This window comes from Hakea prostrata, chromosome 11, assembly GCF_041222555.1.
Source record: "Hakea prostrata isolate BN-2017 chromosome 11, UWA_Hpros_2, whole genome shotgun sequence".
NCBI classification, from domain to species: domain Eukaryota; kingdom Viridiplantae; phylum Streptophyta; class Magnoliopsida; order Proteales; family Proteaceae; genus Hakea; species Hakea prostrata.
The window spans coordinates 22,842,060-22,986,238 of NC_142610.1; the positions used below are offsets into that span (position 1 = coordinate 22,842,060).

Below are 144,179 nucleotides of genomic sequence, written 5' to 3' on the forward strand. Positions count from 1 at the left end.
ATCCCCATCCCCCTTAAACTGAAATTTTATAAACGATGCTTCTTAACTGCTTATCATTCCTCACAATGCATATCATTGCTGTATGACTCCCACAAAGTTAAAGTTTCCATTGGCTTGCAAGATATTAACGTGAATAGAATCATGGAAGTTGTAAAATGATTAAATTTTATTCATTTCAGAAACGTATCCTAATTGATCTTTAAAATTCACAGGTGGAGATATTGGCGTGGTGAAACAAAAGAGAGGTACAGGGAGTGGAGACAGCTACAGAGTTTTGCTGATTGATGATTTACATCATACTGAAAAGTTAGGTAATCTCTCTCTCTTTCTTACACTTGCAGCACCTTTAAATCCTGGTTAATTGTAGCCCAGTTGCCCAATGCATTCTGTGGCACAATGAAAATGGAATTTTTCATCAATATTTTGACAGACGGAGAAATGGTTATATGGTGAAGCATGCGAGTGTGTTCGGCTCTGCTTTGACCGATGGCCAGTCCACATAGTAATCTGTCTATCTAATGACTAAAATTGCTTCATCTATATTATTTTGGCAATTTAAATACACAATTAGAGAAATTTATTCTTGATGGCAGGCCATGTGTTTGAGATAAGTATATGCTATTTCTATTGAACGGGTGGACTGGCCATATGGCCTGGGCATTAACTTATCACATGGCTGAAAAAAAAAAGTTTGATTAATTCTATGTAGGAGTTCAAGGTTACCAGACAATTAACAATTATGTTTAGTTTAAGTGTGACTGGTTAGATAAATTGATTCTTTCCTTGATTACTGGCTGAATTGTCTCTTATTATTCAGAAGGATGAAGTACCAGAACTGAGGACTTTAGGAAGTAGAGTTCTTGTAATAAATGGTCTGGCTTTTTCCCCCCTTTAACAATAAAGCCTTATCTCTTGATTCACAATAAAAAATTTCAAGTTTTGAACTGACAACCACAGATTGCAATGACACAACTTAACCACTGCACCAAGGCTCACCTAATAATAAAATTTGCATACTATTTGTAACATAAAAAGGTGGCATGTCATCTGTTTAGCATGATAGGCTTATCAGTATCCTAGGTTCCTTGAGTGGCTATACTCTTGAACAAATACTGAGAACCAATCAAATTTTAAATTCTTTCTGTACCATGGCCTAATGCATAAACTATAACCAAAAGGAACTCAGGCAATAAGCTTCTGCATGTATATTCTGCCTCTTGTATGATTATGCATGCATGAACATGGATGCTAAGTTTGTTTTTCATTTGTAGTGGCACAAGTTATACCTCGGGCTGTACCCTCCATTACATCTGGTGATGCAATAGCACTCTTTCACAAATCACGCCAGGATGGTGTGGCTGTTGTTATTGTCACGGTTAAGGTACTCATTTCCACTCCTTTTTTGTGGGAGTCGTTGATTTGGTCTGATTACAATGTTGAAATTTTGATCAAAATAGCTATGATTATTAGAAAATGAGTTTAAAAAGTGATCCGTGGAGGTCATTCATGCACCATTCTGTCCATAATGAGCTAAAATTCTTATTGGTTATGCAGGAGCATGCTGAATTCTACTCACAAATGATGATCCGTGGGGGACTGCGGTCAGAAATTGAACCTGAGTCAGATACCGTGTAAGACATTCAAGAAGTTGAGAGTGGCCAAACTAAAGTTGCATTTATCTTTTGGGGGGTAAAGCATCATTAAAGATTTGGCCATAGTACAGTTTTGATACATAGAGATGCTTTTCTTATTGAACTGATGTCCTCTGAATTACGTTGAGGTTAACTACATAGATGTTCTTTCCAGAAATTACAGGATAAATAGGAATGTTTTTTTCTTGTGTGGTAGCAACCATCGATAGTAGTCTCATCTACAGCTTTTATTATTGAGATTATGTCTTGAGAAAGGGTCAAAGTACAATCTATTTATGCACCATCATGGAGACAATCTTGGCCCAATTCCGAACTCTCACTGCAAAAGGGAGAAATGCTCACAACCTCTCCTAAGTTGGCTCAACAAGTGAAGAAGTGCCAAGTTTAGCTTAGTTTAGTTTTTAGTCAACTTGTATGATTGTAAAAATGTAGAAGTCATTATGGGTGATGCGATATTGAGTTTAGCTATGGATTTAGCAGATTTGCTGAACATCATTTTTAGGGCTTCAATATCGTTGTGTTGGGCTGGATTCTTCAGAACCCCCCTGACCCTGACCCTAAATACCCTTGTCTGGTTTGATCCTGACCCTGACTCTACAAGGTCGGACTGGCCCTGCCAGGCTAGACACTTACCCTAAACCCTAATCTTGGCCCTAAGCATAACCTCAATGGCAAGATCCTTCCTACCTCTTGATACATTTATTTTCTTGTCTTCCCCTTCTCAATCTGCAACCACAGCCCCCACCCCTTTTTTTTTCGGGTGGCCGCCTGCTGCCCTTTCCAAACTCGGCCCCATATTCCCCTTTCGAGTTACATTTTCTGATCCTGTTGATTTATGTGATCTTAGATTTAAGTCGTGTTGTATGTCTACTTGGAAACAAGGACGTATCTCCAGTCGAGAAGAAGCTTGAATGGATGTTGCTTTTTAAGTGAAAACAGAGGAATCGACTGTGAACATGAACATGGAAGGCATTGGAAAATTCTTCGAATCAGTTAAGGCAGGCTTGTTTGAAACTATTCAAATACAAAACCCAAGTCTTCCCTTGTTTGGTGAAGCCAGATGGAAGAATCATAAACTTTTAAGAGACTTGTTAGGAACGTACTAATGTTAGCAATGGCAAGAAGACATCGAATCCCAACTTTTTGTCTGCTAAAAGGATTCGGCAACGAGTCGAGTTTTGAACTCTTGATGGTTTAAATAAAAATGGGGGAGATTCAATTGTAGAACATTAATATGAAAATGATTAAAATGTTACACCCTTTTCCATCTCCAGGAGGGTTTAGAATGCTTTCCTCTTAACAAAATTGGTTTTCTTTCAGAGAGGTAAAAGAGAGTTTTCTGTTGATGCAATGACTCAGTGAGATCTAAAGATGACCCTTTAGGTAACTCCACTGATTTAGGGATCATATCTGCAACTTCCTTTTTGCGATTGAAGAACAGAGGTTTGAGTTTTGGTTTCTATTTCTTTCTTCTGGAGAACATCAATGCCACCTACAATTGGCATGGATTCCTCTGACAGTCAACCCTTAATTCCCCTTTGTTGCAATTTCTCCCCAGAAGGAATTCCACCAAATTCATCACCTCAGCAGTTGTCATTGCAGTGGTATTTTCCAATCCCCGTTAAAAGCTATTACAACAACTAAATATGATCCCCAGAGTTGATTAGACTGATGGCTTATAGAAGAATAACAACCTTAACAGCAATTACAACAGCAGCAGAATATAGCTTCACCTTTAAATTTGCAAATCGAAAGGGCACCCAGTTCATTCGTCTTGTAAACAACAGAACCCACAATTGCAAGCAAATAAAACTAGCTTGAACGGACGCAACAGGTTCCCTCTCCATTTGAAATAACTGGCCCAGGGAAAACTTCAACAGAGTACTCAAAACTTTCCTGGGGCAATGGAGAAAAAATAATGGGTTCCTCTTTATCTCCTAATAATTTTCCGTTTCAGAAGACTAGAGGGGTCTTTCTATAACTGAAAGGAAAATAAGAGGAAATACCTCCTACCCCCACCCACAGGAATTCACAAGAAAATATAAGTATAATAATCTGAAATGGGTTCTTCCATTACTTGAACAAGACAAAATGGAAAACAAAAATGCTGCATGGTGTAAAATTAGATCTGCTCTTAGTAAACCTCAAAATTCCAGAAAACTAAATGTGACTCGAATCCAAACAGAGCACCTAGAGTGCTTCCACCATTCAAAAGAAAACAAGAAGCATAAATCCTCCTCATTTCTTTTTGCCTGCCTTAGCTGCATCTCCAGCCTTGGTCTGCACAATATTAAATGAAAAGTAAATCACCATCAAACATCGAGTTGAGCAATACATGTTATGGACGAATGAGAACAAGCAAAAACACCATTCCCACCTTCTTAACACCACGGATCTTCTTGGACCTGTTTTTTCTTTCCTTCATTTGCTTCCTACTCTTTTCGATCTTGGTATCAAGGCCATTCTGCAAAATATAACCACAGATCTTAGCACACAATTAGAACCCAAGTACAATTGTTTCCTAAAGACACTTATGATGGAAGAAATGCAAACAACTTGATAATCTCATTAGTGTCCAACTGACACCAGCACACTGAACTCACAAGCAAAGAACAACGGCAGGTCCTACCATAAGTGCTGGCACTGGCTAGATCACATAGTCCTAAGATTCTCTTTTAAAAATCAAAAGGGTGGATTGAGCTAAGATATGCACTTAAACCACAACACATATGCACTTAAACCCCCCCCCCCCCCCCCCCCAAAAAAAAAAAAAAATTTCTCCCTCCTGACTTTACCCAAAAACAGAGGTCATGGTTTTGACCAAATTGAGTTTCAAATAAAAATCTCCAATCCCCACATTACATATGCACTTAAACCACAACACCCAACCCCCAAGCTGCTAGGAAAGTAGTCACTATCAATGGAGCAATGAGAAGCTTATTTTGGAAATAGAAACAATGTTGGCAGACTAAATGTACAGTAATCATCAGCTGAATTCCTATTTACTTCAGATACAAGATTTTCTTACATTCCCAGATACACCAGGATCCTGTGAAGTCAATTCTTCATCCAGTACAATTAAGTACTCAATTGATGTCTATGAAACCACCCCAACCCAAAAAGCATATACCGAAAATTAAAAGGATGAAGATTAAACTCAAACCCTAATTAAAATGTTAAAAAATAAAAATAAATATAAAAAAAGAAAGAAGTAGGCAGAGATGATACAAACAAAATTGCAGTATGATTCTCGTATCGTTTGAACTATGCGCTGCAAATAAATTTCACTGGAGAAGTACAACCAGTGATCCTAGACAACAGTCCCAGGAATTTCCGAGAGTGGTAAATCAAAACAATGGAGCATATATTCCATTGCTTTTGATAGTCGGATTTAAACTTCAACAACATAAGATACCCATCCGACAAGCCCACCATCAAATTATCAAATTATGTCGTACACCATTAATTACGGAACTCCAAAAAGGAACAATCTTTCTCAATGGCATTGGTTTACACATAAAGCTTAAACACTACCGATTTCAAAGTTCAACCGGCTCCAAGAGAAACGAATAGAAAACCCTAAATATTTCAAAGCTTAACTGCCAAGATGCAAGATAGTAGAGAGAGAGAGTCCTTACCCTGACAAGCCTATACTTGGGCTCGTACTTCTTGGCATTATCTACAGAGTCGTAGATCAAACCGAAACCAGTAGACTTGCCCCCACCAAAATGGGTTCTGAACTTGAAAACGAAGATGGAGTTAGGATCCTTCACCTCGTACATGCGTCCAAGCTTCTCCTTCAGCTCCGCCTAACAAGATATTAACACAACATAATCAAAAACAAAATCCCGCATAACTCAATGCTAGATAAGTGTGAGAACAGAGTAAGAATGAAAAATTGAAACATGAAGATACCTTCGAAACATTTGGTCTTCCAGGATGAAGAACATCAATAACCTAAAACACAAAAACAATTAATCTTTTTCCAGATCCAACGAACCGTCGCAGAAAAGATTACAAGGAATTTTCTTAGAATTATAGAAGAGGGAAGGAAATAGGATTAATAGGAAGAACTCACAAATTGCTTCCTCGCTAGAAGCCTGTTGGTCATGAATTTTCTAGTGCGAATTGTTACTGCCTTGGAATCCGCCATCTTTGGATGCAAAACCCTTGCGCGCTCTCCTGTTGCTGGAGTTGAAGCGTTTGCCGCTGCTGCTCTGAGAAGGGATGAAGGCGATGAAGCTCAAGAGCGGAAGAAGAAATAATATGTGTTCCGAAACCCTAATAAAGTAAAACCCTAAGACCACGTTTGGTTGCAAGTAAAGGAAGAAAAAGAAAAGTAAATTGTCATTTGGGGAAAAGAAAGCGTGGTTCCTGCACCATACACACGATCACTTGAATTTACCATTCAATCCTTATACTACCATATCAAAGGGTGTAAATTCATACAAAATATTGTTTAATTGGAAGCGAAATCATATATAATATATTGTTTAACAAATGGTAAGGTAATACTATCAACAAAATTAAATAAATAAATTATATCACACTGATATTATATTGAACATCGAAAATACTTTGTATATGTAAATAGAATTATTAAAAATGAAGAATTTTAGAACATTTACCTTAGTGATGTTCGACAAACCACAGTGATAGAGGTTTAAGCAAACCACATTGATAGAGGTTCGGAATTAGCTTGAGAATTCGCAGAGCATAAGAGAGTATTCAATGTCAGTACCAATGGTACTCTGTCTGGTATTCCATCCTCTATTAATAATATTTTCCCTCAATCTTAATTTTTTAATTAGGATTTCTTTAGACTCAACTAAATAGAGGAGTAGTTATTTTAAACTACATAACTGTATTGTGGCCACCTATGGTGCGAATTGTAATGGGACCCACCCACTACGATTTATAGTACCAAATAAAAGCAATACGATAATAATATAATATATTTGTGCTAATATATTTGTACCAATCGATATTCAATATGATAAGTGTAATGACATAAATTTATTTGCATCGTATAAGACCTGTCAAACACCATTTTCATATCAAATTGAAGACCTTAACCAGGTCACCAGTGCAAAATTGCTACCACCACCAGCATCCCTCTCGAGATTTAAAAAAAATATAATGAATCCGTTTTAAAACAATCAAATTATCAAATGCTTACACCAAAAAAAAAAATTTATCAAGTGGATTTTTCTTTCAGATATTTAATATATATATTACTAAAAATTTCCAATGTATAACAAAAATTGATTTATTCAATTTTTTTTTCATGAAATTAGTTAATTATTAAAAGCTATTGACCTCACTACCAAAAAAAAAAAAAAAAAGCTATTGACCCTTTTTTTTCTTTTTTGGGAAGGGGGGGTTTGGGGCAGAATTTTAGTCCACCCCATGAAGTACTCAATTTATTAGCCAGACCTCTATTTGAAAGCATATATCAATTATACTCTTTGCAGTAGGGAAATTAAGTCAAAATGATAAGAATGCCTTCAACAAAAAAAACCTTACACTTGATTCATCATTTTCCCTTTACCATTTGTAACCATTCACCTTCTTTTATTCTTGTGTCTTCTAAATAATTCTACAGGTGTAAATGAATAACCGAAATTTGCTATCAAATTCGCATCCGCATCAGTTTAGCCGTATCCGTATGATTACTAATAGTATACGGATATGGTATACCGATTTTCTACCGATTCAGTTACTTATTTTCTTTTATTTTTCTTGTTTATATACTTTTTTACTTGAGATATGAGATTGTTTTTTCTATAATTTTTACTAAAATAATTTTATCACAAAAATTGTAAAATTCTTAAATTTCAAACATAGCTTCACAAATAAAATAGTAAAGATGTCAATAGGTAGTTGAAAATTTGTATTCAATCTATATTCATGCCAATTTAAAAGATTCTACTTAAGAAAATAATTATTCAATTATCATCCAAATTTGTGAAACAATTGAGTAACTCAGATGTGATTTGCGGTAACTCAAGGGGTGGTACTGAAAAATTAATTTTATTCCTAAAGAGGGCAGCGGGTTAGGGTCATTTTGATGGTCCCACCAGACAACAAACGACTCGTTTGAAACTTAGAAGTGACTAAGAAGTCAGAACTTAGAAGCAACATTTAAAGTATTGGTATTGAATATCGTATCGATCAGGTGATTTTAAGAGACGTATCATCTTGTATTGAGTATTGTATCGCCCTGGTTAATGTATTTTAGTGTAATTAATAGAGAGACGTATTGAAATGTATTGTATCGATTTGGTCAAATATAGATATGTATCGACTAGTATTATGGGATACTTAAACTTAGAAGCATACACTTCTAAACAGATTTCTTCCTGGAATTTTTTACATGTTTTATCACCCAAACTCCCAAAAGATTTATGTTGTCACATTGAATTATCACAGGGAAGAGGGTACCCCTAATTATGGAACAGAAACATCTCAAACTTCTTGTGTAGTGTAGTATTTATAACATGCGATCTACTCTGCAACTGACATTTCTCTTTGACTGTCTTCCATCAAAATCTAGACAAGTTTCCACACCTCGAACTCAGCCTCAGAGCTCATTGTCTTCTCTTTTAGATATCTGTGGCAAAATAGAGTTCCTTCAGCAAATTCATGCCAGGTTTATCCTTTATGGGCTACATCAAAACTCCCATCTCAATTCCAAACTGGTTGATAACTATGCCACTATTGGTCATCTCGATCTCTCTCAACAAGTCTTCAGTTCCATAGAAGAACCCAATTCTCTTCTCTATAACACGTTCCTTAGAAATCTTTGGAAGTTTGGAGAATATGAAAAAACTCTTTTTCTTTACCAGGAAATGATTATGAACTCCATATACCCAGATGCATTTACTTACCCTTTTGTTGTGTTCTCCTCTTTCCATCTGCGAGATTTTGAGTGTGGGAGAAAAGTCCATGGGCATGTGATTAAATTGGGTTTTGATTCAGATATTAATGTTAGTACTGCTCTGCTAAATTTATACAGGAATTGTGGAGAAACTAGGGATGCTCAAGAATTTGATAGAACCGTTGTTAAGGATTTGAGTTACTGGAATTCTTTGATCTATGAGTCTTTTCAAAATGGAAATCCGGAGAACTGTTTTATCCTTTTTGAGAGGATGAGACTTGAAGGTCTTGAACTTGATTCAGTTACTGTAGTCAATCTTTTGAGATCAAGTGTTGATTTGAATTCTTTGGAAGCTGGAAGATTTGTTCATGCTTTAATTGTCTTGAGCAATTTAGAAGGAGATCTAACAGTTAATACTGCACTTCTAACAATGTATTCTAAATTGGCCAGTTTGGAAACTGCAAGATTACTGTTTGAGAAAATGCCAGAAAAGGATTCTGTTGTATGGAACTTAATGATCTCTGCTTATTCAAGAAATGGATGTCCAGTGGAAGCCCTGAAACTGCTTGTTCAGATGGGAAGACTAGGCATCAGAGCTGATTTGTTCACAGCACTAGCTGCTATTTCATCTATTGCGGATATGAATTCTCTTCAATGGGGTAAGCAGATCCATGCCCATGTGATTAGGAATGGTTTGGATTACCAGGTATCTGTGCATAATTCATTGATTGAGATGTACGGTAAATGTGGGAATGTGGAATCTGCACGGAAGATCTTTGATTTGTTATTGAACAAGTCTATTATTTCCTGGAGTTCAATGATCAAAGGGTATGTGAAACATGGTCAATATGATGATGCTTTGTCTTTCTTCATCAAAATGAGAATGGAAGGAATCAAGGTGGATTCAGTTACAGTAATTAACATCTTACCTGCATGTGTAAATGCAGGAGCATTAGAAACTCTACAATACCTTCATGGGTACTCCATAAAACATGGTTTAAACTTTGAAGTCTCTGTGGTTACAGCATTTCTAATCAGCTATGCTAAATGTGGATGCATAGAGATGGCACAAAAGCTTTTCAGTGAAGAGAAAGTTGACTCAAAAGATGTACTGTCATGGAACTCTATTATCAGTGCATACTCTAAGCATGGGAACTGGTCTCAATGTCTGGAATTGTACAGGCAGATGAAAGATATGAAACTAAGGCCAGATCGAGTAACCTTTCTTGGGCTGTTAACTGCTTGTGTTAATTCAGGCTCTGTGAAAGAAGGCTGGGAGTGTTTCAAAGAGATGACAGAGACTTATGGTTGTCAGCCCAATCAAGAACATTATGGTTGTATGGTGGATCTTCTTGGGCGTGCTGGGCATATCAAAGAAGCTTTAGAGCTTATAAGAACAATGCCGATTCGACCAGATGCACGGGTCTGGGGTCCATTGCTGAGTGCTTGTAAAATGCACTCTGAAACTAAAGTAGCAGAGTTTGCTGCCGAAAATATTATAGCTATGGAGCCTAAAAATGCTGCGAACTATATTTTACTCTCTAACATATATGCTGCGGCAGGAAAATGGGAGGGGGTTGCTAAGATGAGGGCTGTGCTTAGAGATAGAGGTTTGAAGAAGACTCCTGGCTGTAGCTGGCTGGAGATAAATGGAAGTGTACATGAATTTCGTGTTGCAGATCAGTCTCATCCAAAGACAATGGATATATACGGCTTATTAAGAAATATTGAACTGGAGATCAAATTTGATGGAGATATGAATTTAGACTTCGAAGCATGCACCTTACAATCAGTGTGAAAAACTTTTTTCCTTCCTTCTATTTGCTTGAGAGTAAGTTCATTTCTGATGTCATATCCAGTACTTCTACAAGCTCCTACAGCTCTTTTTTAGTTCGATCATAGAGAAACAGATATCCGAAACTCTTCAAATATTCAATCATGGAGTACATTCATTTCTGCAACTGCTACTCTCGATCACCGGTGCAACCTTTGGGGGGCCAGAGAACTGTTCAGTGTTCAAGTGTATCCAATGGTTTGTTAGGGTTGCTTTCTCGTGCAGGATCCCATCCCATTAAAAAAGAAAAACACGTGTAACATAATCAATGAAGCTCATCTTATGTAGAATATTTTATTAGTATTCTAACAATGCACACACCCAGAGAACCCCCCTAGTTCAACTCCATTCAACTACAATCTGGTCCATCCAATTAAGAAATGATAACCAACTATGCCTCAAGATATTTCATTAAATAACAACCAGTATACAATTTATCTACATAGCCACTGCTAAGTGCTGATCAGACATGAACGAGTTACAAAATGACTAGCACGGTCAGCTCCAAAATACAAAAGAAAAGGAAAAACTGGAAGTCAGCAGCAACGCTTTAGACTGCATGGATTACTGTACAAGAGCTTCACATTTGATATCTCACGTTTGAGTAGGGAATTTTGATTTCAGCCTTCAAAAGATCAGTTGAGACGTCAGTGCCTTTTGCCTTGAATGTGTTTTCTGTGGATTCAAGCGCTCGAGAAGCTTGCAGAGCCATTTCACTGTGCAGTCGCAGACAAGTCATTGCCATCTACACAAATAGTAATATCAAAAGTTCTCAGTCACCATAACAAACATCAATTGGTAGTGGTAAGTAATCACAATAAGATTTTCACCAAAAAAAAAAAATTAATCAAAATAAGATGGATCCAAATGATTGGTTGGGGATACAAAAAGATTATAAAAATCAAGTTTTAAAAGCAAGCAATTGGGAAGATATCATTGATTTTACCACTCAGCCCTACTGAAATAAAAATCCCCTTCAGGAAGATCTCTCTATGTACTCCCCCACTGGCCCTTGAGCTGGTGCATGAACTACAAGACCAGACAGATCTCTTGTACATATAAGAATAAGTGTAGGCATGCTGCCAGAATGCCATCTATTCCCCCCTTCCCCCCCCCCAACCCCCCCCCCCCCAAAAAAAAAAAAAAATAAATAAATAAATAAATAAAACCTACAAATTGGAAGGGGAAAACCAAAAAAAAGGCTGCCAGCAATTCATCCAAAAACCAAAAAAAAGGCTGCCTTCATAACTATAATCATTTACATACAGGGAACTCTTGTGATCAGATTGGTGAATTAAGAAGTGTAACCTTCTTTTAGTGTCCTGTTGTCTGAATCAATAAATGCAGTTCCTGTGAAACAATTTGATTTGTGATAACTGAAGAAAAAGCTAACTGACGTAGACCAAACTTTCCCTTTCCTAGTTTGTAATTTCAATTGTACCTCCAACAATAGAGCTTTGGTTATACTTACCATTGAGCATTCATTATCTGTATCTGATTCAACAATATGCAGAGCCCACGTGCGTATCCATTCAAGTCCTTTAGATAATTCAGCATTGCCTTCAATCAAAGCAGATGCTACAAAAGAGGGATGAAGCGCCACCAAGACGCATGAAGCTGCAAACAGCACTGATCTTCTGACATAGGCTTCCACATGATGCGAAACCTCCCTGGATGGAACAGAAAAAACATCAAATAATCCGAAATATATGACACAAGGTTCCAGATTTAGTTATTAGGCATGGGACTCTTCTACCAATGGCAACTTAGTAATGTGGTGTAGGTTCATAAAGCAGTGATTTCCAGCAACTCAATGGATCCAACCCAGAAAATCTGCAAGCCAAAAACAGCTTCCTCAAAAGATTATAGTTGTCCTCCTTGTGGCTATGTATTAACCAATCAAGTTAGTGTTCTTCCTTTTTAGGTGTCATGATTGAGTGTTGGGTACAATATCCCAAAGATGGTACACAGGAGTGAAGGATCCCCTTACATCATGCCCACACCACATATACCAGAATGCCATTTGTTGCCATTGCTACTGAAACTCCCCCCTAATATTAAATTGGTTGATATTAAACCGTACCTAGAGCTTAACATATCAAGAAGGGCAGGAGCTAAAGCCATCGCCTCAGGATGCATGGCTACACATCTCATACAAACACCGAGCATATGGATAAGTTTCCCAAGAACAACGAAGTCCCCACCAAGCAAGTCAACACCATGCCTCTTCTTATCATACCCCTGCATAGCTGGAAGCATAAATGCAGCTGCATATAGAGGGAACTCATTTTTTGAATATTCCAATGGGTTTTGCTGCATCCTTTCAGATTGGAGGCTCCATCTACGTGACTTGCCAATTTTTTTCTGACTAGGTTTCAGTGGAAGATTCCTCTCATAGCGATATGACCAGTTCAAAGAAGTTTCTGTTTCGGAGGCCTCTTTCCAAGGGCCTGCTCCTACCGGCCCCTTGCTTGGAGGTAAGAACCATGGCTTCTCTGAAGTAGATATTAAGTTCCCTTGCTGATGCCTTGGTCTATTGGTTATAGCATGAGCAAGCTCTTCTGCTGCATCACTCATGACATCAAGTATCAGAATGCGTTGACTGATATCCACATTAGGTGAATACAATAATTTATTTACAGCAGCAACAGATTCAAATGGACGTGTAACAAGCAACGCAACCAGTGCTCGTTGCCTCTTTTCTTCTGCTGAATCTTCCTCTCCTTCAACGGTGAGATCAGAACAACGGACCTGCACTAGTGTTCTCACAAGATCATCAGAGACATGCTGAAGTTCATCAGGTGATGCTCTTACAAGCTTCTCAGCAACATCAAGCGCCCTTTCCACCTAAAATAACAGAATTAGTTAATAACAAATTTTTATTTTTTCAGCACAATTCCAAACAAAACGAGTCTAACATTTTCCATTAGAATAGTCCATTAGTTAGTGATGATAAAGTGATACTACTGTGCATTTAGTTCACTAGATGGACATGCTTACCCTGTTGTGGTTCTTTTAAGACCACCCACAGAATAGTCGCCTAGAAGAAGCCAACGTCAACCAAATAGGATCAAAAAACTACATGTCCTTATCCCAACTAAATGGGATAAGCTAAATGGGTCCTTGCTCTCTAATCAGCTCTTCAAGGTCATACTTGATGAATCAACTAAATGGGAAGAAATTTGTCTGGAAAGGGTAGGGTAAGTGTTTAACATATTGCTTTTATCATAAAGGGCTTCAATTTTCCCCTTTTTTTGCACTTAACCATCATATGACAATCCCATTAGATTAGTTTCCCACATTTCTAGGGATGCTGCAAGTGTAGGTTTTAAATTATCTATCTTCCCAAGACAATGATATTTATCATCATTCAACCTTCTTTACCATCTATTCACCAGAGAGTATATTAGATTTACACTTACACTGTCTGGATCATCAGGTTTGCGTAATGCTCCAACTAGATCAACCAGCTGGGATAATTTCATTTTCAAGTCTCCATCATCATCAGACAGGTCATATGGTTGCAATGATGAGTCACTTAAGCATTCAGAATTCTCACTGTCATTATCATCATCATCATCTTTGTCTTCATCAGAGTATTCATCATATAGTGTCGCTGGGTCAACAATCTCATCTGGATCAACCAACTTTAATTCAGATTTCTTGTGCCTATCCTTCACACTGTTATTTTTCCGACCATCAGCAGCACTGCTGACTCCCCTTTTCAGCTCAGAGACACGACTTGTCACTTCGTTATTAGCCTTTCCTATGCAATCTGAACTAGCTGGAACTCGTTTTGGTGGTTTATTGAACCCAAATTCCCAGTCGATAGTCCCCTCACTACAACTGTCATCAAGGTAAAGAGGATTTTTCGGGTCTACTACTTTAGAGAACACTAAAGCTACACAACTAGCCATTCTCCGTACTAAAGTGATGGGGCTCTCCAGTCTACCTACAAGAAGTTAAAGTGATGGTCAGATATAAGAATGCAACATAATCTCTCAACGGCAAAGGTACTAAAACAAACAGGGAAGTCAAGAAATCTACAGCTAACTCCCTGAAGGATTAAGGGCATCACATCCTTGGCTGTTTCTAGTTCTTCTTTTGACATCTGCTCCAAGGAGAGGCCGACAGCCGCAGTAACATCTGAAACTTCAGTTAAGAAGCTGCAAAATGTGGATAATAAAATTTCCAAAGAACAAATAATGCACCTAACTAAGTCTAGTTATTTTCACCTATTTATGGGTGAGGGGTGGGGGAAGGGAAGAGATTCCGAAATTCCAAGTCCCATTTTCCTTTGATGGATCAATTTACAGAAATATATTAAAGAGAAAGAATTCAACTCAACATGCTTATCTCCTACTGCTTATAGGTGGCATACTTCAGAAAAGAAACTACAAGTGGTACTCCTGGAAACAAAGAGTACATTATTCTAAGTAAATTACATATCAAATTGATGCTAGATATCAGACTTTTCATGAAATTGAAATATTGTGCAATTTATATATTACTGAACGAAAAAAAGTTGGCAATACAAAGAAGGATACATGTTTGTTGCTCCATTGCAGCAGATTGTACAAATTGACGTTTAGACCAAACCCCAATCAGACGCTGCACTATGTCTATGAGGCTTTGAGTATTTTGACCTTTCGTCAATGAATCAGAACTTGGTGGGCAATCAAGTACAGCAAATTGAAGAATCCACCTCAGGCAACAGAGAGGAAATACTTTCCAAAATAAAAATTTGTCAACAAAAATAGCTCTGAAAAAGAGAAATCGTCACAAATCAACATGATGACGCTGTAAATAAAACCAAGAAAATGTAGGTAAATATTGCTTTCACATAAAAATGGGATTATTCATAGACAACAGCATTAAATAGGATGCATCAGCAACTTTATATTCTACAAAGCAACCACAAAACAAAGATGTCGAACATGTAAATGCCGATCACAAGACTCCAACAAGAGAATATCTTTCAAGGTACCAAGACAACATGATAGTTACAGCTAGGAAGGACATGCATCATTGATCACGTGATAGAAGTTTGTGCCATTCCGCTAACAAATGTTTTACAATGAAAAGGAACAGCTGGTGCATGAATTGGAATTACAGTTATAATGCAACACCTGCTACAATCATAAAATAGATCTTAATCTCCAAGATGTAGAAATAGAAGACTGTAGGCTCCCTTCTTCATAGAAAGCATGAGATTGTCACGGATACAACATATTAAAAAACGAATTAGCCAAATTTGCCTGATGTAATGGCAATCAAGAAAGCTGCATAAGTAAATATATTCCCTACAGAAAAGTGGGCTAAGCCAACAAATCTTGCTTGCACAATGGAAAGAGCCACTGGTTATCTCTCCATCAAATCAAATTAGCCAAAGGTGTGCGTTCATGAGCCCGTGCTAAAGTTTCAATCAATTCCTTGCCAATATCCACGCCAGGATATTAAGAACATAAATCCAGTAGCCAAATAAGATGTCCAAATAGGGAATCCATGCCCAGACCAACAAACTATATATACCAAAAGGGTTATATCCATTGATAAGTTGCAAGAGGAAAGATGGTGATTAGGAAATGCAAGACTTTTAATGGAATGTAAGTTGCATCCTCAGTTGGGTTAATAGATGTACCCGAATCTTCGTTTTCCATAAATTGTATTTGTTATCTTATCCTGAAGGGGAAACGCTAAAGTTTTTTGGAGTCTAGATTATAGTGAAACTCTCCATGGTATTTGAACTTTTATTTAAAAATAATGTATTGAGCACCACTCCATATAGCCTGCTACAGAGAAAAATGAGAAAAGGGAAGAATGGAGAACCGTGTCAATACATCTCTAACAAAGCTCCACGACCAATTAAGAGCTGTTTAGGACATTAGATTCAAACACAGCTTTACATAGGCAAACAACCAGACTTGGATTAGAATTTTTAGATTCTGTCACAACTTTGAAAAATAGAAAACTAGAGTGGTAGGCATGTAAAGCAGAATATACTCAACAATCCCAATTACACTAGGAAATTGAAATCAGAATTACACAAGAAAAGAAGAGACATAACTCCAGAACCCACATATTTGGCCTTTGGGACTTCTTCACTTAGGCTTCTCATAAGGTCTGACTTATCTTACTTTCCCTATTTGGACCGACTATTAGAGTGTAGGAAATTAAGAGGTTCTAAACATTGTTCATATTGCAAATGCCAAGGATAGTCGACTTCATTGAATTTCTAGTTAAATGCTTTTCTTTTTTCTTTTGGGCTAAAAGTGTCTAAGTTGCATGCTAGCTGGAATTTCTGGGAATGTAAGTTTACGAAGATTGTGACCTATGCACTGAGACAATTGAACCCATCAATCTAAGTGGCGTAATTAGCTCTACTGCATCAGACTTAATCAGTAAGAAAATAGCTGGTAAAATAAGTTATAGCTTCTATGCCACACATTTAATAGTATGATATAGATATTCCAGAAGTAAAATGTTCATAACTCACTAGAAAAGTTAAATGATCAATGAAACTAGATCATGCAACAAGAAACACTTGGAAAGAACTGCCTGTGTGGTTCACCCAGACACCCACTCACTTCAGAGAAAAGAGTAAACAACTGAGGAAGCAATATGAAAATTCCATCTCTCTAAACTACACATTTGATACCTACTCCCCTTAAACTTTCTTCTAACCTTGTTTGTGTTTCATAAACATTATCAATTGATGTTTGTGATTAGCTACGCAACAATTTAAATGAAAATTTGATAAAGCAAGAGGAAAGATAGTGATTAGGAAATGCAACACTTTTAATGAAAAACGGATGCAGCAATGCAGAAGAGGTAAGATATTGACATGGAAACCAAGGCACAATTTGTTTCACACACACATACGAAAAATAGATGGGCACAACCTCATTGAAGCTTGACTTCTACAAGTTCGATGAAACAATATCCATAAGGTCCAGTAAGCTTCAATATCAGTAATATGTTCATATGCGAGCTGACGCAATAACTGTTCGGACAATCTTTCCACAGCATGCAAGTCCTTTATTGTCCCCATTATCATAAACCAGAACTGGAAGTTAGTTTTTGATCTGAACAGATTGTGGTCTATAAAATTAGCATCTGATGATATGCAACCTCGAATAAGTCCGAGAATACGAGGGATCACTTCTGCTAGCAAAATATCTGCAAATACGTGTTTTCTTTTTAGTGAATTTAGAAACCATAAGACAAATAGTAGAAAGAAAGTAAAAACAATGGAATGCCAAGTCTAGTTATGCATATCCGATGTTGAACAGTTTCATCTAATATTAAACTAGTCCAAGAGATGTGTAATTAATAATAATCAGCTCAGCATATCAATCTTCTTTGTATATTGTTGTCCTTTATTGGAGGACTAAGATGACCTGCCATGTGGTGCAAGCCTGCAATCTATCATAAATAGTAATTTTGCTCAGCAATGAAGTTCTCTAGTTTGTTTGAAAAGCACTCAGATCAACTTCTAGTTGCTGAAAGATCTCTTAAACTCTTTCCATAGAGTCAGGTGCTGTGGGCAGCAAGAGCCTGCCATGTTCATCAATTCTCTGATACCACTTGATATCTGAGATTTATGAGAGATCAACCAGAAGCCAATAGCAAAGATCTTCAATAAATAAGCAAGTGCATATGTGCCAAAACAAGGTGAAAGTTAGGGTTGTTTGGGGTTTCATTAAGGAGCTTGAATGGTGAAGTCGAAAAGTTAACCCAAATTTCAGTTCGTCTTTGGGTTTAAAAAAATTGAATTGAAGAAATCCAGGGTAGGTTTGTAAGTCGGGGATGGGGTTAGGATGGAATTTCAAACTTATGAAACTAATCCCAACTGAAATGCACTCAGTGTGTGCCCCCATTAACCATCCCCTTCATTTCCCAGACCCCCCCCCCCCCCCCCCCCCCCCAAAAAAAAAATAAATAAATAAAAAGAGAGCAAGAAAGGGAAATTTCATTAAAGCATATAACCCCAAGTCAACTTCTTTTTTTGTTCTCCCCATCAAATAACTTTGAAGTATAAGTAGCATAAAAACTTTCATCCTCAAGGACTGGAAAAAATCAAATCCCGCAGCCTGGCCAAGCCAAAATAAGTTTTTGGAAAACAAAGGCTAGAAACAAGTTCTAAAGAAACAATTGTGATTTTTCAGCATCTATTGCTCTGACATGATGAAAGATTAATATAACAAAATCTCTGTTCAGTTCTAAGCTTAATGGATTAAAAACAATTGTGTACTAGCACAACTTTTTTTGAAGAATTAGTAATGAATCTTAATTACATAACTACAACTATCAATATTATTAATTATTTGACAACATCAACCCAAGTAAATGATTAAAAAAGTTAAAATATGAAGAGTGAAAAAGCCTTGTTTGACAGATTAGTTTGGGAGCTTTAACACTCTAAAGAATGCCATACACTTTAAAGAAATAGACAATACACATCTAGAAAAAATCATCTCTATCACCTAAGCAAACCAAGTGACACTAGTTCTCAAGGCACCTGGATGCCAAGGGGATGGGTCACCTAGGCTTTACTAACAACAATTTGGCAGGAAAAACAAAAAACTTGTCATGGAGAAAAGAAATTGCATACTCTGAAAGGCACTTCAAAGGGTTCAGTTCATTTAACATCACCTGCAAATCCCCGTCGACAGATACGAGAAAATGTTTCCCCTATAAATAAGAAGACCCCATCAAAAGCACATTGATCCAGTGCCACTCCATTGTTACATAATATAACCGACCTTTCTTCTGCTCCCGTAAGAAGCTGAATAATGACTTGCTTAAAGAACCGACTATGATAACCGTCAAGAATGGACATTGATGAATAGAAGGAACAAAAAGACAAAAGAAAGAATGAAAAGTAACTAGTCCTTAGAAAGAACTAAATAGCCAGGAAGACAAAGAATTGGATATTCAACATTCATAAGTCCTATGCTTTATCAAGGATAAATTCATTAAGCAGCCTGGCAAATAAAATGTGATTCAATTTTCAATTATGTATCAAGCTTCTAGCCTCACTAAATTATTCAAATAAAAATCTTCTAATAAAACATTTGTGGATACTTGGAAGAGAGTGCAGCTGGGGCTCCCAATCGAGCCTTGTCAGGAATAGATGCAACCAGCTGTGCAAGCCTAGAAGCGTAGACTGAAATGTCTGGTTTGAGTAGCTTATTAGTAGATATTTCTGATGAGCAAGAACCATCAAACTCTCTAGCCATCTGCAGCACGCCATTGTTGTCGAGCAAACATAGCACCAGAATTCTATTATAGGAGGAAATTTATTAAAAAAAAAAAACAAAAAAAAAATCAACTGTTGGCCATTACAATTAGGCAAAGCAATATGTCAAGAACCAAGAGAGTACATTATATCTCAACCTTTAAGTAATATTTATTCTGTTTCCAACCGCACTTAATGTTATGTTTTACCTATTCCTTTTCAATTCTTTTGGGAGAAGGGGCAGCACGAGGTGGGAGTGCTTGGATACAATTTGATGCAAGACAACCCCCTCAATAATACAAAAAGAAAGAGGTAACAAATTCTCAGAAGTTCAATGATATGTTTACAAAGCTAAGGCATACAGTCACTTTCATATTCATAGAAGGGCCATATTATTTACTAAAGTACTAAAGTTCCATTATGTACCCCTCCCCAGATGTCATACATATGCCAAACTAATATGATCTTCTCAAAAAACAGAATGAAATCTCAAAGAATAAGTAAAATACAGATGATGCATGTACAACAAAAATGTAGACAATACTAAAAGGTAGCCAGATACCTTTCCACATTTGAGCAGACAGCGTTCAGATCATTATCTTTTTTACTTCCACTCTTTAGAAGAGCAGGAATTATAGCCTCAACAACCTCAGAAGGAGGCCCTTTAATAAAGAATGAATCGTACACATGCGCCCGAGCAGAAAAAGGGAAACAAGCTAACCAATCCAAAGCAATATCTGCATGCACAAAAAACATAGGGCATGACCAACCACAGACATATAAAAAATGACAGCGAAAAAATTATTATTTCTCCAACCAGGCTCCAGATATCAACTAGATCATTTAAATCATGTTTAACCATCGGCTCTCAAACCTGAGGCCATAAAAGTCGGGCGGGGGGGTGTCCACAAAAATTGTTCTATTGAACCTAATTTCCATCTCCTATTTTCAATAAATACAAGCCAAACACATAAAAAAAGAAGGTGATATAGATGACAATGTTTTCACAAAGGATCAAACTAGATGAAATGGAGAGATGTGTTTGATCGATGCATTCCTTTAAAACCTAAAAGGAAACTTTATAGGACAGTCATATAAGTAGCTATGATGTATGGTGCAAAATGTTGGTAGTTAAGAAGCATCACATACACAAACTCTGTGTAGAGGAAATGAAGAAGCCGAGATGGATGAGTGGAAAAATAGGAAAGATAAAGTAAGGAATGATTGCATTATCGCAGGTTTTGGATAGCTCCAATACATGTTACAAGAAAGTTGCTAGAGGTGGCATGGCCATGTCAAAAGGAGGCCTTTGAATTCTCCAATACAGAGAAAGTGGATTCACTCCCTACTTCCCTATTACTGAAGGAACCAAACGAGCTCAGCACTGACGTAAGGTAACCTTAGGAGAAGTTCTGGAAAAAGATATGCATGGCTTAGGCATGTGTTTAATACGAACTTGAATAGAACTAATTGGAGGACAAGTATCCATGTAGCCAAATCACATTTAGTTTGATATTGATACAACAAAACAAAATTATTTGGTAGAAACTGGACAGAAGTTTATGTAACAAGGAAACTTCAGTTTATGACACCAGATTTCCTTGTCCCAAAGGGATCATACACTTATGATTTCTACCCAAAGTAAGGGGGGGGGTGATAAGCACTATTGAAAAGATAATGTTCACAATAGATGCCACAGTAGACGTGCATTTGTGTGTTTGTTTTGAATCCATGTGCATGTATTTGCGTCCTTGTGTTTTGTTTTGAAAAGATAGTGTTCACAACAGATGCCACAGTATATGTGCATCTGAGTCCATGTACATGTATTTGCATCCTCGTTTTCTGAGGGAAAATTTATTTTACCGACCAATACATAACAGTGAATTCACATGAATAACAAAACCGAAAAGGACGTAGTTATCATACCATATATTAAAACCCTAGCCAGAGTGGGAAATGCTGCTCCATGGTAGAAAACATTCCACCATTCATCCCTCTCAGTAGGAGAAGGAATCTTGCCACTGAGTAACTGAAATATCAAAAATAGGTATTAGAGTGCAAGTCTAAAAGAAGCAGCACGGTGAACCATTTCTACAATACTAAATGAACCAATTCGATCGTTTATATAATCAAAGTAGTTTCTCCTATATAGCGAATATAGCGACAATGGAAAAAAAATTGAATTGGAACCAATACAAAAACAAGCAAACAGTAACTTAAACAAACCTGATTCCTGAAGCGGCTATCAACACACCCTGAAATTTGAACAACATTTGATTAAATTACAATATTGGAGCTGATTTTATAGTAAAAATAACTACACAGGAGATGAAAATTTCGATTTTCTTAGAATGGAACGAGAACTTAGTCATATATTGAGATTCAAAATGAAGAATTAGTTACAGAAGACACAAAATAGTCCAAAATCAGGACTAACCTGAAAGACGAGATGAATCAACAGGGAAAAGCTGAAGTGCAATGGAGTGTAGCGAACATATAACTTGGTCAACATGTTTTGCTTCTCTAATGGTAGATACAACCTCTCCAACCTTGTCAAGAATCTCCGATTCAAGCTCTTTCTTTTTTCTCGTAGACTCTTCCATCACTGCTAAGAATTCAGGATTCGAGTTATCTTCTCTTCTCTCTGTCCCTTGGAGCTCCACACCAGGAAAAACGGAAACGCAACGAACCCCGACAATTGGTAGTTCCCAGTTCCCACACTGCCAGCGAAGGGCTACACTTACACGCCCAGAGGGTTGTCACTTGTTAATCGACCGAGTTGGGCTGGGTTTTACAAACCCGGGCAACCCTAATTCTTTCAACTCAGCCCAACCTAGCCCAGCCCAAATCTGGTTGACCTGAATGAGGTAGTCCAAGGTTGTGTTTCAGGTGGAGAAGTTAAAGCCCAGATCTTATTCAAAGCACAGAGCTGATAAGAGCCTCCTTGGGTTGGATGGGTATGAGTTGGGATCTTCTACGTGCAAGGTTTGAGGATTTTGAACTTGTCACACCCCTCGACCACACATTTAGAAGGGCCCACCTTTGGGAGCTAACAAAGTGGGTGAAAGATGGACTCCTGCCTGTATATGTGATGGAGAAGTGTGAGGGGAGCACAATCTTCTACCTGGCTTGGGTAGAGGATCTCAACTCTAGATTGACACCCTTACCCATGATGATCGTGGAGATGGATTATCATAAGGCCCTTGTCAATTGTGTACATGTATGACAAATTGGTCATTACTATTCCGTAGCTTAACAAACTATTTAAGAGTGAGATCATTCATTTAAAACATATCATCTGTATGAAAATTCAATTTTAGGGTGTCATTGCTTTTCAAATACAAAGCGAGGTGTCAATGTTTAAATGTCTTTGTCATTGGTGATGGAGCAACTCTTTTAAAAGATCCTTCAAACTATTTTCTCTCTCGGGTGAACTATGGGTCTTAATGATGGTCTAGCCATCCAAAGTAGTTAGAGATTTCCCTCCGCCCTTCTTCTTCAGTTGTCATCAACTTGATCACTAGGATTGGGGCTTATAGGCCCAAGGGAGGGAAATGGTGTGGAGGAACAGAGATTTGAACTTGAAATCTCTTTGATCTCTCTCATTACTTCTACATGAAAGGTTGTGATCACCATTCTGCCAAAAAAACATTTACTAGTTCAAGTTAATTTTATAGAAAGAGCTTATTATAATATAAAGAGGAGACAGGATAATATAAATACTCCAAGCAGATCCGAATCCTTGACCTTTTACTAAGAGGCGTTGTCTTTTGCCACCTAAAACCAACTCCTAGTGTAAACTAATTGAAGTTCTAAAACTTGTTGACTTGATTCTATTTAATTAAGCAAGAAAAACAATGGCTCATTATGCTTCACTTTTTGGCATGATCAGCATGCCTTATTGGCATTACCATATGTCACAATGTGATATCATCTCTTGTAGTCATCCGAAGAAAACAACCTTTTATTTTAATTTGGTTTTATCCAATTTTCCTACAACTAGGAAAAATTTTCTTTCTTCCTATTATCCAAGTTATGGGAAGGAATTTCAAAAAAAAAAAAATTATGGGAAGGAAAGTGCCACGTTTTGTATTTTGTATAACATTTTGCAACATTTATCACAAAAAAAATCGAAAAGATAGATGGGTGAATAATTTGGTAATTTGATTTACTAAGTTCTAAAACTTCTCAAAATTACAAAATCTAACCCTTAATTGAATTAAAATTTACAAAAAGAGTGTCTTTCACATTATTGGGTAAGAAAAATGAGACTCAGCTAAAGAATCCTAGCCTTGTTCTTTGGTTTCCTCATCTTTGGTAGATAGATCTATCTTCTAGTTCTTGTGCATTATTTCATCGCTTAAGAGCGAAAAACCTAACTTTACGGTAAAGTCAACAAAATATGGTCCAATTCACCTGATTGCTTCATAGTGTATATTTTATATATGAAATAATTATGAGTATATCATTGTAAGAATTATTTTCCTATCAACCTTCAACACGTGTTCGAACTTGCAATTTTAAGTCAAATTGCTGATATCACTTAATGGATTGTTAATCATTTTACAAGGTCAAAGATGTTGTTCAGACCAAAAACTTTGTAAATAAAGTTCTTGTTCACACATAATATTTTATTTATTCAAAAAATTTAGGAGAGAATCAACTCGACTAAAAGGTTGAGGAACGCCAACTCAACTAGCGTCATCTCTAGTATACTTTGGGACTTTAGCTAGGTTACCAACTGCCTAATACCTTATCCCTAAACTCTAAAATTTAAAACCCTAAATTCTTAATCTTCTTCTTTACAAAGGCACATGAAGGAGTTTAAAAGACCTTACAGAAGGTGAAATTGGATTTTGAGAAATTTGGGCATTTTTAAAGGTCCTAGATGTGATAATGGATAATAGTGATTTTGGGGCTAAAGAGATCAAATAGTGGTCTCCAAGGAAAAAGAAAAGAATGAAAGGATTTCTCTTCAACTATAATGAGAACTCAAGCAATCAAGGAATGTCAATTATTTTTATGTCAATATATTTTATAGTTTATAATATAGGAACCTTTCAATAAATTGAGTAACTGACATAAAATACTAGAAATTAAATATTTTTAAAAAATTTAATGGTTTGGTAAATCACTATTATTAGTGAACTTAATGTTTGGATTCAAAGCTCCAATATGAGATGAAGAGGACAATCAAGTACAAGTTACAAGATTCATGTTGGGAACATTCTCCATGGGGTCAACTGTCAAGGGTGAAGCGTATATATACGATAGTGACCGGTTAGAAGATCCGTATTTAGAAATGGGAACATTCTCCTTGGGGTCAAAGGCAAGGCATATATATATAATAGTTACCAATTAGAGGATCTATACTTAGAGATGGGAACAACGTATAAATAAAATAGATACCCCTTCATATAAAATAAAACCACCCATTTCCCCCAAAAAAAAAACTTTAAGAGCAAATTACATATTCATCGATCCCCTAGGTTCATATATTGTAACATTTACATCCCTTGAAAAAAATTTCAATTATATTTACGTCTCTTATTCATATACCAACCGGCCCCCTATATTCGGAATAATGGATTAATTGATGACTTAGCATCAACTGTCTTTTTCAAATTTAAAATTAAGTGTTTTTAAACTTATTCAAGTAATCCATCTAATTATAATGATATTACTATTGCATATTCAAGCCAAATCCAATCCGTCTACATCTCTACAAGTAATGATCCGCACTGACGGAGTTTTCCCAAAGCTGGTGCCGCCCTTTTGATTTTTTGCAGTTTTTCTAACGAGATCTTTCTAACCCTCTTTCCATTATGAAATACCAACACATAAAAATCCTGACTCTGCCCTGGATGATCCAACAATCCAAACCAGTAAAAAATTTCAAACCCATTTCTTGGAATGTAAACCAATTAAAGCAGCAATCAACAGTAACACCTCATGCTTCACTTTGGAAATCAGCATGAGAATATGTCATATACTCAAAAACACATCTACCTACCTACTTACCAACCTCCTTGTAAACCTCACTCATCCATTTTTATGTCATTCTAAAGATCACAAGGCATGTCACATGAGCAAAGATGCTAAATATATGAATGTTTACACATTTGTCATCACCAATATGAAGAGATTATAAAGCTAGCTAGAGAGAGTGCTTCTATTTTCATTCCTTTTGTCTCTCAACCACAGTACTTGAGATTCAAAACTGAGTTTTGTCAAATAGATATCCAATATGGCTTCCACAAAGGTATTACTAACTGATCTATCATGTGGGATCAGTCAAATCCCTATGAACTATGTTCGACCGATTTCTGATCGTCCGAATCTCCTCGATATTCAATCATCGGAACAATCGATTCCTATGATTGATCTTGAAGGTATCAATGGTCCTAATCGCTCTAACATTGTTAAAGAGATTGGCCAAGCATGTCAATATGAAGGTTTCTTTCAGGTATGATATATGTGAATTTTCATGTTTTTCTCTATATGAGCAGCCTCTCTCTTTTATAGTCTCTAAGTAAAAGATAATGGTAATTGTAGGTGAAGAACCATGGGATACCAGAGAAGATGATTGAAAACATGTTGAGAGTATCAAAAGAGTTCTTCCAATTGCCTGAAGAAGAGAGGTTGAAAATCTACTCCACTGATACTTCCAAGTCTGTAAGACTCTCAACAAGTTTCAATGTGAAGACAGAAAAAATTGCAAATTGGAGAGACTTCTTGAGGCTTCATTGTTACCCTCTTGAGGATCATGTGCATGAGTGGCCATCTAATCCTCCCTCTTTTAGGTAATATTCCATTTTTGTCATAATATTTTATTTTATTTTGTAATATTTTTAGTCAAGTTCGTAAGGAATTAGCCTTGGCACAATGGTTAGTGGACCACATTTATAGCCTAAGGTCAAGGCATCGAAACAATCACTTAAAAATTTTTGTTGGGGGTTAAGACTGCATAAGAAAACCCCACCCCAAAAAAAAAAAAGACTCTACTTGTACATACGCCTTCAACATCAGATTTACCCTTTATTCGTAACAAGTCATCCCTTGAGCTCTGTTTTTCCATTTTGTTATGTGTCTAATGAGATCCTACTTTGGTATGTACAGAACACTAGATTGGACTAGTCCAACATAAAATAGGTTAAAAAGTGTAATATAAATATATTTTTATTTTATAAATTGGTTTAATTAGTTGGATTTTTCATTCAACAGGGAAGATGTGGCTCAATATAGCTCAAATGTGAGAAGCCTTGCATTAAGATTGCTAGAGGCAATTTCAGAGAGCTTGGGGTTACAAAGTGATTACTTGGACAAGGCTTTACATAAACATTCACAACACATGGCCATCAATTACTATCCACCATGTCCCCAACCGGAGCTTACTTATGGGTTACCCGTCCATACCGACCCGAATGTGATCACAATTCTCCTGCAAGACGATATCCCTGGTTTGCAAGTACTAAGAAACGGCAAGTGGGTTCCGATCAACCCGGCTCCGAACACCTTTATCGTCAACATTGGTGATCAAATTCAAGTGAGACAAACACAAAAATATTCTAACTTTCAATATTTCCTTTGACCGGATTTTGCTAGGTTGGCGCGTCTGACGTGGTGATGCTTGTGGAGCTCATCATTGAATGGATGTCTTGTAGGCTCGATTAAATCTCGGCCGCACAAAAGAATGACCGCAAATGCTCGTTTGTGCTGCTAAGATTTAATGAAATCCACGTGACATGTATTCAATATTAGTACCACAAGGTTTACCGTGTTAGACGCACCAGCCTACAAAGTCTTATTTGACCATGACATAACTTTAAAGTTATCTATTTTTCATGTTTAGGTGCTCAGTAATGGAAGGTACAAAAGTGTACTCCATAGGGCTGTGGTGAACTGCAATAGTGATAGAATCTCTATTCCAACTTTCTATAGCTCATCACTTGATGCTCTAATCAAACCAGCAGAAGAACTAGTTGACAAAGAACACCCTGCTCTCTATAGAAGCTATACTTATGGCGAGTACTACACCAAGTTTTGGAATCGGGGACTAACCACCGGGTCATGCTTGGATATGTTTACAACTACTATTTAGGTCTTCGATAATCCAGGATGCTTGTGCAGAAGTCTTTGGCATTGGGTTTGTCTTTTTTAACTTATGTAGATAATTGGTTACGGGAAAATGTTTCCAATGTATCTTATGTTCCTCCACCCCCTCTTTGTATATTTGTTTCGTTCTGGTTTTGTAAGCCCTATGTGGACAAGGTCATTTTCCAAACTACCTCCATTGGTGTGGCATTCAAAGACACCCCCATGGTAGCACGGGGTATTGGGCATGTGATTTCATCAATTCAAAGACGTTGGGTGAAATTAATTTTTGCATGGTTCATTTGCATCATTTTGTCCACAACTTTATCTTACCATCTTTCAAACGGTACAAGTATGTCATACCAATGTATATTTATTTGATAAGATATAGTCTGATATAAACGGCATGGTTTCAGTTGTGTCTTTCTCAAAAGGATGCTCCTTATGAGTTACTATGAGTCTAGGGATGTCAATTTGCAATCTGAACTGCTAAAAATGAGCCGAATTGTTCCGCTATAACATGAATCAACTAAACCGAATCTTAATGGGCTATGTTTGGACTGAGAGAGCAAAGCCCAAACCGTTGGCCTGGTTTGGGCCAGCCCATGTGCTTAGTTTTGTGGAGGTTTTAGTGGACTACTTCCATTATGCTCATTAACCTTTATTTTTTAGAGAGATCTTAGTTTTCTACCTAGGTATAGTTTTAGAGATACAATTTCTATTCAATAGCATCCAAAACATTCATAGGTTCAATTTTTTGGCTTCACTTCTCTAATGTATCTCAGAGTTTAGATTTCATATCTGAGATTTCAAATCTATAAACTTCAAATCTTGGGTACATTTTGCTAATCAAATGCTCTGGTTGTGGATGAATTCCTATTCCCAAAATCTATTGCAAATGGGCAAAATGGTTTGATAATAGGTTGATAATTGTCTTAAAATCACCTCAACCCAAATCCAAATTGTTAGCCACCTTGAACCGAAACCATTAAGCCGAAGTCAAAATTGCCCCAAACTGAAATCTCTAGATCATGTGACCAACCCCCTAATATATTTCGAGTTGAATTTACCCTCTTCATAAAAATACATTTTGCTTCAAATGCTCTCTATTTCCTATTCAAAATCTATTGCAAATGGGCAAAATGGTTTGATAAAGGCTGATAATTGTCTTATAATCTCCTGAACCCAAACCAATTGTTAGTCCACCTTGACTCAAACCATTAAGCCGAAGTCACAAATTGCCCCTGTGAACTGTTGAGCCCCTGACAAATAGGTGATCCCTCTCGATGGATGAGGTGCTCCACTACACAATAGGAGTGAGGCTTATATAATTCCTTGAACCGAAACCAGTATGTCCATTACTCAAAAGCGCCATACTCAAATTGTGTAACAATAGGTGCTCCTATAATGGAGAGGTGATCCATCGCCAATTACTACAGCCCCACACCAATTGTGTTTCGAAAGCCCATACTAAAAATAGTATATGCTCCTATAATGGAGAGGTGATCCATCGCCAGTTACTACAGCCCCACACGTCTATAAGGTCTACACAGATTTCGTCTTCATGAAATTCCAAGACACTGATGCCTTTTAAGCGTTCGATGTTATTCCTCAATGAAGTGCGCCAGACATCCCATGGTCATGGTCGTCCATAAATTTAGGCGCAAATTTTGGCTGCCAACAACCACCGTGAACCTTTCCATTTCTCCTCCTTTCTCCAACCAAAAATATGCGTTCTTCTTCAAATTTTGTCCTCCTTATTGGGTGCTCGAAGTTCAGGCCAGAAATCAACGAAACCCGACTTTAAATTCTCATAAGATTCCTCCTCCTGCTAGCTTCTCCTCCTCGTTCTCTGCCCTTGTCGTGAGTTTCAGTTTTGTTTCTTGAAGATGACGGGACACCATGAAGTGAAGGTACTTGGCGTCAAAGTCAAGCCTAAAGTGGTAGAAACAGAAATTGCTTTAAGGGCTGGCATTGAAGAACTCTGGTCATATGTTGGCAAAGGAACTGGTTCAAAGTACGTGGTAGGTCTAGAAATCGAATGCAAACAGGTGGAATCCATAAACAAGGTTTCATTATTGACATTGGCTTCTGGGGCTTTCTGTCTCATCATAAAGCTTCTGAAATTCACTACAATTCCTAATTTCCTCTTCAGTTTCCTTCATTTACCTGATGCTTCCTTTGTGGGTGTTGGGATTAAAGAGAGCGCTGTTTTGCTTGAGAGAGACTATGGGCTTCGATGTCGAAACACGGTTGATCTACCGACATTGGCTGCTGCTGTTCTTGACGATCGAAGACTTGTGGGTTATGGTTTAGTTGATTTGGCTGCTCATGTTATCCCACTTCAGGCTATCAAGAAACCCCCTTCTGCGTTTTTGAGTGATTGGAATAGTGAAAACCTTTCCATAGAAGAGATTGAGTTTGCAACGATTGATGCTCACGTTTCTTATAAGATTGGCAACAAATTGCTTGGAGGGTTGTGAATTTTGTTCTCAGTATGGAACTTACCATTGAAAATCTTGTATGGGGTTTACATTTTTATGTATTTTTTTAGGTTACTTCTTGTTTGATTCCCTCATGGCGTCTCTGTAATCTGTATATGACAATGGTCTAATAGGTATCTGGGTTCTCTGTATTACAATTTTATATATTTTGAATCAAGCAGAAGCAACATGTAAGTTTCTGTAATGAAAAAAAAGAAAAAACATGGCAGAAGGATCTTATAAGTTCAATTGCAACTTATATTGAACAGAGAAAGTAGCTAAGATGTAATCCTTTATAGATTATATATAAAGGAAAGAGATCTGCTAAGGCCTCTGGCTTCCACATATGCATGTAAATATTTTGTTGAGTAAGAAAATTAAAAACATTCTTGGTTTTTGGGGCCAAGAATAGGACATTTTTATCAAAGACTGAGACCAACAAGTAACTTACATGTGGGGTACACTAGTGGAAAGCTTAAAAGGGTTGAATCCATGATTTATATATTCTCAGACCTAAATCTCCCTTTCCTAGAAGGTGAGATCACCATTTTTTTTTTTTTTTTGCCCACGAAAAGATTCATTCACGGAAACAAGTCCGGGGAAACCCCCCCCAGGGGGAAAAGAAAAAAAAAAAACAAGACGGGGGGGGGGCCCCCCCCACCCCACACACACCCCACCCACACGCCCCCCCCCCCCACACACCCACCCAAAAAAATCCGCTCCCCCCAAATAAGTAAAAACCCCACCACACCCAACACCCCAAAAAAATTATTTAAAAAAAAAAAAAACAAATAAAAACCCACCCCAAAACACAAAAAACCACCCCAAACCAAAAAACCCACACCCCCACAAACACAAAAAAAAATCCCTTTTTTCCCTCCCCTCTAAAAAAAAAAATAAGCAAGAATAGGAAACATGAGAAGAAAAAAAATGAAGTAAAGTCTGAAAAAAGAGAGACAATGTCTTTCAATACGGTCAGGAAGACGAATCAGTGTTATGCCTAGAGCTTTGCAAACTTGTGACCATCAATGGAAAATCTGAGAAGAACTAGAGAGAATCAATGTTAGAGTTATCCCAGCAATAAACCATCCGACAACAACAGAGCTGAGATGAGGAGATCTTGGGTCAATCCTTCCGATCCTCCTGTAGGCTGGTTGGGGGGACGAACCTTAGAACACCACGGAATAACAAGTAGAAAAATAAATAAAAACGAAAACACACAAAGGTTTAACGTTGTTTACACACCGATGTGGTGTGGTATGCTACATCCACGAACAAAGAACATTTTTTCCACTATGTAGAAGAATAACAGAAGGAGATCTCACAACCAATTGCTAAGAACGACATTACAAAAACTCTTACCCAAGCCCTAATTGAAAATCCAAAATCTCTCAATAAACGGGTCGATCCATCAAGTTGGGAAGTACCATACCGATGGCAGAGCCCCTACACCCCCCTCCATAGGTCTCTGTGAATGGATCATTCAAGTCGCCCTCCCAAATATGTCGATACAAGTCCATCTTCTAAATTGGGTACAAGAATTCGTGTCAAAACATAACATCCTCCACATCTTCTCCTCCTCCCCTTCACATCCCAAGATTCGCCGGATCACTTCCCTTGTGAGAGAAACATATATGATTATTCTGATCCTTCTTCATCACACAATACGGGTATTAATGGAATATGTGGAGAGGAAGAGGCTATAAAAGAATGCCTCTTCCTTCTTCTTTAATCATCCCAAATATCTTCTCCTTGGATATTTCTTTATTTAGTGATGTTTTCTCTTTCATATATTATCATAGTTGTTATTATTGTGTTCTTCTTCTCTCTTAATACGATGGGTCTTATAATGTAATTGATACACCTACTGAAAACTCCTTTAGTGGTCCCACTTTTGAATTATTATATTAGTTTCCAGGAACCGTCTATATTCTCCCTCACATAAGGTGATCCAGACTCTTCTATCCTTTAGGCATGTGGGCCCTCAGTCCTTATGATGCTACTAATGATTATACAAATCGACACATTGTATTAAAGCTTAACAATGTAATTAAAAACGAAGCCATACTAGTTGTAAAAAAATATATATATTGTCCAACCTGCAAGTCTGCAACACACTTTAAGCCATGCCCACCCGTTGAAGTACCAGGCCGTTCGCTTCAACCACTTGCTAGACCGGAATCTATAGATTAATCTTTAAAAAAAACCTGAAATTTAGCTGAAGTGGAGAACAGATCACCAATTCCCTCCACTAACAGCTGCAAGATTCTTCCATTAGCAATGGTGGCGCCGCCCAAAGCAGGCCGTGAAATGGTAGATGGTGGCAGCACAAGCTTATTCTATTCCTTTTGCAACAGAGGAATCCACGTCAACCTGTGGTAGCCCACTTCCTCGGTTGAACCGGTTCAGTATTCGGTTTAGTTGGTTTATCTTGGATTCCATATCAATTTCGAACTAGTTATTGGTTTCTTAACAAATGATCTTGTCCCTAATTCGATTTTACCCTAAACCCAAAGACAATCCAATAAGCATTTTTTGGTTTGATTCGAACCGGGTTTTATCGGTTCCTACGGTCCTACCCCCATTGCTTCCCGTGACATCTATAAATAATGCCACGCTCACTCTTACTTGTATATTTGTTTTTGAAGCAACATAAAAAAAATGGTTTCTGGATCAAACCTCACTGCATTTCTGCTATATTTTGCAGTTTTCTTAGATATAGTGATAGCCCATAACTTCACGGAACTCTTCCAGTGTAACTGGGCACCTGATCACTTTGTGGATGAAGGAGAACGAATTAAGCTTACACTAGATACAGCTTCAGGTAAACATGAACACCCTTGCCTCTTCTGTATATTTCTACTGACTCTACATTTCTGTGTCTGTGATTTTTACTCATTTTTGGATGACTTTTCTGATTTAGGATCTGGGTTTGGCTCAAAAAAGAAGTATCTCTTTGGTAAAGTGAGTGTTCAGATTAAGTTGGTAGAAGGTGATTCTGCTGGAACAGTAACAGCTTTTTATGTAAGCTAGCTCTGTAACTTCTCTGTTCAAGAACTGTAGTTATCGTTTTGGTGAATAATGTTTTGATTCTAAATGTAAATGCGAAATTTATGCAGATGTCGTCAGATGGGCCTAACCATGATGAGCTAGACTTCGAGTTTCTGGGTAATCTTTCCAGCGAGCCTTACCTGGTTCAGACAAATGTGTATCTGAATGGCACCGGAAACAGAGAGCAGAGGCATACACTATGGTTTGATCCATCATTGGATTTTCATACATACACTTTGCTATGGAATCACTACTATGTCATGTAAGTAATTCTCTCCAGCTTCGACTGAAAAAAAAGAAGCCAAGATCATTTGGTACTTGTAGTACCAGGTCTGAGTGAGAAGAGAACATGATACTGCAAATACGAAGTTTTGAGCTAAAAATTTTTGCAATCTTTGCAGGTTTCTTGTGGATGGAGTTCCTCTTCGAGTCTTTACCAACAAGGAAGCAAGCAGAAGTGTGTTGTATCCCAAAAACCAAGCTATGGGAATTTATGGTTCATTGTGGAATGCAGATGACTGGGCAACTCAAGGAGGGATGGTGAAGACAAATTGGAGCTATTCACCTTTCATTTCAACTTTCCAATCTTTCAAGGTAGATGCATGTGAGTTCTTGCCGGAAAATGGAACTATGGTCGGAAAATGTAATCAAGTGAATCAGTTCCGGTGGGATAAATCAGCCATGAATGGGTTGAGTAAGCACAAACAAAAACAGCTTACATGGGTTCGTCAAAATCACTTGGTATATGACTATTGTCAGGATACTGTGCGGTTCCCTGAACCACCAAAGGAATGTTTGGATTAGATCGAGGTTCCTTTTGGATTTTTCCCGTCAATGTGCAGATCAAGTGTTTGATCGAGGGAAGAAAGAATGCTTAATCAACTAAAAGTCTCGCTTAATTAAATCTATGCTCTTTGGATTGCCTCGGTGTTGATGTAGGTGCTAACAACTATATCGCAATTTGCAGCCCGTGACTAAAATTTTTAAGTTTTTTTTGGGTAATTTTCATCTGGACCTGTGGTTTGGTTCATTTCATTTTTAGTCCAAAAAAATCAAGATCCATACATGAAGAGGCAAAAATACTATTTGCCTTTATTATTTTTATTTAAGAGAATTTTAGCTAAATGGATGAAGAGATTCCTCCTTCACCCGTCTTCTTCATTGATTAAATTGAGCAAACGGCCTTGCAGGAAATGGTTTGACAAATAACATGTTGGAAAACATACACCCATTGAGAGTGCTTGGCGAGGTGGGATATGATTTTGGAGAAGAGATTGACATTGCGTTATCAATACACGATTAATTTGCCTATATGACTTTACAGTATAGGGGAGGCGGGCAATCCATCCTTTTTGGATTAAAAATGACATAGACCAAACCTTAAGGGTCCAGATGAAAATTACCCTTAATTTTTTTAAAAGAAGGATAAAACTTAGTGTTGTGCAATAATTGCATAACACTAAGCTATGTACGGTGAGGATGGAACGAATGGTCGAGGTTGAAATCTCGACCACTAATTTTGTATGTATTCTTTCTTTTTTTACCTACCTGTAACAAAAAAAAATGCCAATTGAGTGGTCAAGATTTCGACATCGACCACTCATTCAATCGCGGCCATACGCAAAAGCAACACTGAAGTTGAACCCATAAGTAGAAACAGGTCTGCAACCTTCATTATGTAAGTCTGGCACCTAAAGGCATTGGTTCCATCCATCTTCCACAATACAAGTAAATCCATTAAATGCTTATTTGCACGTAGATCCTAGGACCTACGTCTTTGCATTCGACTACTAAATGCTCTTCCTATGATACCCTTATTAATTGCTTGGTACTACGAGCAGGGTATTCAGTGGCCGGACACCCGGACACATGTCATGCCAAAGTGTAGAGGATATAGATCCTTCTTATTCGGGGTAAGTATAGTCTATAGTCCATACTCCATGAGTAGTAATAAGCGTGATCTAGATGCCCTCCACACTCACAAATGTTGGGGGGGGGGAGATGGGTGGACGAACAATTACGTGGAGAGGATCTACGAGCTAATAAGAGATTCCAAGCGATAATCATCACTGCAAATAACAATAATATATTTTTTTGTTGAAAAATATTCATAGAAAGAAGAAAGTTATTTTAGTGGAGGTTCTAGAAGAGAAATAACAACAACATCATCTACATTGATAAGAAGATAAGCAGGTAATGCCACCGTATGATACAAATATAAAGAGGAACCCATCCGGGAACTCAGAAAGCTAGTCATTATAGAAAATCATGAAGTTATTGAAACTAAGCTCGAGTAGCCTATTTGAGGCCATATAAAAAACGATGTAATTTACATACGTTGAAGAAAGTCAACAAATCCTGAGAGGTTGCCTCATATAGAAATCATAAGGACAAAGCATGGAATTCCTGAGAAAAAGCACATTCGAATCTTGCTCGCTCCTCCTCTCCGGCAAAAAGACATATATGCCCCATGTTATCAAAGGAAAGAGATAACGAAAGAGAGGCATTAACATCCATTGTTGACCAAGTAGTGTTCTTTCTCCCTACAAACTCCTCTTTTTTCTCTTCAACTAACCCAATAATCTCTTCTATACTAAAATCACCTCTTTCCATGCTACCCAAACTACCCTTCGTTACCTTTCTATATAACAGATAAGTCCTCTTCTTCTCCCTAATAGCAACTGAAATGGGTTGTTTATCAGCATCAAGGACAATTTCGTCATAAACCACCGCTTCATTCCATCCATCGCTGCTCTTTAAGAACCACACCTTCTGTTTAGACATCACCACCACAACGCCGTCATCTCTAACGGCAATCCGTTCAGCCTCCGTCAAATCCTCCTTCAACGAGACCAAGCTCGCAGCTCCACCGTTAGCGTCGATTTTAAACAGTTTTCCAGTGTTTCTTTGAACCACCAGAAGAAAACCATTGCTGACGTAAGCAATCCCAGTAAGACCATTGTACACTTGTCGAAATGGGGAGATTGCTGACGTGGACAAGATAGAAGGTTTTCCGGTGACTTCCACTTTCCAGATGAAATTCCCGGTGGGGTTTGTGACGTAAGCATTGCCGGAATGGTCAACGGCGACATCAGTAGCTACCGGCCGGCGGCCGGAAACCATGGAGTTAGGGAGGCGCGTGAGGAAGACACGATCGCCGGAGCTGAGGTCATAGGCAACGAGAGCATTGAAGGAGGGTCGCGGCTCGAAGGCGTGGAGAATGATCAGAAGACGATTGGTGTGGGAATCAATGGTGAAGCCCATAATGGAAACCGTATGAGGGAGAGAATGGTCGGAGGATAATGCTCTGACGGCGCCGTCGACGGAGATGGAGTTGATGGAGTGGTGGTTGAGTGAGCCAATGATGAAATTCTGGGTTGTTGGGTTCCAAGCAAAACCGATGGGAAGGAGATTTGGTAATTGAAAATTGATGATGTGGGTAGAAATGACTGATCTGGGATTCATCGCCATTATAAGAAAGAAGAAAATGGAAATTGAAGCTTCAAAAGAAGAAGAAGACATGTTTTCTATATTTCTGTAATCACTTCCAAATGTTTAAGGAGGGGAAGCTGAGAGGTCTTCTCTATGTGGATACTGTTGATGAGAAAATGGAAGTATATATATATATAATGTTGTAGATCATATGGTAGAACAAATTTTATCAACTTTTCTGTTTTTTTTTTCAATGGGAAGAATTTTCAGTAGCATCTCACTTTTTCTAATAGTTGAACTAAGATTATTTATTCCCTCCTCATGAAGAGGTTTGTACTGAAATTCACCACAACATGGATTATTAATTATTAGAAAAATGGTTTAATGTGGAGAGCATGGACCTTACATCAATCTTTAGGCATTTAGGAGGAGTTTTGTTTTATTAGTTCATGTTAAAACAAACACCACAAAATAGCGAATTAAAAAAGAAACAAAAACATAAAAACGCATAAATTTACACATCAATGTAGTATATCACATCATAGGTAAAGAAAAAGAGTTTTTCCACCATGTAAAAGAAAAACAAAATGTTCTCACAACTAATCACCAAGAACGGCATTACAAAAACTCTCACCCAAAACCCTAATTGAAAATCTTAAATCTCTCAATAATATGATAGACGAACATAAGACACATATATATAGACTCCAATCGAGTAAATGGGTTGACCCATTGGGTCAGGGCAAATTGTATTGTAGGAGATCCACAAAGGCCCCTTCCATGGATCTCTGGAAAACGGGTCGTTCAGTCACTCACCAAAATATGTCGATGTCTTTCAAATTAGGTACAAGAATTCAAGGCAAAACATAACAATTCAATTATCTTCTTCTTCCCTCTTACACGTGTAAAGACTTGAAAATTGAAAGAGGGAGATAGGGGAAGGAGCATGCCAACAGACCAATGTAGAGTGCATAGTAGAGACTTGGCACCATCTAATTAACCACACTTGGGCCAATGGGGGCAAGATATTCGACTTGTTCATATAATTAGGATTGAATCTTTTAATAAAGTTATAGTTATAGACACTATTTTTTTGGGTAGAAAAGCTGTATTATTCATTAGAAGAAACACCAGAAGAAGGAGATGAATCCCTCAACCAGTTAGTGGATATAGGCCACTCCCTAACATAATCAATCAAGAGGGCTTCCTTTGCCAAGGAATGTGCTACATCATTAGCCCCTGGACGACACTCAAACCTACAAGAAACCAATTGTGCAGCTAGGTTTGTTACATCCCTAATGTTTTTTGCTACTTGAGAAGGGGGAGGGGTTCTACAGTGAGATAACAACCTAAGTATATTCTGCCAATCAGATCAACTACTATAGTTATAGACACTCAATTAGGTTAAATGTCATTCTTAGGGGGTAGACTTGAATGTTGCCATTAAATGAACAGCACCTACTTCGATCACGACCGTTGGCAACACAGTATTGTACATTTAATGCACAATATTGAAGTTGAACCCGATTCTTAGAGGAGATTGTTGCATTTCATCATTAGAAGATCATTCCATATACTAGAGGAGTTTTGGCACTTTAGGATTTCTGTCTATGGTGACACATCCAACAACTAAGCTATACTCTGCAAAGACATAAGATTAGAATCTTTGTCTCTGTTGGAATTGTTGAATGTTTAGAAGAGTCTTAAAATTTTTATTTGTCAGTTTGACACGTCTCCTAGTCGTCTATTAAACTTTGATATGTAGTTTTTTTTTTTTTAATAATTTTCTTATATAATTTTCTTGTTGACTTAATTTTTGTATCATTGTCCAATTTACTAGACCAATATTAGTTTATTAACTCAACTTTCAAGTTCAACATTTGTCTTTTTCTTCTTTCTTTTGATTATTGTGAAGAAATTGAAATTTAATATGATTAACTTAAGGTGTAGAAATTTTGCAGTTTTTAGTGTAGTTCTTCATATATTTATTACTTACCTTTCCGCATGGTTGTTGCCTTTTTAATTATAAAAAAGACAAAATAGACAATATACAGTCAACCATAATAGTCTCTTAACATTCTTAGAATCGAGGCAGAAAAATCCAAAAAATGCCTGCCCAAACTCGGCAATATTTCACCATGTTGATAGGTACTGATACAAAAAGCCAAACCGACTTGAGAAATCCAGAAATGGGTGACAAATCGCCTTAAATATTACGATATATTGCAAAAAAGTCTATATATCTCCGACAAATTCAAATATCGCAAATTTTTTTGAAAATATCGAATGTTTTCAAGTTACGAATTGCTTCTCTTGTTTCTCTTTGGGGGAGTTTATGTGCTTTGGGGGAGTTATGTGGTTAGAGAGAGAAAGAAGGTCACGAACGAGGGTTTTTGAGAGACGGTTTGCCAGGGATGAATCACCAAGAATCTCAAGATCCGACAATTTGGATATTGTGTTGGGTCATCAAAGTGAAGAGAAAATTCCTACTGTCTCACACAATTACATCATCTTATCTCTCCCCCACTCTCGCCCTCCGTCTTCTATCTCTCACTCTCCGTCCTCTCTCGCGCTCTGTGTCACACCTACAAAGGCAACTCTAACAGTCCAACGAACCACATTTAGATGTCAACAAAATTTTGTCAACATTTCCGGATTTCATTGGTTTCACCAGCCACCGACACCCCCTTTGTCGGCTAAATTTCGCACCTTGCTTAAAAGTAAGGAAGATAATAATAATAATTTTATACAAAGAAAAGTTCAATTAGCAATTATATTATAAAGTTATAATATAAGAGAGAATCACCCCAAAGTATGCCAAATTACATGCACACCTCAAAATGTCATATAAAATTACACTACAGTTTGTTAACATTTTCGGTTAAGCATCCCTTTTTTTTTAATTTCCAAAAATACCCTCAACCATTATTACATTACCCTGTCACCTTTGATTCTTTATTCATTCTTATCCCTCCCCACAAGCACAAGCGCTTGCCACTAAAAAAGACATCGTCATCAGTCAACAAACACAAACACAAACATAGAACATCCTCATTTTGGCTTGTGCGCGTTAGAACCACATAGTTTTTATATGATTATTTTTCTTGAAATGTTTTACATGAAAAACTGACCAAGTCTTCAATCATAAAAATGAAAGAGAATTACAACTGCCACTAAGTTTAGTCGTTCAATTATTTCAGTTATAGTACAGATCATGTCTAAGCATCAGCATTTGTAAAATGAAGACATACACAACTGGGGATCAACATCATGTTCACACAACTGACCTTCAACTTGCAAGGGATTTTGCATTCTTAATGACAATGAACAATTACAGGAGATCACAGGACTTTGATTGTGAGGAAGGCCATGCAGATTCTTGTGACTCTCTTGTTGAGCAAATCATCGGATAGGCAACGAAGTGTGCTTGACGCAACAATGAGGCTCAGTCTGTTAAGAGACTTGCATGAAAGGTTAATAGATTATCAGCAACACCTGAAAGAACATATTAAAAACAAATTAATAAAAATTTATGTATCACATAGAGATGAAGATATACTCCCATCTGCCATGCCATGATTCCTGCAGAGCAGAGGGTTTGGTTTACCCTGATGCTTAATTCACCGAGATGGTTTTTATCAGCTGAAAAGCATACTATTTTTCCTTCTTTTTTGGTAACATATGCTCGCTTTAGATCCGCCACAACAAATTTCCTTTTTGAAGTCAGACAAGAAAAAAACCAGAAGGAAAGTGTTCTGTCGGGCTAACTATTGAGCAAACTAAGTTGGGGTGGATCTAGAAGTGAGTTTATCACCTAGCAAATTTAAAGTGAAACTTTCTTCTAAGGTATAACAAGAAGCAGCCAAGCGACTCCAAACTCAAATAAAGAGCAAGAAAGACTTACTCATAGTTATGGAACAGATCAAATTTCACATACTTCCAGAGAGTAAAATGAAGAGCTGTTCATCAGTAATTGCTCCCCTCTCCATTGCTCGTTCAAGTGCAGTTAGGCCCCCACCATCTTTGATCGATGTATTTGCACCTCTAATTAAGAAACATGTTAAAACCATATAATAATTTACAAAGAAGAAGCCAAATCCCTTTTCTAAAGGTAGGCAGATCCCATGGCAGGTGCATATATATTTTATGTTGTTGGGATCTCTTGGCCTTTATATTGGTCGAACAAGTACAGAATGTATCATGAATATGATGATACAACTGGACTACTAACAAGAGCAAGAAACAGAAGGATACAAATATAAGCCAGCCGAATAAAAGATCAAAACACTATTATTAGAATTTAAAAAAAAAAAAAAAAAACACTAAGAATTTAAAAACAAAATAATAAAAGTGAGATCAACTTTAATCATTAGAAAGAGATCTGAGCTCCCCATTTTTTAACTGAATTCTGAACGCCATGCAACCCAAAAACAAAATAACTTACAAACAGTTCACTAAATACGTCAATCTATCTCATTAAAATACACATGCACTAAACATAAATAAGAATTGGAGGATGTTTTGTTTTCCTCAGCTTGAAATCATAACCTGCAAGCTCCTCCAAATACTTGGCTAGATCTTGTTTTCAGTCTCCTAGAAATCTAAACTTTACCCCACGTCAGCAAAATATCACTAGTTGACACTTGACACTTTCTATCCTCCAGTTGAGATTGGAGTGAGCATGAATTGGGAAAACAAAATAAGAAGCTGATTGTTCTTTTCAGTCCAAGTTGCAGGTCAATCCAGGTGATATGGGATCCACAGCTAAGCCAAAAGATCCCTAATGAAGTGCGTAACCCACAATAATTCACACCAGTTTTAGCAAGATATCACTAATTGGTGTAAACAAATTCTTCAATGCTCTAGTTGTTGTGTGATCCAGGTGAGTTGGGATCCACAGCTGATCCAAAAGATCCCTAAACAAAGTGCATAACCTTGGTTTGGGCTGACACTGGCCATGTCAGCCCAGCAATGATAGTGCTACCGCATCAGTTGTTAATTCAACCATGTTGAAGGCTGCTTTAAGCTTCTACGTACTTAATAGCCTGCAAATGGATCCTACAACCCTAAGTCTTTGGTTTCAAAACGAGTGGAGGCAGAGTAAAATAACACTTGCATTGAGAAAGATCAGATGCTTTACAATAGATATTTTTATTTAACAAAGTTGTTGCTATTAACAATTCAACTATTTTGATCAATAGACTGTCACTGTACTTAATTCTCATGAACCAAAAAGGACCAGTACTAGTATCTAAAAAACATCAAAGTTTTCTTCATTTAAACAAGGATAGCATTTTAATGGTGGACAGAATGGAGAAGAAGAAACCTGAGTATACTCAAGAGTTGTAGCAGGGTAAGAGGGAGAAGAACACTCATAAGAAGGAGAGAATAGGAGAGAGGGAGAAGGGGGTTGGGGGGAAGGGAGGCTGCCAATGTACAAAGCTCAAGCTTAAAATCATCTTTTCTATTCCATCCTCAACAAGCTGATTACAAAGGTTTAAATAATAAAGTGACAAACTTAAATAAGAAAACAACTATAGTAGGACAATTGGAAATCTAAAACTAACACTAATCCAAAATATCCTACCCAAATTAAAAGTTTGTTACACATTGAAAATTTGATTATATAATTATCCTAATAAATAAATATTAAAATCTTAAACTATCTTCAAAACTCTCACACAAAACAGCATCTCCTATCTTATCTCCTTGCAAGCTGGACTTAGGCACACCAAATATGAAGAATAATCTCCTAGATTACTGTTCACGGTACTGTAGCATGAACAGTAATTGGCTGTGCTACTAAAAAAACTCGTCCTCTAGTTTCCTTGAAAGAAAAAAACGTCTGTTTCACTCAATCAGCACCACAAAAACAGGATCTGATGGGTTGCAGCAGCATCATTCAGTCACAATCACTGAGAAAAGAAATTAAGGGAAATAAAAAGGAAGTGATTCAATGGATAGAACTCAGGAAGGAGAAGAAAAGCAGGAAAAGAGAAGTAGTTGAAGAGTCTGCAAGAGAGAGAGAGAGAGAGAGAGAGAGAGAGAGAGAGAGAGAGAGAGAGAGGAGATTTACCCAGGTTTGGGCTCTGAATGGAATTAAATGGGGGAAAAATAGAGGAGGAGAAGACAAGAAAGAAGCCTGAGTGGACTTAAAGTTGTAGCAGGGGAAGGGGGAGGGGGAAATTCATTAGAAGAAGAAGAGAAGAGGATAGAGATAAATTGCGGGCTGCAAACATACAAACTCAAGCTTTAATTCATCATCTCTATTCCATCCTCTCAGTAAGCTGATTACGAGTGTTTAAATAATAAAGACACACAATTCACCAAGAAAACAACTATATTAGGAGTCTTGGCAATTTAAGCTTACTAAAAATGATCCTACTAGGACTCTTAGCAATCCTAAATATTCTACCCAAATTAAAAATCTGATTACATAATTATCCAAATAAATAAATAATAAAGTCCTACAGTATCTTTAAAACTATCAGGCAGGAGAGAATCTCCTATTTAATCTCCTTACAAGTTGGACTTGGGGCCCACCAAATAGGAAGAATAATCTCGTAAGTTACTGTTCACGTACTGTAGCATGAACAATAACTGGTGCTGCATCACATTCTCCTCACATGATTCTGTCAGCATCCAAGCACAGCAACAGGTTAGGACTCAGGGGAGTTGCATTTTTGCAGATCAATAGAGCTCAGTGTCCTCAGGCCATTCCACACATTGTGCAAGTGCCAAGTGCAATCACAATAAATAATGATTGGACTACAGAATTTGCTCCATAAGTGAAATAAATTTCATCAAGCATATGGAGGAGGAACCCGTTGAATTTACTTTAAACTCCTTTTCAGGGATGACTTGGTAGTGAGTTACATCTAAGTCACTTTTCTTGTGGAGTAGCAACCGTCCAATCAAATGGACAGAGATCTCAAGATGACCTACTCTAAAAAATACACTGTTGTAGCAGTTAAAAGAGCATTTATAAATTCAAAGAAAATGAAAGCCTGACTACACCAAAATCATAATGGAAGGCTGAATAGACTAGTTTGTTTGTATGTGGTAGGCAGGTCAAATTGTATACTCTCATTCTTTCATTGTTTACACAGGAAGTAAGATCCAAATAGCCACATATAGATCAATCAAGACCATTCAAATTGAATATTACCTTCTAAGAAGATATTTGGCACATGGATTTTTCCCTTTTGAAATGCAGTAGTGTAGGGGAGTCCTTCCAAGAAAATCACGCATATTTATGTCAGCACCAAACTGCAGCAACAGCTCAAGCATCACGAGATAACCAACATGACATGCTAAATGCAACAAGGAACATCCCTGCAGGAAGCTTTCTGGCGGACTGGAGTCCATAATTCTATCAGATGCATCTGGATCAGTATCATGTGAATCCAGTGTACAATGTAGAGGATAAAGATCAGCCCCATCAACTTTCTCATAGATGGTATTGATATTAAATTCTGATGTCACAATGAGACGATATACTTCCCTTAATTTACTAGTTCTAACAGCTTCCCAAATGCAAGTTGCAATGGAAGAATTCTCAGGTCCACTAGCTTCTCTGTTGACCAGTACTTTATCTACATACTGCACAGATGCAAATAGGTATGAGTTTCTCATGCCCCAACCAAAGAAATTAATATCAAGAAAATATTACACAACTTGAGGTGATTTTGTACAGTTAGGTTCCAATCTGGGCAGGTCACACATGCTCCAGCTTGAGGGGAAGTGTTAAAAGAGTGTCAGTTAGAAACTGAGATATTCTTGTAATTTTGCCTCTACAATTTTCTTGCATTATTAAACCATGGTACTTGATTGGGCATTCTACCATTTACTTGAATACCTATTTTCTCCTTTTGCAGTTGCATGTCCTCTTCTTTTCTAGGTTTCTCCAATACTACTAAAGATCATTTGACATCATTACAAGTGCAAATTCTCTAACTAAATAAAATAATAAAGAAAAGAACTGGTTTCGAGCTGTATTTAGAGGTAGTGACCACACTGCTAGTTTACCTTCATACCCGGTAGCATCTCGAATAGTGTTCTACCAGTTCAGAATAAAAAAGGCTAAAACTACTGAACTCAACACAGATAAAATTGCAATGATTTTTACTCTTGATAGTTAAGCAGTGCAAGAAGAGGTACTCCTAGAAGCACTAGCAGGAAACTGGTATCAAAATAGCCTCGGTTCCTTAAAACAAGGTCTGCATTTCTTCTTTGACCTAAGTTCTGGTTCAGACCAAGCTTCGAGTCTTGGGGGTTTCTTCTTAACTCAGGACCTGGGAGACTTTTAGGACTAATGTTTTGTCATTTATTTATTGTGAAGGCTGGATACTCCTTATTAACTCCAGTCATGCTAATAGTTGGTTTCCTTCAGGCTTTCAGAAGTCCACGTTAGTAATCCTCAAGTCTTTAGAAGTTCGAAGTTGGTTAGGTGAGTCTTCTTCATCTTGCAAAACAGGGAAGAATCCTGATCTGAGTGGGTTATTCATTTTCCAGGTTAGACCATGTGTTTGCTGTAACTTTCCAAAAGCCAATATGATTCACCATTTTCAATTTCTATACAGCGATGTAAGGGTTTGACGTAACCCCCAAACTGAGGGCCAAATTATAGGATTACTTCAATTGAACCAGAAGTAAATTAGGGCACCCTGCAAATAGGTGTCCTAAAGCAATTCAAAGGTGGACAGAAGCTGTTTAGGGCTAGATACACCCTGCAGTTGAGAGATTTTGGCTTCTAAACCCTGCGGCAAGCATTTCTAGAGATCTAGGGGTAATTTAGGGTTGTTGGGCAAGGGAATAGGGTTCGGCAGGCTGTAGCAGCTTTGAGAATTGAGGGAATTAAATGAGTTTTGACAGAATCTTTATTTCAGATTTAATTCCCACAAGTAGGATTTAGGAAATAGGGCTTCACAGTTTCTAGGGTTTCTAGAGGATGGTCTAGGGTTAAGGATAGGGATGAGGGTTAAGGGAAGGGGGAGAGGGAGAAGTATGCCAGATGGAATGGGATTTGGATGAATGATTGAAGAGAAGTAGAGATTTGAAGTACAGGGTTTTTAGGGTTTTTGTGGAGAAGATGAAGTGCAGGATTTTAGGGTTGTGTTGGGGGGTGGGGGGAGGGGGGGGGGTAGGGGGGAGATGGGAGTCAAGTGCGAGTGAGGGGAAGGGGAAGGTTGTCCTACGAAAGAAAGGGATTTAGGGATGGGGGTTACAAAATATAAAAACTAGGGTTTTGAAAGGAGGGGTTGTTGCCGCAAGGAAAAGGGGGAGGGGAGAAGGGTCATGCAAGGGGCAAGCGGGTGAGAGAGAGTAGGCATAAGGGATAGGAGCATACTTATGTGTTTGATGAAGTAGACTGTTTAAACAAGTCACAGAAAATCTGAATGCTCCAAGGAGTCGTAGATTGGAAGCCTTCAACACTCCACAATTCTCCTTCAATTCAATTTTTATTAATCATAAACTGTTTGGTTACATGGGGGAGTCTTTATTCATAGCCTTTACATTGAAGGAGTTACACTAGACTCACATTAGAAACAAAAACAAATAAGAAATTCTGTTTTAAGGAATTTCTACTCAAATATGAACTTAAAATCCTAATTTAAGAAGGAACCCAATTTGAAATAGGATTCCAACTTGACACACCTAAAGGGACTAAGACTCTATTGTAACTTGACAAACAAGGACTCAAACTGAAAAATAGAAGTAGATCTAAACTCCTAACAGGATTCTGAATCAAACTAGGTCAGATTAGGTTTGACTGGGGAGCCAAAATGACCAAAATACCCTGTCTAGGTTCAGCTTCCTCCTTGGGCACTCGGAATCCTTCTCTTGAAGCTCATCTTCTTTATGATAAATGATCTGCTTGCCCCAAAATGACCTCGCCCAATAGGGAAATCCCAATTCATTGGGCCATAGGGTGCTGGGCAGCATCCCTAGGCTCTGTTTCGGCTAGTGGGGGCTTTTCTGGGGTTGATCCTTCTGGTTAGCTCAGGATTAGAGCCCTTCCCCATGATTTTTTTTGTTAGATAGAGTTGGCTTTTACCTTCTAGTTCCGTGGTATTCCATATATGGCTGCAGGATACAACTAACATTGGTAACTGATGGATGTCAGCCTAATTCCAGTTGAGGCACTTGGTTCATATCAATTCATCATTCCATCATCTTCTTCAATCAATCCATCACAAAATCAGATCAGTACCTTTTCATCTCTCTTATGTTTTTGTGCATACCCGACATGCAGGAACACAAGTCCTAAACCCTAAACCTCTACAGCTCAAGTTAGTCAGTTCTGTAAACAATCCCAAAATCTGTAACCACTAACCAGTACAAGTAAAGAGACGAGATAAGTAAAAAAGAGAAATCCAGAGAACAATGGGAGAAAAGGGTTATGTAGTAGAATGTGTGTTCTACGGTACCACATATATTTGTAATAAACCAAAATAGAACTCAAAGGAAATATAATTCTTTACTCTAACCTAATTAAGCCTAAAGCATAATAGGAGACTCACTCAGACTAGGACACTTAAGTAAAGACCTAACCCAATAAACAAACCACGATAGGGGACTCCCCCTATCATGTTACATACATCATATATCATATCTCTGACGACTTAAATCAAACTACAGAATTAGCGTTTGGATTTTATTATGAAACCATCTACAGTTTCATAGTGGTCATTATTGTCACATTGCTACTTGGATTTTGGAATTTCAAGACTGAATCGAAAACTTCTGTGACAAAATTAAATGGTTCCCTGTTATGAATTCCAAGCTCTGTTTGTTATGCAGCTTTGAATTTATTAGACTCTAGTTTCTTCCTGTTCTGGAATATCTGAATTAAGTGTCCCAATTCCAGTAGGAAACTTCCATATTTCCACATCAGGTCATCATATCTTGGCCAGATTTTTTACAATTTGTTCCCCTATCTGATTCTAACCAGTGATCATAATATAAGGCCCATCTGAGCTTTTGGTTACAGTTTATTGAAATTCTTTTAATTCAGGTCATTAGTTACTCTCTGCTTCTGGTTTTAAACTAAACCTATGAGCCTAATCCTTTAATATTCTAGAAAACCATCACTATGACCATGGAATAAATTTTGACCAAAACGCCTACAAATTCTCAAATCGAAATGGAACTTCCAAAATTTCATTTCAGTATCATAATTCACTAGATACCATGGTTGTCAAAGCGTCCACCTAGGCAGCAAAGTCGTTTTTCAAGCACTTTGTTTTGAACCACTTAATTGACGCCCAATATGCAATGGAACTCCAAGGCCCAAAGTGACATAGAACCTATTTTTTGCCCCGGGGGCGCTGCCCCGACACCCCCACCCACTCACAGGGGAGCAAGACCTCCGTGCCCGTCAGCAACAGAATGTGAAGCATAAGCTATACTCAACATCAAGAATCAATGAATCAGTAAATGCCTAGGTGAACGCTTTGACAACTATGGTTTGATGAGATGAACTTATGTTTGTGTTCTTTTTTTGAATAATTTTTCAAAATTATGACTCTCGAATGCTTTTTTTTATATGAATGTGACTATTGAATATTTGTTTAGCTTATTATAGAAAGTAGTTGTATTGAAAAGTAGTTTAAAAGTAATTGTATTGAAAAAATTTGACCAAACCGCTTTGGTCGCCTAATTGCCTAGACGGAGCCCCAATCGGTTTGGTCGCCTTGCCGCCTAGACAACCATGCTAGATACGACACCATATTTCGACCAAAACATTTGGTTCAACTAGTTTCAGTCCAAACCCTTTATAGAAGTCTTTTTTTTTATCGGAACCTGCGAAATAACACAGGTTCCACATGTTTCCCTTTGTTCCACCTCTAGCATTTCAACCTTCTCCCCCTCCACCCTTTTTTCTGATTTTTGTTGGTTTCTACCCCCATTTCAGCAAATTTCTGCAATTCCTTTGTTGTAATATTAGTCACACATCGACTGATGTGGGAATATGTGGAGAGGAAGAGGCTATAAAAGAATGCCTCTTCCTTCTTCTTTAATCATCCCAAATATCTTCTCTCTTGGATATTTCTTTATTTATAGTGGAGTTTTCTCTCTTGCCCATAAATTATTGTGTCTTTCTTTTCTCTTAGTTGTTATTATTGTGTTCTTCTTTTCTCTTATTTGCTGATTGTTCTATTCGGTGGGTTCTTCATAACCCGACAGTGGTATCAGAGCGAGGTTTCTTCCACATCAGAAAAGGAAAATTCCTTAGGGGGTTTGTTTGTTTGGTTTAGGGTGTGAGTATCTACTTATAGTATGCTCTGTGATTGCCACTTAGGTGGATCCTTCACATCAGAAAAATAAGTAAGATATTGTTTTTCATCCTACGGAGGTGCTGCAGAAGTCGCAATTTCACGTGGTTTCTTTTTGGGTATCCTAGAAAGGTGTATTGGGTGATTAAGTGCATGTCTAGGAAAATTTTGTCTAAGAAGTCTGGTTTTTAAGCGGACCGCTTGTGTCCCTCCAGTCTTTCCTGGAAATTTTCCTGGTGCATTTTGGTTCAACCATATACCAGTTGGAGATAACCTGAGAAGACAAGTTTCACGTGAAATAGTGGGAGTTATTCTGCAGCCAACAACAGCTCGTGATAGAAGCAATGGCAGCAAAAATTGACATCGGCAAGTTTGACGGCACGAAATTCTCATTATGGAAATTGAAGATGAAGGCATTATTGATAAAAGATAACTGCCTGGAAGCCATCAGTGTTCGGCCGGCGGAGTTCACAGACAACGAAAAGTGGAACAGAATAGATGCAATCGCTCTTTCTGATTTGCATCTAGCATTATCAAATGATATTTTAGCGGGCATAGAAGAGAAGAAAACTGCTAAGGAGGTTTGGGATCATCTCATCAAATTGTATGAAGCCAAATCACTTCACAACAAAATCTTCTTGAAGAGAAAGTTGTATACCTTACGGATGTCAGAATCTACATCAGATACAGAGCACTTACATACTCTGATTTCGTTATGTTCTCAACTTTCAACGTTGGAACATAATGTTTCACCACAGGAACGTGCTGAAATTCTACTCCAAAGTCTTCCAGATTCATATGACCCAATCATTATCAATTTAACCAGTAATATCCTCTCTGATTATTTGGTATTTGATGATGTCGCTGCTACAATTCTTGAAGAAGAAAGTAGACGAAAAGGCAGAGAAGATAGACAGGCAAGCTCACAACAAGCAGAAGCTTTGTCTATGACTCGAGGAAGGTCAACGGAACGTGATTCCAGTGGGAGTCACAATCAAGGGAGGTCAAAATCCGGGGGTAAGAAGAATTTCAAGTGCTACAATTGTGGCAAAAGGGGACACTTCAAAAAAGAGTGTCGATTCAAAAAGGGTGTAGATAAGGCAGAGACATCTCAAGGGTGCATTGCTGAAGGAGATATTCTTTACAGCGAATTAGCAATGGCAGCCAAGGATAGATTGGAACATAGTGATGCTTGGATCTTGGATTCGGGAGCAACATGGCACATGACCTCTCGCAGAGATTGGTTTCAAACTTATGAACCTATCTCTACAGGGTCTGTGTACATGGGAAATGATCATGCCTTGGAAATTGTTGGAGTTGGCACCATCAAGTTGAAGATGTACGATGGTATGGTACGCACTATTCAAAATGTGCGGCATGTGAAGGGCTTAAAGAAGAATCTATTGTCTTTGGGACAATTAGATGAAATTGGGTGCAAGACACGCATCCAAAATGGAATGATGAGGATCGTCAAAGGAGCGCTAGTTGTAATGAAAGCTGAAAGGGGCGCTGCAAATTTGTACGAAGTAATGGGAGAAACATGTCCGGAGCGCGAAGCATCGGTTGCATCAACCGGTGCTGCAGAAGAGATGACAAAAGTGTGGCATCGAAAATTGGCCCACATGTCGAGCAAGGGTTGAAGGTTCTCATGAACAGAAATTACTCCCGGGTCTCACAAAGGTTTCATTACCCTTTTGTGAGCACCGTGTTACAAGCAAGCAGCATAGATTGAAGTTCAATGCATCGATTCCGGGAGTAAAAGTATTCGGAATTAGTTCACTCGATGTATGGCAAGCACCGGTTACATCTGCGGGAGGAGCAAGGTACTATGTATCTTTCATTGATGATTATTCCGGAAGATGTTGGGTGTTTCCTATCAAGAAGAAGTCGGATGTGTTTTCAGTTTTCAAAACATTCAAAGCGCAAGTTGAACGAGAAACCGAGAAGAAAATCAAGTGCCTCGGACAGACAATGGCGGTGAATATACGAGGGATGACTTCTTTGAGTTTTGTAATCAAGAAGGCATCAAGAGACAACTCACGGTGGCTTACACTCCTCAATGAATGGAGTAGCAGAGCGGTTGAATAGAACTCTACTCGAAAGAACGAGAGCCATGTTGAGAACTGCAAGTATGGCTAAGTCTTTTTGGGCAGAAGCCGTAAACACTGGCTGCTATGTGATTAATCGATCACCAACAAGATCGATTGATTTGAAGACACCGATGGAGATGTGGATGGCAAGCCGATTGATTATTCACGCTTGCACACATTTGGGAGTCCTGTGTACGTGATGTATCATCCCCAAGAAATTTCGAAGTTGGATCCAAAATCCGGAAAATGCAGATTCTTGGGAAATGCTTGATGGAGTCAAGGGGTATCGATTGTGGGATCCCACGCCCACAAGGTCGTCATCAGCAGAGATGTCATTTTTGCAGAAGATAAGCTGCAAAAGGAAGATGTGAGTAGCATTTCAATAGAAATCCCGGAGAGTACCATAGTTCAAGAGGAAGAGAAGTCCAATCCAGAAAATTCTTCTGGAGCAGAATCAGAAAATGAGGAACAAGTACCAGTTGAGTCTACAACCGTAGAAGTTCGACGGTCACCTCGTGAAAGACATACACCAACTTGGCGATCGATTATATTATGGAGAGCAAAATTGCATCTTGTCTTCTAACGAGAAGATGGTGAGCCATCAACATTCGAGAGAAGCGATTGATAGCTCGAAGCGTCACTTTGGATGGCGGCTATGCGGGAAGAACTAGAAGCTCTTCATAAGAATAAGACGTGGGAGCTTGTACCTTTACCTCACGGAAGGAAGCCCATTGGTAACAAATGGGTTTACAAGATCAAACGAAACAGTGATGATCAAGTAGAGCGGTATCGTGCAAGAATGGTGATCAAAGGATATGCTCAGAAAGAAGGTGTCGATTTCACGGAAATCTTTTCTCCAGTGGTTCGACTTACTACTTGTCCGGATAGTTACGGCACTTTGTGCTACTTTTGATCTACATCTTGAGCGTTAGATGTAAAAACTGCATTTCTTCATGGAGATCTTGAAGAAGAAATCTATATGCTCCAACCGAGAAGGTTTTGAAGAACCGAGAAAAGGGGAACTTGGTTTGCGAGTTGAACAAATCTCTATACGGCTTAAAACAGCGCCAAGATGTTGGTATAAGAGATTTGATTCCTTCATATTGAGCCTTGGATACAACAGACTTGCTTGAGACCCTTGTGCGTATTACAAGAGGTTTGGTGATGATGATTTCATCATTTCTATGTTGTATGTCGATGATATGTTGGTGTCGGGCCCCAACAAAGATCAGATCGCAGAATTAAAGGCTCGATTGGCTAGGGAATTTGAAATGAAGGATCTGGGACCCGCAAACAAGATTCTAGGGATGCAAATTCACCGAGACAGAAAATAACGGGAAGATTTGGCTATCTCGGAAGAGTTACTTAAGGAAAGTCTTGCGCCGCTTCAATATGCAAGACTCAGTAAGCCAATTTCTACTCCTCTTCCTGTTAATTTCAAGTTATCCTCAAGTATGTGTCCTAGCAATGAAGCGAAAGGATGGAGATGTCTCGAGTACCGTATGCATCAGCGAGTGGGAAGTCCGATGTTCGCTATGATATGTACAAGACCGGACATTGCACATGCGGTGGGAGTGATTAGTCGGCATATGGCGAATCCGGGACAAGAGCATTGGATTATAGTGAAGAGGATCCTAAGATACATTAAAGGAACCTTGGATGTTGCTCTATGTTATGGAGGATCTGAATTTCTTGTCGGAGGATATGTTGATTCTGATTTTGCGGGGGATCTTGATAAAAGGAAATCCACTACGGCTATGTGTTTACAATTGCGAGAAGGAGCCGTGAGTGGGTATCTAAACTACGAGACAGTTGTAGTACTCGTCTACAATGTGGTTGAGTATATGGCAGCTACACAAGCTTGTAAAGAAGCAATCTGGATAAGAAGATTCATGGAAGAACTTGGGCACAAACACGAGAAGATTCTCTTGTATTGTGACGATCGGAGTGCCTTGCACATTGCAAGGAATCCAACTTTTCATTCCGAGGACAAAACACATAGAAGTACAATATCATTTTGTTCGTGAAGTGGTGGAAGACGGAAGGGTGGATATGCAGAAAATCCACACGAAAGAGAACCTAGCAGATGCATTGACAAAAGCAATCAATAGCGACAAGTTCATTTGGTGCGAGATCCTTGTATGGCTTGATAGAGACATAGACAAACATGGTGGTGGCAAGATAGAGACTGGTGTGGAGATTGATTGGTTCTCAATCTAATCTCCAAGTGGGAGATTGTTGTAATATTAGTCACACATCGACTGATGTGGGAATATGTGGAGAGGAAGAGGCTATAAAAGAATGCCTCTTCCTTCTTCTTTAATCATCCCAAATATCTTCTCTCTTGGATATTTCTTTATTTATAGTGGAGTTTTCTCTCTTGCCCATAAATTATTGTGTCTTTCTTTTCTCTTAGTTGTTATTATTGTGTTCTTCTTTTCTCTTATTTGCTGATTGTTCTATTCGGTGGGTTCTTCATAACCCGACATCCTTTGCCTTCAAACACCACTTTTGCTCCTACATTGGTGATTTTTTGAGATTTTTGCAAGGTGAGTTCCAAATTTTACCCTTTCTTATTTTTGTTTTGTTCATGCCTCAAATCAGGTGGATCGCTTTCAAATTAATATATGTTTACTCTAGGGTGTAGATCTATGATTGCGTGGAGTTAAAATTATTTTTTGGTTCTTGCTACTTTTTTTTTTTTCAGTTTTTTTAAATTATTTCCTAAATTAGGTATATTGCAAAGATGCATATGTATACATGAAGTATCGGCTATAACTTAATATATGTGAGACACCACCACTTTGATCTATTGCTATGATGGTGTCGGCTCAAATTTATCGTTCTTAATTATTTATTTTAATTAATTAAAAAAAGGGATAATTACTGTTGCCCCCTTGTACTTTGATTTTATTACTACTTTATCCCCTGTACCTTTTAAAATTACTATTCCAACCTTTAACTTTGTCAACAATTACTAATGCCCCCCTACCGTTAAGCTCCATCAGTTTACTGATGATGTGGCATCTATATATTTTTTTCAAAATCCCAAAAATAACCCAGCAATTATCTTTTTACTTATTTGATCTTTTTTCAAGTTATAATACTACCCTTAATAGGAAAAAATTAACTTTAATTTCACTTTTCTTTTTTAAAAAGAAACCATCAAATAAAGGAAAGATGTGACTTTTTTTTCTCTAAAAATAAATCACCAAATAAAGGAAAGATGTAATTAAATAGAAATTAAAATATTAAATTTAATTCAAAGCTGAAAATTGAAAATCACCTAATATATGCTGACCATTATGTATGTTACCAAATTTTTTATCAATTAGATCTTATATGCTAATTTGTTTGTAAAACTTCCATCATGGTGATTATGAAAAATTTAAGTGGAATGTGCAACAATCATAAGTATGTGGTCCCACCAAATCAAAAACTAATTCTAAAATATAAGATTTTAAGTATATAATTGACATGCAATATAGTTTCTTTAATGAGGGTAATGCCATATTTTTTACTTCTAAATTTTAAGGGCAAAATAGACATTTCATATTTGATATTAACAGCCATTTAACACCTTTAGAAGTGAGGGGGGCAATAGTAATTTCACAAAGAAGGGGGTTTGATTAGTAATAAAACCAAAGTATAAGGGGGCAATAGTATTTATCCCTTAAAAAAATTTAAATATCTTTTAAAAATATTTAAATATTAACAAAAATATACTAATTGATTTTTTTGTTTCATATTTACAAATAAAAAAATATTAGTAGAAGCATTATGTAATTTTTTGAGCATATTTTGATGTTTTTTAAGATATTTAGTGTGTATTCCTTGTATCAAGCACTCTCTTTAAAAGATGTCAGATAGAACTTAGCAACAAAGGAGACTACTGACAATTGATAAGAAAAATAATGAGTATAATTATTGCAAAAAACAAATAGGAGGAGGTGGGGCAACTAGATTGAAGGTTCATTTAGTTGGGGGAGCTAGGAATGTAACTAGATGCCCCAAGGTGCCCGCAAAGATCAAAAAGGCAATGGCCTAGTACTTGGCCGGTGGAAAGAAAAAGAGGAAAGAGAAGAGATTATAGAGGGAGGAGTTCGAGGATGCTTGTCTAGATGACCTCCCAGAGCAAGGAGAGCAGGACTGTGATTCAAATGAGCTAGGAGAGTATGAAACCGACTCTAACCCAGAGGCAACACAAATGAGAAGAGCAATGATGATGAATAGGGAGCAGGTAAGGATAGATGACATTAGGAGGCAACAAAGAGCTATTGGTTGTGGGTCCTCTAAAGAGCCAGCAGGTATGGGAGGCAGCTCCCAACAGTCTATGAGGAGGAGTCAGAGTTGAGGGAGGAGAGTCATATCCCACGAGGCCAAGCTTTATCTGCACATGCTACAGATCTTGATATTGAGATTCTTCGTACAGTTCCGACCTTATTTAGGAAGCCAGAGCATAAGCAAAAGAAGTTGAAGCACTTGTGGGGGAGTCTGAAGGAGAAAGTGGGGATGACTTTCTCCAAATGGGGCATTGTACCATATCATTCCACGCTTCCAGCACATGCAACCCAAGAGCCCTACTATAAGAATATGATTGAGGAGATAGGCAGAGCTAGGAGTGGTATACAAGAGCCCACCCCACATGAGATCTACTATATGTACCTGCCTAAGCATAAACAAGACTTGAATGACCACACAAAGTGATTGAAGCCTATGTGGGCTCACAAAGGAGTGACTATTATGTGTGATGGTTGGACTAGACCCACTAGAAAGTCCATCAATTTTATGTTGAACTGTGATCAGAGGATAGTGTTCCTCAAGTCAATGGATGCATACAGGACTTTAATGACCACACAGAGTGATTGAAGCCTATGTGGGCTCACAAAGGAGTGATTGTTATGTGTGATGGTTGGACTGGACCCACTAGAAAGTCCATCAATTTTATGTTGAATTGTGATCAAAGGATAGTGTTCCTCAAGTCAGTGGATGTATCCAGGAAGAAGAAGGATGTAAAATACATTTTATAAATTGTTGAAGCAAGTGGTGAGGGAGGTTGGAGAGAAAAATGTGGTCTAGATTGTGACAGATAATGGCTCCAACTACAAGAAAGTGGGTGAAGATGATGGAAAACCCCAGGTATCAAAACATACTTCTAGTACTAATTTTAAATACATTCAAACTTGATGGTTCATTATTTTTTGCTTTTAGCATTACACTAAAAACCTCTTTTGGACATGCTTTTCTGGACTCCATCTGTTGTTGATTGCATTGACCCTCATGTTCAAGGACATCGGTCAATGCAATATTGTGAAGCAAGTGGCGGACCAAGACTGACATGTTAGCTCCTTCATTTATAACCATATATATGCACTACAGATAATCAGGGACCGGTGTGATGGTGACTTGGTGAGGCCAGGCATAACCAGATTTGCAACCAATTGGATTGCTCTACAGACCTTTGAGAGCAAGAAAATTGGCCTTAGGACCATGTTCACATCGAAGGAGTGGTTTAACTAGGAGGGTTCTTCAACCACAAGAAGGAGGAGAGCATAGAATACCATACAAAGTTACTCCTTCTAGAATAATGTGAGGATTGTTGTGAAGATGCTTGAGCCCGTGGTGCACGTTTTGAGGATAATAGATCAACATAAAAGACCAACTCTACCACACACATGGGCTGCAGTAGAAAAGATGAAGAAGCCGGTTGCTCAAATCCATCCACAGGGCAACAAGAAAATTCTCGACATCATTTAAAACAAATGGGAGAAGCAGCTGCAACATCCAATACATAAGGCTGGTGAGTTATTTAGTTTAGTGGTGGATTTAATCTTCATTTTATTATCACACTATTCTCTCTTATTCTCACTTGTTACTCAATATACTATCTAAAACCCAAGTACCACTACAAAGATATGCTTGGGATGAAGGCAAGATTTGATAGATGTTGTCCAAACTGTAGTGAAGGGGATGAAACTGGATCCATTTAGACAAGCAATCATCAATATGGAGGTTAGATTGTGATTTCATAATTCATAATTTATAGTTTCATACTAAGTTACTAACCTAGTTATTGTTTTTATGTTAGATGAAGGCATTTAGGGATGCTACTGGGAGTTTCAGTCACTCCGTGGCCATATCGGGCAAGAATCCAACCTTAGGGGTAAGTTAATTCTTTATATATTTAATTATTTATATTCTATCTTTCAGTTAGTTACTTACGTATTGACACTCAGTTTATAACTTTACTAATTGAATTCCACATGTTGTTGCTGCTGAATGGTGGTTGCAATATGGTTATAACTCACCCCACTAGACCATGATTGCATGTAGAAGTGCTCTCACAGACATGTTCTGCCCATTGGTTGTGAGCGGAATTGGAGCACCTTCAACCTCATCCACTCAAAGAGGCACAAACAAGTGGGTATAAAGCATCAAGAGGACCTTGTCTACTTTTACTATGATATAAAACTGAGGGAGAACCATATTAGATAGAGGATGGATAAAGAGAATAACATGATAGAGTTAGATGACATCTTTGAGGTGGAGGATGATGATGAGAACCCATTATTTGAGTGGGTCAGGGACAGAGGAGAGTCGTTGCTGGATGAGGAGGGAGGTTGTCCCAATAGACATATTACACAACAGATGGGGGCTGATGTGAATGACTTCTTGGTCAATGAGGGGATTGCACATGTAGTGCTCGCCCGTCCCTTTGTGCCACACGCCGGTGCATCCACCCAGAGTAAGGATTTGATTGTATGGTTGGACAGCAAGGATGATGTGACTCAGGCATGCCCCATGATGACGATGATGATGATGGTGGTGGAGATGGAAGGGACGACGACGATGATGGAGGACCTTGTAAACAAGATTCAGCTGATCATAGGGGAGGAGCACCACCAACACTAGTTGAGAGTCAGGGAAGGGGAGGACCACCGAGATTCACGGGTGAGAGCCGGTTCACCCATGCAACAGGATACAGATCATGGTGGAGCTGCATCTCAAGGTCGTGCTGCTTCAACATATAACAGGAAGGGAAAGGGGGAAAAGCCCAAATATGGATATTATGTGGATGAGGATGACACAGAGGACACATCATCATATGGAACTTACTGTCCGATTGATGCAGGGAGCTTGGTAGGCTCTATAGGATCTATGAGTTTAGATGATTCTAGAGGCTTCACCTCAAAAGGATTAGGCTAGTACAGACCCGCAGATTCCTAGTGACATGATAGTGCTATAGAGAGTGTTGTTTCAGCTTCTAGTTCTGGTTATGGACCTTACGGTGTCCCTCCTGGCTATCAGACACTAATTGGACACACTAGGATGTAGTATCCAGGGTTTGATGGGGTGGTATATGGGTACCAGGATGCTACTTATGTCAATCCTAACTTAAGGTCACGTATGTTTGGAGCAAATCTTCGGCATTGAACCACATCCACCAGCCCCTCTATTAAGACTTCCCTATCCGAATTGTGTATTCCCACCATTAGGATATCTTAGCATTGTTGATGACACAATATATAGAGCTGCAATTGTCAACTACTTCAACAACCATCGTCACCATATGTCATGAGATATGTATTGTGGTTGGTACGAGGAGCGGAGCATACGGGGACACGTGTATTAAACCTAGCACAATAGCACTTTTGTTCATTTGATGTTTACTTGTCAATGTAAATTGAAACTTTGTAAGTTGAAAGTTTTAAGTTCTAAACATGTTATATAATACAGTTGGTACTCGGTAGGTGCTAGTTGGTACTAATCAATTCTTGTTATTTGTTAGTATACTTGAATGTTAACTTTTCAAAAGTTTTTTTGGTAAAATACTAGTTTCATTGTGTTTGTAATGCTTTAAATAGGTAGGAGGCAAAAATTCGGATCATTTGGAGGTCATACAAGACCCAAAACCTAGGGTCAAAACTTCAAAAGAAAAATCAGGTTTCAACCGAGTGGAAATTTTGGTTTTTGGGCAGGTCAAACCGACCTCATAACCGAAACCTCGATCCATGACTAGGACAACTACTACTTTGTTCCTTGGAATATCACAAAGGTCCTTATGCACTCATCAACAGGAAAAAAGAACTAAGAACTAAATCAAGATAACAACAAAACTACTTAAGTGATGGAATCCAAACAATTACCTTCGAATTAATATATTTCTCCTTTTTTGAAATAGGATCTTTTGGACCAGGTTTGGTTACAGATAATAAGATTGCATTTGACTCATCATTTCTGCATATAGACCAAAACAAACAAAAAGTCGTCAATTTGTACACGATGAGAAGATGGACGCTGTAGTCAAGGTCACCCCAGGCGTACTCAACTAGGCAGTCTGAAAAGGACATGCAGTAAGAAATATAACCATTGTAAAATAAGGTTCCCTTAAATATGTTGATGTTCCACCTACCAAGTTTGCTAAGCCTAGAAAGCATAAACAACTAGTGACATGCATGGAAGATACATATACATTAGCTATACAAGATGAACTGGAAGATGCAGTCAGGAATGAGGAATCAGAATTTATTTTACTTGTTTGCCTTTTCTCTTTACTTTTCACAGCAACACCCAATATCTTTAGCCCATTGCTAGAGAAGCATCGTCAAAGAAAAAGACAGAGATCACTTGAAAAGCCAACCACAGAGATATTATGGATCAAGAATTGCACTGAAATGGTATCATGGCCAATTCATTCTTTGTAAGTTACTTCCCCTTTTGTTTTGTAATTTTTGTTCTTTTTCAAGTTGCAACTTGCAATCAGTTGGTTTTTTATCATGGAATGAAGGAAAGGGAAAGCTTCTGTATTTTTGTCTGAACTAAGAAGCAGGGAGTTCAACAGAGATTGGGTTTTTTCTTTTTTTTTAAAATTTTTCAGGTAATTGAGCTCTACCACTACCAACATATTGCATCAGGACAGTACAAGGTTTTCCTGAAGCATATTCTTCTAAACATACGATTGATCACGAAAGGAAACTTTCACATATGCAGAAAGAAGCTAAATTTCTTCTTCACATATTACCTAAGGGCCTGTTTGGTTACATGAATCCAGAGATTTCAAATCTCTGGATTCATGAATCTGAGAATTATACCCGTTTGGTTGTAAAAATCTCTAGATTCATGAAATCTAGAGATTCATCTTTTTACACTAAAAACGTGAATATGTAGATTTATGGGTAAGGGGTGAAATCCAGAGATTTCAAAAAAGCTATACATTTGCACATTCACAAAAATCATGTCGATCAAATAGTTTTTTAGAATGAATCCACAGATTTCATTCCACAACCAAACATCTAATTTTATAAATTATAACTCTATAGATTTGAAATCTCCAGACTCATGTAACCAAACAGGCCCTAAACTTCTGGTCTGATTTAATCACTGGATGAATGTATAGATGACCATAACTGCTCTCCTAATCACAAATGTGAGTTCAGAACACTAACATGGGTTAGGCACCCACAATAAAAAAAGAGTACGTTGTGGCTTGGACGCCACATAATAAAAACAAAGTCATTGATTTAGCTCAGAGGAATCAAGGTAGAGACCCACAGAGGAGACTATGTTCATCGTTGTAAATAGGTCACCTATGCACACCCTAGGCATGCAAGTGGTTTTCTTAGGGCCGGGAAGGTGCTTGAATTAGTGCAGTCATGAACAGTGAGCACCTAAGTGTCGCCTCGAGATGTCTTGGTTGTGTTGTGATATTCTAAAGAAGCGACATATATTCTCTAACCACATCAAATGTGTGTGTTCAGAGTATACATTAGCCGAGATGCAGGGAGTCATGTAGTCAAGAAAAAAGACAATACTGCAAAGATTATGAAACTCAAGTGCACACAATACCCTGTCTCTGTTGTTCATGTGTTTGTTGTTTACCCTTCACCACATGCTGCAACCCTAATATCAACCTATCATGGAAAGAAACTGGCAATATTCCCTACATTCTCCTCATTGGATCCGTTGGGCTTCTGTTTCCCTTCTTCCTTTGTCTTCCTTTTTATGTCTTATATATTCTATGCTGCTCAATGATTGCTTGATTTCAATTTCTACGCAAATGCCCAAAGAAAAAGATGGAAGACTAGATAAGGTTCAAACAGCTCCGTTGATCAATAACAATCCCAGCCCAAAGTTTAGAAACTACTTTAAACCACCGAAGATGCAAAAAACACAAGAGTTACCCTGAATGCTGATTGATGGTTACTTGATTTCATTGTCGTCAAGGAGTCACCTAGGCAGATGCTTTGCTTGCCTAAGTGGTGAAAACTTGATTTCAACCCTTTGAATGCCTTAGATTACCTAAGCATCATGACAACTATGCTTTGATTTCAAATTCAGTGCTTTGCGGTTGCAATCAGATGTATGATGCTATGAGATTGTGTGTGTGGATGGTATTCTGGTTTGAGGGTAGATGCTTATACTTAATGTGCTACTGATTCATGATGAGCTAAATTGGCTTAATGTTAAATTTCAATGTAAAATATAAGCACGTTCAAACACCTTCACAACTATGACCCTGACTGAGTCACTGAAGTGTTAACCATAGACGTAAAGGTGTTGCATATGCACAATGTGATTTTAGAAGTCATTGGCATACTTGTTGCTAGCTAACTGGACATTTATGGAATGTCACCAAGTTGTGAAGAAGAGAGGGCGATGGTAAGACTGATGAGCAGTTGTTTGCATTTAATGAATAATGTGACAAAGTTTACTTATTTCATACATTAAGTCCTTCAAAGTAAAAACTAAAAGACAAGAAACATGATTTTTTTACAGCTGAAGCCACCTCCCACTCCCTCCCTCCTTCCGCTGCCCCAAACCCCACCCCCACCCCAGCCCCAAATAAAACCCCCACCAGAATTCAGCTATTCATAGAGTCAAACATTTGTTCAACCCAGATTCAAAGAGGTGCTGATGGATGAATGAATTTTATATGCTAACTCACAACCCATTTAAATTGGACTAAACATGTAATATGTTTATTGTACAGGCAACGGGGCACAAGTACAATCAATGGATTTTAATGGGAGTATGGACTAGTGATTGCTGGTGACCGGCCACGATCAATGTGCTTCAGAGTGACAACCAGTACATGATCCACTGGTTACTGAGAACACCCTTACGAAAATGGATGCAAGACCAATCAACCAGCTTATCCTCCAGATGATGTTCAAAAGGAGTATCTAACAATAGACTTCTGGGGCAGATCCGTGGAAGCAAATTTACCCATACATCAAGTGTCACTTGCACTCTTAAAGAAGACTCCAGTCAATCCGTGTCCAGGTGTTGGTCAGAAAACTTCCAAGCTGAGGAGAGCTTTGGGCTTTTACGCAAACCACTTCTAATCTTGTCTGAGCCATATCTTTTTCCCTTATCTACTATGTTTATTTTATTGTGCTTTAACTAACAATTGGATATTTGAGAATAGCTTATTGTGATTCAAACAAAATTTTCAGGTTGGGATCTTAGTTTACAATTCCCAAATTCATCCCCCTCTTGGGTTGCCTATTAGGCTATTATGGTCCTATATTTATCTGCTTTTCATCATGTACTCTTTCCTAGAATGATAGAGTAGCCCCATTAAAAAAAGATAATATTATCACGCATGTTGATAAACATGCACAAATACGAGAGTTACATGCCTTTTCTCAACATTAAGTTGTAAACATATTTATTATCAAGTAAAAGGAATAACAGGGGCAATATGATATCCGTTATTTGCAAATAGATGCTAAAGATCTCAAGAGCTCAAGAGCTAATCTAAATGAATAGTACCTCTCATCTGAAAGCTGGAGCAATTCCTCCCACACAGAGTTACAATAAGCATTACCCAGTGCACCAAAGAGTTCCATGATACTTGGCTCCCAGACCTTGACATCTAATACTATAGATCTCACCTGCAGTTGACAGGGTATTTTATAAGTCAAAGTCAGTAATATTATATTATATTAATACAAAAGCATGAATCCATTGCTACAACCTAGTAAAAAAAAGAATGTCTGATGCTAGTTTTTTTAACTCAAGTAACATCAGATGATGATTCTCAGCAGAAGGTATGCAGGAGTAAAATTTCTGGACTAGCGCATACAGCAAGACCTATAAAATGGATCACACGCATTAAGCTTGTCTTTCATAATAAACCAAGTTAACAAATTAAGTTTTCGGTATAGAACTAGTGACTGATTGGCCATTATTTTCAAGGCAGTCCTGAATTGACTAGGATAGTTATCTCCAAAGACAGACAGTAAAGGGGCTTGTTCTGTTTTAAAGAAATCATGGTCCTAAAAAACCACATTTAACATCAAGTCAGTAGCATGAGCCTTGATATGACAGAATGATAATGATGATAAACACATACCTACATAAAAAATAAAAATTAAACTATGGTAGACCACTGATAAGTGGGGGGATAATCACGCATGTGATCAGTCTGCCTGCTCTGTGCTTCTATCCATTCTTACCTTTTCCAAAGGTTACCTACAGATTCAGGTTTTAACTGCAAAGAGCTGAATGACTGAATGAAACAATGAAAAAAGTAACAAAGCAAATTTGCTGTTTTACTAATAACAAACCTTTGAAATGTGAACTCCAAGATTTCGGTGTACACCTGAACATTCAATACACAACAGGACCCCGAGATTTAGAGATGCCCATTCAGGTTCAGAAGCACTACATTCAGCACAAAAATCATTGCCAGGAATTTTCCTGAGAATTTTGGAAACGTCATCCAGTCCTTTGAATTTCAAGTCATCTACTGACACTAAATTGTCATTCAATAATGAAGATTCACTCCCGGCACCATTAACTGTGCTGTCATTGTTGCTATCTTTCCTTCCAGGCGGGAGCTGCAATCATACGATCAGGAACTTGTTAGCAAGGACTCTATACTTTTTTTTTGGGATAAGTTAGTAAGGGCTGCTACTTGTATCAACACATGACGTTGTGAATGCCAGTAACCCACAGAATGCCACACGGCCCACACCCCCATCCCAACCCCCCCCCTCTGACCCAAAAAAAAAAAAAGAGAGAGAGAGAAGAAAAGAATAGAAAAGAAAAAGGAAAAAGGTGAAATGAACATTAACCTGTTCTAGGAAAGGGGAATTTAGGAGGGTTGCAATGACGCCTCTTATCTTATTAATCCAATCCATTCTCTCTGCTTCATTTTCAGCCTGCAAAAAAGGAAATGGCATCAAAGGATGATGAGCGAGAAGAGCAAAGTACCAATACACTAGTCCAGGGACAAGCCAATTCATCATCTAAAACCAAATAAAAACCATACTGGAGGAGCAGTTGTCCACATCATTATCTATTCATGGTTTAAATTCAGACCAATTTAACATTCCCATTCAAAATTATACATTTATAAAGACGTTAGAAAGTCTGGTAAGTCTAAAAACCATTCAACAAGAATGCTGACAAGCCCAAACAAAGTGGACGCCAGATCATCAGTCCAGATCTCCACAAGACTAGAAAGTGACAGAGTGACAGACCAACAGAAATTTGATCGGAACTTGGCATCTTATCTATCTGAAGAAAATGGTATAGGAGATCATGGTTGTCTGCCTTCTCACTATCACCAAACTATATATGACTCAAGGTTATTAAAGCGGCAAAGCGACTAAAGCGATTGGGGCTCCGTCTTGGCGTTTAGGCGACTAAGCGGCGCTTAGGCGGCAATAAAGCAACAAAAGCGGTTAAGTCAATATTTTTAATATAACTACTTTTTAGTACAAATACTTTTTATAATAAACTAAAGTACTAAACAAACATTCAACAATCACATTCATAAAAATAAAAATAAAAAAAACATTCAAGAATCACAATTATGAAAAATTATCCAAAAAAATATTAAAAACATAACTTAATCTCATCAAGCATCATAAGATTCATAACAATAATTATGTAGTATGTACTATGTCAGTAATCAATGTGAAAAATGAAAATAGTAATTTTACATTCTTACTTACCTCTATGATAGTGTGACACAAAATAAGTGTCTTGTACTCTTGTGCATAGATCAGTAATCAGAATTGATGTAACAATTTTTCCCTTTTTTTAACCAAATAGTGCCGACATGATAAATTAATGATCTCATTATTCCAATTTCCAAGTCATTGTTTATTTAATGATTCATTGATTATCAATATTGAATATGGCTCATGCTTCACATTCTGTTGCCGACAGGCACTTTGGGCCTCGGAGTTCATTTGCAAATTGGGCCTCGATTCCGAAATGGCTCACATTTAAATTTATATACAGCATTGTAGAATAAATTATGATTAAAAAAAATAATAAAAATATGCACAAATTACAAAATGAAAAAAAAAAAAAAAAAACGGTTACTTTAGCATCTAGGCGGCAATATCGCGCAAAAGGCGGCAAAGTGGTAGTGCCTAAGCAAAAAAGCAGCAAGAAATTAGCCCGTTAGTTAAGCGGCAACAATTTAAGCGGTTCAAAAACCGCTTTGCCGCCTAGGCGGCCGCTTTGATAACCATATTATGACTAAATAAAAGATGCACCAGACCAGACATACCATCTAATAAATCACTTGTTTAGAAATGTACGGAAAACATACACAGAATCATCAGACCATGGAAGAAGGGGGGGAAATGCTTTCATTAGACTAACATAGACTATGACACTCAACATGGTAGGAGAACTTGCGAGACATCTCACTTTTTCCATTTAGCTAGACGAGATGATGTGCTTAGCACATTCAGTTTAGACACTCGAGTTGTAACTTTAATTAATGAATTATCATTTAAACTTTGTAATTCGAACTATGAACATGTGTAATGTATTAGACTTGTTTGAATTTTTACTTCAAGCATTAATGCATGAGTATATGATCTGTATAATATGCCACTTTAAGGTTTTACTTCAGCACAGTAGATTTCAACTTCCGGTCTGAAGTGGAACTTATGTGTGTATTATTTTTTTCACAAATCTGATATCACCAGTATGTTCAGAAGGGCTGAATTAGACTGGATAGCAAGTTTCGGCCCCAAATGACCCCTATTACCCCTTGAGTTGGAGCCTCCAGTTGTTTTTTCTTTTATTTCTTTTTTTTGGTGGGAGGGGGGGGGGGAACTCGGGGGTTGGAAGGAATTATTTTTACCAACTCAGTGAGATCTCAACGAACTTGCTTTTTTGAGTTGGTGAGGTGGGTCTCAATATCAAGATCTTGAACCATGATAATCAAGGCCCATATGGGTCTAGAAAATGGTGAACATAGTGTAACGACACAACATATAAATGGGGATTTGAATGCCTGGTGTTCGGAAGTAGCAGTTCTATGATGATATGGTCATCAGAAAGTGGAATAAATCCCAATTAACCATATGTTTCAGTTGAAGTAGGAGGCACAATGGGTGAGTGACAGATACTAGTGTATACACAGAAGATCCATAAACATCTAAACTCCAATATATATATAAACAATAAACCACAAGTACTTGATACCCAAAAACCAAGGCACTTATATATGCTAGATTCAAGAATGATCCTTCCCAAAGGAAGCCTCAGGCACGGCGCTTGCACATTTTTTAAATTGTAAAACCAAAAATCACCCAAAATGGAAGTTTGGGACCCTAGGTTTGTAAAGTACACTATACATTTCCACATCTTTTCTCATATACAACTTATTGCACACATAGTAATAAAATACACAACATTCGATAAAACAATTGAAATATGTATTAAGAATGAATAAAAACTATGTAGCAGTACACCAACGTCAAAAAGTATAACCATACAATAAACTATAAAAAGGGAGTACTCAGTGGTAGATGCTAAACCACTGTGAGGTCCTGGGAGGGCCATAATGTACACAGCCTTATACCCGTTTCACAAGGAGGTTGTTTCCAGACTCAAAACCATCGGAGCAACCTTAACATGAGGTAAGATCTGTCGTCACAAACAAATAAATGCTTTGACCCTGTACAAGTACTAACTGTAGACTGCCGACTGCAGACAGTCCTCACACAACCATTTATTGGTAGGTTAAAGATTTTGGTACCGACCATGGTTTCAACAAAGCCAAAGAACAAAATTTCACTCGAACTACCCCAGACCAGGGATTTCATGGATACGACCAAAAAAATATGATGGCCTAGTGGAAATTGGTCGAAACAATCAAAATGTCCAAAATATCGTCAACAATTGTTCAAACGTGTCGAAACCAAGGATTTTTCTAGTGTAAAATGTCATCTCATCCTGGTTGACAAATCACAGATTTCAATGGAAATTTAGTTCCATGGGCTGAGGTAACTAGCACCCTTAGCTTTTACCATCACATCAACTGATGCTCCCTTAGAATACAGCCAACACAAACTTGAGAATCCATTTTTCTTTCAGAATAGATGTTTCACGCTGAAACTTGGCCCGAAAAATAAGTGACATTGCTTCATCAGATTGGCTAGTCAATTACCCATCTAACAACCCAAGAAGCACAATATGCATGTAATAAATTATTTCACAAATTAAGTACAGCATGAATGTGAGTTATGCGAATGGCTTGGATACAGGAGCATGGAGAGATGGATAATTTTCGTCACCCTTCTTCTAAAGAGCTCGTCATCTGGTAAATAATTCAGGGTCATGGAGTGCAAGGATTTAATCTTTCTATAGCTCAGCTCAGTGACATTTCCAGACTTAAACCACTACAGAAGTAACAAGCTTGTATATCGGGGAGAGGATCTAAGACCAGAGGTGGAACACAACTCACTCTATGTTTCGACTGGAAAAATAAAAGAAAAATTACCTGCAACGTATACATTTTTAATGGTGAAATTATTCGGAAACATAATCGCAAATCAGAATGCTCTGCATCAATCTTTATTGTTGAAGTGCGAAGATCGACGGTACGACAGCCAATGTTTTCTTCACTATATGATGATGCTCTATTGTGCCTGGATCTAAATCTGCTAAACATGCGACTACCATGCTCAGGTGCTCCAGCAGATAGATGTGTTTGAGAACCCTGGTCACACAAATAGAAGCAATTTTAGCATTAGTTTTCTCACAACTATTGTATTATGATACAATTTTATGAATCCATATCCAATAAATAATATATTTACAATTGAAATGTATAAACTAACATGCATACATACCAGGTAACAAACAAAATCAAGCCAATTTGGCTAAAAATTATGGGTTTCCTTTCCTTCGTAGTTATTATTTATTATCTTCCCTTTCTTTCTTAAAAAAAGGATCTAACAATCAATAATGGCTAAGCCAATAGGTTTGGCTGGTTTGTTAAAGATGTAAACTTTGGATATTGCAGGAAAATGACAAGCATCACAGGGGACGCTATATTATTTTGAGAAACTTGCAAAATGTCTCTCTTTTTCTGGGTGGGGCAAACAAATTTTATATAAAGAGGAATAAGTTCATTGTGGTACACAGTACACTAGGTAAAAGATTTTGGTTTGCGGAATTTCCACCCCCGTCAAATCCAAAATAATTCAATAATAAAAATTTTCAAAATTCCAACATGTAAAAATCAGTTATCATTTTGTTTCAAATTCCAACAGATCACACATCGACTGGCCTCAGCAATCACCAACTACTTGCACGTTGACTGATGGCAACAATAACACATCTACAGCCTAAACATATTCTTCATTCCTATCGCATATTTTAGTTCTTTCATATGTATAGGATAGGATATATTTGCAAAAGTCACTGCAGGGTACAGCACACACTACCAACTTGGATACAAAATCAAACTACCATTTTTCAAACTGAAGGTTCCTAAGTTTAGAGATGACTAATTAGAGCATTTCTCCACTTTCGGGTCAAAATACTCAAACAAAATGGCCAGCCGAAACAAGCAGGGTTGCAGTCCAATTTCATTCAGAACCTGAAATACTTTGGTTTCAACCAAAATTTTATACCTTGATCACTTCTCTTATCTAGCTATGCACTTCAATGTAATTGCCTTGAACAAGAGCTATAAGTTGTTTTGTTTTTAATACTGAGGCAACTCGATTGGATCAACTTTTGCATAATTTTAAAGTTTCCCCGTCGAATGGCCCAATAGGAAACTTTCATATTCACATTGTTCCCACTTTTCCAGGCAAAATTCAAGTGCATGTTTGTAACCTTGAAATAGTCAACATGTACAACTAAATTATTAGGATGCACTGAGGCAAAACCAGTGGTAAGTTGACATTTAATTCTAAACCAAGTTACCTAATTACAAGAATCATACACAAACAGTGCATGACTCTAAAAGCATCAGTGGCTCTAAGCAAACCCATTACACAACAAGAGTAAAGATTTTTAAGGATCAACTATTATCTGTTCTATAGTAGTCAAAGCGCTGCCAAGGTGCGACAAAGCAGTTTTTTGAGAACAGAGCGACTATTTTTTTATTTTTTTTAAGCCAAGAAAATGCCCGTTTGGCATCTAAGCGACACCTTGATCTGCCTAAAACCAAACCTGTATGCTTTTTTTCTTTTTTTTTTTTTTATCGGGGAAATTGATTTGTTAATTATACAATCTATTTATGAACTTTTTTTGGCAACCCATCTATTTATGAACTTTGTACACCATGAATCATGGAATCAAATCTTTCATTTGTTAAACACTTAAACCTAAATGAGTTGATTTGAGTCAAATGCATCGAATTGATTAAACAAATCTTCTCCATAGATTTTCTTTCCCTCTATTTCTATAAATCTGTTTTATGAATTATCATGTCGTGGATCATAAATCTGTGATTTAAGCCTTTTAACAGCCTTTTTCTCACTAATATTTATAATTCTGTATTACATGTCATCACATTGTGAATTGTAATTTGTAAACCTGTGATTTAAGTCTATAATTGTATTTTTTTCCTCCTTTTTATCATGTTGAAAATTGTAGATCTCTGATTATAACAGCCTTCTTCTTCTCCTACATAATTATAATTCTATTTTACATGTCATCATGTTGTGAATGTTAAACCTGTGATTTAAGTCTGTAAAATTCCCTGTTTTATGTAATAACATTGCAGTTTGCTAGCTATTAGACTAATTTTAATAAATGCAATTCATAGATTCAAAAAATAATATCTGAATTTACTGCTTAGGAAAAAACCCCCCCCCCCCCCCCCCCCCCCCCCCCCCCCCCGCTTTACCAAGCGTTGGAAGGCATTCAAGGCGCAGGGTCTCCACGCCTATAAGCAACTTCAACAACTAAAAATCTCATTGGTACTTTCAAAAAATGTAGTAGTAAGAGAAAATTCCACCAACTAAGATGACCTTCATCGTCTGGGTGTGTCGAGGAAATCAGGGTCAGGCTCTCACACCTCCCTTCCTATGCCCTTGCGGCCACCTCCATTCAGGCCATTGGAAACCAACCTGTCCAAAAGCAAACCACAGGGAGCAACAATGTGAAGGGATAAGAGAAAGAAAAAAAGAAAAAGGGGGGGGCCTACCTCAGAGTAGTCTGATGAAGGATGAAAAGGTCAAAAAAATCATGAAAATTTTTGAAAAACAGGGGAACTCCAATATCATACCTACCAGATCCTGCTGACACCCTTAATTACAACCTTGACTTTGTACTTGCATACTCCCCCCAACCCCTACTGGTATTAAAGCGATTCAGAGCCAGTGTTGAGGCATGCTACAACAATTTCCTAGCACAGGCAAACATGCTCAACTCCGCACTCAATGCCGAGCAACAACTGCCTGCACCAACGGTTCTAAATGAGATTCTGGAGCCAGCTGATACCCCCCAGGTTTTCCCCTACCATCTCTATAGTGATTTTTTTTATTGGTGCATCGTTTTCTTTATCCCTATTCTTGCTATTTTACATTGCTGGTTTAACAACATCCCCATCCCCCCATAGAAACCGATTTAGTGCATAACTGTGACAGTTGCTTTGTTTGATCTTTTCACCAGAATCTTTGAATCCCTTCTGTTCCTTTAATTTGCCCTTGCTTTTGTTGTATCATTAGTATGAGTTTGCTTTCTGCCTTGTACCCACTGTGTGCCTTGATTGTAGTTATTCTGTTAGCTCTAGTTTGTACTGTTTTCATCACAATTACCATCTGTCTATCTTTTATTGACCTTTGAGAAGGAGGGAATCTTTCTCATTGCTTATTATACTGTACATCTCAAGCTACACTGGTTGCTTATCATGAGAATCTTGTCACGGAATGTTCGTGGAATAAATGGAAAATTCACAACACAATGTATATCCAAAATAGTCAAAAAACATAAGCCAGATCTGGCTTTCTTTTGTGAAACCAAATACATGGATCATGAAGCTCTGGTTCTGTCCAAAAGGAAATGTTTTAGGCAACTTGAACTTGTGATTTTTGCAAATAGTATTGGTAAGAAGGGATTCCATCCCTCATTAACATTTTATGCGCCGATCAGGAGGTACAATGTACAGTAATCTTTGTACATGCACCACCATCTCACTCTGATAGAAAATCCTTCTAGAATGATCTTCATTCTTTTATCACCAACCTAAGCATGCCTTTCATCATCATGAGAGATTTGAATGAAGTCCTTAGACCGGAAGGCAAAATTGGAAGTTTGTCCAAGGCTTCACCATCATTACCATCTCTTCAATCCCTAATTACCTCACTCTCTTCAAGAAATCTGTGCACCGCGTGTATACTACACTTGGTCAAACAAGCAAAAGCCCCCCAACTTGGTAAAGCAAAGGCTTGATCATCTCTTTGCATCTCCGAGCTGAGTGGCTGTGTCCACAAGCCAATGTAAAAATACTGCCGGCAACTGCTTCTGATCATAACCCCATCTTTGTTTGCATTGAACCTTCAACATCCGATGCAAGAAAGTTATTTCGCTTCTAAAACGCATGGTATCAACACCCAGATTTTGGTCAAGCCATTCATCAAACATGGACCCAGGATGGCACCTTCACCCTAGAAATAAATCTGGCAAACCTGTCCAGATTTCTTCAGAACTGAAACAGGAATGTGTTTGGAAACAATGACACACTGTTTGATAACCTCAGAGATGAAATTGAAGCACTGGAGCAATCCCTTACCCAAAACAGAGAGTTGATAAACCATAAAAGAAGCGGCCTGCAAAGGGCACTGATGGCTGAAGAACAATTTTGGTTCCAAAAACCAAAGAAAAATGTCTTGGATGGCGACCGAAACACAAGGCACTATCATATTCACTGTCATCAAAGAAAGATCAAGGCCCTAGAACATGAACGATGAACCTAGTCAAATTGCCAACATTTTCTCCACTTTAATGCAAGAACTTTACACCTCCTCTAATCCCCTTGACCCTTCCTTTGTTGAGGAACTCTTCCCCCCCTGGCTCTTCTCCATGGTAATACACAAAGCCCTAGGCTATGATGGATTCAAAGCTTTCTTTTACCAAAAAAACTGGGACTTGATCTGCCATGATGTTTAGCTCTTTGTGCATGCTTTCTTCAACAACCTTACCCTAACCTTTGGTGCCAATCATACCCTATTATATTTCATACCAAAGAAAGAACCACCTAGGTGGTTTCGGATTTCAGATCAATCAGCCTTTGCAATGTCAATTATAAGATCCTAGCCAAAATACTGGCTAACAGGATTAAGCCATGTCTCGTTAATCTCATTCCACCTTGTCAAGGAGCATTTGTGCCTATTCCTAATAGACAAATAACTAACAATATTATGATGGCATGAGAGATTTTCCACTTCTTGTGCAAGACAAGAGGAAAGGTGGGGTATATCACCTTGAAACTAGACATGTCTAAGGCCTATGACAGGGTTGAACAGGGTGTACTGATAAAACTCATTCACCTTTGGGGATTTGACGAACATTGGTGTAAACTGATCCATACACTAATGTCCTCATCCTCTTTCTCCATCGAACTAAATGGAACCGCCAACCTTTGGTTCTCTAAATCAAGAGGGTTGAGACAAGGTTGCCCCCTAAGCCCCTACCTCTTCCTCACCACCATGGAAGTCCTATCTCAATTTCTATCTGAATATATAAGTCTAAATCTTTTCCATGGTATAAAAATTGCAAGAACTGCACCAGAAATCTCTCATCTTTTCTTTACAGATGATACTTTCTTTTTCTGCTCGGCAGAAAAAGAAGATGTTCTGGCCCTAAAAGCAACTGTGGAACTTTTTTCCGACATAACAGGACAACAAATCAACTTTGAGAAAAGCGGAGCATTCTTTTTAAGGAATGTAGAGCAAGGCAACAAAAATGCAATTCTTTTAATGCTAGGTATCATTGAAATGAAAAAGGATGATATATACCCCGGCATAAATCTTTTTCATGGAAGGGCAAAGTCCAAAAACCTCCAATTTCTGCTCACAAAGATGACAAACAAAGTGGCCATGTTGAAGGCAACATCCTTATCGTATGCAAGAAGAGAGGTGATAAACAAGTCAATTCTCCAATCCCAATCCCAGTATTAGATGCAGTGTTTCAGTTTCCCAAGCATTTATGTAGAAAACTAGATTCCCTATGCCAAAGATTTTGACTTGGAACAACAACAACAACATCAATAAGCCTTGTCCCAACTAAATGGGGTCGGCTACATGGATTCTTGCCCTCCAATCAGTTCTGTTCGAGGCCATGCTAGATACAAGGCCTGAGCTATACATATCCTTTCTCACCACTTCTCCTAAGGTTATCTTAGGTCTACCCCTAGCTCTTCTAAATTTTAATTCCTTCAATATGGATTATATCACTTCTTCGAACAGGAGCATTTATAGGTCTCCGTTGAACGTGGCCGTGCCACCTCAAACGACTTTCTCTAAGCTTATCACTTATGGGAGCAACTCCCAGACCAACTCTAATATGATCGTTTCTTATCTTATCCATCCTAGTTTTGCCACTCATCCATCTTAACATCCTCATTTCTGCTACATTGAGTTTATCTATATGATTCTTTTTAACAACCCAACACTCTGCACCGTACATCATAGCTGGTCAAACAACGGTCCTATAAAATTTTCCTTTAAGCTTTAATGGAATACGCCGATCACATAAGACCCCGGACGCACCTCTCCACTTCATCCACCCTATTTTAATTCTTTGGGAAACCTCATCCTCTAAATCACCTCTTTTACTTATTATTGAACCTAGGTACCTAAAACAATCACTCTGAGGAATCTCTTTATCGTCAAGTATCACTACCTCATCATCTGCCCGATCATGATGAAAGTTACAAACTAGATATTCTGTCTTCGATCTACTAAGTTTAAAGCCTTTTGATTCCAAAGCTACTCTCCATGATTCTAATTTGGTATTAATCCCCACTTGGGTCTCATCAATCAACACAATATCATCCGCAAAAAGCATACACCAGGGGACCTCATCTTGAATGTCTTTGGTTAATTCATCCATTACCAGTGCAAATAGATATGGGCTTAAAGTTGACCCTTGATGTAGCCCAACTGTTATCGGGAATTCATTACTTTGTCCCCCCACTGTTCTAACACTAGTCACCGAACTATCATACATATCCTTAACTATATCTACATATTTACTTGCAACATTTCTTTTCTCTAGTACTTGCCAAATTAACGCTCTAAGGACTCTATCATAAGCTTTTTCTAGGTCAATAAATACCATATGAAGGTCTTTCCTACATTCTCTATACCTTTCTATAAGTCTCCTAATTAAGTAAATAGCCTCCATTGTAGATCTTCCCGACATAAACCCAAAGATTTTGACTTGGAAAACCAAACAAATCAAAGCAGTCAACACTAATCTCATGAGACCACTGCTACAAGCCTAAAGAACAAGGAGGATTAGGCTTCAAGCGAATGGAAAAATTAACTCCACTCTTTTGCTCAAACAAGGATGGAGAATGCTCACCAATCTAGAGTCCAACTGGGCTCAAACTCTTAAAGCAAGATATCCCCCAACTCAACCCCTTTTCACCCAAAAGTGAAATAGAAGAGAGGATCGTGCATTTGGAATAGCATTTGCAGCATCCCTACCCCAATTGCAAACTATGGGGCTAAGGAAGATCAGAGATGGAAAAATAGCTCATTTGGTTTGACCCATGGGTCCACTCAACTCAAAACCACACAGTGGGATCCACCAATTTTGAACTATATCACCAAAACACAACAGTGAAAAAAGTTTGGTCCTCTATAGGACATATACATAGGGAGTCATCTTCTACCTCTAACCTGATTCACAATCCCCCCCAAACCCCCTTCCTTTCTCCATTCCATTAGCTTAACGCCTTCAAGTGATTCATGGATCTCACTTATTTCGACAAATGGTGACTTCTCCGCCAAGAAAGCAGGAAAAGCGCTGTTAAAATTACAAAACCAAGAATTGCAAAATGATTACTTAAGATGGCGTAAAGTTTTTTGGAAATTACCACTTCATCCTAAGTTTAAATCCTTTTTTTGGCGTCTATTGAATGAAGGGTACCCATCAAGATGGTTTGCTCCAAATGGACAACAGACGGCACAACGTACAAACTATGCCGTAACGCCGACAAATCAGTTTGGCATGTTTTCCTTTCTTGCAATTGGACGAAGAGGATTTGGGCACCAGGGCCACTCAAACTAAGGATAGAGCATCATGACTCAATCTTAGACTTATGCAACTCCTTACTAATAATCTTAGTTCGGACAGCAACTAAGAGATGGTTTTTCTCTATTTTCATAATAACATGCTACTCTATATGGATATAAACTCGACACTCTGTAACAATAGTGGACAAAATCCAGTAAGGGCCTTGACATTTATCAACAACTGGATAAAGGATTTAAAATTATCATCATCACAAAACAATGAAACCATAGGGGATCCAAATTTACAAGATTATATCCATAATCTAATCTGTCAATGTGCGTTTTCAAAATATTTGTGCTTACCAACTTTGTTATGTGCTGGGGTATCTAATGAACATCTGAAATGCATCGACTGGAGTGTGGGAATTCTTTGGGATAACAATATCCAGTTCTTTACCACAAGAAGGATAGAGGGTGGAACATTATTGGAGGCACTGGTGTATGGCATCATTTAGGTTGCATTTGTTTGCTGGAATAAAGGTGGGGTAGGAAAAAAGGGGTGGGAAAATTCTTGAAAAAAGCAAACTTTTGCTACTTTTCCTTTAAATCCTAAAAGTGTATATTGGTTGGTTGCTTGGGGTGGAAAAGTTAGAGACAAGTTTCCTTAAATTAAGGAAACTTGCTTGGTTGAGGTGGCAACCCAATTTTCCCACCCAAGCTTTTCAAAACCCCACAAAATGTGTGGGATTTTGTGGAAATGTGTGAAAAAGTAAACTGTGGGACCCACAATTAACACTTTTCCACACTTTCCTTTCCTTTCCTTCTCCCTCACCCCACTACACATGGGGCCCACATGTTTTTTTTTCCCACCCCACCTTTGCAAACAAATGCAGCCTCAAGGAATCAGAATTGCTACAGGAAAAGGAGTGCAGATTAAGGAAATCTGGTGCGATGAAGACAAAATTAAGTCCACTCTAAAAGGAAAGCATGACCACACTTGGCCCCATAAAACGGTCCCTGTTTTGGCAGATATCTTATTATACACCAACGCTACCAACCTCTGTGGTTTTAAATCCCACCAACTCAAAAAATGGTTTTTGAAAGCATGCTCAGTGAATGCCAATATGAACAATATTAGGACAATATGTGACACTAATTGTAATTCTTCTATTTATTTATTAATTCCATACTATTAATAGCAGTAGTTGAAGTCCATTAAAAAAAATCCCAAATTTTATAAATTAGAAAAGAAACAATTTGATAACATTCAGTCTCAAAGTAGTGACTGATGCAACCAGTGCTATTTATTGGATAAGTTCAATGGTTTTTACGCTACGCCAGCAAAAGTGAGAGCCAAGGAACACAGTCACATGTCACGTACAGTTTATGTCATAAAGTAACTTAATGACAGCCAACTCTGAGACCCCACAAAGTTGGGATAAGGCCACATTAAACAGCCATAAGAAAAGAATAGAACCAAGATAAGATAGCATACCGCCACTTTTTGGCCATTGTTTCTGTAGTAGAACAGAGTCCCATGACTATTGAGTACAAAGAACCTCCTCTTCCAATCTCCTCTCAAACTAGAAGAAAGTTTTAAGAGATATCCTTGTTTGATCGTCTGGACCTAGAAAACAACAAAACAAATTCACCAAGTAAATATCTAAGGGTTTCTAGGAGCAAGACTACAAAACTAATCAATCACCCTCAAATGAACAGAAAAGATGTTTCCAGATAAGAACCAAGAATTTGCATGCCAAATTTGAAAGGAAAAAATTTATATTTGACTTATCCTTACCTCCCCATTTGCTGTAGAATGCATCAGTGCTCCGATATCTTTATAAGAAGATGAAGAACTCATAACTTGAATTCCATCGCCACTCGTTGAGGTATCCATATTACTAGAAGCTCGTTGATTGTCCAACTCCACCTGCGTCCTGAATTCTTGTATCCTCTTTGCAAGTCTGTCTTGCTCCATGTTGCACATTTCTTTAGATTGCTGAGCATATGTCAAGATCTGAACCCAGAGGGAATTGTTGGACAATAAATACAACATGGTATTAGGCTCTCTAAAGTAACAAACCCAAACTTCCCTTGTAGTCTAAGACTCTCAATGACATTCTTAACAACCATGCTGTTGCAGCATAGCAACACAAAAATAAGCGATCAAATTGCTCTGCATTAAAATTGTAATAGCCCTCGTGCATTTTGGAGGACATTCTGGACCACAGGCCAGAATTTTTATACTTCGGCCGAAATTTCAATGGCAAGCAAATGCATAATAAATTTCATTCACCCAAATTAAGTGCTCTTTAAGTTCTTTCCTGAGTCCCTCAAGGTGTAACAGGCTAATGGTGCTAGAGAAGTGACAAGTGCTGACATTGTTGGCCTATAGCAAGACAAAGGCTGTGACAATAGAGTAGTGCGGATCCCTCTTGACTGTTTGTTCTCATAACCGTAACTCCTTGAAATAGATATAAAATTATACAGAAGCAGCATTGTACCTGATGAATAAAAGGTTCCATCTGGCTCAGTAAGTTGTATCCCTAAGAAAATAAGAAAGTCATTGTCGAGTCCTCAGATGGATAAATTAAGCAACTACGGAATAAGATTGGTGAATTTCAGCAACATACCAGCTTAAAATATCTCAGATGAGCATCCATGATGGCACTAAAAGATTCCAAAAACTCATACTTTTTCTTTGCTTCAATATTTGTGAGGGCATTTACCTGAATTTCTTAGGACCATAGAGAACCATTCCTTAGAACCAAGAGAAATGCAGCAGAGATTAAGCACTAGTAAAAGGACAGCAAATATATCATACATACTAGATTGAAACGGCATCTCTCGAACTCTGACTTTGAGTTTTGTAGATCCTGTGTAAACAATTAACGGAAAAAATTTTAGTATAGGAATAAGCTACGAGCATCAGATATGACTAGGCATACACTTCCACAAAATTTTAGGTATGCTTACTATTAGTCTTAAATTTCTTGAGACAAAAGAGGTTTAAACAGGTCAGTTTATTATGTGACATAAGAATATTTCCTAGTCCCAGACTCCCAAGTCATCATGTCTGTGGTTGTCATTATGTCTAGGTGAACCTAGGTGCTGGAAGGGTCTCCTAGACAACTATGATCAAATCAATGCAAACTGAAATTTTCAAGCTTTTCAGATTTGACCACCCTTCCCCACACGAAAAGAAAAAAATAAAAATAAAGATTGGACCCCCTGAGGGTTGAAGGTTGATTCAAATCATTTCTAACCCCCAAAAAAATGACATCTTGCATTTGCCTCCCCTATGGTTTCCAAAAAAAAACCAATTGAGGACACATAATCACTTTTAGGATCAACATGCCTTCATGCTTTTTCAATAGAAAAATAAAAAATTACATTAGAGTCCATTTAGTAGGGCCTAAAATCAGATTGGGTCCCTTTAGTCGCTAAAATTACGTTTCTGTTCAGCTAAAACTAATACTGTCACATGGGTGTTAACATCAGACATGAAATGACCATAACAACCTAATCGTAAATTAATATAAATAAAATTACAATTTTACCCCATACAATAACCTAGAGATGAAATGACCATAATACCTTAATCTTAAATCAAAAGATGGCAGGTGAAGGGCTTCCCCCTTAACCATCTTCTTCTCTTGCCCTGCCAGAAATCACCCACAACCGTCATACCACCAGCCCCATCGCCGGAAACCACCCACCACCCAAAAAGAAAATAAAAAGAACAACACCGCATTCAACCAAGGGCTACCTCAGAGAGGAACTGTGGGCTTTTCCACCCGACCGAGCAGAAGGTATACAATATACCCACTGATGATGTAGCTGGGGACACAGCAAGGATCTACGAGTGGCGGAGGGAAGAACCAAGAAAGCACACCCACAAAGGGCAGCAGCTCTATATTGAAAAACACAGCAGGGCAGACGTGGTGTATTACCAAGCAGGGAACAAAAAATTGCAGACCGCAATGGATTATGCATGCATTGTCGAAGGAGGGCCTAATTGCAACCAGATCCAGTTGAATGGGCTTTCTTACAATCCGAGTACATTGGAGGCACACACTTCATTCGTGTTCAACAGTTAATACCCGACGAATGGCAGACACATGGGAAACTGTGATTTCCAAGGAACTGATGTCATCATCACCCAACCACCTAGAAAGTGTTTGATCTTTTTTCCTTCAAGCCTTTATTTATCAATGTGTGCCTGAATGCTCATCAGCCATCACTGACGATTGTGACCCCCTTGATGGTGACTGTGAAGGACAGTTAGGTTTTCCTTTCCCTCTTTTTTCAAATTTTTCCACCTTTCACTTTCACAGTGAGATTGGCATGGGAGACAGCCATTGGTTGTAAAGGTGGTGTCTTGTCATGGAGGAAAACTGGGTCAGCAGGGTTTGTGCAGGGAGATAATTGGGTCAGTGACATTACTGGCATGGCAGGTCAGGGTTTAGGGTTGAATGCAGTGTTGTTTGTTCTCTTCTTCTTTCTTTTCTTTTCTTTTTCTTCTTTTTTTTTTTTTTTTTCCTCTTTTCCTTCTTCCTTTTTTGGGTGGTGGGTGATTTTTGGCAAGGTGAGAAAAGAAGATGGTGAAGGAGGAAGCCCTTCACCTACCATCTTTTAAGATGACGGTATTATGGTCATTTCATCTATAGGGTATTGTATGGGGGTAAAAATTGTAATTTTATTTCTGTTAATTTAAGATAAGGGCATTATGGTCATTTCATGTCTGATGTTAACACCTATGTGACTATATTAGTTACAGCTAGACAGAATCATACTTCTAGCGACTAAAAGGACCCTAACATAAATTTTTTAATTTTTCTATTGAAAAAGCATGAGGGTATTTTGGTCCTAAAAGTGATTATGTGTCAATTGATTTTTTTTTGGAAACCATTGTGAAGGCAAATGCAAGATGTCATTTTTTGGGGTTAAAAACGATGGATCAAACCTTAGGGGGTCCAGATGAAAATTACGCAAAATAAATGTAAAAAAAACTACAGCATCAAAAAAAGCCATTGACCACCCTTTTTGAACCACACGGAAGACTCCCCTGGTCAAATCTACCATCAAATTAGAGACAAACCGCCACCACCCACTGAATTAGGAAGAGATTAATATTTGGGCCTAATCACAATTGCATGTTTCATTATATTTGGACTTTGAAGTTTGAACTATGAGTTTCTGCAAAAATATAAAGCTTTAGACCACCTCATGAGTAAATGGGACTTGGCCAGAATTTACAGGACAGAGTTGCTTATGTGGACAACATTCCCATACTGACAACCAATAGAGATGTCAACATGAATACTTTGGGCCTCAGCACAGTAAATGGGACTTGGCCAGAATTTTTTAGTGAACGTGTCACAATTAACTTCTCCCCCTTTTTTCTTTTCTTTTGTAAAGACGAAGAAAGATATTCAATTTTCACTCCTATTTTATTTAGTATGGTGACAAAGAATCAAATTATCACTGTATTTATTCCTTTTTCTACTTCTTCTTCCAAGGCAGCATAACCCCAAGGGGTTGTGGGTTTTTTTCTACCAAATGGGGCCCTCCCTTCAGCACCCCCATGGGGATGGACCGGATGGTCTACAAGGTTCATAACTACTCCTCTTACCACAGGACACTTGCGTAGCCAACACTTAGATCCGGCTCTACCCAAACTTTTCTGGTTTACGCCAATTAGTGATGAAACCTCCATTCTAGGGATCAATCAAGGCTCAACCTTCTGTTTTTGGGCCTCAATAAAGTAGTGGTATCTCAATAAATAACAAGGAAAATAACACCTGATTAAGCAAGAGCTGTTCCGGATCAATAATTGACGCTCAATGCCTCACTATGGGATTATACGATATGAAGTAAAAAAATGTTTAAGACTGAAAACAACCAATATAATAGATATGCATCAAGAGTCTGGTTATATAAACGACAACCATATCAAGGAGACTTACATTCCAACAAGAACTTGTAATGCAATCTCATTCAAATAACATTTTAAAGAAAAAACATTTCCTTTGAAAGGGTCATTATTAACAATTGGAGTATGATATATAAAGAAAGCTGTACCTCTTCTAGTTCAGCAACGATATCCTCTCTTGTGCCCTTTTTTAATGACATGAATTTTTCACGTGCCTATTCATCAATGAACATTGATAAGAAGCCCAAGAATTTTAGAGTTGAAGATTCAACAAATCAAAAAATTGAGCATGAATAATTCGAATATTGCATCCAACGCCACGAAGAAAGTTAATTTCCAACAATATGAAGGATGAACCACAATTGTCAAAGCGCACGGCAACCCAATGAGTTAGCAAAGCTAAGGTGCCACTGCAGTCTAGGTAACCAAGGCACCATTCATAAAACTACGCCAAGACAGTACCTAGGCGACACCTTCAAAACTATTGAAGAAACATATGGAAGCTCACATTTATAGGGAAAAATTAATTTAAAATGCAGAATATGTAATGGACCATTTTAGTCTCCGGCAATCTCAAGTATCCCTTTGTTTAATCATGCATGGCTTGCATGCAGCTCACACACATGCACACTAATCAAAAAAGCATCCCAGAAAAATCCCCCTAGAATGGATCAGCAACGCAGATCTTTCTCCTCTAAAAGAATGTATTCATGATCATACTAGGACTGAACCCCATGACATCCATATCCTTTCTTACTACCACTACATTCATTTCATCCCTAACTCTACTTCTTTTAGTTCCATTAAACTAAATCTGCTCACTCTTCCTTATGATGCATCCATAGGACTCTGTTAGACGTGCCCATACGGCCATACCACCTCAAGTAGAATTGATGCAACTCCAATTCAGATCTAACAGAACCATTCCTTATTCTATCAGACTCTCTCTCCTTGTCTTGCTGCACATCGACCTCAACATCTTCATCGCTGCTACAGTCATGTATATTTCTCTTCTTAACTACCAAGCCTTCCACTCCATAAGTCATGGCCGGCTTACTAATATCCTGCAATTTTTCCCTTATGTTTGATCAACATGTACTTGCCCCATAACAAGCCTGTGTAAATCAACCTCAAAGGGGGGTCATAAATAGGTTGAACTGGTGGTAATTCTCTTCTTTAATAAACTAAGCAAGATTGAATTCAATAAAGAAAATAAACTCAAGGCAGGGCAACACATAAGACTTATAGCAGTTCAACTCAATTGAATCAATGTCCACTCCTCTCTATCCTTACAGAGAATTACAGTAGTGAGTCCCTTACAGTGAAACACACCTCTTACAACCTTGTTAAGGATGAGAGAACCTTTACAAGAACTTGATTCCACACAAGAGGATCCAATCTCTTAAGAATGAGAGATTCGTTGTACCTACTCTAAGTTCAGTGTAGAGTCTTAATACAATCAACAGTTACAAAGTAATACAAGTGTTACCTATCAAAGGGTGTGACACAATACCCTTTGAGTGAGTGATGATGATGCACAATGACATGAATGATGTTGCAATGCATCAAAGGCCTCCTTAACTTGTCTCCACACCAAGCTCTTCAATAGAGAGCAACTGAACTCAATGTGATTTGGACTTCTAGGGAAACAAGGCACAATACGACAAGCAATAATTAGAGGGTGATCAGTGTCTTCTTAATTGTATTTTAGAGTTTCATTAATACCTCTATATAGCCAAAATGTGGGATTTTTGAATCCAACAGATAAAAAACAGTCATATTTTTTTGCCTGATGATCGACTTATAAAATGTGACGGTCAACTGACACAACTAGCCGTTGAAAAAATAGCTGTTGGAAGCTTAGTTGGCCTAACGGTTGCTTGATACTCTACATATAAAGCAACCGTCAGGCTGACAATCTCAACTGCCAAGCTTCTGGATTTGAAGGTCAATCAGGCCATCTTGCCAAATGGTCAACCTGCACTACGATGGTAACTTATCTTCGGCAACTTAATATGAATTGTACAAATCAGTCAATTGTCCTAAGGTCTAACCTAATAGTAGTTCATGTACATGTGGTCAAAATGTAAAAGATGTAAAAGTGCATTTTTATGCAATTACACGATGCATGTATCATGGCTAAATGTAGGGTCTTGAGTTCTTGTACAATGTTCAGTCGTACACTCTTGAAGTATTCCCTCTTGTGTGAAAGCATCTTGAGTAAATTCCTTGGGCTTGATGTGCACTTTTGGTATTGAGTGCCATGTAGTCAGGTTCTAGTTCATTACACGCTCAATGACGTTGTGTATGTTGAGAAACAATTGTGCTTGAATGGCTTGAATAGATCAATGTGATCTTAAGCCCTCTATTTATAATAAAGTGGAAAAAACACTATTACATAAATAACCTTACTTAGGTAACACGAAATAGAAAATTTCATGAACAAAAACTCTAATAGATTGAACTCCTAGTAGAACTCAACTAACACCCCCCTCAAGTTGAAGCATAGATATTAGTCATGCCCAACCTGCCTACAATAGGAAGGAAATCTCCTTTCTTCAAACCTTAGTGAAAATATCTGTCACTTGATCTCCAGACCTCACAAAAGGCATGTAGATGAGCCTTTGTTCAAGCTTTTCTTTGACAAAAAACCTGTCAATTTCAATGTGCTTAGTTCTATCATGTTGCATAGGATTATTGGCAATACTAATGGCAGCCTTATTATTACAATATAGCATTATAGGGTTTGGAACTTGGACTCCAATTTCTTCTAGCAAGCCTTTCAACCATAGTAGCTCACAAATTCCACGAACCATAGCTCTATATTCAGCTTCAGTACAGGATAAAGCTACCACATTTTGTTTCTTACTCCTCCAAGCAACTAGATTTATAGTAGTCAAGGCGTCGCCTAAGCGTCCAAGTGGTACCTCCTCTGTCCAACAACCATCACTTTTTCGAAATCAAAATTCAAAAAAAAAACAGGCACCTTTGTCGCTTAGGCATCCGAGGGGGGCGCTTTGCTCGCCCAACCACCTCTTTATTGACTTTTATTTTTAATCTTTTTATGAAAAACATACCAAATCAGCGGTATAAATTATAAAGTATTTGATTCTAATCTAAAGATCTTTATTTGTTAGATTACACATCAATATAGAACCATTATACATGGAATCATATCAATGGTTAATGGTTTACCCAAAAAACAATGAAAAAAACGAAAAAACAAATTGTGAAGTTTTGTGGTTTTATTCTTTCGAAAGAAGAAAGAACCAAAACAGAGCTCTCATCGTCAAGCCCTAACGGTGGAACTCCTCTGAACCTCTCGCTCTTTCTCTGTCTTCTTCCTCACTGAAGAGCAATCTCTACAGCGAACCGTCTCTCTCTCCAAACAACGGCGGTAAGTGGTCTTCTTTCTTTTTTTCTTTTTTTTCCTTTTCTTCTCTGCCAAGTTCATGCTTATTTTCTGGTTGCCGGAATTGCAGCGGTGACTGAGTTCTTTACTTCTCTAGCTCTCTCAGGTGACATTCTTCTCCCGATCGAAACCACAGGTGAGTTCTCACTTCTTAGGCAACACTTCTTCTTCTTCTTCTTCTTCTTCTTCTTCTTCTTCTTCTTCTTCTTCTTCTTCTTTTTCTTTTTTTGTTTTTTTTGGGTTTTACGGTTAACATTGTTAACTTGCTAAAGTTGTCGCCGTTGCAGTACGTCAATACCACAACACCATGACCATCTTCTATCTTCTTTATCTCTGACGACCTTCTCCGGCACAGTAGTCTACATTGAGTTGACTGAGTTATCCACTTCCCTAGCTCTCACCAGTGACATACTTCTCCCAATCGAAACCAAAGGTGAGTTCTCACTTCTCAACCGATGCTTAATACTTCTTCCTCTGTTCCTTCACTTCCCAGAATCTCTCACCTCCAGTCGAAGGTAAGCGAAGTCACCCCCTCTTTCTCCGACTTGTTTTTTTTCCGGTTTTTTTCCCTTGTGAAGCGGTCTTAATCTAGTCGGTGGAAGTTGTAGGTTGCTCCAGCACTGTCTGCTTCTCAGGTGACATCAGTTTTTTTCCTTCTCTCTCTTCTTCTTCTCCTCCTCTAATCTCTAATTCTAAATACATAATCTTAAATAGTTAAGTAGTGTATAAGTAGTAGATTGTGTGCTTAGTTCTTCAGGTTTTGCCAATCGTGCTTCGATGTTAAAACTGAGAACAAATGGTTTCTGTTCAAGTGTAGCATATAGACATTTTGAGCAATTTTCATTCTGCAAGATCTTAAGTCTATGGCTTTATAGTTTTTCAGGCTTCATATTATAGTATTGTCATTCAATTATGCATTCAATATGAGGTACACTGTTATATGGTACATGCTTTTTCTCTTTCTCCTTTTGGGTGTGTTATCAATTTTTATTCTGAATCAGGAGGTACTTACTCAAGTTGGCTTGAGTGGGAAAGATGCAGTGTTGCAGAGTGCAGATTTGAAGTTTGATTTGTGACTTTGATGTTGCTATGTTTGAAGTTAATGACTATGTTCATTTTTCAATCTTATATATTGATTATATGAATGAACTTTTCATTAAGTTTGCAAAATGTTTTGTGCTTAAATACTAGGAATTTTATGTAACTTTTGATATTTGGATCAAATATCAAAAATTAACACTAGAATGCTCTGACCGCTTAGTCGTCGCTTTAGTACCTTAGAAACCCTCCATCGCCTTGGTCGCTTTGCCATTTTGACAACCTTAACTAGATTACCTCCAACAAAGGTACAGTAACCTGAAATTAATTTCCTATCAGGAGATCCAGCCTAGTTTGCATCAGTGTATGCTTCTATCCTTAGATTATCAGTGGGTGACAAAAGTATTCCTTTTTCAAAAATTCCCTTCAAATATTGCAGTTTTCTGGTAACAACCTTTATATGAGCTAAATATAGATCATGCATGAATGAACTGGCACATTATCCCCATGGCATAAGCAATGTCTAGCCTAGTGTGGGACAAGTAAATAAGCTTCCCTACCAGCCTTTGATATCTTCTTTTGTCCACTAGTTCTCCCTCTTTTTCTTTAAGTTTAGCTCTAGCCTCAATAGGGATATCAACTGCTTTACACCCCAACATTCTCACTTCTGATAATAAATCTAGGACATACTTCCTTTGGGATAGGTATATACCCTTCTTTAATCAAGCCACCTCAACCTTAGGAAGTACTATAACTTCCCTAGATCTTTAATCTCAAACTCTCTGTCAAAAAAATCCTTCAACCTTTGAATTTCCTCACCATCATTCCCTGTGATAACAATATCGTCCACATAAACAATGAGAAGTGTCATATTGGTCCCTAACTTCTTAACAAACAATGTATGATCAGTATTGCTTTGCTTGTACCTAGTAGAGGTCACTGCCTTTTAGCGGTGTCCAAACCAGCATCTAAAAAATAGTTTTAACCCATAAATTGACCTCTTCAACCGACAAACTTTCCTGCAGTATTGTCATTGGAGAACCATGTAGGATTTTCATATGGACTTCTTCCTCCAACTCCCCATGTAAGAAGACATTCTTTACATCTTGTTGGTGCACGTTCCAGACTTTGTTTATAGCTACAAACAACAAAACTTTGACAGTGTTCAGTTTCGCAACAAAGGCAAAAGTCTCCTCATAATCAATCCCATAGGTCTAGGTAAACCCCTTTGCAACCAGTCTAGCCTTCAACATGTTAACCGATCCATCCATATTTTGTTTAACCACAAACACCCATTTGCAGCCCACAGGTTTCTTTCCTGGAGGAAGTGTAACTAGCTCCCGAGTATCATTTTTCTTCATTGCTTGCATTTCCTCTACTATAGCTATCTTACACCTCTTATCAAGCATAGGCTTTCGCCAACTTTTAGAAACAAAAACAGATGATAGAGAGCATATAAAAGCACGGTAAAAGTCAGACAAAGAGTCGTAAGAAACATATTTAGCTATGGGATGTTGACCACAAGATCTAACTCCTATTCTAACAGCAATAGGAAGATCAGAAGAAGATACCTCAAGGGAAACAATAGAATCTAATTCTAAAAAGCAAGGGCCTAAAGTGGTAGATCCTTTCGTATATGCCCAAGTGTGTCAAAACTTTCTTGTCTTTCACATGAGTGAATTGTTAGTGCATTTTCAAATGTTTGTGATCATCAAAATTAGTGGAGAGCAAAGGGGTCATTTCCCAATAGCCTGTCGTACCTCTCTACTTTATCCATCTTATTTTGATTTAATTGGAAACATCATCTTCTATATCACTTTCTTTGTCAAAGATTGGCCCAAGGTATCTAAAGTACTCACTTTGAGGTAGCTCTGCTCCTCAAGCTTTATTACTTCATCACCTACTATAGTTTGACTTACTATAGTTTGACTGAAGTTATACCTCATATGTTGGTTTCCATTTTGCTTAACTTGTGATTCCAAACTTGGTCTCCATAATTCCAACTCCAAATTGATCCTTGTATAGCTTCATCTATCAAAACTATATCATTAGGAAAAAGCTTACATCACGGCACCTCATCTTGGATTTTCTTGATTGAATCATCCATAATGAGTGCAAACAAGTAAGAGCTTAGAGCTGAACCTTGGTGTAACTCAACTGCAATTAGGAATTCTGATGTGAACTGGATCCAATACTACCCAAAGGAGGCCAAGGAGATTGCCAGTACCCTATGGCCCAGCCATCAACCCATGGAAATTTGGCCAGCATAGGGCATTTTGGTCATTTTGGTCATTTTGTACCCCAAGTCCAACCCAATTTGATTCATCCAAAATCAGAGTCTAGCTGAGAGATCTAATTAGAGAGGGATTCCTCTAGTAGTAGCCCAAATTCTACTGGCAAACTAGTTTACTTTTGTTTTGATGTTTGGTTTTGTTTTAATCAAGTTATTGAAGAGTCCCAGTCAAGTTAGGAGTCCCAATTAGATGAGGGATCCCTTAGTTGTATTCTAATTTCTACAAGGAGTGTAGTCCTACTATTGTTTTGCAATTTGAATCATCCTAGGATGAGATATTGAGAGTCCTTAATAAAGTGAGAATCTTAAGCAAAGTAGATTTCCCAATTTGTTTGAGTTTCTAAGTTGGAGCCCTATCTTAAAAGGGTTTCCTTCATAAATTAGAAGTCCTTATATGTTTGCAGTTTTATTTAGTTTAAGAGTCCTAGTTTGTTTTCTTTCCAATTTGAGTCCTAGTATGAGTCCTTCAATATAAGGCTATAAATATAGCCCCCCACTTGTAATAAATTAGCTTTGATGATTATTGAATAAACTGACATTGACTGAGAATTGATTGAGTCGTGGGCTTCCAAGAGGAGGACTGCAGCTGCTGGTGTTCTTATTTTCTGCTATTATTCAAGCTCCCTCTCCTTTATAAATCCTGAAGACAAACCCTAGATTCTGCTATTATTCAAGATCCCTTAGTTGTATTCCAATTTCTACAAGGAGTGTAGTCCTACTATTGTTTTGCAATTTGAATCATCCTAGGATGAGATATTGAGAGTCCTTAATAAAGTGAGAATCTTAAGCAAAGTAGATTTCCCAATTTGTTTGGGTTTCTAAGTTGGAGCCCCTATCTTAAAAGGGTTTCCTTCTTAAATTAGAAGACCTTATATGTTTGCAGTTTTATTTAGTTTAAGAGTCCTAGTTTGTTTTCTTTCCAATTTGAGTCCTAGTATGAGTCCTTCAATATAAGGCTATAAATATAGCCCCCCACTTGTAATAAATTAGCTTTGATGATTATTGAATAAACTGACATTGACTGAGAATTGATTGAGTCGTGGGCTTCCAAGAGGAGGCCTGCAGCTGCTGGTGTTCTTATTTTCTGCTATTATTCAAGCTCCCTCTCCTTTATAAATCCTGAAGACAAACCCTAGATTTGGGGTTTACATCAAAGTCACTAACCTGGCCCTCTGTAGTTTTGACACTTGTCACCAAACCCTTAATACAAGTCTTTTTATGTGCAATAGTTACTTGATCTTCATCTCTTCAGTTTAATTCCAACTAAAATCTCTAGGTTCTCCCAATTATAGGCTTGTTCTACGTTGATAAAAATCACATGATGGTTCCTTTTGTAAGCTTTGAAGGTTTCCATAAGCAAAGGTAAATAACTTCTATCATGGACCTCATTGGCATAAACCTAAATTGGTTATCTAATACAACAGCTTCTCTTCTTTGGTGAACTTCAATAAAAAAAATTCCCTACAATTTCAAGGTATGGCTCATCAGTTTTATGCCTCTACAGATATTGCAGTTCTGGATATCACCTTTATCCTTATAAACTGGAATCATAGTTATCCTTCCAATCATCAAGCATTTTCTTTGTATAAAATTAAATAGCATGGTCAGCCAAGATACTCCTTGTATTCATAAAATCTTTCATAGTTCAACCCGTATCTTATCTAGTCTTTGTCTTTTACCTTACTTCATCTTTCAAAGTGCCTCTATAACTTCGACTTTATCAACTCATTGTAGATATTCATGGGTCATGATATTTGTTGGCTTCATGACTATTTCTCTTTACCACCAAATCCATCCTATCAATCTAAGTTTCTCTATTTACTAGGTCATAAAAAGATTCAACTCATGTACCCATAATGTCTTCATTTTGTACTATCACTTTGGCATCTTCACTCTTAATTCATCTGACATCGTCCAAATCCCTGCTCTTCCTTTTCCTTAATAAGTTTTTTACAAAGGTCATAATATTTCTCTGCTCTTGCTTATCCACAATCTTCCTAGCTTCTTTTTTAGCCGCATAATGTCTCAATTTATCCTCCATTTCACTAGTCCAAAACTTAAAACAATCTTCCTCAAGCTTAATGACTGATTAGACTTCATTATCCCAGCACCATGTCTAGGGGCCAGGTGCATACCTTTTGAACCCCTAGAACTTCTTTAACAATCTTCTTAATACAAGCTGACATCTGTTATGATGTTATCCACATCTCATTGGTGTTTCCTTAAAATCCCACTTGCCTCGAAGGGCCATTTTATCAGTAAATAATGATAGCATAACTTCTTGTAATCACCCCTATCTTATCTTGGGACAGCCCTATTCTGCCTTCTTACAATGATCATGTCAGGGTACATATCCAAGACTAGCAGTCTATATTTAGTGGTCAAGATCTCTTCAGGCATATAACGCTACAATCTTATATTGAAGTCTGTCAGACCTTGCCAGAGAGAAATCAATTAAACTTGCGTGTGGCCTACTTTTGTAGGTAACCAAGTGTGGTTATTTAAAAAAGTGTTTGTAATGCACTAGTCAAAAGCTATTGTAAAGTACAAATACAAAGATCCCCTCTTCATTCCTCTAATCCTCTCCCAACTATGTATTCTCTGTGAACCTCTTCATAACCTCTACAATCATATGTCCACATGTCCATTAAGGACACCTCCAACGATAAGTTATCTTTCTTACCAAAGACTTGCACTAATCCATCCAAGTGTTCTAAATTGTAACTTCACAATCTCATCCAATCCTGTTTGGGGTGTATACACGCTAACTATGTTGGCAGTGTCATACAATTTTATCTCCAACTCTTTTAACACCCACTGCTTCATTGTTAAGGTCTTTATCGACAACCATGCCTACACCACCCCTCCCACTTTCTTCTTCCAAGTAGTCAAGTACCTTTGTTTGACTTCATGATTACAAAATGATTAATGCTAATAAAAAGTATCTACTCTAACCCACCAGTGGCAAGTAAACTATTCGGATTTGCTCTTTTGAAAAGAAACATAAGAAGACAGAAGGGGCAAAAGATATATCAAAGGTTTTGAGTATGCTACCTGTTAATGATTAAAATGGTCATTCTATATCCCCCGGTCTGAACCGGCGGTTGCACGATCTGACCAGGTTTGCAACCTAACAAGATCCGGCCAGGCGGTTCATGGTAGGACCGACCACACTAAAAAGCCCATCCTGATAGCAGTATGAGATGGCCTCATGAAGGTAGACTCCTACCACCCAACAACTGGAGAAGAGAGTTAGTTAGGTAAAAGGACTCTTCTAAAGAGTTACTCTCCTATAACAACTCATATCAGGGTTATTCCGAATGACTCCATCACCATACACTATATAAACACCTCTGGTAAACACTAGGAGGTAGGTATTCATATTTCGTGTGATCAATTACTTGAATTCTCTATTGAGTAGTTCAGATCATATTATTGGTACTGACTTGTTTGTCGGAGACGTACCTCAACCCCCCAAGGTCGAGCTCGTATCTTGCAGATTCGTGACAAGGAAGGACGAGCGAGATTCCGTATCAACAATTGGCGCCGTCTATGGGAATCGAACCCACGACCACGTGGTTAAACCTACCTCCTAGTGTTTACCAGAGGTGTTTATATAGTGTATGGTGATGGAGTCATATTCGGAATAACCCTGATATGAGTTGTTATAGGAGAGTAACTCTTTAGAAGAGTCCTTTTACCTAACTAACTCTCTTCTCCAGTTGTTGGGTGGTAGGAGTCTACCTTCATGAGGCCATCTCATACTGCTATCAGGATGGGCTTTTTAGTGTGGTCGGTCCTACCATGAACCGCCTGGCCGGATCTTGTTAGGTTGCAAACCTGGTCGGATCGTGCAACCGCCGGTTCAGACCGGGGGATATAGAATGACCATTTTAGTCATTAACATAAGCCCCCTAGTCCATTGTGGTCGAGAACTTTGTGATCGGCTAAAGGGAATATATTTTCTTTTTAGGGGTTGGTCGAACCGACCAATACCCTCTTTCTTGAAATCTGTAACGTCCCACTCATGAGTAGCCGTCAATTTCGCACGACTATCGAAACACGTCCTTCGAAGCTCGTGCGTGACTGACACGTGTCACACTTGTCGCTTCATCATAAATGCCTGTCATTATGATGATGTGAACGTTCATCTCCCACCGTCCACCTATGTGAGATCGTAGCCGTTGGATACAAGTATGACGAGTTGATGGAAAGATTTTTCATCTTCTACTATCCATCTTGGCCGTTAGATAAGGATATGTAGTGATGGTAAGTTTCAATCGTTGATTTTGTATCTGTATCATCCCTTAGATTAGCATCTAAACCCTTATATATATGCATCCCTTCCTTCCTTGTTTCATTCTTCTGCATTTCACTTCGTCTTCTGCATTTCACTTCGTTTCTGCCACTGTGAGCTTTCTCTGTGTTGAGGACGTGTGACTTTGCTGTACTTTCAAGCTTGGGTTTTTTGCTTGGGGGAGCTATATCACTTGTTTTCTTCTTCTTCTTCTTCGTACGATCATCAACAAGTAAGTCCCTAGCACCTTGTCTCTCTGTTTCTTTCTGTTTTTGCAGTAGTTAAAGCTGAGGTTTAAAAGCTTGTGTTTTTTGCTTTCTTTTGTCCCTCTTTTCTTTTGTCTTTGGTACGTTCTTCTTTCTGCTTAGGGTCCTTTGTTTTGGTCCAATAGAGGTCCATGGTCATAGTAAGGAAGGGGTCCTTGTCTTTGAGACGTAGGAGAGACTTAGAAGCAGAGCCCTCTGATGAGCCCGAGCTGTCGTCAGGGCCCGATCAGAGTAATGATGCTAGGACCAAAGAAACCCAGGAAGTTTTATCTGGTCGAGAACCTCCCAGTAATGATGGTGAGGGGGATGTAGAATCCCGTCCACGTGTAGCCCAAAGTGCCCGAGCTCGTTTTAAGGCTGATAGACGACGTTGGAAAGATAGTTTATCCCTAGAAGAGTACACAATTGAGAAGAACAAAGATCTCACTCCCGATCACATAGACTATGATCCATACTCTTCGGGTCCTGGCTTCCTTCCATCATCCATGACCGAAGAGAGGTTAGAGTATCTGCGTAAAAAATACGACATCCCCTCCGATCATATCATTCGTGTCTCGAGCCCTGATGAACGGGCAAATTCTCCAAAGTCTGGAGAATTTGCTCTTTATGAAGATGCGTTAAGGAGTGGATTTCGTCTTCCCGTCCACCCTCTCCTCAGAGAAATTAGTGTCCATTTCGGTATGTGCCCTGGAATGTTCGTACCGAACAGTTGGAGAAATGTCATTTGTTTTTGGGGTTTTTGCCAGGGGAAGAAGGTTAATGTCCGACCATCTCTAGCTCTTTTCCTTCATTTTTGCCAGGGGAACTGAATGAAAGATGTCATAAACAAGCAAAGATTTCGGAAACCATAGAATCTCGAAATCTCTGCTTGTTTATGACATCTTTCATTCAGTTCCGCATATGTTTTTGGCATATCTTGGAGCAGTCGCTCTAGCAATCCTTCATGAGTAATTCCTTGGTATAACGCATGAAAGGCAATTTTCTCGTCCATGCTTTCAATTTGCATGGTAAGATTATTGAATCTTTGAAGGAAACTTCGGATAGATTCCGTTCTACCTTGTTTTATAGCAAACAAAGTATCTTCTCTTTTCTTCAATCCGACTCCTCCCTGGAAGCACAGCACAAAAACTCGTCCTAGTTGATCGAAACTCATAATCGAACCGCTTGGCAATGCCAAGAACCACTCCAATGCGGAACCGGTTAAAGAGGCTGCAAAACTTTGGCACATGGCTGCCTCATTATGCTTATAGATTGACATGGTCGATCTGTAGCGAGTGATGTGATGTTTTGGACATTGTGATCCGTCGAACAGTATGAAAGTTGGGCATTTGAAGCTTTTTGGTATTTCCGCCTCAGAGATAGCTTGGATGAAAGGATCCTCTTTTAGAAAAGCATATAGCTCTTCTTTCTTTGGATCATTTAACTTGTTTACCTTCTCGTCTAATTCTTTGATTTGTTTGCTCAAACGATCTTCCCGCTTGCTCGGTCCGGACTCAACTCTCTTGCTTTTTTGTTCTTTGAGAGGATCGTTGCTACTTCCTCGATCATGATCTTCGTTGATCAAAGGATCTTTATTTGGAATTTCTTTCTCAGATGCCCGGGATTTTTCGCCTACCTTCTCTTTTAACTTTTGTCCTTCTTCCAGAGATGGTCGAGGCGTTCGATCAGGAATGACCAGGTGGTTATTCTTGCTTCCCTCAAATACTTTTTGAGTATTTTTAGGGCCTGCATTAGGGGCAATTATATGACCCACGGCCATCCTGAGTAGTTCATTCAAGGAGGATATTTCCTCTCGAAGCTTTGTTTGTTCCTTCTGGAGTGTCTCAACTTGATTTGCTAATGCTCCATGATTCGGGTGTTCGGGGTTTTTCTCCCCTTGATCGGTATTTTTCTCCACCTGGTCGGTATTTATCTCCACCTGATCGGGAATTACCGATTTTTCAGGTAGAGGAATTCCCTTCGAAGCATCATCCTCTACCTCCTTCTGATTTACCACCTTCACCTTTGATCGCACCATGACTTTTTTGATGTGTTTCTCACTGAGTTTCTAAAAAAGAATTCTGATGTTTTCGCTTGGTCGGCTGAAGACATGCCAGGGATCTACAGGGAGGTGGTTGAGCATAAACTCTGTATTGATCCACAGGCAATTCCGGTTGTTCAGAAAAGAAGAAACTTCGCCATTGAAAAACATGAAGCCATTCGAACTGAAGTGCAAAAGCTAAAACAATCTGGCTTTATAAAACGCAAAGACCACCCGCAATGGCTAGCTAATGTGGTAATGGTCAAAAAAGCAGACGGGAAATGGCGGATGTGTACTGATTACACAAATCTCAACAAAGCCTGCCCAAAGGATCACTATCCACTACCAAGAATCGATCTTCTTATAGATGCAACGGCAGGACACGAAATGCTCAGTTTCATGGATGTATATTCAGGATACAATCAGATCCTTATGCATCCTGAGGACGAAAAGCATACGGCATTCATGACTGATAGGGACAGCTATTACTATAAAGTAATGCCTTTCGGTCTAAAAAATGCGGGAGCAACATACCAAAGAGCGGTAAATAAAATTTTCAAACATCAAATTGGTCGAAATATGGAAGTATATGTGGACGACATGCTGGTGAAAAGCATCTCAAAAGAAAATCATCTAACTGACCTGGCAGAAGTATTCAAAGTACTCCGAAAATACAAGATGAAGCTCAATCCTGAAAAGTGTGCTTTCGGGGTATCTTCCGGTAAATTCCTCGGGTTCATGGTATCCCAAAGAGGAATCGAAGCCAATCCTGAGAAAATCAGGGCAATTTTGGATATGAAAGCACCCAAAACCATCAGAGAAGTCCAATGCCTAACTGGTCGGGTGGCAGCACTGAATAGATTTATTTCTAGATCAGGGGAAAAATGCCTGCCATTCTTCAAAATTTTAAAGCAGGTAGCAGGTCAGAAAGGAAACATCTAGAATGATGAATGCCAGGGAGCATTTGAAGACCTAAAAGACAAACTATCCCGACCACCCTTGCTCGTTATGCCGACCAGAAAGAAGGAGCTACAACTATATTTAGCCGCTTCGTCGGTAGCGGTTAGTGCAGTTCTCGTGCAAGAAGAGGGTAACATACAACAACCTGTCTACTATGTCAGTCATGTCCTAAATGATGCCGAGACTCGCTACCCGAAGTGGACAAACAAGCCCGGCACTCGGTTATAGCGGCGGGAAAACTCCGTCCATATTTCCAATCTCATCCCATTACAGTGATGACGAATTTACCACTCAAAAAAATCCTTCACCGACCAGACCTGGCAGGAAGGATGGTGACATGGGCAGTGGAATTGAGCGAACATCAAATAGAATTCAAACCCTGACCAAGCATCAAAGCTCAATCTCTGGCAGACTTCATTGTTGAAAAACAAGAAACAAATCAGGAAGAGAACGAGCAAGGGGTAGAATCGATCAAAAGATGGACTCTGTTCGTGGACGGATCGAGCAACTCGCAAGGAAGTGGAGCAGGCCTATTAATGAAGAGTCCTGGGGGATTTGAAATAAAATATGCCCTTCGCTTCAAGTTTAAAGCATCCAACAATGAGGCTGAATATGAAGCTATGTTAGCGAGGACTCGGGATGGCAAAAGCTCTAAGCATTCAACATCTAGAAATCGAAGTGATTCACGACTGATTGTAAATCGAGGTGAGGGGAGTTTATGGAGCCAAAGAAAGAAGGATGGAGAAATACCTGAACCTGGTCAACAATTACAAACAGTACTTTAAAGAGCTAGAAATAACTCAAGTACCAAGGGTTGAAAACGACCAGGTTGATTCATTATCTCGCTTGGCTACGGAAGGAATGAATGTCCAAGCACCAGTGATCTACCTTGAAGAACTTGATAGCCCTAGCATAAACAAGGTCGACCACATGCAAATTTCAACCGATGCTGGGGTGGATGGAGCCGATCATACATTATCTTGACAACGACCAGCTCCCGAGAAGACCAAAAAATTGCTCGGGCAATAAGACAAAGAGCAGCCGAGGTTCACCATCGGGACGGTCTATTATACAAAAGATCATTCACTCGACCACTTCTAAGATGTTTGGGACCAGTAGAAGCTACAAATGTGTTAAGAGAAGTTCATGAAGGAACCTGCAGATCTCACGTAGGATCCCGAACACTCTCTAATACAATTATACTCCAAGGATTCTATCGGCCGACCTTAGAAGAAGATGCCAAAGACTTCGTCAAGAAGTGTGACAAGTGCCAGGCACACGCAAAGATCTCCCATACCCCCGCAGTTCCTTTAACATCAACTCTATCCCCAATACCTTTTGCAAGATGGGGAATAGACCTGGTAAGGAAGTTACCTAAAGCATCGGGAGGAAGAGAATACTTGGTAGTGGCAATAGACTACTTTACAAAGTGGGTAGAAGCTGAACCCCTTGCAACTATCAGTACCGAGCAGATGAAGCGTTTTGTCAAGCATAACATATCGTACAGATACGGAGTTCCAAAAATATTAGTAACCGACCATGGAAAACAATTCGAGAATGCAGCATTCTCAACATTCTGTAAAGAACAAGGGATCGAGCATAGATTTTCTTCAGTAGCTTATCCCCAAAGTAACGGCCAGGTTGAGGTTACTAATAGAACCATGCTCGATGGGCTCAAGAAGAGGCTTGACCAGCTGAAAGGGAGATGGGTAGATGAACTACCTAGTGTACTGTGGTCGTACCGAACAACTCCAAGGACGACCACACATTCCGACTAGCATATGGAGCAGAGGCCAGAGTCCCAGTTGAAATCCAAATTGGATCACTTCGAGAAATAGAATTCGAAGAAGAGGCAAACATCGAAGGAATGCGAACCAATCTAGATCTGATTGATGAAGTAAGGGACAAAGCCCAGTTCCGCCTTGAAGAATATCAAAGAAGAATAGCGACATATTATAATGCCAAGGTTCGAGTTGCCAGGCGAACTGGTACTTCGCCGAACAGCTGCTTCAGATCCAACCAATCAAGGAAAGTTATCCCCAAATTGGGAAGGACCATACATAGTCATACGACAAGTCGCTCCCGGAGCATATCATTTACAAGATCCGGAAACGAGCAACAGGATCCCTCGATCCTGGAATTCAAACAATCTCAGGAAATACTATCAATAAAAATAGTGTCTGAGAAAGTCGTGAACATGACAAAATTTTGAGCATTTTATTCCAGTTTTCCTATTTATTTCAGTATGTAGACAACATGGGAGAATCATAATCCCAAGAAGTCAGATTAGTTTTTATATATAAATAAACACATTTCGTACAGATTACTACTCAAACTTCAACAAGACGCTCAAAAAAGACCTGAAAATCTCAGGCAGAAAAAAGACCTAGGCCAAAAAAGACCTGAGATTCCTAGGAAGGCCCTACGAATCTCGAGGCATAAAAGACCTAAGATATTACTTAGGCGGAAAAAGACCTAACATTCCTTAGGCATGAATATTTCGAAAGACATACCAAGTTATCATGCCCGGGAGGTAGGGGTTATGGACGAACAGTTGTTGACGAACACCTATTTAATCCATGACCGAACAAACCTTACTATACCGAACAGCATGGCTTGGGATGATACAAATGCATGACAAGAACGAGCACATATAGACCGAACAAGTACACTTGGAAGAAAATACAAATTGACAAACAAAAATTTACATAGGCAAAATAACCTATGATAAATTATCTATTACAAAATCATCATTGTTTAAAGCTGAACAGCAACAACAGATTGCCCAAAGTAAAAAATAAAACTACTCAGCAATTACATCATCCGAGTTGATTTGCTCGCCAGGCTCGGTGCCCGGCGTGGGACCGGCTTCATCTTCCTCCTCAGGGGCCGGCTCCCAGTCGGAGTCAAGAAAATCCTGAACGGGCACATCCTTGGGCAAACCAAATGATTCTTTCCCCACCGCCCAGGCAGGTCGAGGGATTTTCAAATCATCATATATGGCCGGATCTACGAACTTCTCAAACTTAGACAGATCGAGATCCTTGAACTCCCCAATGATGCTGGAAAAAGCCGCACGCCGACCATACCTGAACCCAGGGGCAGCCACTCTTGCAACAAATTGTTGGCACCCCTTAGTCCGAACCCACCTACGGATGACTTCATGCCATAAATCATTGGAAAGATCAGCAAAGGTGGCCGGAGAAGCTCGAGCAAGTTGATCGGTCAGATCTTTGATAAACTGATCTTTCTCCAACTTCTCCTGCTCGGCAGCGGCAAGACTCAGATCTTTGCTCTCCAAAGATCCCTTGAGAAAGTCAATCTGATGTTCGGCAGACTCAGCCCGAGCATCTAATTTCACCTTCTCACTGGTCAAGCTCTCCGCCTGAAGGCTCAACTCCTTGACCTTGTCCTCCAGCATACGAATGGCAGACAAGTCTCTCCGGGCAACCTCTAAATTTCCAGCCCATGCCTGTGTTAAAGCACAGACCAACCTGAACGGCAAAGGAAGTTAAAAACAAAAGACAATAAATATGGAAGAAGGAAAATCTTGATCGGGAAGAAGATACCTTGTCATCATATCTTGAGTGCCAGAGGAGCCAACACCTAACAAAAATTTCTGGTCGACAGGAAGAGTGACTCCCGGCAACCAATCCTTAGCCACCTCGGTTCCATTCTTTTGATTGCTTAAAACATGTGAGGACGAAGTAAGCGACCAAGAAGGTTTGAGCACGGGAGAAGATACTGTGGCAGCTTCCGAAACAGAGGGTAATACATCCCCCTCAAGTGAGCCGGCCATAAATGACATGGGAGCTTTTTTTTAGCCACCCGAGGAGGCAGATCGGATTCACTTGAGGGCCTCTTTTGGACTACCAGAAACGAAGTCTGCTTCCCTTTAGAGCGATTCCGATCAACCTTGGTCGGAACCCTGTCCTCGGCTTCAGCAACATCTTTTTCGGCAGCCTCGGCAACATTACGATTAAGCCTCACTGCATAAAAACATGTACATACTGTCAATCCCGAACTAGATGACTTGGTCTATAAACCAAAGAAAAGAAGTACCACTCACCGGGAAGGAATCCCCAATGACGCAAAATATTGGGGTATTCCGGACAGTACCCGTGAACGGCAAACATGTTTTTATCTTCGGAGGGAAGATTGCAAATCTTCTCCCTAGCACGCTCCTCGGCCGAAGTCAGCAAAGGAATGTCATTTGATCCCTGAAGGGGTCCTCAGACCCAGTAGATAGGAAAAGAAGGTTTGGAAGGAGGTCGGACAAAAAAGTATTTGGGACGCCACCCTCTGGTGTTGGACGGGAGGGTTCCAGTCCCGACGAAATTACCTTCCCAACCACATTGGGAAGCTGTTCGTTTTGACAAGTAAAACCACCCATCCTGCTCTTGCTTTTTGGTCATAAAAAAATGAAGGAAAAGAGCTAGAGATGGTCGGACATTAACCTTCTTCCCCTGGCAAAAACCCCAAAAACAAATGACATTTCTCCAACTGTTCGGTACGAACATTCCAGGGCACATACCGAAATGGACACTAATTTCTCTGAGGAGAGGGTGGACGGGAAGACGAAATCCACTCCTTAACGCATCTTCATAAAGAGCAAATTCTCCAGACTTTGGAGAATTTGCCCGTTCATCAGGGCTCGAGACACGAATGATATGATCGGAGGGGATGTCGTATTTTTTACGCAGATACTCTAACCTCTCTTCGGTCATGGATGATGGAAGGAAGCCAGGACCCGAAGAGTATGGATCATAGTCTATGTGATCGGGAGTGAGATCTTTGTTCTTCTCAATTGTGTACTCTTCTAGGGATAAACTATCTTTCCAACGTCGTCTATCAGCCTTAAAACGAGCTCGGGCACTTTGGGCTACACGTGGACGGGATTCTACATCCCCCTCACCATCATTACTGGGAGGTTCTCGACCAGATAAAACTTCCTGGGTTTCTTTGGTCCTAGCATCATTACTCTGATCGGGCCCTGACGACAGCTCGGGCTCATCAGAGGGCTCTGCTTCTAAGTCTCTCCTACGTCTCAAAGACAAGGACCCCTTCCTTACTATGACCATGGACCTCTATTGGACTAAAACAAAGGACCCTAAGCAGAAAGAAGAACGTACCAAAGACAAAAGAAAAGAGGGACAAAAGAAAGCAAAAAACACAAGCTTTTAAACCTCAGCTTTAACTACTGCAAAAACAGAAAGAAACAGAGAGACAAGGTGCTAGGGACTTACTTGTTGATGATCGTACGAAGAAGAAGAAGAAGAAAACAAGTGATATAGCTCCCCCAAGCAAAAAACCCAAGCTTGAAAGTACAGCAAAGTCACACGTCCTCAACACAGAGAAAGCTCACAGTGGCAGAAACGAAGTGAAATGCAGAAGACGAAGTGAAATGCAGAAGAATGAAACAAGGAAGGAAGGGATGCATATATATAAGGGTTTAGATGCTAATCTAAGGGATGATACAGATACAAAATCAACGATTGAAACTTACCATCACTACATATCCTTATCTAACGGCCAAGATGGATAGTAGAAGATGAAAAATCTTTCCATCAACTCGTCATACTTGTATCCAACGGCTACGATCTCACATAGGTGGACGGTGGGAGATGAACGTTCACATCATCATAATGACAGGCATTTATGATGAAGCGACAAGTGTGACACGTGTCAGTCACGCACGAGCTTCGAAGGACGTGTTTCGATAGTCGTGCGAAATTGACGGCTACTCATGAGTGGGACGTTACAGATTTCAAGAAAGAGGGTATTGGTCGGTTCGACCAACCCCTAAAAAGAAAATATATTCCCTTTAGCCGATCACAAAGTTCTCGACCACAATGGACTAGGGGGCTTATGTTAATGACTAAAATGGTCATTCTATATCCCCCGGTCTGAACCGGCGGTTGCACGATCCGACCAGGTTTGCAACCTAACAAGATCCGGCCAGGCGGTTCATGGTAGGACCGACCACACTAAAAAGCCCATCCTGATAGCAGTATGAGATGGCCTCATGAAGGTAGACTCCTACCACCCAACAACTGGAGAAGAGAGTTAGTTAGGTAAAAGGACTCTTCTAAAGAGTTACTCTCCTATAACAACTCATATCAGGGTTATTCCGAATATGACTCCATCACCATACACTATATAAACACCTCTGGTAAACACTAGGAGGTAGGTATTCATATTTCGTGTGATCAATTACTTGAATTCTCTATTGAGTAGTTGAGATCATATTATTGGTACTGACTTGTTCGTCGGAGACGTACCTCGACCCCCCAAGGTCGAGCTCGTATCTTGCAGGTTCGTGACAGGGAAGGACGAGCGAGATTCCGTGTCAACACTACCTATCCACCAATACATATCATATCCTTAGGGCCTGTTTGGTTACTTGAGTCTGGAGATTTCAAAAATCTAGAGATTTCAAATTTATGGAGTCATGGTTCATAAAATTAACTGTTTGGTTTGCCTGAATCTTTGGAATGAAATCTATAGATTCCTCCTAAAAAACATCTATGGAGTCATGGTTCAAATATTTACTGCTTTTATAGTAGGGGTGAAATCTCTGGATTTCACCTCATACCCATAAATCCCTAAACTCACGTTTTTAGTATAAAAAGGTGAATCCCTAAATTTCATGAATTCAAGGATTCACACAACCAAATGGATATAAATCTCCCATTTGTGAATCCAGAGAAGCAAGTATGTATTATTGACCCAATGCAGTCAATACCTGTCAACTCATTTATCACATCTTTTATAAACTAAAGAACTCTATCCATGATTACAAAATACTTGCCTACAGCTCCTGTAAGGCTCTTAACACATATTTTTTAGGCCAAACCAACATGATTCCTTGCTTCTACTGGCAAAAATTACTTTAGTAATATTGCTTTCATCATCATGAAGAGATTAAATAGACTGTGATCAAGGATCAAAAACAGAATTTGAGATGAAAAACATTAGCAAAACATTAAATTGTTTGCTCAAATATTAATTTTTATTGTCACACTTTTGTAATGGATCACTATATTTGTGATCAAACAGTTGGAAGCTAACGAATGTCAGGAACGAGGAAAATGATGGAAATGGAAAACTCAAGATAGAGGAGAAGAAAAGAATACGGTGAACTGTTTCATGTCTTTTCACAACACTTCCACATATATTGCTCACTTAACAAGGAAGAGAAATGACATCTTCACCACCCTTCAACCACCCCCCCCCCCAAAAAAAATAATAACGTTAAGAAAGCAGATGGAGGTTAAAAGGTAAAAAGCAAAAACATATTACATCAAATTACAAAGGAATGACCTTGAAGACATAAACCACCTTTTCTTCTCCAGTCCCTTCTCCCATTCCATATGGGAGAAAGCCACCTCATCCATCTGGCCCCACTCTCGCTGATCCTTTGGGTTCCGCAAGGATTGGTCTTGGCTTCTAAGATCCTTTTTTGGCACATTTGTTTGTGATATGGTTGGTATGTTGGTTTTGGTGCTACAATCTCTCAGGTAGGAGCGAAATCTTCAGAGATAGACCTCTAACTCCAGAGAGAAATCTTAGGAGATGGGCCTCCAACAACCCCAGGTCTATTGATTTAATTTGGCAACCCATCTGTTTTGATGTCTCTGCTAGACTCCAGTAGTCCCCCCCCCCCCCCCCCAAAAAAAAAAAAAACCAAGTTCTGGATACCCTAAGGAATTGGCTACAATCAAAATAAGGTTACATGTTCTTAACACACCAACACAAGTGCACCCATATAGTCCCAATAGTATATTGTCAATAATATCGCAAAAGGTGAATCACTGTTCATCTTCTTGACTCATAAGCTCCTAACAACCCATTCTAGTGATTAAAAACTATTATATACTGCTAATTTATGATGTATGACACAGAAAGAACATCAATTTTGCATGTACACTTGTGTATGGTATGCATCTGCCTGATACCTATCCGAAACCAGCTCTCCAATATGTTCACAGATACCTAATACTTCACACCTCTTTTATCCACAAAGAATAGATGCAGTTTTATATCTCTAATCTAGGATCAAGCAGTACATGCCATTCCCAATTGCCTTCTGGTAAAAACATGGCCTATACAAATCTGGCTAACAATAATACCTGATCATAGGCATGAGAAGCTTTGTCGAAGCGTCTACGGGCCTCCTACAGCACACAAGGTCCAATAATTGGATAAGTTAAACAAGATCAAAGTTGTCAGGCATTAGAATACAGCGCATTAAAAAAGGAGGTCAAACTTATGTAGTATTTCATGCAAACCTAAGTTATCCAAACCAAAGATTCTTTCTTCCAAACATTTTAAGTCATCCACCAATTAAAATATTTCTTCTTCTAACATGAAAAGTTAGCCTATATATCTCAAAACTTTATTGGAAAGAAAAAAAAAGAAAAAAAAAAAGCTTGACGCAACATACTTCATAGCACACATTCAGAATGAAATCTCATTCTCCACCTAGTTTGTGTAATCCTACTAACCCATATGTGATCTCTTCCCAGAGTTTTTGTGGGTGGGTGGGTTGGGGGGGGGGGGAGATAATAGCGAGGTCTTGTCAACGATCTCTGAATCCATGCAACTTAGCCTTGAAACGTAGTGATGGATCTCAGTGTGATTCACACCCATATGTCCAAGTAACTAATCCATTTATTCTGTTCAGACTTCAGACAAACTCATTTTGCAAAGCATCACATCTGGCAGCTGAGTGTTTCCATATATATCTTTAAACACACTCATGCATGCACGAAGAAAAGACAATTAGGGCGATGAATTTTCTTAATGTATTTAATTCCATGCAACCATTTTATTGGGATGATTTCAATTTTCAATGGCTCAGGGATGAAGTTCTTCAAGTTACAGGCCAGGTTTTTCAGATTGAATGAATGGAGATCATTGAACAGCTTTCTTCTGCATTATGATCCTTCAGAAATTTAGTAGTCCTAAAACCAAAAACAGACTGTATTAGCTCAGCTACAACATAAGCTGTTCCACTCAGATATGAATCTTTCTTAGCAGAAGAAACTACTATATCTAGGACTCAAAACGACTTTTTCTGTGATTTGTACGTCCTCTTGGTTTAATTCCCAAATCTTCAAAAAATGATTTCAATATTTGACACTATATCTTGTTTATAAGAATTCTAGAATTATGGATTCCCACCCTTACAAGAGTTTTAACCTCTTCTTCAGCCTAGAACAATTCCCGTACCCTTGGTCCCCTTCAGTTTGGTTTAAAGGTTACATCCCTAGACATGCCTTCACTGTTTGGAGAACCTAAACCAATGCCTTCCCAGCTAATTTTTTCTCATTTGATTTCACACCCCTGCTAACCCTAACTATATACTTAGCTGGAATGGTGCAGAAGATGTGGATCACCTTCTTTATCTATCCCTTCTCCCACTTGTTCTGAAAGGAAGTCATTTCCTCAATTTGTCCCTGCTCTAGACAACCCTGTACTTTTGTTCACGACTGGTTAATGATTTTGAGATCCTTCTCTACCTCCATTTGTGATCTCATTGTAAAGCTGGTGGTTTGGGGTTGTAGATTCTCACTTATAATGGCAGCACAACCTTTGGTGATGGACCTCCAACTCTAGGTTCTTGACTCAACTGAAAAGCCACCTATTTTGATGTCTCCTCTAGAATTCAGTTGTTACCCCATCCCCCTATTTTGGAAACCACAACGATTAGTCACATTGTTGTTAGCTGCACTTAGGCTCCTCTCTGCAGCCTCCCCCCACTAGCAGATTGTAGGTTGCTGCTCCTCTTCCCCCACTCCTTCCTCTTGCCCCTCTTTATATTCTTCTCCCTGTTTCCTCCCCTTTTAGGGTTTTGGTAGCAATACTTTATTCATCCAACGAAAAAAAGGGACTCAAACGATATCCTGCAGTATTCATGTCATAATAAACTCCTAGTTTTCTTCAATTTGACACTAGATTCTCCTCTCAACATATGCAACAACAAGATTTCAGAATTTTCCCAACTAAATGGGAAGACTACTTGGATCCTTACCCTGTAATCACCTCTATTCAAGGTTATACTCGATAGTTGATACAAAGCCTAAGCTAAGCATGTTTTACCTCAACACTTATCCTTGAGTCATTTTAGTTATGCACTGGCTCTTTTAGTTCCTTTAATCTGAACAAATCACTCCTCAGTGGTTACTGCTTAGAGCACCCACACTCATGCCACCTTGAACGGCATCCTTGGAGCCTATTATGTATCCAAGCTACCTTCCACTCTCCAAATTCAGCTGTGATCTGCTCATTCCTCTTTTTCTTTCTTTCTTTCTTTCTTTCTTTTTTCACTCCTAGCTTTGCCACATCTATCTCAACATCCTAATCTAACATCTTCATCTCCATTACATTCAGTTTATTTCATGATGCTTCTTAACTATCCCAACATTCCTCACCATACATCATAGCCAGTCATATGACTATCAAAATGAAAGTTTCGTTTTAAGTTTTAAAGGAATGCCTTGGATTATTCATTACCCCTTTACTATCAGTGAAAAGTTATTGCCTCTTAAGTAGGGATATTTGTGATCATGCCCTTTGCCAAGTCATGTAGTTGGTGGGCTCTCCAATAATTTGGGGCTTTTTCCCCTTCTCCTGATTGTGCTCTTTCTTTTTGGTGGTTGGTTCACACAGTTGTATTTGACAGATAAAGGTCTACTGCAGTTTGTTGGAGTGCTTTCCCATCACTTCTTCAGGCCCTTTGTTTGAAAGGGCAGGATCAGTTCGTTTATTATGCCCCCAATGAGATCCCACCATGGCGGGGTCCAAGCTTGTATATTGGATACATCATTTCCATTCAATTTCTTCTTTTATGCATAGAGTTTTATTATTTCTTGCACCCACACATTTTTCCAAAAGAAATTATAATATGCTATCAAAGCTTTACCCCCACACCCCAACCCCTCCCCCCCCCCCCCAAAAAAAAAAAAAGAGCTAATCAATATGAGCCATTTATCTGTGGATTGGCCATCACTCGCAAAGAATCCACAGACAACTCCAGAGAGTGTTCTAGAGATCAGTGGATCTGGTGTAGGACGATAAGACCAAAAAATAAACTGCTTAAACAAAAGAAGAAATGACAAGGAATTACCTTTACACCATGTAGATCAACAGACATAAATTGCGTCAAACGATCACTTAGCATATGTTCTACCTGCAATATAAACAGATGCCTCTCATACCTATGGCAGAACTTTCAAAATGAAATGCACATATTAAAATAAGAGAATATTTCTCTAACACCTTGACCATTATCAGAATTTGTGTCTTGATTAAGAAACCTGTTAACTCTTAAAAGTTTTTGATAAGCATGCATTTACCATTATTTATTTGACTTAATTCCCCATACTTATTTAATTAAAGAGAGCTAATTGAGTATTTTTGTGTATTTTTCAGGAATAAGGAGATTTTGGATATTAGAGATAATATGGAGTAAAGTTGGCAAATATATTAGATATTGGTGGATTTTAAATCATGTCATTCAATCTTGCTGCCCAAGAAATCATGAAAAGTGAGATCTTAGCCAAATTGGAAATAGGTGGAGGTCTAAGGAACAAAATTGGTAATAAATCTGAAAATCGGGTAAACAGACCTACCTTCAGTATTTTGGGCGTATCTCTCTCGTATGAGCTTGGATTTCTATGATTCAAGATGCTATGAAACGATATTGAAAATATCTACAACTTTCCAGTTTTGAGTTTTTCCAAATTCCGAAAGAATAAAGGTCAAATCGACGGGTAAAGAGAGGGGATTCATTGTGTGCGGGAGACATAAAAGAGAAGCCAACCACAGAAAAGAGGACGGCGAATGCGGCTCTCATCTCTCTCATTGCTGAAGAAGAAGACCACATCTCTCTCTCTCTCCCTATGTTTCATCTTTATTTTTCTTATGAACTTTGTAATAATGAGTAGCTAGTTCCTTTGCTTTGGGATGTAGATGAACCATGCTTATTTCATTAAGTTGATTGTTCTATATCTTCTAGTTGATTGTGTTTGAGTTTGGCCAAAATGTTCTATAACTCAACGAACTAAGCGTGCCAAGCTTCCGCGAAGGACGATAGTCTTGCGAAGATAGGGCATATCTAGGAAGACCATTCCTAATTTACTTTGAAGTGTAGAGTTATATCGGTTAGGGAAAAGCATTGGGGATTCGAAATCCCAAAGATCTTCACATATTCACAGTTAACGTTTTACATTAGTTAATAGATTTAGTTTAAATTTAGTTTTGTTAAATTCAATCTTAGTAACTTAGCCTTTTAGTTCCTCATAGTTCGACCCCGTATTTTCTGCTTGCTAGATTAGTATAGGATTTTATTTTTGATTGGTTAGCGACACGATCAGTTTTATGGTAGAACATTTAATCTAGTCAGTCGCATTATTTTTTTACAAGGTTTAACTGCCATCCTCCATTGCGTAGTTGTCAAGGAGATCCCATGAAATCATGGCACCAAATTATGTCCAAGGAAACAACATGCCCAGTTTGATGAAAGGAAACCACATTCGAAGCCTTAGCATTGCCTGGTGAGAATTGCACGTCTTGTATCAGTTGTTTAGTACTTCACGAAGTTATGTTAATGTATGCTTGTTTTGTATTTTATGAATATGCTTGTTTTATATTCTATGCTTTATTTATCATATGCCAGTTTTTTTACATTAGGTATTTACTAGCATAGTCATACCAAGTATATGGCCTCTAATTCATCTAAGAAATTTAAATTCACCCAAAAGAACTATATGGCTTCTATGCAGTAACATCATTATATATAATTAACTTTGCTGTATTATATATACCAAATGCCTATTTGGGCACCTTGCTGCTCAGGCTGTAATACCCACGTTTAGAATGGAATAAGCATCTTCTTATTGGGCTTTTATCATAAAAAAGTGCACCGTAACCCAATGTTTTTAAAGCATTTGAACTAAATAGAGGTCACGGTTCGAAACCCCCCAGGTGAAATCATGTACTATTCTATTATCATTATAAACATTACATTTAGTTTGACTAAAACAAGCTAGGAATTGTGATGAACGTGGAAGGTATTAAGAGAGTTTCAGAAAAATAGGATGGGGAAGTTAAAGAAAAGATAAATATACAAGGGGTGAGGGAGCCCAACCCGCAAAATAATAAGAAAATAAGGAGAGAGAAAAGGAGAGAAGGAAAGCGAAGACGAAGATGAGATAGGAGAAGAGCGGTTTGAGGACAAGCTTTGATCCAACAGGCTGCGTTTTCTCCTTCCCTTTTTGATTTTATTACTTGAGACCTTAGTATTCTCAACTTGTTTGGGGATTCTCCAATCAAATTGGGTAGACCTAACTAATGATTGTTCCTTAATCTCTTTGGGATGATGGATGAATCCCATGGTAGGAAAACTTTATGATCTCTAGTTTCAGCCCATGACGAAGATGGAAATCATAAAGGGAGTATATGACAATCCTAGGAGTGATCCTATTCCTAGGTGACCATAGGAAGGATTTAATAGAATTATTCTTCTTCTAATTATTTTATTTCATAAAAATTTTGACATTGGCAAAGAAAAATTTTCCATATCCTTATAAAGTTAGAGTTATATCTTTTGTCAATATGGACTGATTCTGCTGAATCGTGGGAGAATAGTTGTATGTCCTAGTGCATACAGAATTTTGAAATCAAACTTCTTGTTGGAGTAGATGACTCATAAATGAAAAACCATACCAAATTTAAGACCATTATGACCTTGTCTAATAGGGTAATAAAATACTAGAATTCAGATTAACAGACTAGAATTGCATTTCAAACCCGAATTTTGTAAAAATCAAATCTGAAGTTCTGTACGAAATTTTAGTCTAAAATTGTTAGGGTAGGGTCAGAATTAAATCTATATCCCGTAATAAATCATTCAAGGGAAATTTTCAGTGCCAACCCCTGAGTTTCCCCCTAAAATTAATGAAACCCCCTGCTGTTAGGAAATCAAAGTTAAGTACTGATGTAAGCAAGTTGAACTTTTTACAAAGACAATAACACCCTTGATGAAAAAATTTACTCTCAACTTTTCTCTACTATCTGCAACCACTCCTCTTCTTCCTTCTTGCATCTTCATGATTACTATTCTCGGATAAATATTTTTTTGTTTTCCCCTGCTTTTCCATCTTCTTCCTTGGAATGTAGGGAGAATATTGGAAATGCATAAATAAAAACTAACCGAGATTAACGGTGTTAGTAATAGGGGTTCTAAATGATAAATAGGATAACTCGGGGTGTGTCATTAGTATTAGGGGGTAACTCGGGATGGCGCTGAAAATTTCCCATTGTTCAAAAATGTTAAAATTTTAGGAGTAGATACTGGAGTCATCTCCATACTATTATACTATATATAGAAACAGAATGCATCTCGATGTTAAAGTTTAGGGGATCTCAAGCCCAATCTGGGACTGGAGTTGATTCTAAATCTGGTCCTTTCAGGGGTGTTAGTTCTAGAATCTAGCTTAAATGAAATTAAATTTAGATCATTAAACTGAGTTCCCATATTTTATGAGTTCAGCACGCCGAACAGGGAAAGTCTGTGAACCGAAACTGTGAAATAGTTCTCCACCACAAAGTATGCGCATAAGCTCCCCTGCTTTTAGGGTTTGTTTCTCAGCCTTAAGGGTTTCTTTAGTTTATTGATAGTATCTTATTAGTTCCAAAGACCAGTGATTGTGAGGTCGTATCAGGTGCCTGAAACCTGACACAGTCGCTATAAGTAAGTGGGATTAATTTTGTTTTACAAAATTATAAATGAGTATGCGCATTCATGCATCATTATTTATATTTGATTAGTATTCATCCTTGTTCAAGTATATTATTACACTAGTACATATTCGATTAGAAATATCATCATCGTTATTGTACAAGGAGCCCAAGGGGGTCCAGCAACCTACACAAGGCTGAGGATAGCTAAGGCTCTCAAGGAAAGCCCATAACTTCCCACCTACATGAGGCATAGGCAAAGCCAAAGCTCCTACATCAAGGCCTTAATTGCATAATTTTTGTTGTTCTTCTTGTTCTTCCCTCTGTTCTCCAATTTCTTTCCCTTATTCCTTCTAATCTACACCCCACTCACCAACTATAGTCTTGTCAATACCTTTTTCTACCACTCAGGAAACTCAGATCGAGTAGAAAATTGACAAGTGAGAGCAGGACCTAAGGATCCAGTTGTACACCAAATTTCAGAGCCAACTGGACTGCCAGGGTAGTTATTGACGGGTTGATGCTCTGCTTCCATGTGAGAGTACACCGACCCCCCCCCCCAAGGGGCCTATTATTAATTGATAGGTTCTCTTTCACTAAATTTCACTCATTCAAAAAAGCTGGAAATAGTTGATATAGATCAAGAGAGGTTCCAGGCTTCCAGCAGTATTCACTCCGGAATAAGCCCATATCCTGGTCTAATGGGTTAAAGAGAGGTTCCAGAACAAATATTCACACTGGAATAAGCCGAAACCCTAGTTCAATGGGTTGAGTATCCAAAAAGGTCATATGGGTCACAGCAAGGAACTTTATGCTTTTCATCATAACACACCAAATTAGAAGCCCATGTAGAAGGGATAAGTAGATCCCATGAATTTACCTAGTTAGTTACTTAGTTGTATATAGTCCACTAAAGTAGTGAAGTTCAAAGGATTTCAATAGGTTAGTTTCATTAATAATTTTGAAAGATCTTGAAAATGAAGTCCCTAAATATCTGACAAAAATCCTAATACGTTCTTGGAAATGTACAAGCCATTAAGTATAAAAGGAAACCAAGGAGGGTCTAGAACCAACCCACCCATCAAACAAGCATCATGCAAGCATTTGAAATCAGAATTTCAACGAAATTTGGTTTTATCACTCTTATGTGAGAGACAGACTACAGTGAGACATTGTTCATGTTGTGGTACTCACCTATGCTTGGGGTGAGACCCTTTAGTAAAATCTTCCTATCTCTCTTACATCTTCCTTGAAAAATTGATTCATTTTGGTTGGCATCCCACCTCCCTATGATCCTGTCTACTGACAATTTTGATTTTGTTCAAGGACCGACACAGACTCCAATTGTTCAAGGCTGCTGGCAAAGTTGAAGGTCAGGCAAGTTTGAAGATAAGTTGAGAGGAAGAGGAACTTCCATTTTTACTCTTAAAAAGAGCATCCACAAGGCAGAATTGGGTAAACTCAATGTCCACTCTATCACATTCCATTCAACGAAACACGCACTAAAATAATTTAGACATCTGGAAGGCCTAACAATAAATATAAATCATGCTATTATTTGTTTAACCCATCAATCCTTCGTAATTTATATTTTCCTGTTTGACAAATCTATTATTTTGGATTACTCAAAGTTCCAATGCCGATTAAGGACTGCACACTGCTGGTTTAGCATCATGATTAGTGCCATGCTAAAGTGAAAGCAACAGAAAATGCTGAACTGTATGAGACAACAGATCATGCAATTGAAGGGGTCAAGACACTTTAAACAAGATGCTGAGAGAGACAGAAGCAGTCACCTTAAATCAAGTTTCTCTAACAAGGTCCTACAAATAAGTCAAAGCCAGATTACTTACTTGTGAACGAAGGAGTTCCTTATAGCTACCAAGCTCTCGAAATGCAGTCACAAACTTGGACATAACAGGACCTGCAACATAAAATGACAGAAGTTTGCTGAACATCAAACAGGCTAAATTTGTAGTCCAATTGCATCTTGTAATTCCCGTCTCTGATGAGAATATCAAGAGATGGCAGAGACAGAGGAGACTAAGCAAGAGCAACCTAGTGGTATTACCTCCCCCACATTAGAAACAGCACATTGGATTTGAGTCATTTAACCATCAGAGAACCTATACTTGTTTAGGAACACCAAATTTAACAAAGACTCCTAATAAGTAAGATGATTTTGAATCGAAGGTCAGAGATTTTGACAGGATTATTTTGATTCTTATTGAAATCAAAATACTTATCAAACTAATCAAAATTTGGTAAAATTATGCAAAGTCAATGGAAATGAGAGGAAACAAGTAAAATAGTAAGAATTTTCACTAAAACTATAAGGGATGATTAAGTTAGCACAAGTACACATGTTCAGTGATTGTAAAACCCATAGAAGAAAGAGAGAAAGAACACCCAGTTTGCTTATCACAATTTATTTTGATAGTGTAAGCATTCAAAACATTGATCAGATCTAGCTGGGGGGGGGGGGGGAATAAGCCAACATGATAAGCTCTTAGAACTTACTCTTTTTCGAAGTTCCAATACAAATGTCTCTTTGCAATCCCTTCATAGGAGCATAGACAAGTTTGGAAGGGTTTGGACAATCCAAAAATAGTTCCTTTTTAATATTTAATTATGTTCACAGACAAATTTGAAGTGTTTGAGATACTGTGACTCATTTTGCCAATATAAATCATCTGTTTCAAATTTGGTATTTAATGTGGAACATTAACATATCTACTATTTCAACCAAATTTTCAACAGCTTGATCATTTCATTTTTCCAAAAACCAAATCATTTCACCAAACTCTTATTATATTGATCAAAGTTTCAAATATTTAAATGCAGCCAATCAGCTTGGCTTTTTAACCTAAAAGAACTAATATTGAAGACCCAAACAATTTGCTTCCCCAGCATCTTATTTTGTCTCTAAATATACCAAAAGAAGAACATGAAGAAAGAAAAATCTCAAAAACCTCCAATTGACAAACTAATGGGGTCATCCTCTCCACCCGCAAATGCTTCTATAGAATCTGCAAATGCATTATCTCCTATGCATCCTTCTTCAACTGCTGTCCTGATAGGATTAGAAATGGAACATAAGCAACTTTTCTTGCAAAAATAGCTCAACTTAAGTTCTGGGTATTAAGAAGATGCATAATAATTCTGCAACACACATATGAAATACAGATACATGCAGAAGATGCATAAATTGGAAAAGACAAATGCAAATTGTAACAAATTAAAAAATGGCTCAACAGTTCGCAAGATACCTCGCTTTTTCAGCCAAGTGAGACAAATGACAAGAAAAAAAAATAACAAAGCTCGACCAAAGTCTTGGATATCTCGGTCACATATCGTATGTCTCAGTCATATCTCAATAATATCTCAGTCATGGTGGTCCTATCTTGGTCAAATCTTGGCAAAACCTCAGTAATATCTCGGATATCTTGGTGAGATTTTGGAATACTACTGTAGTTCTATGCTTCCAACTCAAATCTGGCTTTGTTTTCAAGAAAAGAAAATTACCATACTCAGCGAGATCTCAGTGGTGGATATCGGGATTGAGATCTTGAACCATGATTAAAAAATTAAGTATTTATATGACATACAAATGAATGCACATATACATCAAATATGAACCATGTGCCAATATCACATATAAATCATATAAATGGATACAAATATATAACTTAAATGTATCAGTTAAACCATATATTTGTCTTGCAAACAAAATAGTTGTTTAATTTGCCTCAAGTATATGAGTGAAAAGTAACTGTCATTCAGCACTAGAGAAGAATTCAAAGTAACTGTCATCTCCTCATAGAAGCAAGTGACACAAAAATATTTTGTCCTAAATAGAGAAAAAGTGAAAAACGTGATACATTGGGCTAACCCAGGTAGTTGGAATATGCTTCTCTTAAGTATATACTGGCTGAAGAAACAACATCCAACAAGGGAATATTTCATTCTACAACACTTAACAATCTAGTAATCATAAGCCATCAGCTGTTCCTCGTAGTGTTTTAGCAGTGTGAGAATGACTAAGGAATGTTGGTTTTGGAAGCTCATACTACATGGAACAGTTGATAGAGATTAGGTCATGACTGAAAAACCACAACTGGTAGCCGTACAACTGGATAAGACGGGTAAAAAGAAGGTAATATAGAGGAGGATGTTTCCCATAGAATTTATATAGGACAGATGAAATGGAGAGCTGCACCCAAAGTTTGAATGGCTGACATATTTCTTTAAAACTTAAAGCAAAATTTTAAGTTACAGTCATATGACCAGCTAAGGTGTATGTATAGAGTGTTGGGCATTTAAGAAACATCACATGGATAAACTCAATGTAGCAAAAATGAGGATGTTAAGATGGATGAATCACAAAATTAGGAAGGATGAATGAATGATCATATTAGGGCTGATATGGGAATAGCTCTAATACATGACAAGATATGAGAAAGCTGTTTGTGATGGGACGGCTATGTTCAGTGGAGGCCTTAAAATGTTCCAAAATGGAGGAGTCAAATTGAAAGAACTAAAAGAGCAGGGGGGCAGACTAAAATAACCTTATGAGAACTGGTGACAAGTGAGAAAAGACATGCATAGCTTAGGCCATGTATCCAGTATGACCTTGAATAGAGCTGGTTGGAAGGCAACGATCATGTAGGCAGCCCCCATTTGGGAAATATAAGGCCAAGTTATTGTTGCTACTTCTATTGCTGTTGACTGTTGTAGCCCTTCCAGCAGCAGCACGCCAAAATCCATATTTTTTTCTCATAGGTAAAATCCTGGGAATTTTTCATGACAGAAAGTAGGTATGTCAACTCCTTAAAATAAAGTTAAGTATTGAAGACCCAACTCTTCTAATCTAGAACCCATTTGAGGTGAACTACTGCATGACATCAGTTTTGGTAAAACTGAAGTTTAAGTGAGATACATTCGACAAATTTGAACTCCTATTGGAGGCTTTTGGTCCATATGACTGCTCAGATATCAGGCACTGGGAGAATTCTCAATAGAGAAATAAAACAATAGCATATCTACAGACACCGTAAATGTTTTAAAAGAATCTCTAAGAAGAAGAAATGAATTTGATATGTAACTATATCATGAGTCCTTGGAAAATTCATTCCTCACAAGATGCACAGCAATTTATGATAACAAAGCCGCCTTAATATCAGAAAAATGTAATAGATATGTTAAACAATTTAACACAGACATGAATTTCTCATAGGCATAATCAACTAAAGCTAAAATTAGATGCACCCAATATACAGAAAGAATAGCTTAACATACTTACATAAATTTCTTAGATCCTTTACAAAGTCTTTGGCAGCGATCTCTTAACTCATCCGTGGTTTGCTCAAGTGAATTTACCTGCTCCCAAAAGAAGCCCCAGAAAAAGAAAAAAAAAAAAGGAAAGGGAAAAGGTATTAAACAATTTAAACCTAAAACTCTATACAATAGATCAAAAATAAATTAATGAAAGTTGTTTTAATCAATTAGTCAAAAATAGTAAACTAAATGAATACAATATTTAACATCAAATTAGAATATCAACACCAGCGTGTTTTAGGGACATGAATCAATTCTTAATGTCAGCTGGACAAAAATAAGTCCACACTACAAAAAGTTATTTGATGATATGAAAAATCAATATAATCTTGGGATACTTGGCAAGCAAATTAGCATCCTCAAATCCTGAGAGAATCAAGAATATAGTACCAAGTTACCTATTGTCTTCAGTCTGGACTGTAATCCAAAGATGATGACATTGATATGGATGTGTCACATAACTAGGAAGCTAAATGTTTGGATTAAGGAATGTCCATACTAGAGTGGATCAGGGAGTAGTTTGATACATGATAAGCTACAAGAAGGTCTTTGCGATGGCAAAACCTTGGCTAATGCCATTTTGAATGCATCCCTAAAGCCAAAATGCCACACATTGATCGAGTTCATGAAGGAAAATCTTCCATGTCGCTTTCCCATACCATGAAGTGTTTGAGGTGGCAAAACCTTGGCTAATGCCATTTTGAATTTATCCCTAAAGCCAAAATGCCACTATTGATTGAGTTCATGAAGGAAAATCTTCCATATCGCTCTCCCATACCATGATTGACGGAGGCAGTTGGATAATCCAGTACTACAGAGGATCCAGGTCCAGTATCCAATCCCATCAGATTCATGCGCAGTTTGGATCACCTTTTAATAGGAAATAATAAAGCTCAATTCAGCCTAGTAGGAATATATTTTCTCTTTGAAGTACACATGTTCTTCAAGAACATGGTTTAGTTGACATGTTAACTATTCAAAACTGTGCCAAACAAGGCAGCCAAAGTTTCCATTTTCCCCGAATTTCGATGAAAAATCATGTGGCTAGGGAAGCTTAAATTGAAAATTCCCACTTTTGAGGATTATGTTCAATACATTGTGATTCTTCAGAGAAGCTAATCTGAAGTTTATGACTGTATAAATATATACAATAAAGGTTTCAACAGTAATAAACTAATCTACTGATACAAAATCATGTAATGTCCTTAATACCCTTAACCCTCCCGGAGCAAACTCAAGGTACCATCAACAAGATTGAGTTTGGATCGCAATTAATGAGACTGAGGGGTAGGCAGGGCTTTACTAAGGGCATTGGCAAGTTGCTCAGCAATAGACACAAAACATACCAATAGATCTCCACAAGAGACCTTGTCACACATGAAGTGGAAGTCTATCCCGATGGGTTTCGTGCACGCATGGAACACTGGGTTAGAGCAGCAATATGTAGCACCGATATTGTCACACCAAAAAGTTGGAGAAGACTCTAAATGAATATGTAATTCAGCAAGTAAGAACTGAATCCAAGTATCTTCAGCTGTGGCTAATGCAAGTGCCTGATGCTCACTTCCTGTACTTGATCTAGCTACCACATATTGTTTACGGGACTACCAAGAAACAAGATTGGAACCTAGAAAAATAAGGTAACCAACAGTTGATTTCTATCATCAACAGCACCAGCTCAATCCGCATTTGAATAAGCATGAAGTGCCATAGAGGAAGAACGAAACAATTGCAGCCCACGAAAGAGAGTACCTTTCAAACATCACAAGACCCTCTTAACAGCTAACTAATGGGCCTCAGCATAGTACCCTTCAGATATCACAAGTCCCTTTTAACAGCTAACTAATGGGTCTCAGTAGGATGAGATATAAATTGGCACAATTTGTTGACTAAAATGGGAATATCACGCCTAGTCAATGTTGCATACTCCAATGCCCCCAACAACACTACAATATTCGGTTGGATCAGCCAAAATTTTCCCATCACTTCGACCAACAAAATACACAGACTAATCATTAAAGTTTGACTCTTTTATAAGAGATAAGCAAGTCCATACAAAAGGCTATTATGATGCTCCATTCCGAGGAAAGTTATTACAAGCAGAACCTCTGGGCTACTGACAACAAATGATATGTGACATTCTGGTTCTGTATTCTCTGGGGTATCGGTTTAAAGGTGGCAATGCTCATCACCCTTCTGATTTTCTACGATATCAGTTAACAAAGTAATCTTCTGGGTTTTCATTTTAGTGATCAAAACCAGAACCATATACCAGTTTGTAATGTAAAGATTCAACAGAGATGTATTACACTTCTAAGTTATAGAGATTCAAGAAATAAAAAAGATCTATTAAAACCAAATGAGGAATTACAGTTTAAGTGCTTTCATCTGAAACCGACCTGTTTCCGAAACATTGGAGAATCTTCGAGCTTGATGAAGACCGCCATTTTCTCCTAGGAGATGAGACACCAACTGCAATGGCTCAACGAAAGCGATAAATAAGTTAAAAGTCTCTCTCTCTCTGCCCTTATTTTCGCTTGAGCTCAGATCCCCGGATCAAGAAGGAATCGACCCTGAATGATTGAGGGATTTGACATTGAAAAATAAAATAATAAATAATTAATGGATAAAGAGGAAAGAAAAACGAAAATGATTGATTTTTTTTATTGGACAGAAAAAATGATTGACTAGCTTGTTCCAGGGTGTTACTTGTTTTTTTTTTTTTCTTAACGGTGTGACACCATGACATTGGTTGGAACTTAGAAGAAAGCTTTTCTTTTTTTGGGTTATGCCTTCAATCAAAAAAAAAAAGAAAAAAATGAAAAAGCAAGCTCATGATCCTTCATCAGTTCATCCATTTGGATTTGCATCAATGAGTTTCTCATAAAAGAATAATAATAATAATAATAATTTATAATATAATTTAAATTCCTGAAATAATCAATAGAGTGTTCTTTTTATTCTTTTTAGTTTTTTATAGGAGAACATTTTGTTTACATTAATCTGAAATATGTTACAAATAAAAAACTCCATGGCCATTTGCAAGATCGTGCGAATACCTTATTCTTCTTCTTCCTCTATTGTTTTTTATGGTACCAGGAGTGTGGATCGACTCTCATCACCCTAGCCTGGTTGGTCCCCCTATAATACGTGGTCAACCGCCGTTGAGGGAGCCGAAGACAATCAATATTTGTATATATGAATATTTAATTAAAATAAAATCTCTTTTGTTATATATTTATATAAAATTTATGTATAATGTATAGTATTCTTTTTTATATAGGGAAAATATAAATAGAAATTCATATATAGGGAATGGAGATATTACATATGCCATATACAAACATCTTCACTTAGAAGTATGGGTCTTACCCGTTGATTTTTTATTTATTTATTATGATTTTTTTGAACCCATGACATCCCACAGGAGGTTGAACTTTTAACAGCTATGTTAACCCACCATTGGCACTACGTTAACAAGTTAAGGCAAAGCACTTTTTTTTTGTACCCTCTTCTTTATTAGGTTTTTTTTTTTTTCCAAAGTTCATCCGAGCCAGCTTGTGCGCACCACGACTACATCCTAAAGGGAGTTTTTATATAATTAATATAGGCAGGACTCCGCCTTTAGTCCCAAGGGGATTCGAACTCTGACTTCCTATATGGAAGCATTGGTCTTTTGCAAACCGAGCCACCCCTCGGGGTTTTAAGTTAGGTTTTTTACAATAGTAATTTAAATAATGAGCTTTAGAACAAACTAATGAACTAAATAAAATCTTGTACCTTAATAGGCATTGGGCTTTCAAAATACTAGCATCATAGGAGCTAAGTAATCTTTTTCCCCCATGTTCACTCCATGATATAGCACCTGTCCTTTTTATACTTGCCATCTTAACAGCTCTAGAAAATTAAAAATAAAAAACAAAATTAAATAGATCAATTGTTCATCCACCCTAAAGTAATGCATTTTTTTTTTGTGAGGGTGGTTGAATGTGGGGAAAATAATCAATGAACAACACTTGGCTCCTCTTTTGAAGGGGTTCTCCCAATAAATCATGCAATTCAATAAAATAAAATGTTATAATCCAATGACACTCGTTGAGTTTAGCCTAGCCATTGGATTAAAACATTTGACGTGAACACTAAGGGGTGGCTTAGTTGGCAAAAGACTAACGTTTTCATGTAGGAAGTCAGAGTTTGAATCTCCATGGGGGTTAGGGGCAAAGCCCCCATTTACATTAATTATAAAAAGCTCTCCTGATGATGTAAACGAAGGGCACATTACATAGCTAGAATTAACCTCAAATCCACACACACACACACACACACAAAATGAATTACATGACAATCCTAAGGGATTAACTAGTGAAAAACCAACATCTCCAAGTAAAATGTGATAGTTTGGATCCACTCGATACTAAGGGGCAAAGTTCAATTTTATATTTAAATTATATGTTATAGCTATTCCATGAGGATATAATCAATGTGCATGTAAACTTACCCTTGCAAATCTTAGTTCTAACAAGAGAAGAAAAAAAAAAACCTATATTTTACATGAATGGATCCTCTAATTCATTGAGCACTCATTTGGAGGCCCTCTAAATAGATAATACAAACTCGAGTGAACACACTAAACTTATATATGCAACCTTTTTATGACATGTAGACATTATTATTTTTCTTAGCAAAAAGCCCATTTAACATATGTCAATTTAGATAGCTAGATATTTTGTACTAATATAGGGCCCATTTAGATAAAAGGAAGGAGGGGCCGAGAGAGAGTATCTGACAAGTGAGCCCATGCATTAATAGCAACTTACTTCCTATATTCTCTTTGCCCTTTAAAAGCCAAGCCCACACCAAACCCCAAACATGGCCCAACCCAACGTGATCCATATAATCATACATCAATTATTTGGAAGAAAAAAAGTTAATGGTAAAGTGATTTAGAATTATTGTACTCTTCAAATTGAAATACATAAGGAATGTTTGGTTACATGAATTTAGAAATTTCAAATCTCTAGATTCATAAACGGAAAATTTATACCCATTTGGTTGTGTGAATCCTTTGATTCATGAAATATAGGGATTTACGTTTTGTAAGGGCCGTTGGTTACTGAGCGAGATTCAAAATTTAGAGATTCAAATCTACAGACTCAAACTCTAGAGCATGGTTCGAAAAATGTTGGTTAGTTTGAATTTTTGGAATGAAATTTCTAGATTTATCCTAAAAAAATATTTATTGAATTATGGTTCAAATCTTTAACACTTTGATAGTATGGGTGAAATCTCTGGATTTCAACTCATACCCATAAATCTACACATTCACGTTTTTAGTGTAAAAATGTGAATCTCTAGATTTCATGAATCTAGAGATTCACACAACAAAAAATCTCCCATTTGTGAATCCAGAGATTTGAAATCTCTGGATTCGCGTAACCAAACAGGCCCTAAAAACATTAATCTGGAGATTTATGGGTATGAAGTGAAATCTAGAGATTTCACCTCCACTATAAAAACGTTAAATATCTGTGTATTCATAAAAACACCTTGACGGAACTCTCCGAACCATAGATTCAGGTTAACCAAATGACTAATTTTATGAACCATGACTCCGATAAATTTGAAATATCTAAATATGTGAAATCTCCAAACTCAAGTAATCAAATTGACCCTAAGAGAAGAAAGAGACTCCATGGATAAACAACTTCAAGATTTATTGGCCACCAAACTATAGACCAACTGTGTGTATTAGGCTATTAGCATAGAAAACTATAGACCAACTGCGTGTATCACAAATATAGAAAACTATAGACCAACTGCGTGTATCACAAATATAGAAAACTATAGACCAACTGCGTGTATGTATTAGCATCTTTCACATTAAACAAGTGAGTAAAGAAATAGACTAGAGATCCATAGAACTAATAAGGAAAGATCCTGACGGCCTGTGATTTCTCAAGGATTTCATAGAGCCCACAATAAATGTATTGCATACCTTAATTGCCATAACACCCTTTTATCTAAGTTCCAAAAAATAATTGTCTGAATTGGTTACTTGATTATAACCACATTGTTGTGGATTCATCATTCATTCAAGTAAGGTGGTTAGAACGTTGCCATCCCAATCCTAATGAGTAATTGAAAATCATTCAAGATTTCTTAGGATACCAATTACCAATGAAGTTGGCATGGGACCAAAAGCCTCTAGAAGAGGAAGCTTGTGGCTAAAATCATGGAAACCATAGGTTCCCTTGCTTTTTTAGCTTCCATTTCCTTTTGGGACTGAAAATCTTTTACTTTTTAGCTAATGGTAAAGCTTTTGTCGGTGTTTTGGGCCCATCATCAAGTGGGCATCATAACACATGAAAGTCAATGAAAATTATGTTGATAATTAGGCCTGGCCCATTCATTTTCTAGGTCATAGTTCTTTTTTTTTTTTTGGGGGGGGGGGGGGGGGGGAGATATAAATTGTAGTAAATAAATGATATACATTCTATAGTAAACCTTAACATTGGTATCCTCCCCTGCAATGTTGGTTAGGGCCTCAGAAGATCCATTGACGTATAGAACAGATTATTTGAACACTCTATCCCCCCTCCAAAAAAAAGAAAGAAATAAGAGTTTTCACGTGTTGGTCCCCTTAGTGGACCACAAATGTAATATTAAGCCTGGATCCTAACCAGACTAACACGGTTTAGTTGCCGTTAAGTATATTCAAATTTCAAGTGTAGAGGGACCAAAATGCCCATTAGGTTATTTAATACAATATACTAGGGGTATCAAATTGTAGCCAAAACCGTTAAAATCGAACCACACTAGTCCGTTATAGCCCGAATTGACTCGGACCGAACCTTAATGGGCTGTGTTTGGGTTGAGAGTGGCAGAGCCTGCACAAACCGGAACCCAACTGCAACCCGTTTTATAGTTTTACATTAAATATTGTTTGAATCATCGTATTATCACTAGGTAGTTGGTATAAACTATCTAAAAAATTGAATATGAATTCAAATATCAAATAGTCTTCTATAGTTCTACTAGTTGTAAAGAACAACTAGAATGATTAAGTATGAATGCCCAATTGAATGTACCAAGTTTGTTTAAATTAAATAAATATTTATTCAATCTAGAGGTGTGTCTTTGAGTATCAAGTTAAATTAAGTAATGTGGAATGATTTTTCATTATTTAATGGGAATTGATCAATAACAATTTTGTTTTCCATAATATTTTTGCTATTGTTGCAAGATGTTCAACTATATATTTTTGTTATTTTTCTTGCATACCATATATTGTTAACCCAAACCGCTAGTCAACTCGAGTATAGACCGTTAGCATAAACTGTTAGTTAGCTCGAACCCAAACCACACCAAACCTAAACGGCTCGAAACCGTTATTTTGCTATCGGGCTGTGTTTGGGCTTTGTGTATTTGAACCCGAAACCATGAAGCCCAACCCAAAACCGCTCCAAACCGCTCCGTTGACATCCCTACAATATACTATTATTTTTCCCCTTTTTTGGATATATAAGTATTTTTAACCACTTTAATGACCAATTGTCTTTTTATAAAACCATATATTAATACAATGTATCAAACAAACTGAGCGGCATTTTAGTGTTTTTATGTCTAGAATTTGAATATAGTTAATGGTAGCTAATGAAGTTAGTCTGCATAGGACTCACACATAATATATTGCATTAAGGGGATCCAACATTAATTTATGGTCCATTAAAAAAAAGAAAGAAATAGGTATATAATAGATAAATTACATTAGTATGAATGTTCGCCAAAAAATATGCTGCAGCATTAAGCTCTCAAAGATTGTGATGAAAACCACATTGAGTAAATAAGATATTAATGTAATGCATAATAATATTGAGTTGACAATGATCAACGCATTATATACTCTCCCTTGATGATTAGTGAGGGTGTCCAGTACATGTTGGTGTGTATGGACACTTCCAAATAAGATCCCATTTCTACAAATTATACATAACACGTTCCCTTGATCATATTTTTCTTTTTATGTTTGGTTGGTAAAAAGTCATAATAAGATAGAGAATCTCACTACCAACTGATGTTCTCATATAATTACTTTCATAAGTAATTTATTGTTTTCTCTTTATTAATTTGTCTTTTTTCCTTTTGTGAAATCTTTATTAAAATTTTCAATATGTATAAACTTTGGGTGTCGGCTATAATAGAGAACTAGGGATTAAGTCAACTCTACATGGATATATCATGAGCAAAATGATTGGTGTGTTAGGTTTTAGACTTTCTTATCTCCAACTCTATTATTGTCAAGAACTATTGCAGTTTTTTTGGTTAAAAATAAAATATTTCAGTTTATATTTGCCATTAAATCAAAACTTGCCTTATAGTTATTCTCCAGTGGAAATAAAAAAATATTGTTTCGAGATACTCTCCCTCTCTTGGTGGAAATTCATCTCATTGTAGAGGACATAAGAAGTATTGTTTCAAGGTTTTTGAGGTTCAATCTCATGTTTGTACCTAGAATGTTAAATAATGCTACTGACCTTCTAGTCCGGAAGGGCCTATCGTTTTTGAGTTTGATGGATTAGTCATATTTCTATCAGTGGTTGGTGGTCATTACCACTCTCCCACTCTTGCTTGTTCCTGAATGAAGTTTTTGTTAAGAAAAAAAATAAAAAATAAGACATACGTATCCTCCATAAAAAAGCGCTAAAAGAGGCGACACGCCACAAAGGCAGACATAGACACTCCGCAAGGGTGGAAATACACACCACAAGGGCAGAGATACGCGCCTCAACACAGCCCGAGACAGCGCTGCGCACGAGACCGAGCGCTCCATCCACGAGAGATACCCTAAATTAGCCGGTCCTACCATGGTTGGTGGACATTGCCATTCTCTCACTCTTGTTCATTCTTGAATGAAGTTTTGTTAAAAAAATAAATAAATTATTATTGCTCTTATAATCTGAATATAACACCAAACACATACATTATCAATTCTAACTAATTTAGTCTACATCTTAACATTAGTTTGAATGTCTTCAACAAATTGTAGTAATTAAACAACAAACAAAATATATAATTAAATAAATAAAATAAAATATTAACTAGATTCTTTACCTCAAAAAAATAGCATCATAAACATTTTATAAGAGATGACTATCACAATAATTTGGGTCTAAGAATAATGACAATACATCATTTAAAAAAAGGATTGAATTTTATATTTTCATTAAATTTTTTTTTTAAGTATAAATTTATAAATATATAGATCAAAATGTTACAAAATCTATGTGGTGATAGAGAAGTCCCTACTTCCCTATCTATTTATGCTAAATTTAATGTTAAAGATGACAAGTATAAAGTGTGGTGTTTTCTTTTTGCTTTTTAAGATTATATAACAATTAATTAAGTAATTTGGTGGTGATAATGATGAAACTCGTTATCCTAGTGATTCACTAGATAATTCCATAGAAGATTGAAAAAGGTGAATATTGCATAATGCATCATTGACCCACAATGTTGTTAGATGTTTACCTTTTTGGTCCATTAAAATGTTCATCTTTTTTGTGACTTTAGCAAGAGATTCTATATCTTTGCTTTTAATGGATTCTACTATAGCTTTTGAACTGTAATTCTATTATTTCATCCATAGAGAAAGGAGCTTTAATCAACTGTTCAGTGCCGTGACTTGTGCTCAAACAACCACTTGTAAGGACAAATATATTTTTTCTTTATGGGTTTATTGAGTCTGATCCTTTTGGGTGAGATGATCATCTCTATGTAGATGTCTCAAGACTTTCAACAACAATAACAATAAGCCTTTTCCAAACAAAATAGAGTCGGATATATCATTATTGCCTTCCAATCAATTTGTTTAACATATTTTTTTGGTAAATAAAAGAGGGGATGCAATAGCGGCGACCTAGCGCCCTTCCGCGATGCAATGTTCGGACTTTTTATTGAGTGCGACCTATGCAAGCATTAGCCCTGTGCACTACCGGCACAAGCACTTGCCCCGTTAGCGGAGCCCCACCGGAGGCCTAGTATAATCCACATAAGCCCGTATGACTCATGCCGAGGCCAAAGAGCACATAACTATCCAATGCAATAAACAGATGAGCAGAGGGGATTCGAACTTGGGACATGAGGTTTACCAAACCACTTGGGAGTGAGCACGTCATGCTAAATATAAGGCATAAGCTATGCATATCATTTCTCACCACTTCTTTTTAAGGTTATCTTAGCTATACTCCTAGTTCTTATAGTCCCTTAAATTTGGATTCTATCACTTCTTTGTACAGGGGTATTTATAAGTCTCCATTGAATGTCGTGCGTATCACCTCAAACAATTTTCTCAAAGCTTATTACTTATAAGAGTAACTTGTAAACCAATTTTAATATGATCATTCTTTATCTTATATATCTTAACATTCTCATTTGTTGCTACATTGAGTTAATTTGTATGATTCTTTTTAACAGTCCAACATTCTGCACCGTACATCATAGTTGATCGAATGACAATCGTATACAAGACATTGGATACACCTCTCCACTTCATCCACCATATTTTAATTATTTGGAATACATCATCCTCTATATTATTTATTTTATTTATGATTGCACTTAGGTATATAAAAGAATCATTCTGAAAAATCTCTTTATCATCAAGTTTCACCACCTCATCGTTTGTCCGATCACGACTAAATTATAAAATAGGTCTATGAAGTAATAATGGGTTCAAACTTTTGTTCCTCTGCATCTTCCCTCCTTCATGTGGACATTTTTTATGGAGTGAGTAACATGTTGATCCATACTCTCTTGCCCTTTTTTATATTTTTTTAGGTTTTCAAGATTCATCAACACCATGTTTAAACGTAGAAGTAAAATTCTTCATAAGTTGACATTGGGATTCAGTCCATGGCTCAAGAACCAAGACTTTACAATTAAGGAAGTTAATTAATAGTTTTGTATTTATTGAATTTTATATTTATTAGAGTGAAGGAGTTATTGAGCATTAATTTCTATAATATATTCATATTTAATTGAAAAATAATATTAAATATGAGAAATATATTTACTACCATATCGGAGTATGGGAAATACTTCTGAAGAATGAAATTTCCTCGTCGATTAGGGGAATAATTCTATTAAATGAACACGTGCGAGTATATTAAACAAACTGATCAAGGACAACTCCGAGCTATCTCCACCGTTGGATGGAATCTCACTCATCTGAACGATGAAATCGGATCCGAAACGCGACAACTCCATTTAATTTTCAAAATTAGGAAGTACGAATGACAGGCCACGTGTCGTTTCCTCATTAGCTAATCTGAAGCAGAGATCTCGCAGCTCAAGATTCAATTAAACCCCTCTGTGTCATGTAAAATCTTTCAAACCATTTCCTCTCTTCGCTCTAGTGCGAACGCTGATGCTATCGTTCCTCCGGCACCGCCAGCTTTTTGCATTTCTCCGGTCAGATTTTTGTGAAATTCGCGACAGTATATCTTCGTCTTCGATCGTATCACTGTAATACAGGATCTATCAACTCGGCGGTTAATCTTTGGCGTTTCTTCAGTCTTTACTGAAGCCTTGAAGGTAAGTTCTTCTTGCTTCTCTGCTTCTGCATCTGGATTTCTTACGGTCAGATGAATTTGAATAACTTTTCTACGGCGATGCGTTTGAAGTTTCAAATGAGTTTAAAAAAGTGGCATTTCATTTTTCTAATCCTGTAAAGTAGCTTTTTTTTAGGTCTTCTTCGTCCTCTCTAGCCTGAATGGCTCTGTTTATTTACCATAAAAAGTTATTATTGTAATCTCCTTAGCTAAACCGCAATAGCTCCCGGCAGCGGATTCAGGTTCAGAAATTAGTCTCCGGCGTGTTATGGGGGTTATGATTCTGATCTCCGAACAAGCATAAGCAGGGGAATATATTCTTCCGTGAGCATTCTTGTCCAGCGGGAAAAATGTAGATGCAAAGCAAGTCTCTGATATCTGAAGCTTCAAGGATTAAATCTGAACGCAATTTCCTCTTTCGAATCCTGCTGGCTGCAGCAGAGATTTCTCTGGTTTTCACTTTTCACGGATGAACAGTAGCTGAGTTAGTACTATAGTGAAATCTCTGGTTTTCACTAATCGTCTTGGAAATTGGTTATTCGGACTTACGGATACCGGTCCCTTGAATTATCAGAGGGACTATTATCCTGGTGTCTCGAGATCCGCGTTCTGTGTTACTTCGACGTTTCTTCTTCTTCTTCTCTCTTCTGCTTCTGCTTTTCTTCTGCTTCTGCTTTTCTGTGGTGACCAGTACGACTGCCTTTTTTAGTGTTTTCTTCTGGTCTGCCATTTTATTGCATTGATATGATTCCCGTGTTCAAAATTGTATTTTTTTTCCATGTAGGGTACTGGGTGCAGTAGTTTGCAGAAGACAGACTGTGAGGTTGAAATGAAGACGCAAGGTGGTTCTCTCCAGTCATTTCGAAGCTACTCTGTTAGGGCCCCATGGTTACTATCCACTCTTGCAGGTATGGGTCAGATTTTACCCTTATATTTACTTAAATGGACACTACCTCCAGTTCGATTCCTTCCAAATCTACAGGGTCATTTTGGTAAAATCGACACCCAGGAAAATCCCATTTTATTGGTTAAGTGTTGCGTGTCGTAGGCAAGAAAGAGTGTTTCTGTTGGTGTCGGTTATCGACGATTTTAGTTTAAATTTTGAAATTCGAATCTGTATCGGTTCGACTCGTGGTAGTGTTGCTTTCAGGGTCAGTCTTTTCTGGTACAGCACTGTGTCTGTTTCGGATGTCTTTTGGACTTTTTGTGGTACAATGATATGAAATGACGGTAATACCCTTCTACACTGGAGAGTTTCCTACCCCATAGACGTGGACGTTTTTTGGGCGAAAAAAAAAGACGTGGACGTTTGAATAGGTGGGTAATCATGGCCCTTGATGGGACCCATGATCGAGGCATCTCTGGCCAGGACCATAGTACAAAACACGCTGGGCTCCATGATTCCCCAACAACACGACACATACCAAATGTCGATGATGAACTCATCACCCGCGTCCATAGCAATTAAATGTGAAACATGAGCTATATTTGACCTAATTGTATAATGAATTATAAATTTTAGTACTTTTCTTCACTAGTTGTGTTCTCTTTGCATATTTACATTAATTTATACGAATTTTTTAAATTTCTAGTTTTATTCGCAAATAATGTTCTCATTGTGTGATTAAGTGATTTTTAAGCCAAAATAATGTTCTCATTGTGTTTTTTGGCTTTAAATTATGTTATACAATAAAATTTAAGCCAAAACGACATCATAAATATCCACTGAAATCGGGGTTGAATTTTCATTGATACCCTGTTGACGAAATGTCTCCGTATCGGGGTTGTGTCATTGACATTTTGGACCTTGGGTGGGGACTAGGGCTCTAAAAAGGTAATTACCTAATCGGTTCAAAATTTTATCTGGACTTAATCGAACCAGTCTAAAAGGAACCGAATTGCCATACGATTGGAATTTTTTGAATTTGACGTTCGAGGTTATTTTAGTAAAATTAACCTGGATTCTGACGTGGCAGATCTTGAAGAGAAGATGAAGAGTCTTTCTTCGAATCTCCCTGAAGAAGACAATTCTCACACGTTCGCTGAACGCGCGGAGTGCTATTACCAGAAACGCCCTCAGCTTTTATCACTGCTTCAAGACCTCCACAATGCCTACCTCTCCCTAGCCGACCGTTACTGTCATACCGTTTCGAAAAGTCGGCGACATCATTCTGATCAATCTCAAATCTCAGCCGTCCATTCAGACAGTGAAGAAGATTCATCTACTGGGTATACCTATAACCACTTTGACTCGGACGCCGAGAGCTCCCTTTCATTTCAAATCCCACCAGCAACATGCAATCCCATCTACACCGCCGCAGCTTCGGATCACGATGCACTTGTAGCAGAATTCGTGGCGAAGACCGTTGACTGTGACATACTCGTAAACGAACTCGGTATTCTTGAACGTTACAACACCGAGTCATCACGGAAGATTGAGTTACAGAAAAGCTTACTTGAGGTTCTTGAATCGGAGCGACTGATTCTACTCAACGAGAACGCAAGGCTGGGTTACCGAGTCACAACCTTGACCGAAGAGAATCAAGGGTTAGCTTCAGAAGCTGTGTTCATGAAGAGGAAAGCGAGTGAGTTAGCGAGGTGTATTTTGAAGCTTAGAGAAGATCACAGGGTCTGTTTGTTGAGCCGCAAGATTGAAGACCTTCAGAAGCAAATATATGGGCTCGAGAAGAGAAACAAAGAGTATTATGAGCTGCTGGTGAGAAGGGAAGAGGAGGAGAAGAAGAGGAATAATAAGAAAGAAATGATGGCTTTGGAGGTTTGTTTTGAGGTTGAGAAGATCAAGATGGAGAATGAGAAGCTCAAAGAGGAAGCAGCTTTTAATGTGGCCAAGGAACGAGACGGACGGGTTACTTGGAAACGGGTTTCGAGTTCAAGAGTGTGGGAGCGAGTTAGGAAGCTTGACTCGTTCATTTGTGGATCCCAACTCAAATCTAGTATTGCCTGAGTTGTGTCTTCTGGTGATTCAACTAGGGCTAGCTCAGCATGCCTGGGTCAAGACTTCTTCTCATGTGGGTCCCACCTCGGGACCACTATTAAGTATTAACTAGGAGGGTCCATGCTCAATTGTAATATTGGGGGGTTTAAAGAAATTTTTTGATACAGAATGTTGGGAATTTAAGTACATATGGGTTGGAAAACCTTCTCCCCATGTTTTGTAGATGATCCATACTCTTATCTCTCTTTATTTATCTTTCTCTGTTTGTGTAAATCTTATTATGTTAGAATTTCTACTAGAAATCATTATTAGTCATAGGATTGTGTTGGACTAAATTTCTATTCACTCACAATGATTGAACTTTTCTCTACCACAGGATTAGGATATTTGGATGAGATTCATGTGGATGGGGATGATTTTTTGACATGGTTGGAGGGAATTGTTCAAACATTTTGTATGAATGAATTGTGCATTTCTATAAATAATCAATATCAATGCAATTCTACATGATTCTTAAGATAACAATACAAATGAATTCAATACTCAATTTTTTCCATATGATGTATATTGGACATAGGCCTAGAAATTAATATGAGATTTTGGAAAGTTGTACAAGGGTTGATTAATGAACAATTATAAGAGATTGGAAGAAACCAATAAACATGTGAGTATGCATTTAAGTGGAAAATATGCAGAATTTATGTGAGAAATAAAAAAATTTCATTGTGAGTCTTGAAAGCATCACACTAGTAATTAATTTAATCATATTGCTATTTCCAAATTTGTGTTGGTTGTTACCGGGGATTTTTTTGTTTGTGATGTTCTTGAATGTCAACAACTCCCTTTAATGGTTTCTTAGATTAAATGACATTAGGGAAAGATGTCTAAGAAATAGGTTATGAGTTCAAAGGAAGAGACAATTTTTATCGTTAAATAATAATTTAATGGCTATCTTAATGAATCTAGAAATTTAGAATTCTACTTCTATTCTTACGATCATATGTTTCACATAAATTGAATGTTCATATTAAATTAGCTAGAAATATAGAACTGGAATTTTTCTTTTTGGGTAGAGCAAGAACCAAAGGAAAATTGACATGACAATTAGTGAACTATTTTACACCCCAAGAAAAAAAAGAGAAAAGAAAAAGACAATTATAGAACTATTTGAAACATGAGCTGAGCTCATTATGGCCCCTCCCTTAGGTGAGGGTCTTGGAGCTGAAACAACCATGGCGGTGACCACTCGACCTATCAGCCACAACTCTCTTACCCAGAGAGAATGAAAAAAAAAAGAGAGGAAAAGAAAAACTAATTAGCTGGATCATCAAAATCCTAGCTCTAGTTTTTGCCCTCTTGTCCAATTTTCAGAACAACTAAACCCTGCTTTCTTAATTGAGACCATAAAATTGCAATAGAGAAGAATTGGGTTTTTGAAAAGAGCTTATTTGTGAAGTTGTTGAAGGGACAAATAGTATATGCTGGGCTATACATATCGGGTGAAAGATGCAAAAGAAATTCATGTACTAGATATGCTTCAATGTTTTCTGGAATGTAACTTTTGGTTTCGTTAAATAACAAAATTAACCCAAAAGTGTTTTGCTGTTCTTCCAGTGGATCTCTCACCCTAAACCTAACCCTAATAATTACTTCACACACAACGCCCTTACACTTATATTGTCAATCTTAACTTTTCCATGGTATCTTCATTGCTGTTGTAATGCTGCTTCAATTGTCGAATAAGATTGTTGTTTACAAAAAAAAGAAGTCGAATAATCTCATAGATTTTTTTTTTAAATCTCAGCCACTTCATGTTAAGGAAAAAAAAAAAATCAATGGATGATAATATTAGATGTACAATCTACTGGTTTTACTGCACAAGAGATACTTCTGGGAGCAAATTGAAGCAATTATTCTTCCACCATGTTTCAAACTGTGTTACACAATATTGGTGATTTTGCAGTTTTGTCAACAATTTCGAAATAAAAAAGTCCTACCAATCTGTGAAATAAAAATGTCTACTCAACCTTCAAAAGTCATTATTTTCTAATAGATCTGAAAGGACAATATATGTTTTTGATGTTACAAAAGTATTGTAAAACATTTAAATTTTGTATATGAACCTTCACAAAATCGTTTTTTTTAACTGATCGAAAGGACGGCGGATGTATATGATGCTGAGGTAATTAAACATTGTAATTTTCTTATTTGGTGTAGTTTAGAATTGGTGGATGTTAAGTTTTAAACTTTGAAATGGTTTGTCCCCTAAGTAAGATTGAATCTTAACACATGATTGCATTGTCTTAAGCTTAATCAACATTTCATGAGAAAGAATTTTTTATGACAATTTTCTACATTGTCAGCAAATATTGGATGTTAAGTGTAGAAAAGGTTCTCATTTTTTTGTCATTGTCTTAAGCTGTTAGACCTTGAAGAGATTACATTCAATTTTGGAAATTCATGGCTCACATGTAGTGTAATGACCAATCTCATGAATTACAGGATTGGTTTTTATTTATACCTTAAATATGACTAAAGTTTTTGTTAACCATGGGATTGGTTTTTGTTTATACCTCAAGTATGGCTAGAGTGTTTGTTAACCATTGTCATGTTATTATTAACTTTGGCGATTAGGAAAACTCAAATTATTATCATCATATGATCAATGTTTAAAGTATTCCACGATACCATATGACACTAGTCAATACGTATCCATATTTGACACAACCGATATGATACATCTCAGTATGTCTCTCCATTGATTTACACTAAAATACATTAGCTAGAGTGAAATAATACTCGATACTGGACAATAAGTTTCTTAAAATCACCTGACTGATACGATACTTGATACCGATACTCTAAACTTTGCATATGATAAGTCGGTCCATAGCATCCCTATAAGAATCCAAACAACAAAAAAGAAGCAGAAGCTAAATTTCAGCAGATTTCTGAAGCCTACAATTCTTCTTTCTTCTTCATAACAACAAAATGCAAGTTTCTGGTTTCTGCTAATCCTTGCATTTCATCTTTGAAAACATCAAACTTTCAAAAAGAACCAAGATGACTAATTTTCTTGTGTGAATAATCATATTCTTTCTATGGCTTCAGGTATTGAGCGATCCACAGAAAAAGGTAGTTCATGATCAAAATGTAAAAGAAGGGTTGAAAGGTGCGACTGGTTCATCTGGTGCCGGGTTCCGCTTTGGTGACGGTAGTTCTAATAATTCAGTTCAGGACCATCAAGTGATTTGAGGTTCACAGTGGTTCCCCCAAGTGCTCCTGCCAATGAAATTTTTTGGGTGACAGTTAGGTCTTCACCATCCCTTTGATAGACATTATGTCACCTCTCATTAATGACAAATACAAGATCGGCTGCTAACCTCTCGTTTACTTTGTTTGCAAATGCGATTTTAGTTCTTTTCTTCCACCCAGGTTTCATAGTGATGTCAAGATCTCTGACTTTGAAACTCGCCTGTAATTTTATCAATTTTCACCCAGAGGGAGTTGAGTAACGATTAGCCCAGACCATACTTATTTCATTTAAACAATTGTAACTTAAAATGGTCTACTGAACAAGTAGATATAGAATATCATGATTTACACCCCAAACAAAATAATGTGTGATGGATTAATAGCCCGAATTTGAATAATATTTCTCTATCTCTTTCTTTTTTTTTCTTTTTTCTTTTATAGTTATGGCAAGTTTTGTTTGTCTTTGTGAGTTAGCAAACTCTTGCTTTACGGCCATCCATTCTTAGGTAAGACTTGACTGCTCTGCTTCAATTAGGTCGAACTCCAATTTTGATTCTCCATTTTTAGGAAAGTGAGTGAGTTAGCGAGGTGTATTTTGAAGCTGAGAGAAGATCACAGGGTCTGTTTGTTGAGCCGCAAGATTGAAGACCTTCAGAAGCAAATATATGGGCTTGAGAAGAGAAACAAAAAGAATTATGAGAAGAAGAGGAATAATAAGAAGGAAATGATGGCTGTGGAGGTTTGTTTTGAGGTTGAGAAGATCAAGTTGGAGAATGAGAAGCTCAAAGAAGAAGCAACTTTTAATGTGGGAGCGAGTTAAGAAGCTTGACTCGTTCATTTGTGGATCCCAACCCAAATCTGCTATTGCCCGAGTTGTGTCTACTGGTGATTCAACTGGGGCTAGCTTAGCATGGCCAAGGTCCATCAGTTGAAGTTTGACACGAGTTCGGATCAGCGACCCCAATGGGGAGCACAAAGACTCTTCCTGACCACAAAGATCAGTGGGGCCCACGGTAAAAAACACTTTTTGAAAAAAAAAAAAAATTTTTTTTTCCACCAGTGGGACCCACTGATTTTTGTGGTCAGGAAGCTAGGAGAGAGCACTCTGTGCTCCCTCGACAGGGAGATGATCCGAATTCGTCTGATGTATCTTCTCATGTGGGTCCCACCTTGGGGCCACTATTAAGTATTAACTAGGAGGGTCCATGCTCAATTGTAAATTTGTAATATGGGGTGGGGGTTAAGGAAAATTTTTGGTACAAATTGTTGGGAATTGACTTGATAAGTAGATATGGGTTGGAAAATCTTTTCCCCATGTTTTGTAGATGATCCACTCTTATGTCTCTTTATCTATTTGTGTAAATCTTATTATGTTAGAATTTTTATTAGAAATCATTATTAGCCATAGGATTGTGTAGGATTAAATTTCTCTTCACTTGCAATAATTGAACTTTCCTCCACCACAAGATGAGGATATTTGGATGAGACGTACATGGATGCCGGGTGATTTTCTGACATGGTTTGAGGGAATTGTTCAAACATTGTATATGAATGAGTTATGCATTTATATAACTAATCAATATCAATGCAAATCTACATGATTCTTAAGATAATGATATAAATGAATTCAATACTCAAATTTTTTTTCCATATAACGTATATTGGACACCGACTTAGAAATTAATATGAGATTTTGGAAAGTTGATTGAACAACTATAAGAGATTGGAAGAAACCCAATAAACATGTAAGTTTGCATTACAGTGGAAAATATACACAATTTATGTGAGAAATAAAAAAAATTTTCATATTAAATTGACTAGAAATATAGAACATTAATTTTTTTTTTGGTAGAACAAAAATCAAAGGTAAATGGACATGAAAATCAGTGACTTATTTTACACCCCACTGCCAAAAAAAAAAAAGCAATTATATAACTATTTGAAACAAGTTCCTTTGTTCCTTATTTTATTTTATCCTTTTATTTTATGTTCTCTGTTCTTCAATTGCCGAAGCATAGATTTTTTTTTGTAGAGATCATAAAATTGAAATGGAGAAGAATTGGAATTCTAAAAGAGCTTATCTGTCAAATTGTTGAAGTGATGAATAGCATATGATGAAAGTTGAGAGAAAAATTCCCAAATATCTTAACATATGCTGGGCTATACATATAGGGTGAAAGATGTAGAAGAAATTGAAGATCTAGACGTGCATGGACGTCTTCTAGAGTGTGTAAAAATCCGATTTGGTTTTCCGCCTTCAATAAGCTTAATTTATTTTGAAAATATTTTAGGTCATTTTTAGTTTTCAATTTTAGTTGAATTCAATTTTCCTTCCTCTTTGGTTTCTATTTGAGTTTTATTCAATCATTTTTTCTTTATTTGGTGTTTTTTTTTTAATAAAACGGATTATAGTTACTTTTTTCTCCACAGTTAATTAAGGGTATTATTGTAATTTGACAAAAGGGTAAATAAGTAAAGAGATAAGTATAAGGGTATTTTGGGATTTTTGAAAAATATAAAAGTGCCACATAATCAATAAACTAACGGAATTTAACGGTAGGGGGCATTAGTAATTGTAGACAAAATTAAAGATTGGATTAGTAATTTTGAAAAAACACAGGGATAATACAGTAATAATAAAATCAAAGTATAGGGAAACAATAGTAATTATTCCTAAAATAATTCATAGGTAGGATCCTAATGGGGGGCCAATGGGGGGGGAATTGGGGCTCCCCCCCCCCCGCTCTTTTTTTTGCCCCCTCTCTTTTGTCTCGGCTCCGCCCCCCCGCCCGGTCCCCCCCCCCCCCCCCCCCCCCGGCGCCCCCTCTCCCCCCCCTTCCCCGGAGATGGATTTTTATTCGCGCAGGCGTGTTATTGTGACAACTGTTCTTAACTAATCCAAGGGTTAAAATGTTGGGATAGTTTGGTAATTAAAAATACGAAATTTTATAAATTACATCAGTTTACTTCCAAATAAATCAAATTCACAAAAAAGGGTTTCTTTCATAGTTTTGGGAAAAAAGATCTGCGAACGTGGAACCCTAACTTTTTATTATTCTAGGTCCTTAACTAGTTGAGAACCTTTGGATGAGGCCTCTCAACCACACTTGTCATATGTCGAGAAGATGTCTGAGCACTCTGAAGCAGCCTAAAACCTGGACACTTGCAATTTTATCAATTACTTAACCGAAAGTAGAGTGAGATGAATAAAGATATAGTTATCAGGCCATACTTGTTTCATTTGAACAATTATTACTTAAAATGGTCAACTGAACAAGTATATGTAGAATATCATGATTTACACTCCCAAACAGAATAAGAAGAAGAGGAATAATAAGAAGGAAATGGTGGCTTTGGAGGTTTGTTTTGTAGGTTGAGAAGATCAAGATGGAGAATGAGAAGCTCAAAGAGGAAGCAGCTTTAATGCCAAGGAACGAGACGGACGGGTTACTTGGAAACGGGTTTCGAGTTAAAGAGCGTGAGAGCGAGTTAAGAAGCTTGACTCGTTCATTTGTGGATCCCAACTCAAATCTACTATTGCCCGAGTTGTGTCTTCTGGTGATTCAACTCAACTAGGGCTAAGCATCTTCTCATGTGGGTCCCACCTCGGGGCCACTAATGTTGGGAATTGACTTGATAAGTAGATATGGGTTGGAAAAATCTTCTCATGATCCATGCTTGTATCTCTCTTTATCTATTTGTGTAAATCTTATTATGTTAGAATTTCTAATAGAAATTAGCCATAGGATTGTGTAGGATTGAATTTCATTTCAATCGCAATGATTGAATTTTCCTCCACCACAAGATGAGTATATTTGGATGAGACGCACGTGGAAGCGGGGTGATTTTCTTACATGGTTTGAGGGAATTGTTCAAACATTGTGTATGAATGAGTTATGCATTAATATAACTAATCAATATTAATGCAAATCTACATGATTCTTAGGGTAACGATCTAAATAAATTCAATACTCAAATTTTCCCATATGATGTCTATTGGACACAGGCCTAGAAATTAATATGAGATTTTGGAAAGTTGTACGAAGGTTGATTGAACAAATATAAGAGATTGGAAGAAACCAATAAACATGTAAGTATGCATTATAGTGGAAAATATGCACAATTTTATGTAATAAATAAAAAAAATTTCTTTGCGTTCAAGGATTTTCGAAACCTATCACTAATAATTATTCATTTAATCATATTGGTGTTTCAAACTTTGTGATTTGCTACCTGGAGTTTTTCTTGTTTGTGATGTTCTTTAATGTCAGGAACCCTTTTTAATGGCTTTTGATTAAAAAATAGGTTATGGGTTCAAAAGAAGATAATTTAAAAATTTTTTTTGGTAGAGCAAAATTCATAGGTAAATAGACATGAAAATCAGTTACTTATTTTACACCTCACCACCAAAGAAAGAAAAAAGCAATTATATAACTATTTGAAACAAGTCCATATTTATGCCCCTGGATATTTTTAATATTTTTTTTTAAAACAAGTCCATTTGTCCCTTATTTTATGTGATATTCTCAGTTCTTCAATTGCTGAAACATAAAAAATCCTAGCCCTAATTCTTTCCTTCTTGTATAATTTTCACAATAACTAAATCATGTTTTTTAGTAGAGATCATAAAATTGCTATGGAGAAGAATTGGGATTCTGGAAAGAGCTTATGTGGCAAATTGTTGAAGTGACAAATGGCATATGATGAAAGTTGAGAAAAGACTAATTGGCAAATCATCAATTATCAAATGTCTTAACATATGCTGGGATATACATATCGGGTGAAAGATGTAGAAGAAATTCAGGATTTAGATGTGCATGGATGTCTTCTGAAATGGGTAACTTTTGGTTTTGTCTTCTACTTTAATTGTTGTTGTATTGCTACTTTAATTGTCGAATGATCACTGCTTATGCAAGTATTCTTCGACCTTGTGGAAGTGAAGAACATCCATTGAATTGAATTAGGTGTTCTTATTGATCTTTTCTTTTTGTACTTAAACGCGTATACGAGTGAATGTAATTATGGTACAATCAATTGGACAGTTTTAGTTGGTTTCAATGTTTCATATCGAAATTAGGTCATTATCTTTACATTTTTTGGTTAAGGTTCGTTATCGTTAAGAGTTCTATATCAGAATCACTAGAACAACCCATCCTTCTTTAGCTTCAACATTATCATATCAAAATTATTATTTGCAAGCAAGACTATTTAAATTTTAAATAAACCCAATGAATTAATCCCTGTGAAACACAGCACCTCCGCAAAACTTATTTCTCTCGCTGCTTCTGTAAGTCAAAGCTAGTCTGCTAGACCTGAGATTCAGTGACAATGGGGAGAAAATTGCCTTAGCTGAGAAGGGCGTCAGGTATGATCAGAGAGAAGAGAATCTTGAAAACAAAAAGCCCTTTTTCTGTTGAAGATGGAACCCAATCCAGAACAAGATCCCTGTGTTGGTTCATAATGGGAGACCCATCTGTTCCCAAGCTCTTCTTCTAACAGATGAGTCTTTCCAAAACTCATCAATGTATTCAATTATGACAAGTGATTTGCAGATGGGTTTCAGAACAGGGATCTTCTTGTGAATTGGGTTCATTTGCAGAAGTAGAGAGCTTTTGTTGAGAAGATCTAGGTTCCTGTATTCATATTTTATACCCTTTTCAACCCAGGCTATTCTCACCTTCATCCTATTTGGACCAGTAGAATTGAAGAACCGTCTCATCCAGTCTCTCATTTTTCTTTTGCCGCATGGGTCGAACCCATAACTTCACCATTAAGAAGTATGAAACCACTCAACTAATCATGCATTGGCAAAGTGTTGTACATCCCATGCTGCTGATTGGGAACTGTAGTACATCATATGCTGATGACAATCGAGATCAACCATCTATTTCAGATTTTAACATCAAAATCTCGACTACTGTTCATATGTTTCATAAAAAATCCTAGCTCCAGTTCTTCTCCTCTTGTACAATTTTCACAACAACTAAACCTTACTTCCTTAATTGAAACCATAAAATTGCAATGGAGAAGAATTAGTTGATGCAAAATTTTAAACTTAGAAGTGGTTTGTCTTCTAAATTATATTGAATCTTAAGCTTAATTTTCTACAGTATCAGTAAGAATTGGATGTTAACTATAGAAAAGGTTCTCATTTGTTGTCATTTTCTTAAGCTATTACACCTTGAAGAGATTACATTCAATTTTAGAAATTCATGGCTTACATGCAGTGTAATGACCAATCTCATGAATCAGGGGATTGGTTTTTATTTACACCTTAAGTATGATTAAAGTTTTTGTTAACCATGGGATTGGTTTTTGTTTATACATGAAGTATGGCTATAGTGTTTATTAACTGTTGTCATGTTACTATTAACTCTGGCTCTAAGGAAAGCTCCAATTATTTCTTCATTTTATCTAGAGCAAATTGCACTGGCACCCAAAATGGAAGCCTTAAAGCACTAACACCCCACTTTATGGTTAAAAAACAAAAAAACCCCAAAATTGAATTTTCATTGGATATATTTGACCAATTTATCATTGAAAACAGTCAAGATATTATTTATTATAGGGATATTTTTGGAATTGAAACAAAATAAACATTGATTTAACTGTTCTCAGTAATAAATTGGACAACTATATCCGATAAAAATTCAATTTTGGGTTTTTGCGTTTTTTTAACATAAAATGGGGTGTTAGTGCTTTAAGGCCTCCGTAAATTTACCGACATTCCCTAAATTTGGGAAAAACTTAGTTTAAGGCACGGTTTCCACTTGGAACTTGTGATATTTGGGATTTGACTTGATAAGTATATATGGGTTGGAAAATCTTCTCCCCATGTTTTTTGATGATCCATACTCTTATCTCTTTATTTATCTAACTCTATTTGTGTAAATCTTATTATATTAGAATTTCTATTAGAAATCATTATTAGCCATAGGATTGTGTTGGACTAAATTTCTCTTAACTCGCAATGTTTGAACTTTCCTCCACCATAGGATGAGGATATTTGGATGACACCCATGAGGATGGAGAGTGATTTTCCAGCATGGTTGGAGGGAATTGTTCAAACATTGTGTATGAATGAGTTATGCATTTATATAACTAATCAATATCAAAGCAAATCTACGTGATTCTTAGGGTAATGATCTAAATGAATTCAATACTCACTTTCTTCCCATATGATGTCTATTGGAAACAAGCCTAAAAATTAATATGAGATTTTGTAAGGTTGTAGAAAAGTTGAATGAACAATTATAAGAGATTGGAAGAAACCAACAAGTATGCATTGCGGTGGAAAATGTGCACAATTTATGTGAGAAATAATAAAATTTCATTGTGTTTTGCTTTTTAAGGACTTGAGAAGAGCAAGGTTTGTTATAATTATTATCAAAATCACTATCAAGGGCGGTAGAAGACCCTTTGAAAATGGTTTTGAGAGTAGAATGGGTGGTTGCCGTTCTTCCCTTAGTGGGTTGTTGAGTCTAAACTTTCGAAGTGTTTGCATAAGATGAGTGCAAGAACCAGTGAAGTAGGTGGGTTGTTGTTCTTCTATAGGTAGAGGTTCATTGATTCCTAGAGTCGAGCAGATTTGCATAAGATGAGGGCAGGAACCAATGAAGTTGGTGGGTTGTTGTTCTTCTATAGGTAGAGGTTCATTGATTCCTAAAGTCGAGCAGATTTAGGAATTTGATTTTGTAAATTTGCACAATAATAAAAGTTTTTTTATAAATAATAAATCATTTAAATGTAAAAAGCAAAAAAAAAAATTTATTTACATCTATACTGTTGACTGCTGGCAGCAATTGCTATGTGCAATTAATGTGTGAGCTGCATAGGTGAGGATAGAATGAGTAATTGAAGTTGAAATCTTGACAATTTGTTTATTTATTTATATTTTTTTTATAAATTTTTTGAGTTCGACATTTGACAAAATAAAAAAAAAGGAGTCGATTTTACACAATCTTGCCGGAAAATTACGGCGAAATCTCTAAATTTTCGGTCAAATACACAAGCAAATGGCAAGTTCGACAGCCAGCGAACCCAGTCGCCGGAAAAATGTCTTCTTCAATTTCTCACCTCAGTTTCAAGCATGGTTTAAAGTATCCAACGAGACTATACGATACTTGCCGATACGTATCCATATTTGACCCAACTGATACGATACATCTCGATACATCTCTCCATTGAATTACACTAAAATATATTAGCCAGAGCGATACAATACTCGATACAAGACGATACGTCTCTTAAAATCACACGACCGATACGATACTCGATACGATACTCGATACCGATACTTTAAACCTTGGTTTCAAGAATACTTTGCCTGTAAGACATTTTCAAACGTTCTGATCCAGCGACTCTAAGTCTGATCATTTCAAAGATCATTTGTTCAATCACACTTCAAACCATAACGGAATATCTAAAAACTAAATGAAAACAGCAAAAACAAAACGAAATTAAACCACAAATCATAATGGAAATATTGTTAACTGAACTGTTTTCTTCGCTTATGTTAACTGCGACGATGATCTCACAGAGGGCCTGAGACCCTCTATTGCTATTGCTATTGATCGAGTGCATTAGGACCAGAGCAATAATTCACAATAGGGTTCCAAACCCACTGAACCAAGAACCTCCTTCTCACGCCATTCATGTTGTAAGTCGCTCCATCTTCTCCTTCCAACATCCGCCCTGTGTAAGAACCTCCATCTCCTGTACCATAAATTCCTTCACAAAGATCAGTGATTTCCACCAGAGAAGTTGGGTCTTGCCATGAATACCAAGCATTCACTTTATGGGTTTCTTTATGAAAATTTCCATGATGCTGTGACTAAGACAAATCTGCAAGGTAACCCAGATGCCCTTCCACGAGAAAGGGTTAGAAGAAGTGATTAGAGAAGATTTAGTATTTTCTACAGCTGATGATCCCTTGAAGATGGATGCTCCTGCTGCTGTTGTTTTACCAAAAAAAGGGAGATGGAAACTGCTGCTGTTTCACCAAAAAAAAAGAAGATTGATGCTGCTACTGTCGAAGCAGGCCATGGTAGCAGAGATTAAGTTGTATGCCACTTTAAATTAGTGCACAACAATAATATTTTACAACTCTTCGACACATTCTTAGTAAAATTTTCCTTTATTAATAAAATAACAATGAGTTTTATTTTCAAAATTTTTAATTATTTTTTCCACTGTTTCGGAATTTTTCTTAAAATGTCTAATATTAGAAATGAAAAGATTTGTATAAGTGGTACATTTTGCCACCACTTCATGAAAACTTGTTACTTATTAAGTATGAATAGTATCATTCAAATTAGTGAAATAACATTTCTCTTTAAAAAAAAATATGTTTTTCTCATTAACGCACCAAAAATTATTCTGTTGCTCGTGAACAAGATATTAGGACTTGTAAAAGAAGATTAATCTTTTTTAAAGCACGATTTTTAATTATGATGGTTGGATAATTAACAGACACCCCCAAAAAAAAACAAAAAAAAAAAATTGCAGGAAGGTGAATGTGAGGGCCGGTCCCTTGTCGACAACCTGGTCATTTGAGATTGAATATTAAAAACTATGAAAACAAGGGATTTTCATTTTAATCTGGCTGGTGTTAAAATATTCAATAAATGAAACAAAGAATTAAGCACAACACTTGGAAAAGCATTAAGGGCTCTAATTTTCTTTGGTTCACATTAATCCTTCAACAAATGAAATGAGGAGATTCTTCGGTTCAAATTGATGTTCATCAAAGTATCGGAGTTATTGAGCCTCATTAGACACAAAACAATTACTTTCCATAGTTATAGTAATTGTTTGGGTTTTTCAAAGAAAGAGAAACTGCTGAAAACATCTAAGTAGTAAGTTCACCCCAAGATGAGTGCTCTCCCATTCCATCAGTGGCCGTGGTTATAGGGATTTGTGGATTTTATAAAATGTCCAGTTATAGCGATTTGTGGATTTTTATCTGTTCATGTTATAAGTGTATATTTTAACATGACACATATAGGGTTGGTCGATTGGTTAGACCATTACTTCTTAGTGAAAAGATTATTTATGGGTTCAACCATTGCAGAAGATATATTACTAACTTTTTTCTAGTTTGTTTCGATATTGGGTTGAAAATAAACTCTTTTAGGTTTTCATCACTCGCGTTCTCTCAAATAAGAACATATGTGAACTTAAAAGAAACGCTTTATGTTCAAGAAAAATTTCTTTTTTTTTTTAATTTTTTATCAGCTTTTGATGCCATTCTTTTGTATTAAATCAGCCGTTAATCTATAGTTGGTAACTCGTTACTGAATTATCATATATTGATATGACTTGCCCGATAAAAATCTCAAATTTTTTGTTTCCTTTTTGAAATTTTATCAATTAAAAATAGGGAGAAACACCAGGAACCCTTCCCTTTTACCAACAAAAAAGGACTTGCAGCATTGGAGCATATTGAATAAGGAGGGAGAAGAACGAGTCCGGATCAGCTCCCGGATGGGTTCCCGACCACACAAAATAGTGGGGCCCACCGTGAAAAAACACTTTTTGAAAAAAAAAAAAAAAAAA

General features: G+C 37.6%; 9 protein-coding genes and 1 pseudogene across 13 annotated transcripts in view; 6 read left to right on the forward strand and 4 right to left on the reverse strand.

The window, feature by feature from the left end:
* The window catches only part of LOC149000977 (ATP-dependent Clp protease adapter protein CLPS2, chloroplastic-like), a 5,390-nt gene extending 3,224 nt beyond the window's left edge, over positions 1–2,166 (forward strand). The window contains exons 2-4 of the mRNA XM_089139824.1: positions 213–311; positions 1,272–1,381; positions 1,555–2,166. Of these exons, the coding sequence (XP_088995950.1) occupies positions 213–311; positions 1,272–1,381; positions 1,555–1,635 (290 nt within the window). The 3' untranslated portion in view covers positions 1,636–2,166. The remainder of the gene's footprint in view (positions 1–212; positions 312–1,271; positions 1,382–1,554) is intronic.
* A 1,594-nt stretch (positions 2,167–3,760) lies between these two features.
* Positions 3,761–5,917, reverse strand: LOC149000978 (small ribosomal subunit protein eS24z). The gene is made up of 5 exons (XM_089139825.1): positions 5,731–5,917; positions 5,568–5,609; positions 5,291–5,461; positions 4,030–4,116; positions 3,761–3,932 (listed from the first exon to the last, which is right to left on the reverse strand). The coding sequence occupies exons 1-5, from the start codon at positions 5,803–5,805 to the stop codon at positions 3,891–3,893; spliced, it is 417 nt and encodes a 138-aa protein (XP_088995951.1). The 5' UTR covers positions 5,806–5,917; the 3' UTR covers positions 3,761–3,890.
* Positions 5,918–8,062: 2,145 nt separating this feature from the next.
* Positions 8,063–10,606, forward strand: LOC149000979 (pentatricopeptide repeat-containing protein At4g19191, mitochondrial pseudogene; annotated as a pseudogene).
* A 60-nt stretch (positions 10,607–10,666) lies between these two features.
* Positions 10,667–22,318, reverse strand: EMB2423 (telomere length regulation TEL2 family protein). Of its 3 annotated transcripts, XM_089140081.1 has the most exons (13): positions 22,045–22,318; positions 21,834–21,862; positions 21,534–21,636; positions 20,170–20,344; positions 19,454–19,651; positions 19,022–19,182; positions 17,269–17,545; positions 14,914–15,128; positions 14,414–14,512; positions 13,789–14,318; positions 12,450–13,213; positions 11,838–12,036; positions 10,667–11,111 (listed from the first exon to the last, which is right to left on the reverse strand). In XM_089140081.1, the coding sequence occupies exons 1-13, from the start codon at positions 22,208–22,210 to the stop codon at positions 10,947–10,949; spliced, it is 3,081 nt and encodes a 1,026-aa protein (XP_088996207.1). In that variant the 5' UTR covers positions 22,211–22,318; the 3' UTR covers positions 10,667–10,946. The 3 variants fall into 3 exon arrangements, with proteins under 3 accessions (XP_088996207.1, XP_088996208.1, XP_088996209.1); XM_089140082.1 differs by lacking the exon at positions 21,834–21,862 and having other exon boundaries at positions 22,045–22,215; XM_089140083.1 differs by lacking the exons at positions 21,534–21,636; positions 21,834–21,862; positions 22,045–22,318 and having other exon boundaries at positions 19,454–19,608; positions 20,170–20,246.
* A 3,491-nt stretch (positions 22,319–25,809) lies between these two features.
* LOC149000981 (protein DMR6-LIKE OXYGENASE 2-like) lies at positions 25,810–27,828 on the forward strand. The gene is made up of 4 exons (XM_089140084.1): positions 25,810–26,073; positions 26,163–26,410; positions 26,832–27,153; positions 27,460–27,828. The coding sequence occupies exons 1-4, from the start codon at positions 25,855–25,857 to the stop codon at positions 27,706–27,708; spliced, it is 1,038 nt and encodes a 345-aa protein (XP_088996210.1). The 5' UTR covers positions 25,810–25,854; the 3' UTR covers positions 27,709–27,828.
* Positions 27,829–29,590: 1,762 nt separating this feature from the next.
* LOC149000982 (uncharacterized) lies at positions 29,591–30,184 on the forward strand. Its single transcript, XM_089139244.1, has one exon. It carries the CDS (start codon positions 29,591–29,593, stop codon positions 30,182–30,184), a length of 594 nt encoding a protein of 197 aa, XP_088995370.1.
* Positions 30,185–32,837: 2,653 nt separating this feature from the next.
* LOC149000983 (xyloglucan endotransglucosylase protein 6-like) lies at positions 32,838–34,247 on the forward strand. The gene is made up of 4 exons (XM_089140085.1): positions 32,838–33,008; positions 33,108–33,208; positions 33,304–33,497; positions 33,637–34,247. Exons 1-4 carry the CDS (start codon positions 32,846–32,848, stop codon positions 34,037–34,039), a joined length of 861 nt encoding a protein of 286 aa, XP_088996211.1. The 5' UTR covers positions 32,838–32,845; the 3' UTR covers positions 34,040–34,247.
* A 1,370-nt stretch (positions 34,248–35,617) lies between these two features.
* LOC149000984 (uncharacterized) lies at positions 35,618–36,706 on the reverse strand. Its single transcript, XM_089139245.1, has one exon. It carries the CDS (start codon positions 36,704–36,706, stop codon positions 35,618–35,620), a length of 1,089 nt encoding a protein of 362 aa, XP_088995371.1.
* Positions 36,707–39,601: 2,895 nt separating this feature from the next.
* LOC149000985 (ADP-ribosylation factor GTPase-activating protein AGD4-like) lies at positions 39,602–118,582 on the reverse strand. Of its 3 annotated transcripts, XM_089140086.1 has the most exons (21): positions 118,512–118,582; positions 118,202–118,375; positions 115,768–115,844; positions 113,438–113,538; positions 112,319–112,389; positions 106,852–106,914; positions 103,853–103,897; positions 81,584–81,649; positions 78,328–78,375; positions 78,133–78,228; positions 78,004–78,045; positions 77,298–77,516; positions 76,995–77,126; positions 67,798–68,016; positions 64,118–64,204; positions 63,608–63,880; positions 62,811–62,932; positions 59,183–59,273; positions 43,836–44,269; positions 40,572–40,711; positions 39,605–40,162 (listed from the first exon to the last, which is right to left on the reverse strand). In XM_089140086.1, exons 2-20 carry the CDS (start codon positions 118,247–118,249, stop codon positions 40,597–40,599), a joined length of 2,349 nt encoding a protein of 782 aa, XP_088996212.1. In that variant the 5' UTR covers positions 118,250–118,375; positions 118,512–118,582; the 3' UTR covers positions 39,605–40,162; positions 40,572–40,596. The 3 variants fall into 3 exon arrangements, with proteins under 3 accessions (XP_088996215.1, XP_088996212.1, XP_088996214.1); XM_089140088.1 differs by lacking the exon at positions 118,512–118,582 and having other exon boundaries at positions 118,202–118,473; XM_089140089.1 differs by lacking the exons at positions 118,202–118,375; positions 118,512–118,582 and having other exon boundaries at positions 39,602–40,162; positions 113,438–113,533; positions 115,768–115,847.
* An 8,611-nt stretch (positions 118,583–127,193) lies between these two features.
* LOC149000986 (kinase-interacting family protein-like) lies at positions 127,194–130,690 on the forward strand. Its single transcript, XM_089140939.1, has 3 exons — positions 127,194–127,394; positions 128,196–128,319; positions 129,388–130,690. Exons 2-3 carry the CDS (start codon positions 128,241–128,243, stop codon positions 130,374–130,376), a joined length of 1,068 nt encoding a protein of 355 aa, XP_088997065.1. The 5' UTR covers positions 127,194–127,394; positions 128,196–128,240; the 3' UTR covers positions 130,377–130,690.
* Positions 130,691–144,179: the final 13,489 nt, after the last annotated feature.

What these genes read in the sequence shown, in the direction of transcription:
- LOC149000978 (XM_089139825.1), bottom strand. Translation starts at nt 5,805, where the DNA reads ATGGCGGATTCCAAGGCAGTAACAATTCGCACTAGAAAATTCATGACC. An exon ending in TTCTAGCGAGGAAGCAATTT is followed by an intron (nt 5,610 to 5,730) that starts GTGAGTTCTTCC and finishes TTTGTGTTTTAG; the next exon opens with GTTATTGATGTTCTTCATCC. An exon ending in GAAGACCAAATGTTTCGAAG is followed by an intron (nt 5,462 to 5,567) that starts GTATCTTCATGT and finishes ATATCTTGTTAG; the next exon opens with GCGGAGCTGAAGGAGAAGCT.
- EMB2423 (XM_089140081.1), bottom strand. Translation starts at nt 22,210, where the DNA reads ATGGAAGAGTCTACGAGAAAAAAGAAAGAGCTTGAATCGGAGATTCTT. An exon ending in ATAGCCGCTTCAGGAATCAG is followed by an intron (nt 21,637 to 21,833) that starts GTTTGTTTAAGT and finishes TTGATATTTCAG; the next exon opens with TTACTCAGTGGCAAGATTCC. An exon ending in TGCAATGGAGCAACAAACAT is followed by an intron (nt 14,513 to 14,913) that starts GTATCCTTCTTT and finishes CTGAAGTTTCAG; the next exon opens with ATGTTACTGCGGCTGTCGGC.
- LOC149000981 (XM_089140084.1), top strand. Translation starts at nt 25,855, where the DNA reads ATGGCTTCCACAAAGGTATTACTAACTGATCTATCATGTGGGATCAGT. An exon ending in AATATGAAGGTTTCTTTCAG is followed by an intron (nt 26,074 to 26,162) that starts GTATGATATATG and finishes TGGTAATTGTAG; the next exon opens with GTGAAGAACCATGGGATACC. An exon ending in ACATTGGTGATCAAATTCAA is followed by an intron (nt 27,154 to 27,459) that starts GTGAGACAAACA and finishes TTTCATGTTTAG; the next exon opens with GTGCTCAGTAATGGAAGGTA.
- LOC149000982 (XM_089139244.1), top strand. Translation starts at nt 29,591, where the DNA reads ATGACGGGACACCATGAAGTGAAGGTACTTGGCGTCAAAGTCAAGCCT.
- LOC149000983 (XM_089140085.1), top strand. Translation starts at nt 32,846, where the DNA reads ATGGTTTCTGGATCAAACCTCACTGCATTTCTGCTATATTTTGCAGTT. An exon ending in TACACTAGATACAGCTTCAG is followed by an intron (nt 33,009 to 33,107) that starts GTAAACATGAAC and finishes TTTCTGATTTAG; the next exon opens with GATCTGGGTTTGGCTCAAAA. An exon ending in GAACAGTAACAGCTTTTTAT is followed by an intron (nt 33,209 to 33,303) that starts GTAAGCTAGCTC and finishes AAATTTATGCAG; the next exon opens with ATGTCGTCAGATGGGCCTAA.
- LOC149000984 (XM_089139245.1), bottom strand. Translation starts at nt 36,706, where the DNA reads ATGGCGATGAATCCCAGATCAGTCATTTCTACCCACATCATCAATTTT.
- LOC149000985 (XM_089140086.1), bottom strand. Translation starts at nt 118,249, where the DNA reads ATGGCGGTCTTCATCAAGCTCGAAGATTCTCCAATGTTTCGGAAACAG. An exon ending in AGGAACTCCTTCGTTCACAA is followed by an intron (nt 106,915 to 112,318) that starts GTAAGTAATCTG and finishes TTTATATTGCAG; the next exon opens with GTAGAACATATGCTAAGTGA. An exon ending in TCGTTGCTGAACTAGAAGAG is followed by an intron (nt 78,376 to 81,583) that starts GTACAGCTTTCT and finishes TTGTTTACACAG; the next exon opens with GATCTACAAAACTCAAAGTC.
- LOC149000986 (XM_089140939.1), top strand. Translation starts at nt 128,241, where the DNA reads ATGAAGACGCAAGGTGGTTCTCTCCAGTCATTTCGAAGCTACTCTGTT. An exon ending in GTTACTATCCACTCTTGCAG is followed by an intron (nt 128,320 to 129,387) that starts GTATGGGTCAGA and finishes CTGACGTGGCAG; the next exon opens with ATCTTGAAGAGAAGATGAAG.